Genomic DNA, 144179 nt, shown 5'->3' on the forward strand with positions numbered 1-144179 from the left:
GTTGTCGCCCGCTTTGCACCGTGACGGTATGTGTGAAAAACATAGCCCCGAGTGAAATACATTGAGGCTGTAGTTATTTTTGCCATCAGACCTAGTAGTAACTCATGGAACCATGTTGGAAATTCATCCGGATCATTTGGGTCCACCTAATAAGAAAAAAATTCCGCTTTTATTTCTTGATTTCGATATATAGCAAATTAAAGTAGTCTTTTAATTAAAATTTAATACGTACTTGCCTTTTTAACCACTGGGCATAGTGTTGATCTTTACGATCATTGATTTCAGTTTCAGAAACCCCAGATATGCATTCTTTAACCTCATCAACAAATGTGCTGAGAAAAACAACAAATAGTTATTAATACTGACAACTCATATAAAGATATTATTAATTAAAAAAGTACTTTTCATACGATGACAACTCTTCACAATTTAACAGGATATACGTATGTGCATTGTGATAATCTTTTTCATTGGACCACCAAACATCTTTTAGTTTTCCAGTAAGACGTCCGATCGGCGAGAATATGTCAGGTACACATTCAACGGCATATGTATGGCCAACTCCTCCATCATCATATCGACGAGTAGCTCTTTTGCGTGTTCGTACTTTCGGTGCAAAATAGTATGAAGTGAAGTGTGAAGTCTCTTGCGTCAAGCTTCCCGCCACAATTGAGCCTTCCACTTTAGCTAGGTTTTTGGCTTTACCTTTAAGATGCTTCATGAAACGCTCGAACGGATACATCCACCTGTACTGAACGAGTCCACCGAGATCTGCTTCTTGTGGGAGATGAACAGGAAGATGTTCCATAACATCAAAAAATGATGGTGGGAAGATCTTTTCTAAATTGCACAACAAGATTGGAATATTCAATGCCAGTTGTGATATTACATCAACTGATAATGTTCGTGTACTAAGATCCCGAAAAAAGCACCAATGCCTCCAATAGCTTCATGGACGTTTTTGGGCAAGAGTTCAGCAAATGCAAATGGAAATAATCGTTGCATAAACACATGACAGTCATGGCTTTTTATCCCAGTAAACTTTACCCCCTTCTCAACAGATTTGGAAAGATTAGAGACATACCCATCAAGAAATTTAACGTCAGAAGAAACCCATCTGAACAATGCTGACTTTTGATCTGCACTCAACCGAAATACAGGAACTGGTGCTTTCCCGTTTCTCAGTAGATGCAACTCACTTCTGTTGCATAAATCAGGCAAGTCCAATCTTGACTTACCATTGTCTTTTGTTCTTCCCGCTACGTTCATAACTGTATGCATGATGTTATCAAAAAAGTTTTTTTCAATGTGCATGACATCAAGATTGTGTCTGAGCAGATGATCTTTCCAATAAGGTAGTTGCCAAAAGATACTTTTCTTGTGCCAATTATGATGAACTCTATAACCTTCATGCATATTTGCAGGAGTGTGCCAGTTTCCCCCATGAGTTACTGTTTCTTCTGCCCTCCAATGATCGATTTGCGTCTGTATATCAGCTCTTGTTAAATTAACGGGTGGAGGGACATGTACACTTTTGTTCTTCATAAATAACCTCTTGTTCCTCTGATATGGATGGTTATCCGGCAAAAACCTCCGGTGACAATCAAACCAACAAGTTTTTCTACCATGTTTTAGCTGAAACGCATCAGTTCGATGAAGACAATAAGGACAAGATAGCCTCCCATGTGTAGTCCATCCTGATAGCATACCATAAGCGGGGAAACCGCTTATTGTCCACATAAGCACAGCCCGCATAGTAAAATTTTTCCTCGTAGAACAGTCATATGTACGAACGCCAGTATACCATAACTGATTCAATCATGTATGAGTGGCTGAAGAAATACATCGAGAGCTCGCTTCGGATGATTTGGACCTGGAACCAAAATACTTAGGAAAAGAAGTTCCCTTTGCATGCACAAATCTGGAGGAACGTTATAAGGAGTTAGGATTACTGGCCATAATGAATATTGTCTACCAGACATACCAAATGGACTAAAACCATCAGTGCACAGACCAAGATAGACATTCCGTTTGAACTTAGCAAAATCTGGGTATACCATATTGAAGTGTTTCCATGCCTTTGCATCTGATGGATGAACAACTTCTCCATCCACTTGTGTATGTTCTGCATGCCATCTCATTGATGCAGCTGTCCTTTCAGATTGATAAAGCAATTTTAACATATCAGTTATAGGGAGATACCACATACGTTGGTACGGTATCCTTTTACGCCCACAGTTTGCGGCCTGTATCTTGGTTTTTGGCAAAATCGACATTGCTCCAGCTGATCATCATCTTTCCAAAAAATCATACAATTGTCAACACATACATCTATCATCTCAGAACGTAGACCAAGACTAAAAATCAACTTCTGAATTTCATAGTATGTTCCCGCTGCCAAGTTATCCTCCGGTAGATACTCCTTCAGAAGATCAGCCCAATCATCCATGCAAACCTCAGCCAGGTTATGATCTGTTTTAATTGACATCATCCTAGCTGCCAACGATAATTTAGACAAGCCTTCTCTACATCCTTCGTAGATTGGCTGATTAGCATTGTCTAACAAATCATGAAATCGTTTGGCATCTACATTAGGTTCCTCAACAGCATTACCCGTGTGCGTTTCATGAAATGCATCAGTCACCATTTCGTGCATCCTATCATGATCTACACTTTGGTCATATTGATACTGATTAGGCTGATGACCATAATTCGATTCATCAATATCAACATGACTTTGATAATTACTACTACTACCAGCATTCCCATGAGTATTACTGCCATATCTTTCTCCATGTAGATACCAAACAAAATATTGCGGCATAAACCCTCTATTTAATAAATGCGTCCACACGGTTTTGGTTAGTGTATACCTCGTATTCTTGCATTTCAAACAAGGACAAAACATCTTCCCACTATCTTTCGTTCTCTCCACATTTGTAGCCTGATACATAAATATTTCTAACCCGTTCTTGAACTCTTCTGTCAACGCCCCATCTGAATCTTTACGCATATACATTCAACTTCTTAGCTCGTATATAGACATCTTGAAAATAAACTCACAATACTATCTCTTTTTATTGATTAGACAATAAAGGAGGTAGTCTCTTGTGTCACGTCTAGCCACGTGAATGGAGTAAATTAACCTTATAATATTATTACTTCTTTTTTTCAAAGTAATATAACTCTTAATTCGGGTTTCCAGCAATGGACAACCCAATATATAAGGATTTACAACACTATACTAAAATTTAAGAGACCTAGAATGGGTCTCCAAGATGAAGATGCTCTTATGTTTGAATGATGATGTGTTGTGATTGAATGAATGAATGAAGATCTATTTATAGGAAAATTTCGGGCTTTACAATGCTTTTACGACGACTTTTTACGACGGTTTTACATTCAACAATAATATTACGACGAGTTTACGACGATTTTGCGATAAAATTTTTCATCTACAATTGTTAGGTAAACATGTTTTAAATGTTTTTCACCTAACTTCTTTTTCGACGTAAAATCGTCGTAATATGTACATCGAAATGAAGTCGTCGTATATTCGTCGTAATTTTGCATCGAATTTACGACGATTTTACATTTACTAGCAAATCTCTTGTTATCGATGTACAATCGTCGTAATTCGTCGTAAATTGTACGTCGAGTTTACGACGATTTTGTTATACGACGGTTTTACGACGGTTTTGAAATTCGACGTAAGATCGTCGTAAACGCGTTGTAATGTTGCGACGATTTAAAAACCGTCGTAATGGGCCGTTGGAAAACGATTGTTTTCTTGTAGTGAAATTTTATATATAGAATTAGAAAGCAAAACAAAAAACACAAATATGATATTTCGATGACCAATCTCATAGAAAGTAAAACAGGAGCTAAAAAATAAGATAGCTGTGATGCATAGTAATATAGAACACGATAGAGAAAAGTATAGATATTTGACCGGTTAGCATAAAAGAATCTCGATCAGAATAAAATGATTAAAAATTAACATGGAAGAACAACCAACAAACAATATAATTTAAACCAGATCGGGATATACAAAAGATGTATTTGTGAAAAAGAGATGGACAAGTTTTGTAAAAGTTGCTAGATCTTAGAAGATGGTTGTTGTATGTATAAAATATGTAGGCGATAACATGTATATATAGTAGGATATATGCTTTAGGGTTTAGGATTTAGGGTTTCAATGTCAGTGTCTCACTACCAAAATCGATGGCTATGATCAAGAACAAAATCGCTGGCCCATGAACAAACTCGCTGAACTATTATCGAAGAAAAATTCATGTCACAGGTTTGTACACGTATAATTAATGATAGATTTCTCAAAACAAATTAAAATGACACATAATATATTTTTTAATGTTACATAGAACAATTGCTGAAGTGATAATAAATATGATTTTTAACCTCATAAATAATAATATAGATAACTCGATAACTCAAGTCTCAAATCAGTAACAATATTATTATTATTTTTCTTAAACGGAATTATTTCTAGAGTTTTGAGTTAATCAAGATACAATTTTGTTCTTTTCTCCAAAAGAATATAGTGGAAATAGGATCGTCTCAAATTTTAAAATGGTCAATTACAAAACTAAAGCTCAAAATGTGGCACATTTACCCATCATCACAACATGTTTATTTGCCTTTTCCTCTTTTCCAAACTTTGGCTTTAATAGGTCCCTTCTTTCGACATTTTGTCTTCTAGAAACCGGAGCTCTCTAAGATTCTACACCTTCTCCATCATCCACCGTTGATTCACTATTACATGACTATTACAACTCATTAACGGTATAAATTGAAGGAGTATGAGAGATCCCATGAATCAGCAGTTCATAAAAGATATCAGTTTGGACTAACTTTTTTTTTTGTCGGCCACTTTGGAATAAGCTAATCTATATTTCAGATGAAATCTCTTATTCCAAATTTTGAGCGTGCTGATAATTTTAATGATTGAAAACACCAACAAAAAAAAAATTAACATCGTTGTTTCCGTTTGAGTCTTAGCAGTTGGATCGTCTTACTTTCTCATTAAAGACTCCAATTTTTTTTTTTTTTTGAAATGTGATATCATTAGCTACATCCAACGGTGAAAACCAGAATTGTAGGAAATTGAACCATAGCTGTAGAAATGTTTGACCAAAGTACTTACAAATGGGGTCAACACTCACTACCAGCTTAAAAAAAAAATGAAACTTGGTCTCACTCTCTACTGAAAACTCCAAAGCCATTGCCTTTTCCTCTCTCCCTCACTCTCTCTCACTCTCTCTCACTTGGTAGTGATATATGGCCGCCTTGAAACTTCTCCACATTTTCTTCTTCTTCTCTGTGATTCTTGGTACCAGTTCATCATCTTCCTCTGATGTGAAGCTTTTACTAGAAAAGGTCAAGCCTTCACTACAAGGTAACAGCGAGAATTTACTGCTGTCTTCGTGGAACTCCTCTGTTCCAGTTTGTCAATGGAGAGGAGTAAAATGGGTATTTTCAAATGGGTCTCCTCTCCATTGCACCGACTTCTCTTCACCACAATGGACCAACATCTCTCTCTTCAAAGACTCCACTCTTCACCTTCTCTCTCTTCAGCTCCCTTCTGCAAATCTCACTGGTTCACTTCCCAGAGAGATTGGTGAGTTCTCTCTGCTCCAAAATCTGTTCCTCAACATCAATTCCTTAACCGGTTCAATCCCTTTAGAGCTTGGTTACGCTTCTTCACTCTCCGAAATTGATTTGAGCGGTAATAGATTAGCTGGGGTTTTGCCTCCATCGATTTGGAACCTCTGTGATAAGCTTTCCTCCTTTAGAAGTCATGAAAATTCGTTTACTGGTCACTTCCCTGAGCCTGCTTTGCCAGATTCCACCTGTAGTAATCTGCAAGTTCTTGATCTTGGTGGAAATAAGTTTTCTGGTGGTTTCCCTGAGTTTATAACCAAGTTTAAAGGTCTAAAAGAGCTTGATTTGTCAAGTAACATGTTTGATGGTTCTGTTCCTGATGGCTTGACTCTATTAAAACTCGAAAAACTCAACCTTTCTCAGAATAACTTCACTGGGGTATTGCCCGTTTTTGGTGGATCAAAGTTTGGTTCAGAAGCCTTTGAAGGAAACAGTCCAAGCCTTTGTGGGTTACCTTTAAAGCCATGTCTAGGTTCCTCTAAGTTGAGAGCAAGTGCTGTTGCTGGTCTTGTGATAGGTTTAATGACTGGGGTTGTGGTCACGGCCTCGCTATTAATCGGGTATATGCAGAACAAGAAGAGAAAGAATAGTATAGAGAGCGAATATGATATGGAAGAAGGTGAGGATGAAGAAGAAATTGGTGATGGTAAGTTGGTTGTGTTTCAAGGCGGAGAGAATCTGACTCTAGAAGATGTTTTGAATGCGACCGGTCAAGTAATGGAGAAAACGAGTTATGGTACTGTTTATAAGGCGAAGCTTAGTGATGGAGGAACCATTGCGTTGAGGCTATTGAGAGAAGGAAGCTGCAAGGATAGAAGTTCTGGTTTGCCTGTAATAAAGCAACTGGGACGTATTCGTCATGAGAATTTGGTTCCGTTGAGGGCTTTCTATCAAGGGAAAAGAGGAGAAAAACTTCTCATTTACGACTATCTTCCCAACAGAAACCTTCATGATTTGTTGCATGGTATTACATTTTTTTTTTTCCTCCAACTTCTTTTGACTGATCTAGAATGCGAGTATTGTAATAATGTACTTGATTGGTTTTTTTTCGTTTGCAGAAAGTAAACCAGGAAAACCGGTTCTGAATTGGGCTAGGAGACACAAGATTGCGCTGGGAATAGCTCGGGGATTGGCTTATCTTCACACTGGACAAGAAGTTCCTATAGTCCATGGAAATGTTAGATCAGGGAACGTTCTCGTTGATGACTTTTTCGTGGCAAGACTCACTGAGTTTGGTCTTGACAAGTTAATGGTACAAGCCGTAGCTGATGATGTCATGTCACAGGCCAAATCTGATGGCTACAAAGCAGCAGAACTCCACAAGATGAAGAAGTGCAATCCAAGAACCGATGTCTTTGCGTTTGGGATCCTTCTACTGGAGATTTTGATGGGAAAGAAACCAGGAAAAAGCGGAAGGAACAACGAGTTTGTGGATTTACCTTCATTGGTTAAAATCGCCGTTTTGGAGGAAACAACAATGGAGGTATTCGACTTGGAAGTTCTGAAAGGGATAAGGAGTCCTATGGAAGACGGTTTGGTTCAGGCATTGAAGCTGGCCATGGGATGTTGTGCTCCTGTGCCTTCGGTTAGACCAACAATGGAGGAGGTTGTGAGGCAGTTGGAAGAGAACAGGCCTAGAAATAGATCGGCTTTGTATAGCCCTAATGAAACAAGAAGTGAAGCCGAAACCCCATTTTAAAAATACAATCTTTGTAACAGAGCTTTGTTAGTTTTTATGTTTGTTGTAATCCTCACTTGGTAGAGACTATCTGTTTCATAATAAAACCATTCTATCTGATTTGATTTATTCCTTAGAGTCCAATTAGCATGAAAGCATATAAAAGTAGTGATTTTCGATTTTAAGCGCTCTAATTGTACATACACAGAAGAGAGCAATACTATACTATAACTTGGAGTCAACATGGGAACTAAGAAAAATGAGTTTTTTTTCTTTCTTCCCAATGTCAAATATTTTCTCTATGTGTTCGTCTTTGGTTTTGAGGTTATACAAATGATTAACAAAGCGTACCAATCCTGCATTTGAGGGCACCGGAGCTATAGGTAAGCATACCTACAAGGGAAGATGATTTAGCAGCCAAACTAGAGGCTCTAGCATAACTTGCAGAAGCTTCAGCTCCAGATGCAGTGAAGTAGGCACCATTGAGCATTAAGTCTCCTTGTGATCTCCAGTTCCATTGGTTCCATTCTCCTTCCCCTGCACCTACCCTCTTTGTCACCTCCTTAGCAAAACGGTTTCCCGAGGCAAGGAACCGGTTTCCTTGACTGTTGATGGTAGGGTTAGCACTTCCACCAATTGCATACATTTCCCAGTGAGTGTAATCGTTGTTTACCACATGGAAGTATCCATGCCTGCACCTGAAATAACACCAAACATTCTCTTGATGAAACAAATCGAATACTAACGAATCAATATACTAATTTGACCATAGGAGGAAACCAAAGATGAAGCACCTTGGCATTCTCTGTACAAGACCCTCCCCAAAATGGTTGTATGCAATAGTCACTTGCATCATTTTGTCCCTTGTGTAGGAATCGGTATGCCCCAACAAAATAGCCTGCATTATGACCAAGAAAAGGTTAAAAAAAAAAAAACTTTCTTGATCTGTATTCATGTGAGTTTTAAGCTAATCAGATTGCATTTTGGAAAACTTGATCTGGAAAAAAAAAAGAAAAAGCCAAAACCTTAGATGAAGGAACCTGCTACCATTTTTAGCACAACTCATTTGCCCAAACCGAGTTAATTGACTGCTAAAATTGATTACCATTCATAAGTTCTCTATGAATACTAATAATCCTTTTACTATATGACTTAAGTTGTATAAAATTTATCTCCGAATTTGGCATATGAAAGGCTGTCTATTCCGGGACGAGTTTCCTCACCCGTCCCAGATTTTTCCATTCTATAAGCGTTCCCGTTCAAATAATTACCTGTTGGGACAATCAAATTTTCTGTAATAAATAAGATAACAGATCGGATATGAAATGAGGAACCAAATTACCCATTTGGATATTAAAATTCAAAAAACAATCGAAAAATATTTAAAACATTATTCAAAATTTCTCAAAAAAAAATCAAAATTACAATAAATACTTGTTAAAATTTCCAAAATTCCAAAAACTATTGAAAGTTTTCTAAAAAATATTCAAAAATTTCTCAATTTTTTTCCAAACTACCTGAATGACTTGTTACGAAGTTGACTCTTATTCAAAAATTGAGAGTTCGGGTACTGATTTTATCAATCAGCATTTCCTGAACCCGAATTTCATGTCCCATTTTGTATTAGGTCTATTTTGGATAATACAATTCATTATCCGGGAATTATCCGTTCTTGTTCCTTACCTACTATATCCCGTCCTAAACTAAAGTGGACTTTCCTACCGGAATCCATCTAAAATTTTTCATCTTATTTAACAATTTCGTGAACATAAAAGCAATAAAACCAATGAAGAATGAAATATTAACCTCATTATGGTGAGTGAGATAGTTATTTGAAATGGTAATAGCCGTAGACCCCATAATCGCATCAATCAACCCATCAGCACAACTCGATAGAGAATTATGATCGATCCAAATATGACTCGACCCAAAAATCGAGATCCCATCACCATCCGCCATCGTTCTCCAACCATAATGCGACTCCGAGCTCCGAACCATTGCGTTACCGGTTCGCTTACAATCATGAATATTAATCCCATGAATGATTATGTTGGTCACGTACTGAATCGTGATACAAGCTCCACCAGCGATGTGAACATTGACGCCACGACCATCGATCGTTTTGAAGCTGTTCATGACCAGCTCTTGGCTTAGAGTGATGACCATATCGCGCTTGAATACGATCCAGAGCGGTCTATCTTGAATCACGGCGTAACGGAGCGTACCGGGTTTAGGTTTAACCGGGTCGTGATCCGATGGATCGGTTACGATGTAGTAACGTCCGTCGCGTCCTCCGACAGCGTTTCGACCGAATCCGATTGCGCAAGTCGCTAGACGCTTTCTCCGGCGATGCCATTTTCGATCGCATCGCCAACAATCGTCGATTGGGTTTCCGGTTGCGCAGGAGAAGTAGCCCAATCTCCTCCGCTCTGTACTGTTCCGTATGCTCCTGCATTTTTCTCACCAACAAGATTTAGCTAAACGACAAAAAGAGAACAAAATTTTACAGATTTTATCAGATTGACTTGAACTTAAAGAATTCAAAGAACTTGGAGAACAAAAGTTTACAAATGTTTCTATTTTTTTATCTATTAATGATTTTTTTTCGCAAATATTACTTGAACTATTCGAATATATTTCCTCTATTCTATAATATATGATGTTTTAGAATTTCCATTTTGTTTCAAAATATAAAGTATCTTCACATTTCAATGCAAATTGTAAAACTGATGTTTTATGACCATTTTAATTAAGCAGTCTATTTTATGAATGGTTAAGTTGTTTTAAGTTAAATAATAGTAAATCATAGTTTTTTAAAGACCAATATATTTCCTAATTTATGTGCTTTTACACAAACAATCTTATACTATTAAACAGATGGAATATATGATTATAAAATCTGAAATACTCGTTGCTAAACCATTGTACTCGTTTTGATATCAGATATACTACTCTCTATACTTTTTACTAAATATTATTTTGACATATTTCACACAAATAAAAAATATTATTATATTTTAATAATGCAATTTTTTAAGTTTATTCGGTTTTATCGGTTTATTACCGAACTATATTTAAATCCTACGGTTTTCATAAAATGATATCTTAGTTTTATATGATGCAAACAAAACCAAACCATATCAATATATTTTGGTTTGGTTTGGATTGGTTTTGTCGAATTGACCACTCTTAGTACTGAATTAAACTAAATATTTGGAAAGTGAGTCTTTGGATTTTTTTACAATTTGAATATTTGATTTGATGTTAGCAGAAAATATTTTGTCAAATTTGATTTAAAAATTTAAAGCGACATTCTTTATGTATCAAATATTTTATGAAACGGATTGAATATTAGACCATCTACAAAGTCAAGCTAGAGTAGAAGAATGCAAGAAGCATTAAAGTATTTAATTTGATGAGGTGAACTGGGTCCACGTGGGTAATTTATTGTCGTCTTGTATAAGGAATTCTATATTTCATGGGATACAATCTCATATGGGAACATTGGGGTCATCGGTCATTTCTCTATAATTCCGTAATTAAATGCCGAACCTATGGTACCAGATTCAGATTTCTGTCTAAGAAGTATGAAAGAAAATAACTTTATCAGAAGTTTTTAGAAAAACAAACATTCATATGACATCAAACAAATTTGAATGATATGAATTTTCAATTCATAACTAAGGGACGTATTTAACCAAAAAAATAAATAACTGAGGGACGTATGATCTGTTATTTTGTCCATAATATGTTATTTTTTCATGTATATGTTAGTCGTTAGACATCTGATGTTACGCAAAAAAAGCATAGTGTTATATTTTCTTTTATTTACAGTAAAAACTTTATAAATTAATATTCAATAAATTAATAAATATTAGAAATTCATAATTTTTTATAGATCCGAGTTAGGCTAGTTCAAAATATGACAAAATTCGATAAGATAAGAAAATAATAACTTTAACAAAACTTTTATGTAAATATATGGTCTCATCAATATCATAAATTAATAATTACTATAAATAAAATCTGATTTAAACATATACATGATATAATATACTAAAACACGAATATAGTGATGTTTTTTATTCATTTTAAATTAAAATGTTTTTGAAACTCATCTTAAATTTTAGAAAGAATTTTAAAAAATTATATTATTTTTTTAAAAATTAATAAAAATAAAAAATAGTTCTTTTTCTTTAAAATATATAAATTAATAAAATATCAAAATTTCAATATTATTAATTTATATAGTTTTTAATGTATTTATTTTGTGTAATCGGGGTATTCTAGGTCGAAATATTTGAACTCTGCCAACTGCCAAAAAATGACATTTAACCCTCAACCACTATCTTAGTTAGTTTTTGATTTTCTATTGTATGTCAAAAGTTATTACCATTTTCTTTATCAAGTCTATAAAATAATACATCCTCTACATGATATTACATATACATGCAGAATATATGTAAACATTAATACAATTGCGTCGGTGGATCTTAAGAGTGGAAATAGTGAAGTATAAATGGGAATCACGGTGTGTGGCTTCATTCAATAAAATTTCTGTTCTTTGTCAGATGGATTTCACATGTTTATTTATTTATTTATTTTCCTCACAACACAAGAATGATGAAAATAGAAGCATATTTACCTCAATAAATTTATTGTGGTCATAAAAAAATGTTCTTAAAGAAAACAAAATCAGTAGAAACTAGAACGTAAGCTAACTTTTTACATAAACAAAGAATTGTGAATGTGTAAATAAAAATGTTTCTTGGCCTACACATAGGTTTATTTAAGTTAAAGCATCACTTGGTTTGAGTTTGACTATCTGAAAACGTTACTAATACGAAATATATCTAATAAAGTGTATTTTGTCCTATTTAATATATAATATAGTGAGAGAGACTCACATATCGACCAAGGCTGCTATTTCTTCTGGGTCTTTAACGGCATGTTCATACCATTCACTGAAAACAAATTAGAGCATGCAAAACGGCATCGTTAGTTATCAAAGATCCAATCTGAGCAGCTGAGATCAAAAAGAAGAAGTGTGAGAACTTACGAATCCGCCATTGATGTATTTCTTGAGCTATCATTTTTCAAATCCTCTGTTTCTTGAACTCTGCATTGTAATACACGGAGACCAACGTAAGGTCTTTGTCCGAACGATAGACAAAAAAAGTGAGATTTGAGAATCTTTTGAACTTACGCATTTACATGGACAAAGAGTGTTAGAATTATGATCAGAGTTGCTGAGATTGTGAACAATCTTCTAGCGATGACCATTGTTGCCTATTGCTGAAGCTTTTTCTCTCCCCTGTGATATAAATGGAGAGAGAGAGAGAGAGATCATAGAGGTGAAGAGAAGGTTTATATATATATATATGGAGAGAGAACTAGTTTGCAAAGGAGCTGTGTAAACTCCGTTAACTACATTTCGACGCGTCGTTAAGAGGTGTTTTGACGGTGTCTCAGTTCTTGTTAACGGCGTCTTCTATCTGCCGTAACTACGTTGAGATACGAATGTTAAATTCTTGCACTATATTGAGTATTAACTATTACAAATCACACGGTTCTTGGTTTTGGTTCGTTCAGCTAATTTGACTAAAGATATAGAAAACTAGGGAATTCGAGGAATCAAACCCTCATATACCCAGTTGATCAAGCAATTTATTCTTATATACAACGTTATAAAATTTAATTTATTTTTGAATTATTTTTAAATCGGAAAAACGAGAAAATACTTAGTCACTCTTAAAACATCATAATATTTACTGATCCAACCAGTCATGGATCAAATATCCACACCCAGTTAGCTATACCGGATCCGATTTCGGGTCTAAATTTGAATAACCATAAATTCGATTGTAAATCATTTCTGGGAAATTCGTTCCATTAGGTACAACTACGAGGATACTACAAATAGTCTTCGATTTCTTTCTAAACTGGTCACAATTCCATTTATTCTCTTCAAATTCGCATCAGGTTCGTTCTTCGTTCTTCTTCGTTTTTACCATTTTACTGTAGGCTTATCTTAGGCAGAAGGCTTACGATTGAATCTGTAGTGTCTGATACCTGGGTTTAGGAACGAAGAAGTGAAATTAGTATTACCTGCAAAATTTGATTGATGTGTGGATCCCGGTGATAACTAGATGTGTCTTAACTTCATAGAAATACTGTAATGACATCATTTGGAGGAGATAGTGAGTCACTTCAATTAACGCTGTGGGAGCCATTACGCTTTCGTAGTGAGGTTGAGGAGCAAACGCGTAATGAGCAAACGCGTAATGATGAGGAAAACCAGCCACCAATGCAACCGCTGAGTATGTATTTTAGTCCAAATCAGTACAACAAAGCAATAAAGTTAGGTACTTGGTGTTGGATCCACAAAGCAGTGGAGAATCTGGAGTCGCCGTCACTGAGACTGAGACCCGAGGAGCTAAGATGGTTTAGTGAGCATCCTCAATTCAAGCACTTCTGGCATATGCACAAGGTCATGTATTTGGATACAACCCATAAGACTCAGGGGTTGTGGATGCTACTTCTACGCACAGCAAAGACAAACAAGAGGAGAGAGTGTTGGTTTGTTGTGAATGGAGTTCCAATTCGGTTTTCGCTTAAGGAACATGCACTCATATCTGGATTAGACTGCCATGATTATCCAAAGAATTATGAGAAGATGGGCAGTAGTGATTTTAAGGAGAAGTATTTTAAGAAAAGAACTGTCCCTGCACTTGCTGTTGTTAAAGAGAAGCTTGAAAAGATGTGTGGTGGTCCTGATCGCTTAAGAATGTGTGTTTTGTACTTTCTAGCAAGCGTGTTAGGTGGTAAGGCTAAGACTGGGAAGGGAGCTCCCTCGGTAGACCCTTTATTCTTGAGGATGGTAGAAGATCTTGATGCGTGTAGAACATTTCCTTGGGGGAGGTATTCATTTGATGCGAATCTAAAGGAAATTGAACATACATTGAGGCACTTCAATGGGGTCGTCGAAACCGATTCTTGGAAATTTCCTGGCTTTGTTACTCCCTTGGAGTTGCTACCTTTTGAAGCAATACCTTGTCTGAAGGACACATACAGAGAAGAAGCTAAAGGAGCAGACATAGAGTGTCCTCGGATGTGTAAGACAAAGTTCAGACCATTCACTCTCAAAGGATTTCCTTTGTCGGACCTCTACGAAACACTCGGTAATACCAAAGATATCCAGAGTATCTTGGAACTATCTGCTGATGATGAAGATATGTTAGCTGGTATCATGGAAAGGTATGAAGACCCAGATAACAGTGATACAATTCCTGATACTTGGACGAGTCGTATAATTGATGATGGGAAGCCGATATTCTGGAAGGATATGAGCTTGGACGATGAAAAAAACCGAGTTGAACCAGCGAAGAATGCCTCCTCTAAATCTCCAGCGTCGAGTGGGATTGTGGACCAGATTCAAGGGTTGAAGAAGAGTATGGATGAGCAGTTCCAACTAATGAGAGACCAAATCAATGGCATGGATATTAGATTGAAGTCCGTTGAATCTTATGTGAAAGAGGCAATTCGAAGTGAATGTCTTAGAGAAGAGAAGGAAGGAGAAGAACAAGGTGATGAAGGAGAAGAACAAAGTGATGAAGGAGAAGAACAAGGTGATGAAGGAGAAGAGGGAGAAGAAGGAAAAAAAGGAGAAGAAGAGAATGAAGAAAAAGTTGAAGAGAATGAAGAAGTTGGAGGAGAGGTTGCAAAGAAGGAAAAGAAGAAGACGAAGACGAAGGCAGCAGTTTTCAGAAAGTATTTGACCAGACAACGGTCTGGAATTCAGGTATTATTTGGTACTTATAGGTATTATTTGGTAGTAATAGGTATTAGTTGATACTAATAGGTAGAACTATAGTATAAACCACATATCTTTGTTACCATGTAGGAACAATCTGGTGTTTCAGTCGAGGAAGGGGAGGTGCAGCATGAGAAGAAGAAGAAGAAGAGTAGGAATTAACAGTCCCAGATGTTCACTCTTTCATGCTGTCGATTTGAACTTATGGTTTTTTTAAGAACTAAATTGTGGGATCGTGTTGTTTGCAAAATTTAAATTTATTTTGAGGATATTGGTTTGTTATTGTTATAAGAATCGGTTTATATTTAATTAGAGGATTTCAGTTGGGTATTAGTTGATTTTAAATATTGTTCCTCTTTGGTTGTCGGGTAACTATCTTGTCGATATTAAATTATGTTATCTAAAAGGAAACGACGCGTGTGGGAATAGAGAAAGACAACATTTGTATAGTGAGAGAAATTCCATAGTGAGTCGACGCCATTAATGCATGCCACCACTTAACTTCTTCTTCAATAAATACCACACCCTCGCCTTCTCATAACACCATCGCAGAGAAAGAAACATTCCCTAAACGTTAAAAAAATAAATCTTATCTTTCCCTTTGCTAACTCAAAACCCTAATTTCCCCAAATGACCCACTTTTGCTCACAACATTCGTCCGGCGTCATCAACACGTCCTGAGTACTAGATGCGCCGATACCTGCTTGACCTCCAGCGAAACCCGTCGCCCATATACTCCGCCTGGGTGGAGGCGGAGGACGTGTATGTGTGGACGACGACCATCACCGGTCCACCGGGAACTCCCTACGAAGGGGGTGTCTTCTTTCTCCGCATCATCTTCCCTACGGATTTCCCCTGGAAGCCACCGAAGGTACACTTCCGGACTCCCATCTTCCACCCCAATGTGAGCCATCGTGGCAACATCTTCCATCCGATGCTCATGCCTGATACGTGGTGTATCGCGACATCTGTGGCCCAGATGCTGATGAGTCTGGCCCAGATGCTATTGCATCCGCTGGTGGCAGAAGGCGACGTCGTGAGGGAGGAGGTTGCGGTAATGTACCGGAAAGACAGGGCAAGCTACGAGGAACTCGCACGTAGCTTCACCAAGATCCACGCCATGGATGGTTAACATAACATCCATGGCAGAAAAGACTCTAAATAATTGTGTTTTTTTATGTTTTTTTTAGTTTTCGTTGAACTTATTATTATGTTTTCTGTATGTTTATATTATGTTTTTATTTGGTTATTAATATTATTATGTGTTTTTTTGTGATTAATGGAAATATTTCACAAACTTTTGGGTCTCGTAACGTTGACGTTTTAATAACCTATATGCAACCTTAATATCTGATAAGACTTGGTAGTTGGACCAGTTTTACATCGAGAATCCGCACTCAATTATAGCCCCATTTATACTGGTTACGCGTGAAGACGTCATCAAGCAGACGTCTCTTTTTTTATTCATAATGGATAAGCATAAATCACAGGAATTTATTATCTTATTTAAAGTAATTATTCTTTAAAAATTAATTTTAAAATAAATGAGGTTAAACCAAAAATTACAAATGAAGATATCCAAAATTCTAAAATCAAAAACTGAAAACCAAAAACCAAATGTGAAAAACTGAATGCAAAAACCTACATCGTCTTTGCATCCTACAAAGCCTAATTTTGTTCAGGCAAAAAAAAACAAGATTACAAGTATAAGCATGAGCAATCAACGCTTGTAATCATGTTTTTCTTGCCTGAACAAAGATTAAACCTTGTATTTTCCAGTCTGCAACATCAGGTGACCAAACTCGCTGACCAAACTCTGACTCGCTGATCTGACTCTTCATCAAGTGAAATACCCTTCCTTCTTGCTTTTATGGTGTAAGTACGATGGGTATTTCATCTGATGAAGAGTCTGAGATCAGTGAGTAAGAGATTGATGATTATTTTCAGGTTTATGTGTTTTTGAAGGACGACATTTCTCCAGGGTAAGATCTGACTCGCTGATCTGACTCTTCATCAGATGAAATACCCATCCTTCTTGCTTTTAAGGTGTACGATGGGTTTTTTATCTGATGAAGAGTCTGAGATCAGCGAGTAAGATATTGATGATTATTTTAGGGTTTATGTGTTTTTGAATGACGACGTTTAGGGTTTATGTGATTTCCAGGGTAAGATCAGGAATATATATATATATATATATATATATATATATATATATAGTCAAGGAGAGGATGAGTTAGATTCAATGAATAAATTGTTTTTCGAGTAGTCGTGTTTCAATGAATTTTATAATCCCATTTTAAATAGATTAATGATAATAACCAACGCCTCAATTTTCCTTTAATACCCCACTATTCATTTCATTTCTTTCATTTCATTATATTCATTGTAACATCTATTTATTCTCGACTTGTCAGAAACCCTAATTTTAAATAAATGTCTGTTCATCAAATGAACTCTCTCAAAATGGCACGCCCGCATCTTCTTGAGATATGTTTTTGTTTTCTTATTTTGTACTTTTGTTTTTTTTTTATTTTGATATTTTCACTTAATTTGTATTTGCAATGATATCTCTGTTATTCACTTTTTCAACATTAATGATTAATTGGAATAATTTTTTTAATTTTATTTTCATTAATGATAATAAATGATATCATTTACCAGGCTTGGTAGTTGTACCAGTCTTACATTATAATTGTAGCGCGTACAGGCGTCACCAACCACCGCCCACTTATCCTTAAATACCCTAGTCTCCTTCTCATTCATCACCCCAACCTTTCATTTCCTTTTAGAAAAAACCGCTTACTTATCCTTCTCGATATGAAACCCTAAGATCGTACAGAAAGTGGTTGATGAGAAGATGAGCAACTTAGGAGACTGAGCGAAAATTTGGAGGAAAAATCCAAACACCAGCCTTCTAAGTTGTTTATTTTTTTCATCCACCACATCCTGCACCATCTTAGTAAGTATCCACTCAGATTGCCTTGTAATTCAGGTAAGTATTACAAAACTATTTCTTTAATATGTGAAATAACCGTACAATATGAAGAAACCCTAAATAATATAATTCGTTATAATTGTTTACATGGGGTTAATTCGTCCATGGCAAATGTATTTAAGAAATTATAAGTTCTGGTACAATTTGGTATAATAAGGCCCAACTACGTTCAACTTGAGGAATTTTAAATCTCTGGTGAAAATTGGTATAATTCGGCCCAACTACGTGTAACTATGGTAACCCATAAAATCTGGTACTATTTGGTATAATTCGGGCCAACTACGTGTAACTTTGGTAAACTATAAAATCTGGTACTATTTGGTATAATTCGGGCCAACTACGTGTAACTTTGGGAATCCATAAAATCTGGTAATTTTTGGTATAATTTGGCCCAACTACGTGTAACTTTGAAAACCCTTAAAATCTGGTACTAATTGGTATAATTCGGCCCAATTACGTGTAACTTTGAGAACCCATAAAATCTGGTACTAATTGGTATAATTCGGCCCAACTACGTGCAAATTCTTGAAATTATAATAAGTAGTACAAATTGGTATAATATAGCCCAACTAAGAGTACTTGTCAAACCATAACTCGGTAAAATTAAATTATCAGAAATTAAGGATAAGATAACTTCTTAGTCTGCGAATGAAACAATCTGGGAATTAAACAAGGATTCATTAAACAACGGGATTGTTGAAGAACTGTATCAGTGGTTTGACATTTTCGCAATCCTCGAGCGCAGGTCCTTAATCTCACATTTTAGCCTAGAAATCTCATTATCGACAGCGTGATCCCATTTTACCCTAAAGTGGTAGCCGTCGTTCTACACAACAATTCATAAACTTAAACCTTATACACTCAACCCAGGACTTTTAAATCAATCTAAAACCAGAAAATTAAAGTAATTCAAACCTTATACACTTTGCAGGTGTAGTATCTCTTTCCTGGATCTTCAGAAATCTCCTGGATGATTCCTCCACCACATGGACGAACTGTTGGAATCCAAAACTCTGCATCGGCTATGTGGTAAATACGGTCGATAAGCTTCTTGTTTCTCTTCTCGTCGCTGTAGGTCGGGTCCATAGTCGCTGTAGCAAAGGAAGTTCACAAATTTGAAAGAGAGAGAGGAATGTTCCAAGAGAGAGAGACAGAATAGAAATATGTGAAATGAAATTCAAAATGGGGGGAAGTGGGGGGAAGTTTGAATTTTGCTGAATTTGGGTATTGGGGGGAAATTCAAATTTGAATTATATTACAACTGAGAAAAAGGGAAATATAATATTATGTAAGTATTACACGCAGAAAATGGGGTCATCCCTCACGTGTGGAATTCGCTCACGTGCCGCCGCCAATAGCTAATATCCAATAACACGTGGACACATGTCATTTCTTCATATGAGGTTTGATACGTTTTTGTACGTAGTATGACAGTTATACACACTCTCAAGTAGTTGTACATTTCTGATTTTAACCAAAAAACTAGTTTTACTTATATTAAATATGTAATTATGTAGTTGAACTTTTCACAAGTACTACTTAATTTGTTGCCCCATCATGTTCATGTAATCAGATTTCGTTTTCGTTTTTTTACGTTCTGTTCGATGCCTTATGTGGTTACTCATCGTGAACTCTTCATAGAACTATGATGTGTATTATGAAAAAACTTGTTTCAAAGTTCAAAGATTTATAAATTGCTTATTTTGGCTAGTTTAAATGTTAATCATAACATAACTATGCATACAATCTACGAGAATGTAATCGATTTCATATAATTTGGTGTATATGAAATCGATTTCATGGTTATTGTAATTTGAGATTGGTTTACCGAACCAATAAATACCGCAACCTAGAACCAAAACAGAATGTATTCATATATTTTAATAATATATTAATTGAGAATGTCTGAAAAAGGTCATGTCTGATAAATGTATAGTCATGTACTCCACTTACGGTGTCTGGCCCACAACCCTTATCTGATAAAGTAAAAAGTAACTGATTGTAACTGATATGTGTCTATTTTTCACAGAAGCTCATTTTCCGATGAAATGAAACAGAACATTCTCACTCGTTTTCCATAATTGTTAGAAAAGCCTTGAACACATAGAGTTTTCTTTATTTTTAGGATGAGAGAACAAGCAAACCCAAAACCAAGAGCTGAAAATAGTTGAACATAGTTGTACCAAGTTATTCATACCATTGCAAATTAAAATGGTTAACTATTGTGAGAACATAGTTGTAATGTTTTTCTCCGGAAATTCTTTTTTTCCCTTTTGAAAATGCTTCTGATTTTTGATATTTTTAATTTTTTATCCATTACAAATTTGTAATAGGTTCCGTTATTTCACCACATTTCAAATTTCAAATACATATTCAAATCCATATTTGAAGAGATCTCTCTCTCTCTCTCTCTCTTTATCTATACAAATTTCCAAACCCTCTCTTTTAAGATTTTGTCAGAATGACAAACAACGTGCTTTTCCAGCTACGAGATGTGTTGATTGATATATTCTTAAGGGTAGGGAGAGAGTCTGCTGCTGATGCTGTTTCATTTGGTTGTACAGCGAAGGTTCTAAGCCAGATGTTGAAAGATCCAGAAGTAATCAAGGTGTTGAACCTGTCTGAATTCGTTAAGCACCCCCGTTTAATTGCTCGCTCCCCGGACTTCTTTGAGTCGGTGGTCAGTCATGGTAATCCATACGCCTTGTACCTTCGTGGCATGAGCCGGATGATTCTCGATGTTGAGATCGACAATTCAGTGCCTTTTTTTTTAACCGGGCCTCTGAGGCAGGAATTGGTGCGGCGACAGTCATGATGGCAATCTGCGCAACCGCATATGGTTTCTATCCAAGGGGCCTGGAAATCCTAGACCGTATCGATGGTTGGAAATCACGGATGATGTACATGGAAGAACTGGGGGATCAAGTAATGAACACTATGTTGATAATGGTGAATGATGGTTTTCAATATCTGCCAGCAGTCTTGACCGATTTCCCTGCATGTCGATTCCAGCACTAGAACAAGTGCTGTGAGCTCTGCTTCCTCTAGATGCATTACCAACGTGCGAAGAATTTACTACTTCTGTAACTGACTACTAGCTGGGAATGGCTACATATCCGTTGGAACTAGTTATGTTTGTGTTATTGATTAGTTAAAAACTCCGTATTCTGCTTGTAGTGAATGTCAACTTCTTTTTACTATGAACTAATTTTCTATTGTTGTTTAGTATGAACTGTTTAGTTAACTCCATATTACTATGAACTATTTGAATTACTATGAAATGAAACATAGCATTCTCACGTAGTTGTACCAATTTATTCTCACATAGTTGTACCAATTTATTAATAAGCTTACAAATTAAAATTGTCATCTGTCATGAGTACTAGATCCACCCTGAGTATTACCCTCAGGATTACTGGCATTGAAATATTGCCACCAGCCTCCACCATGAGTATTACCATGCGCATTCCCTTCAGGATTACTGGCATTGAAATTTGGATCCCTGCCTTCATTCCCCTGAGTATTACCATTAGCATTCCCGACTCCATCCTCAGTATTACCCTGATTTTTCTTACGCTTATTACTTGGCCTTGGCCCATGCTCTCCAACCGATGCAAATCTTCTCTATTCCCTTCTTCCAGCTTTTTTCGGGACCTCAGGTGGTTTTGGGGCAGTCTTCTTTTCGGTATCATCTGGAATTACCCATTGTGAACGATGAGGAACAGGGTATACCGTCCTGGCATATGCAAGTGCCCACAATTCCGTAGTATAATACTTGGAGCACAAATCATACGAGTGAATGTCCCCACTTCTATCTTCTCTGGCCATAAAAATTCTCACTGCAGCAAGTGCATGGACGCAAGGATACTTGTCTATATTAAACCATCTGCATGAACAAGATTTGGTTTTCAAGTTCACCAGATAAGTCTTCCCATCTCGACCGACCACAGCGTATTCAAGCAGAAACGAGTTCAGCTTAGTCACATTTAGGGACTGAGCAATTTCAACTCTCCCGTGTAAGACATTTTCGACATAGGGAACCAGTTTATGTGCTCCAGGTGCTGTAGCAGCGTCCTTCCTTTGTTTTTTACACCACTCAGATACCTTGGACAAGATGACATCCATCATAGGTAATAAAGCATACTTCCTCGCATCATCAAACACGCTGTTCATAGACTCTACACAGTTACTAGTGTCGATGTTGTACCTTTCTCCCGGAAAATAGCACCTTGCCCATTTTTCCTCAAGCAAACTATTACATAAATACGTAATTGCATCCGGATACTTTTCTCCCAGTTGACCATAAGCCACAAGAAACTCAGTCTCTGTATACTTCCTCGCAACTTCCAAGAACTTGCCTACAACTAATTCTTTCTCTCTCCGAACATTCTTTTTCACATTCTGGGCCAAATGATAAATGCAATAACCATACTTAGCTTGCGGGTACACATCCCTTATTGCATTGATCAGGCTTACATTCCTGTCAGAAACAAACACCAATTCAGAACTGTCAGGTATACGGGTTTTAAGTTTAGTGAAGAACCAGTTCTAACTATCATTATTTTCCCCATCAACTACCCCAAAATAAAGGGGATAATGGTGATGATTCGGATCCTGAGCTGTTGCAAATACAAGGCATCCACCAAATCCATTATTCAAAAAAGTTGCATCAACAATTATCACTTTCCTCATTGCCGCAAACCCTTCTATGGTAGGACCCAGAGCGACGAATATGTACTTGAATCTTCCTGACTCATCCACTTCAACACTTGATGTCGTACCAGGATTAAATTGCTCTATCATATACAAATACGAATGCAGATGCTCGAAACTCTCTTCTGGAGTACCACGAACATAACTTATAGCTTTCTGTCTGCCTCTCCATGCCGTAGAGTATGATACCTCCACACGACCTCTAGTTTGAACCAAAGCCATGATATCTCTAGGAGGTGGTGGTTTTAATCGACCTGGGTAAGTTTTACTAGCAACGCTTGAACTAACCCAGGTGTGCCTTTCCTTCGTTTGCTGCTAGTACACGCAGAAGCCCGAGAGCAGGAATGCATTTTCCTATATACTCTAACCGTGAAAATATGTGACTGAGCTGTCTTAGCGACATTTATGTACAAGTTACATCCAGTTTCAGCTTGACCGCATTTCACATAGTATCGTTTCTTATCAAACTTGTGTACAGTGATGCCAAAACAATGTTTATGAGAACCTCTGTAAACTAAATCTATTAGCTCCTGCTTACAGCTAAACTCTGCACCAACTCTCAGTTTCAAACCGTTTGCCCATTCACGTTGAATACGTTGTTCTTCTACACAGTCTGGAGGATCAACAATATCAAGCATTCGATATGTTTGACTTATGTCATCTTGATCTCCACCGTTTTCCTCATTCTCACGAGATAGATTAACACCTTCGTCATTCCCCATTACTGGCACATGTTGTTGTTCTGTTGAACCGTTTCCTGTGTACATAACAATAGCACCATCATTAAACTCAGCATTGCCGACAAAAACGCCATCACTCGCTATATCATTAGCTGCGCTCACCTCCTTGACATTCACAACAACAGGACTTACCCTCTCTACACGTGAAACTTGCTCGGCCACCTCAGACACTCCATCTACATTGATGACCTCTACATACAAGACACTTCTGCGTCCCTCATTATCAAACGACGTCAGATAGATACCGAGATCATTGTCATCCAAAATATACCACTGTTTCTTCATTTGCACTACTACCGGAATATAACTCAGTTTCAACTTTGTGGATGATTCTCCTATCCCAACCTTCTTGCATATCCTACCCACTAATTCGGAATAGCTTATTTCCTCTAAGCCTGATGTCTTAAACATTATACCGTACATGGAACCTTCTCTTGAAATCTATTTATCATCGGTACATGAATAATGTCCTCCATAATCAAACAATATGTTTGTTATCATTGTGTTCTGAAAAAAAAAATATATATACGTAACTCATTAATACCAATTGTTCCGAGTTATACGAAAACTCCTACTATAACCAAATTGTCCCCCAGTTATCCTGAAGCGGCGAATTTGGTGTACAAACTAAATCTCATTACAATTAAACCTCACCAGTCAATTAAAAGAGCATATGCGACCCAATGTGAATAAAAATTCAACTCTCCCCATTCTGAATCGCCCTATTTTGTAAATCGAAATTATATCCAAAACCCAATTGTTCTTGGACTTCCATTCATTTAGCGACTTCACAAGAAAATACAGACGCCGAGGATGAAGAAAAACTTACCTCGTCCTTCGGCGTTGGAATGGAAGAGTAAAAGCCCCGTCGAATTTCCCGAAGAGATGAGATGTTGCATGCAAACGAAACGATGCAACCCCAATTTTCAGCAAACCCAGGAAAGTAGAATAAGACCAAGATCGACCTGATTTCTGATTGGCTTAAAATTTGGTCCGAAATGTTTTAATTGGCTGAAACTTCCCTATTTCCTATTGGTCGACATTTCCTTCCAGCACTTTTGATTGGTTGAAATTAACACTTTTGGTTGGTTGAAATTATCATGAATCCCAATTATTCATTTTAGGTATTGCCCGACCAATATGGGGACTGGGCTTCTTGTTGGGCTTTTCCATTAATGGAATTGTCGAGAAAAAAGGGCAATATGGGGATAACAAGTTTCATTGAAATGTTTTTATTGGCTGAAATCTCGTTCTTTCTTATTGGTCGACAATTCCCACCAAGACATATGATTGGCTGAACATTCTTAATTCTCATTGGTCGATTATTCATTTTCCTAATTCACAGTTAAGGGTAATATGGAGATAACACATTTCATTAAAAGGAAGGGGACCACCGCTGGTATGAGAGAATAACTTGGGCTGGGTAAAATAAATCAACACTACTTACTGGCAGACGAGAATTTCTTCCGAATTCGAGTTCTACAGAATATTCGAAGTTGAACTAAGTAGATTTCTAAACTTTATTACTATTTAACTCATTATTTTTTTAGCGATTTTTTTCTACTTATTTTTTTGTGGCTTTTTTTATTGGATGTGATAATTGAGTAGGTCTCTAGTTATTCTACCTAGTTCTCTATGCCTCTAATGGATGGTAATACAGTTGGTATTTCATGGGGAAGACATCTTTAAACTTGTCCAAAATAGCATAGACTTCGGTTGGCATTTCTAACTCCTTAAAACTTGAATTTTGACATTTTTTAGTAGCCTTTGACACTCATGGTTTTACAATCTATAACAGAATGTATGTAGAGGTTAAACATACTTACCTCTGCCTCCTTAGTCATTTATGCTAATAGTTCATGCACTTCTGATGGACTATATAAAAGGGGCTAGAGTTTGCTAGCGGTCTTTGTAAATGAATAAATAGTAGTTGGTCTGACCACTGTGGGTTGTTTCTCAGTTAAACTGTTGTGGATTACCAAGTAATGCGTCACACAGTACTTGGTTTTGGTGTTTGTCCACACTAAATGGAACACATACATGCTTCATGTTTTTTAGTTCGTTTGATCACTGAGATATCACAACTTATATGGTCTAAGATGTTTAATATTTTCAAGATGACCTAACTTGTCCATCATATGCTTGCTAGCTACATTAGTATAAGCACTACCATCTATAATCATATCACATATAGTACCTTGTTTTTGTTGGTGCATCTAGTACTGTAAAATATGTTCTCTCTTTCAACTCTCTCTATAGGAATAATGAGTACACATATCATTCTCCTTGTTACTAGTACTTCAACAAAATCAAGATACTCTACGTCTTCTCTTGATTAGTGGGAACATTATTTTGATCATCATGAGACTAATAGTCTCCACTTGGAGCGAGGATCAACACTCCCTGGTATGGACATTTCCTTGACATGTGACCTCTTCCCTGGCATTTAAAACATATTATATCACGAGTTATTTGGGAATTAGGAAACTTACCTTGTTCAGGCTGTATGTTCTCAGAAGCTTCAGTGGGTTTTCTATTGAATCAAGAGTAATCCACTGTCTTTCCTTTGTTCATTGGTTTGGTGCTACTTGGTGCCCATGTTTGTGGTGTTATGGTTCAGTTTGATAGAGCAGACTTGCGTTTAACTCATTTCTCTTTACTTAGCTAGGTGCATTAGCTCCTATCACTATACCAAGTCCTCTCCACCTTTTTGGCTATGAGTTCTTACAAACCATCTATAAACTGAGCAATGAAAGCCTCAGACTCAGCTCTAGTGAATTCATGAGCTTCTCAAATTCTTCAAAATACTCATCCACCATCCAATTTTCATGTGACAACTTTCAATAACGTTTTTGTAAGTCATGATGATAGTGTTCATGCATATATTTGCTAGTACATTTTCAATAAATTGTGCGAATGCTAAGGTTATCTTCTTGCTCTCACCATATATGTAACACGAAACGATGTATTCAAGATGTAATCTATATACATTTCTGGATTATCTTTTCCTGCAAAAATAGGAGGGATTAGTATAATGTATTAATTACCTTCCTTGGTTCTTCTTCTCGTATTTATCTATAGAGGATCACACCTTCTTTGTTGTTGTTGCAACAGAAGGTTTAGTGGATCATCTTCAAGCCCTGACATGTCATCTTCCTCTTCTTGAGATGATTGTAGTAATTGCACATTTCGCATCAAACTCTTGCGTCATAGGATCTACGTATTGACCAATGTGCTCCATCTCATCTCTCATTGCGTTCAGCCTTTGCATGACAGCATATTGTAGAACAGCTTCTTCTTCTCATATGCTGTCTTAGTGGTTTGTTACCCCTTACACTTAGAAAAAAAAAACAAATCAAAGATACCACAAAGGATATAACACATGAGATCGTGACATGAGATCGTGATATGTGTCATCTTTAAGTTAGATCATTAGATCATGTTATGTGTTGATTTAATAATATACAATTTCAATTTTTAATTATTTATTTTGAAATAAACAATAATAGAAAAGCGACGAAGAAGTTACTTTTTTTTAACAAATATAGAAACTAATAAAATCAGAAAAGTAAATTAGAAGAAAAATATAGAAACTACAGAAGAATATGTTTATTTTTTATTACTTATCTATTAGATTACATGTGACTATTCAGATGATCTTTTGTGGAACATCTTGTACTAGCTCGGTATGATCTATATGGAAAAACCCGTGCTCGAGCCTTTTTTGCTAAAGAATCGGCACAGTTTTTTAAGATACGAGAAATAAAGGATAAACTAAAATCTCGGAAGGTCTTTCTAAGATGATGGAAGGAGTCTAGTTCCATATATTTTCTTACAAAATATCTATTAATCCATTTTTTTTATTAAGAGTGTAACATCAAGAGAAGCCCATTAAACCAAATCCCATGTATTAACCTATATAAATGAGTCTGCAGAAAAGAGAGGCTATGTTGCAAACTGAAAACCCTAGCAGTGATCAGCAGCCAGCCACCGAGCCACCAGTGCCGCCTCTGACCACCGTGATATATCATGGTTTTCATGGTTTTGACCATGGTATAAGTCTTATTTATAGAGTCTTTCTAGTGTTTCTCGAGTATTTTGGAGTCTTTACAGGTCATAGGTACGTTTGGAGCTTAATTGGTGATTTTGGAGCACTTTGGAGGTAAACAAGGATCAAATTCGTGAAGGATGAATTATGTGCTTTAGTGTCGCTCGACACCATGGAGAGTGACGCTCGACACCGATCGAAGAAATAAGGAAAACGCGATTTTGTCTCCTATTTGAAGAAGGAGTTGGGCCCAGAAGTTTCCAAATATTCCCTAAGAAGCCCAACACGTGTTTTTAAGTTATAAATAGGGTTTTTAGCCACCTTATATTGATACCTTAGATTTTCTGAGAGAGGAATTTTGTTTTTGAAAGCTTTTGGGGAGACAAGTCTGAAACTCTGTTCAGGAGAGAGAAGATTTCGAACCCCTGTTTATTAATATATTTACTGCTTACTGCAATCTATTCAATCATGTTTATTGCTTCAATCTTCATGTCTGAGTAGTTTGCTTGTTAGGTTTAGGGTTCTCATAAAGGATTTCATTGGATGAAGGATTGATTGATTAGTTAGGGTTCATAATCTATTTAGTTCTTCACCATAGGTTGTTCTTAAAGCTAATTCTGGACTGGCCACCTAGAACTTAGATCTTAGGTTAATTGATTGACACGGAAGTGTAATTGAATAACTGGAAAGAACCTAGGGTGAGCAAAGTAGCTATTCGCAAAGGAATTTGATTTAGATACTTTGTGAACATATCGAACTTGAGCATTAAAGCTGGTTTAAGTCTTTAGGGTTTGCAAAGGAATTTGGAATTCTAGGATTTAGACTTAGATAATTCTCGCAACGGAAGTTGGTTAGTTATAATTTCGTGATTTGAGTTCAAGAACCGTGTTTAACCCTGAACCCTGATTTATCGATTAATTTGCATTCTTTGATTTCCTGAGAAATACCCTTGGCCTAATTCTTTTCCATCGAGTTTACAACCGTTTTGCTTTCATTGTTACTTTTAATTTCATTGTGTTTGCTTAGCGTAATTCAAGCCTATAGAGTTTATTAAGCGAATCTCTCGTCTCTGTGGTTCGACCCCTACATACTACAACTGCACATATGTGCTCTTGCATAGTAGCTCTAGGGATTAAACTTTGAGCAGATCAAGTTTTGGCGCCGTTGCCGGGGACTTGATTTTCGCCATTAAACTTTAGTTCTTGAGTTTCGACTAAGTTTTTCTTAGTGTCGAGCGACACCAGCATTGGTGTCGCGCGACACCCGTCGTTTTTCTTAATTTTATTTTTACTTTGTTACTTACATTGCTCTTTCTCTTTGTCTCAGAAATTAGCAAAGATGGAGAACGGATTGGCATTGGTTCGTGATGATGCTGGAGTCTGGAGAGACCAAGATGGTCATGTGTGTAATGAGAGAGGCCAGCGACTTGATGGAGAGGGTAACATCATCAGAACGCTTGGAGATTACAACAGGCCTGAGCAGTTCTATGCAAATCGATCCGCGATTCGCGCTCCTGCGTTTCAAAGGAACGATTTTGAGTTGAAGCCTGTGTACTACACTCTTGTGGGACAGCATCCTTTTCATGGTCACTCTCATGAGCACCCTATGGATCACATCGAGAGGTTTGAGGACTTGGTCACCAGCATCAAATACAATGGAGTGTCCAATGATTACCTTTTCTGCAAGCTGTTTCCTTACTCTCTTGCTGGAGAAGCAGCTAACTGGTTGAAGCAGTTGGAGCCAGGATCGCTGAATACTTGGGATGAAACCAGGAACGCCTTCCTGCATAACTTCTATGACGATGCCATGTCTGAGGAACTGAAACTCAAAATCTCAACGTTTTCTCAAGGACCAACTGAAGCATTCAAGGCTGCTTGGGTGAGATTCAAGTCGTACCAGCGAGATTGTCCACATCATGGTTTCAGCGATGTTCAGCTGTTGGGTATTTTCTTCAGAGGTATTGATTGGAGGTATCAGATGGCCCTTGATGCTGCGAGCAATGGGAACTTCAACACCAGATACCCTGAAGACGCTGTTGTGCTTATTGAGAACTTGGCTTCTAGCAATAGTACCAAGAATGCAGACTATGAGCGAAGAAAGCAGGCTGGAAACATGGATGGATCACAGATTGCTGAGGTGAAAGCTAAGCTAGACTCTGTGCATAGCCTTCTAGTGGGTAAGAAGTCCGTCCGATACGCTGCAGAGGTTAAGAAATTCGAACCAGATGAAGCACTTGAGGAAGAGGATGTTAACTTCATCAATGGAGATGGATTTCAGGGCCAGAGATTTGGTACTCAGCCAGGGAACACGAATTACAATGGAAATAATCAGAGGAGTACCTTCACAGGTAATCAGAACTATTCTGGTTACAGCTCCAAACCTCAGTACCAGACATCCTACTCCAACAACAGTTTTTCAAGGAACTATGGTTCTCCTCCTACTCAAACTCCAGATAATGAGGTGAAGTCTATGCTGGAACAGATCTTGGAAGGTCAGCAGAAGATGACTGTGGATTTCAATGGGAAGATTGATGCTCTATATCTGGATCTGAATGGAAAAATTGAAGTTCTGAACACTCATATCAGGAAGCTTGATACTCAGGTTGCTCAGACTGCAGAGTCTGTAAAAAGGCAAGAAGGATTCCTTCCTGTGAAGACTGATACCAATCCTAGGCATTACTGCAGTGCCATCTCGTTAAGGAGTGGTAAAAAGTTGACTCATGTGCTTAAAAAGGGTGTTTTTGAAGATGAAATCGTGGAGTTGGACGAATCTGAAGAAAATTTCAAAATTGCAGAGCCGGTGACGAGCGACACCACAACCAGTGTCGCGCATCACCAACCACAGAGCGAAGCTGTTATTGCTCCAAATACGAAATCTGCTGAGGAGAAGGTCTACAAAGCTAAAGTTCCTTACCCAAGGAGCCCTAGAAAGTCCAAGCAAGAGCTTGATGATGCACGATGCAAAGCTTTGATGGAAAAGCTTGTGATTGAGATACCTTTGGTTGATGCTGTAAAAATCACTCCTGTTATCAGACGTTATGTGAAGCGAATGGTGACCAATAATCTCAGCCATGAACAAGGAGTGATGATGATTTCTGAGCAAGTCAGTGCAGTGATTCAGAACCAAATTCCAGAGAAGATGTCTGATCCAGGAAGCTTTGTCTTGGATTGCTCTATGTTCACAGAGAGATTCAAAAGATCGCTGTGTGATCTGGGTTCAAGTGTTAACCTCATGCCTTATTCAGTAGCTGTCAATCTCGGCATGACTGACTTCAAGCCAACAAGGATATCTCTTATCCTAGCTGATCGTTTGACAAGGATACCTGAAGGAGTGTTAGAAGATGTTCCAATAAAGATTGGTGACTGCATGATACCGACTGACTTTGTGGTTTTGGAATATGGAGAGGATCCTAAGGATCCTCTTATCCTTGGGAGACCTTTTCTAGCTACAGCAGGTGCTATCATCGATGTCAGGAAAGGCAGGATCGCTCTAAATATTGGAGATCTGGTGATGAACTTTGACATGGACAAGCTGATGAAGAAGCCCACCATCGATGGTCAGACCTTCTATGTCGACACTCTCACAGAGTTTGCTGAGGAGATTTTCTATGAGATGCTGCCTACAGACCCACTGGAGAGAGCTTTGACCACGTCTGCAACCGAAGCTGAACACTTGGACGAAATTTCAGCATCTTACTTGAAGATGTTGGATTCCAGCGATCATGTGATGCAGCTGGCAGCGCAGACAGAACAGCTCGAGACTCCTGTGAAGGTGAAGCAATTATCCGACTGGAGTGAAGAGAAAGCGCCCAAGATTGAGTTCAAACAACTCCCTGCAGGACTAAGGTACGCATTTCTAGGCTCTAATTCTACTTATCCAATCATCATCAACTCTTCTTTGAACAATGCTGAGGTTATCTTACTACTGAGCAAGATGCGCAAGCATCGAAAATCTTTTGGCTATTCTCTTGATGATATTTCAGGTATCTCACCAGATCTGTGCATGCATCGAATTCACCTGGAGGATGAGTCGAAGTCATCGATCGAACACCAGCGCAGGTTGAACCCTAATCTGAAAGACGTCGTCAAAAAGGAGATCATGAAGCTGTTGGAAGCTGGAATCATCTATACAATTTCAGATAGTGCTTGGGTCAGTCCTGTGCACGTGGTTCCTAAGAAAGGAGGGGTTACAGTTGTGAAGAATGACAAGGATGAGCTGATTCCAACGCGCACAGTGACTGGACACAGGATGTGTATCGATTACAGGAAGCTAAATGCAGGGACCAGGAAAGATCACTTTCCATTGCCCTTTATTGATCAGATGCTGGAGAGACTTGCAAACCATCCCTACTACTGCTTCCTTGATGGGTACTCAGGATTTTTCCAGATTCCTATCCACCCAGATGATCAGGAGAAGACCACCTTTACATGTCTATATGGCACTTTCGCATATCGCAGAATGCCCTTTGGACTCTGTAATGCTCCTGCAACGTTTCAGAGATGTATGATGTCTATCTTCACTGACATGATTGAGGATTTCATGGAGGTCTTTATGGATGATTTCTCAGTTTACGGATCATCTTTTAAAAACTGTCTGGATAATCTCTGCAAGGTTCTGGCTCGCTGTGAAGAGAAGCACTTGGTCCTTAACTGGGAAAAGTGTCATTTTATGGTCAGAGATGGGATTGTGCTTGGACACAAATTTTCTGCAGCTGGTATCGAAGTGGGTCGTGTGAAGATCGACGTCATGACGAGTTTGCCACCTCCTGATTCTGCAAAATCGGTTAGAAGCTTTCTGGGCCATGCAGGGTTTTATCGTCGCTCTATCAAAGACTTCAGCAAGATTGCACGTCCTCTTACTGCTCTGCTATGCAAGGATGCCAAGTTCAAGTTTACAGACGAATACCTTGCCGCGTTCGAACAGATCAAACACGCTTTGATAAGCGCCCCTATTGTGCAGCCTCCTGACTGGAATTTGCCTTTTGAGGTGATGTGTGATGCCAGTGATTTTGCTGTTGGTGCTGTTCTAGGACAGAAGAAGGACAAGAAGCTTCATGCATTCTACTATGCCAGTCGAACCTTGGATGATGCTCAAAGGAACTATGCTACTAATGAGAAGGAGTTGTTGGCTGTGGTCTTTGCTTTTGAGAAATTTCGACCCTACCTTGTGGGATCGAAGGTTATTGTGCACACAGATCATTCTGCACTCAAATACTTGATACAGAAGAAGGATGCAAAGCCAAGGTTACTGCGATGGGTGTTACTTCTTCAGGAGTTCGATATTGAGGTCAAGGACAAGAAGGGTGTTGAGAATAGTGTTGCAGATCATCTCTCACGCATCAGGGTTGAAGAGGACGTACCCATAGACGATTTTCTGCCAGAAGAGAATGTATACTATATGGAAACTGGGTTTCAGAGCAGATTTGAGGAAGAATTGCAGGCTTTTCGAATTGAAGAAACGTTAGTGTCGAGCGACACCACCACTAGTGTCGGGCGACACCTTGCGCAGCAGAACACAGGGACTTTTCAAATTCAAAGCAGACTTCCTGAGATCAGTTCAGCTGCTGTATCTGCCACCCAACGTCTTTGATATGCTGATATTGCCAATTATCTTGCTGCAGAGGCTGAGCCTGAGAACTTTAAGGGGTACGCGAAGAAGAAGTTCCTGAGAGAGCTGAAGAGATATCACTGGGATGAGCCATATTTGTACAAGCATTGTTCTGATGGAATTAACAGAAGATGCATTGCAGAGTCAGAAGTTCCAGAGGTGCTGTTTCATTGTCATGGATCTGAATATGTTGGATACTTTGCGACCTTCAAAACAGTGTCTAAGGTACTTCAAGCAGGCTTTTAGTGGCCTACAATGTTTCGCGATGCGCATACTTTTATCTCGCAATGTGATGCTTGTCAGAGGAGAGGGAAGATCAGCAAGCGACATGAGATGCCACAGAATTTCATCCTTGAGGTTGAAGTATTCAATTGCTGGGGTATCGATTTCATGGGTCCTTTTCCCTCTTCTTATGGGAATAAGTACATCCTGGTTGCTGTTGATTATGTTTCTAAGTGGGTCGAAGCCATTGCCAGCCCCACCAACGATTCTTCAGTGGTTCTTAAGATGTTCAAGACCATCATCTTCCCTCGATTTGGAGTGCCTCGAATTGTTATAAGTGATGGTGGTTCTCACTTTATTAACAAGGTTTTCGAAAAACTTCTAAGGAAGCATGGAGTTCATCATCGAGTTGCAACTCCTTATCACCCTCATACGAGTGGACAGGTCGAAGTGTCAAATCGACAGATCAAGGAGATCCTGGAGAAGACAGTGGGTAAAACTCGAAAGGACTGGGCTGCGAAGTTGGACGATGCACTCTGGGCGTACAGGACAGCGTTCAAAACACCTCTAGGCACCACGCCTTTTCACCTGCTCTATGGAAAGCCCTGTCACCTTCCAGTGGAGATCGAACACAAGGCAGCTTGGGCAATAAAGATGATGAATTTCGACATCAAGTCTGCTGCAGAAAGGAGAATGATACAGCTGAATGAGTTGGACGAAATCCTCTGTACAAGGAGAGGACCAAGGCGTATCACGATTCGAAAATCCTGTCCAGGCAATTCGAACCGAATGATCAGGTACTTCTGTATAACTCTCGCCTACAATTGTTTTCTGGTAAACTTCGTTCTCGATGGTCAGGTCCTTTCATAGTCAAAGAGGTTCGCCCCTATAGTGCCATCGTCCTCCTCACACCAGATGGCAGCAGGGAATTCACAGTGAATGGAAAAAGGGTGAAACACTACTGGGCCAAAGCTGAGATTCCAGATGGACACATCGTTCCTCTGGACGGTGCACCTCCTGCCTGAATCACCATCAAGTCAAGCTAATGACTTTAAACAAGCGCTTGGTGGAAGGCAATCCACTGGTGAGTCTGTACATAAATCTTTTGTTTCAGTTGATTTTCGTTTTTCTTTTCGTGTTTTAGGTGAAACAGGGGTGGTGTCGAGCGTCGCCTGTCACCTGTTACCCTCTATTCAAAAAAAAAAAAATTAGGACCTAGCTTAACCGGAATTCCAGAACCGGAGTGGAATCGGGAGCGGATCGGGCATGAGGAGATTTGGTTCCCACTTTGCAAGTGTCGCGCGACACCATCATCGGTATCGCTCGTCACCACCCTTGCACCTTCGACCTAAGCTTAAATTCACTGAATCCGAGCTGTGTGTTGGTCGACCTAACTGAGTAGTAAGGCACTCTAACCCATCGCACTCGTCCTTCTGACTTTCTCTTTTATCACCAACTTCGGATTTGATTACACTGGGGACAGTGTTGATCAAGTCTGGGGGGGTAGTTGCTGACATTGTGTTTGTTTTTCTTAAGAGTCAGTTGTGTCAAAATGTTTTTGAGTCAAAACCTGTTGGAGATCATGATGCTTTTCTTGGAATTATTGCGCTGACCTTTCATCTAAGTGACCACTGCTGCAGATTCAGTCTAGATCCGACTAATGAAAAATCCAAAGGCTGACCAGTTGACTAGAGGCGTCCATGTTTCCAACAGAATCCACTAACCTGAGCTAATTTCTGAACTCTTTCTTTTACCTCATTGATGTGACTGATGTTCATAGAGCTTGATTCCTCGTTCATACTTGACAAATGAAAGCCTATGTGAAATCTAATGTTGGTGTTTCTCTCCCTGTGATAAGCTAAAAGATGAAGAAAGAAAAGAAAAAGGCAAAAAGATTGAGATGATTTTTGTTTAGGAGTGAAAGGCTAGGAATGTTTCCAATGATCCCATTATTTCACTTCTAAGTTGGAATGATCACACAAAGGAAGGACGTGAGGGGTAGGAAAGTTTCCCATGACCCCATTATTCGCTGGAAACCTTTGATACAAGGTAAGGGGACAACTCGGGGACTCGATGGCAAACACCATCAGTACTCGCAGCTTTACCCTTATCGAGTATATGCCGTAAAAAAGGAGAAAAGAAAAAGATGATGAGTGTGCGAAAAGAATAAGTCTGGGGGAGAGAAAAAGTACCAAATTTTGTAAGGCTGATTTGCTTGAGTATAGTACGGGAAAGAGTCTAGAAGGTTCTTGGCATCTGAATCATCAGTGAGACCCAGCGATGAGGGTTTATGGATAATGTTGTGGAATTTTGGACTTAATCTGGAAAGCTGTGAATGTCTACGGAGAAGTACATGGTGGTTCGATTTAGAATGATGAAGCAGTAGTTGAGTTGCAGGGTGATCGGTCAAAAACGATGTTCCAATGAAAGGTTGAGTCTCTGTGTTTTCAAACCTCTTTCTCTTATTTGGTGTTCTGTTTGCTTAAGGGCAAGCAAATGCTAAGTCTGGGGGAGTTGATATATCATGGTTTTTATGGTTTTTGACCATGGTATAAGTCTTATTTATAGAGTCTTTCTAGTGTTTCTCGAGTCTTTTGGAGTCTTTACAGGTCATAGGTACGTTTGGAGCTTAATTGGTGATTTTGGAGCACTTTGGAACTAAACAAGGATCACATTTGTGAAGGATGAATTATGTGCTTTAGTGTCGCTCGACACCATGGAGAGTGACGCTCGACACCGATCGAAGAAATAAGGAAAACGCGATTTTGTCTCCTATTTGAAGAAGGAGTTGCCCAGAAGTTTCCAAATATTCCCTAAGAAGCCCAAAACGTGTTTTTAAGTTATAAATAGGGTTTTTAGCCACCTTATATCGATACCTTAGATTTTCTGAGAGAGGAATTTTGTTTTTGAGAGCTTTTGGGGAGACAAGTCTGAAACTCTGTTCGGGAGAGAGAAGATTTCGAACCCCTGTTTATTAATCTATTTACTGCTTACTGCAATCTATTCAATCATGTTTATTGCTTCAATCTTCATGTCTGAGTAGTCTGCATTACAACCTCTTTCTCTCATTTGTTCTCTTCGCTTGAGGACAAGCAAAGGACAAGTGTGGGGGAGTTGATATGTCTATATTTTACATCATTTAGAGTGCATTTTAGAGTCCTCATCATGTGTTTTCCCATGTAAATTGAGTCTTTAGGCATGAAAATAGGATTTAGGGCTTGCATTAGGTCCCAAAGAGTTTTTCATGTTTTGAGGTCTTTATCAGGTGCTTTGGGAGTCATTTGGAGCTTAAGAAGAGGAGCAGAGAAGAAGACGGTGAAGAAAACGGTCAAAAATGGTGAGAACCGCTTGGAGGAATTTCTCGGCCAAATCGCGTACCGGACGGACAGAAACCTCGGTCAAATCCTTACCAATCGCTCATTACCGGCCAAAATCCTTACCGATCGTCCAACCTCGACCAAAAAGCTTACCGATCGTTCAGCACCGACCAAAGTCCGTACCGATCGACCAAAGTCAGCCTGGGTCGAAGATCAGGCGTTAATACCGCGGGTTGAGTTTTGGCCGAGGCGAAAGAATTTTTACGACCAAAAAGCTCACCGCGGTACACAGCCCTCGGTCATTTTTCTTACCGCGGGAAGCTTTTCTCGACCAAAATCTGTCCTTGTCTGCGCAATTCAAAGATATGAAATCCGGGGAACCTTCCGGTCCGAATCAGTTGGCGGGGTCTTCAGCAAAGTTGGAGATAATCAAACAAAGACCCCAGAACAGTTGGAATCATCCAATTCGGACCAGTAGGGAGAAAGATACAGCTTCCGGAAGATGCACCAACATTACGCGCATCCGAGAACTGAACGGCGAAGTACAAAGGTCACGGCGGACGGAGCCTTTCCGGACCAAATCAGCTTGCCCGGTCTTCATCAAAGTTTGAGATCTGTGAAAGACCTTTTCAGAACAGTAGGGATCGCTCAATTCGGACGAGTGGTTTGAAAGATAAAGTCTCCGGAGTTCACATCGGTCCAAACAGCTTATTTTCCGGTGATTTCGATGCGGTTCAAAGATGTGAAATCCAGGAAGACTTCCACTACCCAAGCTCCGACGGTTTCTTCACCAAAGTTCGAGTTTATTGAGTCACCTTGACTATGGAACTGGTCTCAGAGCATTTGGAGTCGTGGGTCGAAAGTTACTGCTTCCGGAAGGCGACATGGTCGATACGGGCCCAAATATGTTGCGATACGCGCTAAGTGTTTCTTCAGGGCTCGGCATCATTACCTCGACATCGGCCAAGTCAAGGCTCATATTTTGGAAGTATCCTGAGCTAGGCCTCGTACTGATACCTCGGCACGTTGGGATCAAGGCATGCACACGTAGAATGGAGCTGGAAACGACTAAGTGTTGAACATGCACCTCGGTGTAGCGACCTCGGCGTGCATGCCGGACCCTGTTCTCCCGAACCCCTCGACGTCCAAGCGCCTCAGCATTTTATGCCGAGGTCCATTGTCACAAGCCCAGAATCAAGAACAAAGCTGCTCAAGAACACACACGTGAAGATGGATCAAAGACTAGGGTTCATGCATGTTCTTGACGTGTTCTTCACGAGATCTTCATTTGGATCTGGACTCACGTGCGCCCCTCGACATGAAAACCTCGGCTTCACTCTCCGACACACCGTGGCACTCACCCATCAGCCCAAGAACGCGGTTCAGTACCCGGTTTGTTCCGGGCTGACCCGTGACACTTTACCTTTGCTATATATACATTTCGAGACTAAAAACCTAGGCATCTGATCTCTTATCTGTTTTTGGCTTTAAGAACTTACCTCTTTTGTGAAACTTGATCAATCTAATCCGATATCTCGTTTTTGCATCAGAATTCTTGTTCTTTCTTTATTTTCTTTTGTCATCTATCATTAAACTCCTCATCATGACTAGCTACACGTCTTGCAAAAGACTTAATGAGCTCGTTATGATTAGTGAGTAGTCGTTTAAGCAGCTTTAGATGAGTAGATTAGGGTGCTTTCAAGGTAGATTAGTGGGTTTAGGTGTCTAGTCTTGCATGTTTCATTCCTTAACCGACGAGATCTCTAGGCTGGATCCAAGCACATCACTTGAGGTTCAGATCTGAGACATATCTCGCATCAAAAGTGTTTGTAGAAATGTCTGAACCACTCGGTTAAGGGTTTAAGAGTCTTTCATCGCGGGGGTGATAGTTTGTTCTCTTAAATGACATTTTTTGAACTGATTCTTATTGCTGATTGATTCGATGCTTCTCAAAAGACATTTTTGGTATGAAGGAGAATCAGTTTAGATGCTTAATACTTTCATGAGAAGATTAACATGCCTTGAGTTCAAAGTTAAATGAAACCGCTTGATGTTTTGATTCATTAACCAACTAGTTGAACTTGGAAGCACCCGAGTCAAGTATCTCGTCTAAAGTCCCTTGCTTTATTACATATTATCATCATCTGAATCGTTTAGTTATTATTTGCATCCTGTCTCTGTTTAGATCTAATCATTTGCTTTACCTTTCATGCTTAGTCGTTTGTTACTTAGCTTAGTTCAAAACCTTCACCTTTTGTCTTGACTTAAATTAACAAACATCATAGTCTAGTGTCTCGTTGACTTGTCTGGATTGATACCTCTTTGTACTACTTCGACAAAGGGGATTGATAGCCCTGAGACCTAAAAAAAGTCTTATCTATCAATCTATTTAGTTCTTCACCATAGGTTGATCTTAAAGCTAATTCTGGACTGGCCACCTAGAACTTAGATCTTAGGTTAATTGATTGACACGGAAGTGTAATTGAATAACTGGAAAGAACCTAGGGTGAGCAAAGTAGCTATTCGCAAAGGAATTTGGTTTAAATACTTTGTGAACATATCGAACTCGAGCATTAAAGCTGGTTTAAGTCTTTAGGGTTTGCAAAGGAATTTGGAATTCTAGGATTTAGACTTAGATAATTCTCGCAACGGAAGTTGGTTAATTATAATTTCGAGATTTGAGTTCAAGAACCGTGTTTAACCCTGAACCCTGGTTTATCGATTAATTTGCATTCTTTGATTTCCTGAGAAATACCCTGGGCCTAATTCTTTTCCATCGAGTTTACAACCGTTTTGCTTTCATTGTTGCTTTTAATTTCATTGTGTTTGCTTAGCGTAATTCAAGCCTATAGAGTTTATTGAGCGAATCTCTCGTCTCTGTGGTTCGACCCCTACATACTACAACTGCACATCTGTGCTCTTGCAGAGTAGCTCTAGGGATTAAACTTTGAGCAGATCACACCGCGGGGAGAAGGAGCCACCGCGAGGTTACACCAAGCCGCTGTCTTCTTGATTCTATTCCTTGTAGTCGTTGTTAGCGCAGATCTCTTAGGTAAAGATTAGATCTATGATTTTTTTTATATTCTCTTATCTTCTTCTAGTGTGTTGATTCTAAGTAAACTCAGGTATAATCCTACGAAGTACAAACACGTTTGTGTGATGCATATTGTTAGATCTTAATCTCAATATTTTATGACAGAATACATATCTTAATCTCAACATTTTTTAGATAAAAAACCAGCATACTTGTTCGATAACTCTGTTGAATAATTAGTGTGTGTAAAGTAGTTAGATAAGGTGATCGACACAGCGCAGGGACACATGTGGTACGATTATTGTTTGATGGGGACTAGATCTGGAGAGCAGGATAGTTCTCAATGTCGGAAGGTTATGGCAAACCTCAAGAATGTCTTTGTGATGAATGTGTCAGATGAGTATGAGTATGAGATTGAGCCGTGTGCTTGGTGATATGAGAAGAGGTGTTTCCCATGTTTGTGTAGTTGATTAAGCGCTTGTAGAGTGTGATGTGTAGTTGATTGTGCGGTTGTAGATCGTGATGTGTGATTGTTTGTTATACTTATTTTTAGCATGTTGGTTGATTATGAGCGGGTGTGGGAATGAGTTCTAGGTTTAGTTCTCACTGAGTAATCCCAATTACTCACCCCTCTATTTTTCTTGCAGGTGAGTTTGATGAAGATATTGAGGTACGAGAAGAGTAATCCTAGTGTGGTGCGGGATTTGGAAATTGGGTGTTTTCTTTTGGATTTATGTTGAAATCGTTTATTTCATTTAAGACAACTATTCGATATTTACTTCAGATTTCATTTAAGAGTTATGATTTGGATTTGTAAGACTTAGAGTTCATATTTTGGAATAGAAATGGGAAGTTATTCAGAAATGTGGTTCATATGAATGCGTTACACAAGCTAACACGTCTGCCTTTATGGGATAAAGAGACGGGGTTAGAGGTGAAGTATTTGATTCGTCTGGTTCTTTGGAAAAGGCGGGGTCGGGATGTTACATGGAGAGTGTTTTTTTTTCCTCTGGGACGTATGTTGCTTCTTCGCCAAAGCTGAAGATTTTATTTAATCTTTAGTTTTTCTTATTGATATTCTCATATTTTGTCATTTTTAGGATTGCATTTTTGTCCAAATATTGAGTCTCATGCATACATTTAGGTAGTTTTACATATATTTGTCTTTGCTTTTGTCTTTAGTTAGGAATTGCATAAGGTCCTAGAGAGTTTTGCACTTTTGGAGTGTTTACAGGTCATTTGGAGCTAATTGGGAGCAATTGGGACAAAATCCATGGAGAGACCATCACCTTATGTGCATCAGACTCGGACAAGTGTTATGGAGCCGACGATCCCTCAACTTGATGACCTGAGAAGGAAGACTTTCACCAGGATTCAGCCTCCGGAGTCTGCATAAAGAATCAAGAACGTCGAGTCTAGTTTCCAGAACACTTTAGATCGTCCTATTTTCAGTTTTGAGCTGAAAGTTACGGCGATAAGAATCAGTACATGTCTCGGAGCGGATAAAGGATCAAAGCAACGCACATCAAAGAACCAGTGGAACGGAGCCCTTGCCGACGTCACCTGAACCCAAACCCTTCACCAAAGTTGGATATGATCAAGTCACGGTCCCATAACAGGTCGAATCATTGGATTTGGAGTTGTGAGATGAGAATTAAGCTCACCGGAAGATACACCTGTCTCGCGACAGTTTCAGGACCGACCCGATGAGCTCCGAAGATTGCGAAGGACGATGCGCTTCCAGACTGATTCAGTCTACAAGTACCTCATGAAGATTTGAGATATTTGAGTCCTCTTTCCAGAACGTTTGAGATAATTCAATTTGGAGCCATGATCAAGATGATAACGTTTCCGGAATGGACACATGTCTAGAAGCCTCTTTCTGACCGTGTCAATGTACTGCAAAGATGAGCCCTCCGGGGAACCTTCCACTTCCCAAGTGCTGAGGGTTCCTTCACCAAAGTTCGAGATATATTGAGTTCGATTTCCAATGAAGTATAAATCATGCCATTTGGATCAAGGAGACTCTGAGCAAGGTAGAGACTTCCAGAATCAAATTTGAGTAAGTCCACAATGCTGTGCGAGATAGGCCTGCGAGTTGGACATGAAGTGGAACCATGTAGCATATGTGTCGCAAATTACACCGACTTGGGCATGCAACTTGGGCAAGGAAGTGACCGTCTCACACATATACATTCTGGAGTGTGCGACCTGGTCTTGCGAGTGGAGAAGGAGCTGAACTGAGCCGCACAAAAATATGCAAGATGAAGTGCTAGATGGATGTGCGGCTGAGAAAGGAGTTAACCATCTAGGAGTCTTGAGCGCCTTTTTGTGCGAGATGGGTGTGTGGGTCAGCCATGGACGTGACCATCTCGCACACCAGCCACCAGACCCATCTGAGCCGGGTCAGTACCCAGTTTGTCCTGGGCTGACCCGACCCAAAACCCTTGTTATATATAGTTTTTTGGGAAAAACCCTAAAGGACATCTCATTTTCTCTCTTAGTTTCCCTTGCCTCTTTTGTGTAAAACCCAGATTTTGGGAAGAGATATCACGTCTTGAATCATTAAAGGCTGTTTCTTTTCCATTTATTTTCATCTTTCAAAGCTTCTAATCATGATTAACATCGCATCTTGCAAATGATTAAGTGTGTTAATCATGATTAGTGAGTAATTCTTTCATAAGGTCTTAGATATGTAGATTAGGCCGGGTGCAAAGATGTTAGATTAGGGAGTTTAGGAGTTAGATCATGCATCTTCCATTCTCTAATTAGCTATTCTTAAGGCTAGATCCTTGAACATCATTTGGGTCTAGATCATAGGCATTTCATGCACCAAAAGTGTTTGATGAAATGCTTGAACCAAGCTAATTAGAGGTTCATGCATCAAGACCATGAAAATGATTGTTTTGTGTGTGAATGACATATTAGAACTGATGTTTAATGCTCATTGATTCATATTTCTCAATTGGGAATTTGGTATGAAAGTGGATTAGTGTAGAAGTTAATACCTTCATGAGAGGATTAATCTAATGCTGAGTTCTAAGTTGAATGGCTTTGTGTGATTATTGGTTCATTAGCTCCCTGGTTTAGCATTGATGCACCCTAATCCAATATCCTGTCTAAGGCCTTAGTTTCATCATATTGCATACATCATCATTTTTTGTTATTTGCTTGTCTTTGTTTGCTTTGTTTATCATTGTTATCTTCTCTTAATATTGTTTAGTTTCTTGTTCTAATCATTAGTTCAAACCAAACCTCATTTGTTTGCTTGAATTAAGAATCAGTTCATATAGTCTAGTGTCTAGCTTCCACATCCTTGGATTGACACCCCTTATACTACTTTGACAAAGGGGATTGATAGTCCTGAGAGCATAAAAACTCTTGTCTATCTCTTATTTTCTGTATGTAGGCTGACTAGGCAAAGTGGTTTCAGAGGAGGAAACCCTTTTGATCAGTGGGATCCTAGCTCTGGTGAGTTGGATGCTTAGAACAGCTAGATCTACAACAAACCTGGAGACCATATGATGTAAGATCAAAGATATCATCTTAAAAAGGTTGAACGGATGAGACTAAGCAACTGATCGCACGACTCTCTTTGCTAAGCCAAGAGATGGTCGAATGATTTGGGACAGATTGAGTAAAGTTATTTTGTCGAGAGGCTCTCTCTCTAACAAGACTGATGGATGGAACAGATGAATTATCTAAGAAGTAACTAGATCGATTGAAATACGCCACATGGTTGTTGAATGAAAAAATGAAAGATGGAATACATAACTAGATAGTGCGTGGAAAATAATAAGACAAAAACACAATAGACAAGGGAAAGCTCACAAGATATTGAACTCAAATGTCTCTTAAGAAAAGTTCTTCTTCTTTATTGATTAGGCCAAACTAGGAAGCCAAAAGAACCTTATTAATATGCTCGGCGGCTGTGACCTTCAAGGATCAATACAAATAAATAAAAACAAAATACTAAGACATAGAGACTAAAAGATACAAGACTCAAAACACTAGAATATAGACGCAAAACTAGAAGAAATTCATACATTCAAGAAAAGAAAACGTCACATTAGTCTAAATAATTTAAACTATGATTGAACCGCGCTATAGCGTTTGGTAAATTTTCGTAAACAATTATTTTGACAATTTTTTAAATTTATGATACATATTCTATATATTAAATAAGAATATAGTTTAATAAAAAAATCCTACGTATTTTAATTTCATTGCCTTAAAAAATTGCCCTTGCCAATGTTAATGATGACGTTTATTCCACGTTAAATGTGACATGGCAAGGGCGCTAGCTCTGCACAAATTTCATTGGTTCAGAAATATTGATGTGTAATTTCTCTGTAAGTTTCCCTATTTTAAAATAATTAAAAACCGAGAAAATGATAAACGGATAAATACGCGGATCTTTATACCCGACCCGGCTCTATTAAGTGTAGTTTAAAAATATCTATGGCCCAAGACTTCATACAACCCCAAATATCTACTTTTTTGAAATTATTATTTTTAAGAACTTTTTCGCTTAAAAAAATAATTAAATTTCCCAAAATAAAAGATTACATTAACTATTTGCAAGATTTACCGGAGTTCATGTAACAGAATATACAGAAACGTTAATATTTCAATAATAATCAATAATTTAGCTTTCAATTTAATACATAGACGTCAATTTTGGCAATTTAATCAATTTAAAAATATTGATTCTCAAATATTTCCGCAACAATATCTACTTCTATGCATATTCTAAATATTCATATTCTTCATTTCATTCTCTTTTTTGAATTAACTACAGTCACGCCTAACAGCAATTTTAAAATTTTGTCATTGACTTCCTCTCCATATATGCACCACCGATCCAAAACCCTAAAACTCTACCATTCTCATTCAAATGGGTTTAGTACGCAGACGTACAGCTGCTATAGTTCATTTTGCAAAATTAGATCAATCCAGTAAAATTCAAAAAATTAGGGCTAATATATTTTCCCTATGGAAAGTCAAGAACAAACAGTTGGGCTTTATAATAGAAATGGCTCTGGTCGACGAAGAGGTGTGTATGCTCTTATGTATTTTGTTTTTCGTGATTTTATCAATCTATAGATTATATAGTAATATTATTTATGTGTGATTCACAGGGTACTATGATTCACACCACTGTTGATGAAGAATTAATTGCAAAACATAAGGGCATTTTTATAGAAGGAAAATTATTTTCTATTAATTGATTCATCATTAAAAAATACTATGATGATTTTAGGACTACTCCATTACCATACAAGATCGCTAATTTGTGCAGAACCACCCGTGCTAAGAAGATTACTGATTTCCCATCATACTTGCCAGAAAAATACTTATCTGATTTCAAGTCAATCAAGGAAGACAAGCTAGACAGAAACGTCCTCATCGGTATGTTATCATCGAGATTTTGATAAATGTATTATATTGTACCTATTATCATTGTATACAAAGATTTTGTCTTCAAGATGTCATTGGACAAATTGTCACGGTGGGGACTGGGGAGTATGGAAGTTATCAAAACTAAAGGCAAAAGTGGGATCAGCGAGAAACTAATGATAACACTCCGGGATACCAAGTAAGTAGTTAGGATATCATACCAAAATATAAGAAAATATTTTAACTATGCAACGCTAATATGTTTATTGCTCAAGTGATGTCCAACTGAAATGTACACTATATGGACAATATGCAAAAGTAACTGTTGAGTACACTGACAAACATATGACTGATATTGTTGTTTGTGTAATGCGATTTGTCTGTATAAAAGAGTACAAAGGTGAGATCACAATATCATATATTCATATGTACACAGTTTGTTGAGATTGGTATTGCATTAATTTGTTAATTATTCTTATTTTTTGTGTTTCGAGTATATATGACATATCAATATCAAATGCTTTCAACTCCACCAAAATTTTGTTTGATCCCGACGTCAAGATCGTGAAAGACTTCAAAGAAAAATATGTTATGTCACAGTTTTAATAACATTTTGACATTATTATATTTCTATAATTATTTTACGGTTTTGTAGGTTGCCAATAAACAATCAAATGATTGTACATGCTGAAAAGAGTTATTCAACTTCTTGGGGTGGTGCTATTGACTACCGTGAAGAATTTTTAGGTATGAAAAATAGGAGACAGATGATAGCTGGAATTCGTGATATAAAAGTGGTATGAGCTATATTTTATTCATTGTAAAAATATATTTACTTTTCAATATATATATATATATATATATTAATGGTTTTGTTATAGCCTGGTAAGATTGTAACTTGCGTAACGGTCAAAGACGTTGACACTTCAAAGCTGTGGTATAATTAGGCATACAAACCTTGCAACATCAAAGTTTTAGAGCATGACATTATGTTTGATGAGGAAGATTACGATAATGGATTCCTCTTTACAGTTGCAAAAATTGTGGAGATATTTACTCATATGATATTATCGTTGCAAGGTAATACATTCATTCGTCCCATAAAGTTAAGAAAACATTCCTTATTTCATTTACACTTTATTTGGTAAGATATATAGCAGATATAGCAGAGTTATTTCATGTAGACTTTCTCTGATTGACTCACTAAATGTTCGCCTTATTTTATAACATTGATTTGTCACATAATGTACATTGATTCCAATACTACATTAGATGTTGATTCATTAAACAATTAAATAACTCACTTTTCTATTTCCTTACAAAACTATGTAGGTACTATATTGTATTATTTGTAACTGATGATTTAGACGTCGATATCCGATTCCTGATGTTTGATGACACTGCTCAAAGACTGTTAGGTCATTCAGCTGAGTCTATAATGGAACAAAATGATGAGGTTATTGGTTAAATCCTTATATACATTATGCATCATTTACATGTACTGAAATTACATTAATCCATTTAACATAATGATGCACAGGATTTACCAAGAGGGTTCCCTGATGGCTTGAAAAAGCTCATAACCATGAGGATGCTTTTCAAAATAACAGTTTCAGAAGAGCATACAAAAAGAAGCCAGTCTCCGTATGTAGTTGAGCTATGGTCTGAAGATGTCGACATTATGACTGAGTGGGATTCTTGGTCAGAGGTAATATTTAGAAAATTTAGCAGACTTCTCAAGCTCGCTTATCGGATGGTTAAGTTAAATTAAGTCGTCAACAATGTTTTATATTTTAGCAACCGTTGATGCTTACGAGTTCTGACGAACTTGAGAATCCATCGTCTGGATCTTCACTCACTCCTTCATCTAAAAAGCTAATTAAGAATCCTGAATATTTTGATGAAGGTGAAAGATATGTTAACAAAAAGCAACCTAAGCAAGAAATCCGATGAAGTTAATTATGAAGAAGCAAGAAATCCTAATGAAGTTAGTGCATAAATACATTTCAGTTGATTAATTATTGTTTTTGATCTTTATAACAAAATTTTCCAATGTGTGGATAACGTTTCAACTCTATTCGTTATTTTATTGCGGTATTTCTTGAACTTTTTTTGCATATTTTTAATTTATTGTCAAAATTGAATGTTGCCCTGATTTGATTGTTTCATTCAATTTCTTTTAGACTTTATTTTCTCATTTTTTTGTACAACCAACTATCATAAATTCTGACAAAAATTTCAATTAAGATGCCTTTAAAAGCATAACCGTTTTACTCCATCACATAAAGAAATATTCATTTTCTTCTTCTCTTTCATCTTCAATCTTAACAAAAAAAAAACAAAGAATGTCTCCTTGTGAAAGAATTTCAGAACTTCAGAAGACGAACGGCGGATATCGTATTTGCGTCCAATTACTAAGAGATTATTATGATTATACTTCTTCGATCGCCATAATCGGATGTTAGTTATTGCGGATGAATTTATAAGTTTTGGAGGTTTAAAAATATTATCCGTATATATGTTTTTGGAATGTATTTGTTAATTGATTTTTTTTTTTATAAAACGTGTAGGGCAATCGCATCCTGTCTACTATTTAATATGAAAAAATGCCAAAATTTGAAGGACTATTGGTTGAAGGAGAGTGGTATTTTATTGGTAAATTTGAAATTACTGACAAAGTGATTAGTCCAAGTATATCATCAAACAACTATCATATACATTTTCCCGAGGAGACCATTATTGAGAAAACCGATCCGAAGTCTTCTAGAGGAATATACTCTTTTTGTGTATTCATAAATATTTTATATAGACTTATTCATACAGACATATATATTGGTATGTTTCTTACAAGTTTTTTTATTTTATATGGACTTATTCATCTAAGGAACTCCTAAATAAATTTTAAAGTCATTCCTTTATTTTTACAGTTGATCTTCTCGGAGTTGTCACATTTGTACAGAAACTTCAATTAGGAGTTCCTATGTCCGATACATCGGACACACCCACAGAACATCCACTTATTCGTTTTATAATAGAAGATTTCAGGTCAGTACAACTTATCCTTAAAACATCTGTTATCGGACTATTGTTTCCTGATATTAAAGTATATTAATAATGTTCTATAATGGTATAAATATACAGTGGAAAATCTTTTAAATGTATTGCTTGGGATAACTTGGCAAGAAAATTTGAAGAACTTTGGAGGAATCGTGATAGGTCTTCTAGGCATATTATTGTATTGCGATTTTTCTCTTTCACTAGATGGAGAGGTACCTAAATAGTAACTATGTCATTATTTAATATTGGCAATTAATTACAAGTTTTACATATATATTTTTTCCATAAACTGAGTATGTATATGTAATTAGATGAGTAGATTGTTGAATCGGAAAGATTCATATCTGATATTCTCGAGGATCCTCCTACTCCAGAAATGGAAATAGCAAAGTTGAGGTATGCCATCTTTGATATTGTATCCTATATATTAATATTATTGACTTAAATTGTCATATTATTTCAGGCTTGCAACTTCAATTGATTTTACTCCGGTCTACGATGAATATGAAGAGCAGTCTCCGTAAAAGAGATTATTGTTTCATATTTTTTATTTCTAAAGCTAATCTATTTTATTCTGATTGAGATAACTTATTCAATGACTATATCTTATATATAAAAAAAATATTTGTGTTAGCATTTTTCGTGAATGTTACTCTATTTTTTTTTTAAATAATAAATCTGAAAATAAAAATTTGAATGGTCCGAGATATGTGTCTGTATTAAAATGTATCATTAATAATTTTTGGTATTAAAATTTCATTAATTATTTGTATTATTTTAAAAAGAAGTAATTGACATAATGAAAGAGAAGTAGGCATTACCAGATTTGACATTTTTCTACCATCTTCACATATTGTTCTATGTATAGTACAAGTTTAAAGTTAAATATACATATCAATTGAATGTAACCAGTTTGGTTTGTTTGTAAGTCACTCGGTGCAATAGATGTCAAAGGTTGCAATTTATTCTAATTTTACTAAACGACACAACTTTTCAAACCCTATACTTGCTTTGCTATACATATAAATCATTCATAAGCGTTTGAAAAAACGTATGGCCATCTTAACTAAAAAAAACTAAAGTTTCCAGAAAACAACCATTTTCTTCAAAAATGTCTCGCTATTGTACCCTAGAGTATATTTCTCCCACAAAATCTGATTCCAGAATTCTTATAAGTCCTACGTGTTTGGGAACACTTCAACTACCGTAACCAATGCCAGGAATTGCGTCTTATCCTTGGTGACGAAAATGTAAGTTCATTTTTATAAACTATTTTTCTCGGTTGCATGTTATGAACATTTAAAAACATGAATCTCTTAAATGATTAATTGGTTCACGAATTTTGGGCTACAAAATAGAGGCATCAATAGATCAGTATCTTATTTATGTTCTCGATCCAAATTTTAAAGAAGGAGAATGAAATTATGTCAAATTATTCAACATTATCAATGTGTTCGGATCTTTCAGAAATACCATCAACTACCACTTCATCATCATGAACGACCGTTCAAATCAATTCTAAGCATATTATGGATTTTATGTCATTTGATGCCATTATCAGAGGGAATTTCACTACTGAGTACTCTATCGGTTTGGCTTCTCACCCTTATTCAATTTAAAACTATTATAAATATTGTGTAATGAATTTTTTTCTTGGTAGACTTGATCGGCGTAATCATTTATGTTGATGATGAACTAAGTACTGACATTGATGACCCATATGAGATGATTTTTGGACCGTATCACAAATTGGGCATTCAGATAAGAGACATGAAGTAAGATGTTTTATATTATCATCTATATATGCAAAAGCCAATCATTAATTTTATGTTGTACATATGTATTTTTGTTAAGGTTGTTGTAACATAATTTTTTTGCTTAGTTATGTTGATATGGACATCGAACTCATTGGAAAGACTGCACTGGATTTCTAGAAGAAGTGGAAAGACATAGGTACTTATGAAACAGTCCTGACTTTGCGGATGTTTTGTCTGATTATGATTCTGAAGGTTAGGGCATCTCCATCCCTCATATCCAAGAAGAAGATCTTAGCTTTATTTAATTAATATCTTTTTAATTTTTGAATAGTGATGAACTCTATGATATTATGCCCCTCCAACCCTGAACCTAATTAAGGGTTCTTAAAAATAACAGATTTTCAACAGATTTTTTAGAAATAAATAGTGTTGTACACAAGAATGACAATGCAAGAGCTTAATCTACAAGAAGCATCATATAATGGCTTGCTCTGGTTACCTGTTCGTGATCTAACTTGCATTGTCCACTTGTCAATGATCTGTTGAAAAACAAGAAATGAAAAAAGCAAAGAGGTGATGGAAAGAGTTCTTAAACAGAGAACTATCACTTACAAAAATGTTAACCATCAAACGTTGCAGAAGCTTTAGCAGATCTTGACCCTTTATTGCAGAAGAGACTATCTACAAGAAAAGCTTAAACTTCATCACTATCATTTCTCATAATCCTCTCTTGAACTTTCTCTTCTTCCAGTCCCTGAATCTTCCTATTCATCAATCCTCCACACCCACATTTCTCGGTGTTCACAATGCTGAAAATCTTTTGCAGGATTCATTGAAGTTAAATGTGAACAAACAAAGTAATTAACAGCCTCAATATCATCTACTTTCAGGTTAATCCTTCTGTACTTATCATGATTCACACTCCTAGGATACAACTTTCTTTCTCTTCTCAAGCATCAAGAAAGAAAGGAGATTTGACCTCTAGCATTTCCAGAAGTTTATCAAACGCCTCATGGTACTCTTTTTCTGTGAACAAAATCAAAACTTATTAGAACAATGAACTATTTATACTGATTTTGCATTTCACAATTTATCAATGTAATATCAACAAAACCTGTGTAATTAAAGCCATATTCTGGTTGTGGCTTGTCACTGAATCCGAATCCTATCCAATCAGGCACAAAGCAATGAAACCCAGCTTCTGACATCTATTAATTGTTGAGGAAACACAAAGAAGATACATACATGATTCAAATGTATACTCAAGACTATATTATTTGTCAATCTAAATAGTCTTCACTAGAGGCAAAATTCAGTTTCCCATTTAGTAACAAGGTCATGAGCTCATAAAATCGCCATTTTTTCTGAGTAATCAAGATTAAGTGTAGCACCTGAGACATGACAGTCCAGAAACTAAAAGACTGAGTAGGGGCTCCGTGAAGAAAGACAACTGTTCCTCGACGACTCTCCTTCGATCTAGCCTGAAAAAGACAAAAAATGATAACCAGTGATAAACTCTTCTTTAAAAAATCATCCTATAAACGAGAGGGATCGGCAAAAGCTATCTCCATCGACGGCTCCGGTGTGGGCGATTCGGGTCGACGATTTGTCTCGAAGAAGTGAAGAGAAGAAAATGGTCGACAAATTTTACCAGAAACGAGAAAAGGCCTAAGAACAAAAGTTTCCCCGAAATTACACTGTGACGAATGAGAAGCTGCCACGTTGCCGATGATCCTCTTATCATACGGGTTCTACAATATGACTGGGATGATACCGTATGATCGAGTATGGGCCATTTAAAAAAAAAATTAATCCAAAAAAATTCACAGGGCCCACTTATGAACCTTGACTCATCCTCCGATGGAGATGCTCTTAGTAATTAAATTTTTAATCCAGTGGAAACATTCATTTACAATTTGTTAATATGATAAATTGGCTTATAACATGGACACATATATTTTAAAATCATACAGGGAGATATCACAAAAGGAATGCTGGGGACTAATCTGAAATACTTTCAATCATCACATCAAAGAGGTTTCTGAATTTCTTGACTGATAATTTTTCTAATTGGTATTAATATATTTAACATGTTTGATGGTAAAATTTTTTTTTTTTACAATTGTTAACTTGTATTTTTTGTCAGGCTTTATTTTACCGATATCCATGGAGATCCGAGCTGGCCCTAAGATGAATCCTTCTTATGTACTAATATTATCCCGTAACTGTTAAACATTTGCAGTGATATGTAATTCATATAACTGGGATAGATTTGAATTTAATTTCTTAAGTTTAATTGTAATGTAATATTTAGGATTTCTATTATGGTAATTTTTAATTTCCAATTTACTTCTATCTTTTACTATCCTTTGTCTTTATTGTTTATATATTTTACATGTATATATGTATAGTTTTGGATATAACATATACGACATATATATAGAATGCATTTGATTTTAAAAAGGTTACTTCTTTTTATAGACATTTTTTTTACATCAAATATTGCACATTTCCATTATATTAAGATATTTCCAAAATATACTACTACACTATAATAACGACCATTTCCATATTATGCAAAATTTAGTATCATAACAATATATGTAACTAGAATTGGACATTTACATTTATTGCGAACCTATATAAATTTCCCTATTTATATTATCCCAAACGATGCAACTATAATTCTCCATATAGGCAGCATCAATATTAAACTATGTAACTACTAACAATGATACCTAATGCTCGCTATTGAACTATTAAAAACTTTACGTGTAAGAGTAAATAGAAATTAATTCCGTCTAATGTTTTGATTTCAGTTTTTGACAACTGACGTTTAGCTGTTTTCATAACATCCAAAGATGACTGGGAAATGTTATAAAATGTTATCGCTGTTTTATAGTTAGTGGATTATAATCAATTTAGCAGATGAACTTTTAATTTTTTCCACATAGGATTTTATAAATAACAAGCAATACACACATTGCATTATTTTTTTTAAAAAGTCAATTTTATTAGAATCATGATAAAACACCTTATTGTAGCAAACATTATTAGATAATATTCTTTTAAACAGAGATAATTTTAGCTAGACTCCAAAGTTTCTCCTTCCACGTTTCTTCTTATGTGCCTATAAGATCCAAACATATAATATTGTTAACTTCAAACATGTTAGTCAAAGAAATCAATGTTTTAATGGAATATTAACAGCTTACCCACTCCGATGTATCTAGGTAGCGGATCCCTGTCTTAACGAAGCCGCATTCTATACATTTCAAACCTATCTCGAGATCTAGTTAGAGATCCTGTTTTCCTTTCTTGCAATGTTCCTTTGGATCATCAGTCGATATTTCTCAATCAAGCTGCACAGATTACATTTTGAAATAAACATCCACAAATATAAAGGACATAATAAAACCGATTAATTTAACGATTAAATTACCTCAGAAGGAACCTCGATGGCCTTAGTAGTTGATTTGCTCAGAAAGTCATGCATCTCTTTGAAACACCCCATCCCGAACTCTAAGTCCATGGAGGTTGTTCCCGATCGGACTACTATATGGCTTCGACCCCATCAGTCCATTTTTTAGGGTCAAGTCCTTTATTTAATCCATATTCGTTGATGTGTATTCTGAGATTCACTAAGTTAGAGTCAATATGCTTTATTAGAAAACAGAAACGGATATTTTATTGATAACTAAAAGGATTCATTACAACTTATGAGTCTGCATATAAGCTATTATAAGAGTACATGATCCTATCTATCCATTCTAATACACCACTCATCTTCTCCGGCTAAACGGTCTGCACGCCTAAGCCAAATCCTTCCCGAAATCACCATATTTACCTGTAAACCAACATTATAAGTATATGCTATTTCGGCTAAGTATTATCCATGCACATGTATGCATTTATATTTATGATTCCCGACCCCGTTTATAAAACCTACATCAACTATTTCTAATCCGGTTCATAGGTCGGCCTTGGGCTGGCCGAGCCTTGGTGAGATCTGTTCTGTCTCCCAAGCCTCTCGGCTGCCGCGCCAACCGGATCCGATCAGTAACCATTACGATCTATCGCGCATCGTCGCCGGCCCAATCTCAATTCCATGGCCGGCGATCCTTATTATGATTTCAGCAAAGTCATACGGACGGATCGGCGTAGCCCATACTTGGGCCGATTGTCGTGTACATCCGGTGAAATTTTTTATCACTTTGGCCAAGTTTTCCGTCCGATCGGCCTAACCCATACTTCGGCCGATCGTAAAGTTTGCTCGATCGTTTGCCCTTGCTGCACCGCGCTCTCTCTTTCTTCCTTCCTACTGCGACCCGCACCAGTCACTCCGCACGGTTTCCTTTCCGCCGGACTCTCGGTCTCTCCCTTTGTTCTCTCGGTCATTTGAAATTTAGGCAGAGTTTCTCTCCTTGTTTGTGCATGCGTAAAAATGGGGAAAAGGGGGTCTATTTATAGATTTTCCCTTGTTGTATCTCGGGCAAACTGGTGTGTATGGGTTGGCCGAACAGGTGTGTTGTTTGGTGGAATAGCCTTCGCGACCGCTCGGCCATAACCGCCTATTATCGTCAAAGTCCAGCTAGCTCACTTACCACTCAGCTGGACCAACTGTATCACACTCATCCCAGCTTAACTGAGCTTCCCGACAGCTGATCCAGCTAGCTTGGCTCACCCTTCCAGCTCATCTTAGCTCAATCTTCCTTATTGAGCTATCTTTCTCTCTTCTTCCTGGCTAAGTCCCACATTAATGAACTTAACCCATAATTCTGGACCATGGCTGATGTTCTTCCTTAGACTCTCGGCCATATTCCCCGCTTCACGGCCATGGTCCGTCCCGGTGACCTTGTTGCGGGTCGGGGATGTTACACTCTTCCCACATATTAGTTTCCTCAATCTCTGATTCTGAAATTGGAGGAGGTGAAATTGGTTCTTCCACCCCAAATCGTATGTTCAATGGTGATGGATTAATGATCAGTTATCCATTTTCATCATAAGTTTTTTCTTGGTGATTCTCCATTTTTTTTAATATCTTATCAGGCGTGAAATAATGCAAAGAAATTTTTAAAAGTATGTTTATAATCGAAGCAACACTTATTTTTATATAGGATAGTGTAGTATGTTTATGTCACCAAATTTCCATGTTTTCTTGGGAAAACTATTTCAACCAACTAGTTTGACTTTTTTACTTTCGTTTTTGATATATGGACAGAATATTTACACAAGGCAATGCAATTAATTGACACAACTGGACTGATACAAAAATGTTCAAAAGTTTGCATTTTTCTCTTTACAGTTTTATTTAATCCACAATATATGGTAACATAATATTATGCTCCGATAATTTCGAACTAATATATTAGGCTTCGATAATTTCGAACTAATATATATTCTTATGAAGCTATTTTCTACAAATTGAATTATCTAACCAATATATTCAGGATTTTTATAAAGTTAATATATAAGATATTTATATATTGTTATTACTTTCTAAAACCAGATGCATATTGCAATCTTTAAAGTTTTCGTATATTCATGAAAACCCTATTTAATCCAAATATATATTTACATCATATTTGTGACCTGGAACTTCATTTATTACACTGATTAAAAAATCTCCATATTCCCCATTTCTAGAGCTATGAACAGGATATGTAAGCCTTCTGCATTCCACTTTTATTGATTAAGAAACATTTTGATAGATTTATAGAGAATTACGATTAATAACTTATTATAGTACATTATTTGTTTCCTTTTACAAGTTTTAACAAGTTCTTTATCATTGTTTTCAGAAATTATTTAATTTCATCTACCAAGCATAAATTTTTCCAAGCGAAACAAGGCCAACAAACTTATGAAAAATACAAAATTTATTGCTTGGATGGAGTGTAACAAGATATACGCAACTGCCAGATTCTTGCTCTATACTGAACTATCTCATCAATTTGTCTAGACTGCCACACTGCATGAGTGGAGGCCATGGGTAAAAAGTTCAGGAAATCCAACTATTCTTCAACATTATTCAATTTATGATGGAGAGATGTTTTATTTGGGTTGTCTGTTGAATATCATTAGAGGTCCTTGTAGTTATGAAGATATCTGAATATTTACTAGTGTTGTATACGACAACTTCAGAGAAGCTTGCTATGCAAGGGGCTTATTCCCAGTCTATTAGATTTAAATGTCAATCTTTATTTTATTTTGAAAAACTGCATGACATATTTTTATTTCAATAAGGTACTTTTTTTTAATCGTCCTCATTGTTTACAGTACATTATATGTTGAATTTATGAAATACTAAGTTAAATCAGTTACTATTTCAAATTACTACATTTGCAGAAGTTACATATTACATAATTAATACATAACAAAATATGTTAAATCATTATAAAATTTACTGTAACTTATAATTTATATCATCTTTGAATAGTGAATAAACCGTTATAATCGTAAGTTTAAAGTATTGTTGATGCAGATTAATCGTAACTTAATTTTTCATAGGATAAATTATATCACAACTTCTCGAAATCACTCTAAAAATAATTCAACTTATAAAATTTCAATTATAACTGACATACATAGTTTAGATAAATCCGAGTTATTTGTTATTTCAAATAATTACAAATGAGAAATAATAAATCTAACAATGCTATAAATTAGAAAAACCATTCTAGATTAACATTTCCACTCCCAATTAAAAGGTTTGTATTTGTTACACAATGTTGGTTCTCATTCGAAGTAAATAACTATTATTTTACAGAATTAGAGTTCTTTCAAAAAATTCCAATGAATAATAAAAAATCTACAATAGCAAAAACTTAGGGAAAACGTTATAAAATTATTTTTACCTACTGATCAATATTACTTATATCTAACTCTACAAGAACTACACAGTCAATACTCTCTTCAGAATTTGGTATAAAGTACTAACGATGTACTTCCTGTCGAAAGTGAGCATTCAAAAGTAACATAATTACAATAAGATTGTGGCAACACAATGAATAAAACTACTTCTGCTGTGATTCTTCACAGATGCACAAGAAATATTATGTAGGAAAACATATATTTTTCTTTCATGTAAACATATTTTTGTACGTCTGTGAGAGGATCACATCAGAAGAATATTTGTAGTATGGGTTGTGTTTGAGTGAGTAAATGTTTGCTTAGTTACTTAATGAAAATTCTTTTCTGTTGTGTATTTATAGAATGCCTAGAGAGTGACTACTCATGTTGCATCCGTGTGTTTCATATTCCCCAAAAATCGTTTATAATTAAAATATATTAACTAACATTTTACTGATTTATCACAAATTCCGAAAAAGATACATTTTGAGATAAATGAATACATCTTCAACTATATTCTATAAAATATTTTCAGAAATGTCAAATTTTTAAAAATAGCTTAAAAACATAAAATTAAGGCCTGTATTCATAATTACATATATTTTTTATATATATTTTCTTCATTATACATACCTAATTATAACCACGTAGAATATATTACTGCAAATATGAGCCAATTTTAAGACACACGCTAAATCTTATACCAATAACCTAACATTCGGCCCAAAATTAGTAACATTGTACCCATACACAATGTAAACTATCAATTGTAAAATCTGACCCAATAAAGTTAACAATATACCCAATAACATTCAAATTTTATAAAAACATTCAAGCCCGCATGCAGACCAATATCCTAGTAACTAATTAAAATAAATAAAATTGTCAAATCGAACTAACCTAATTACTTAACGTTTTGCAGTTGACTAAAATATAAATAAATTTGATCCTTTAACTTTTGTTTTGATATGTATTTAAATAAAATAATACAATTTATAGTAAATAATATTGCAAAATCTCAAATAGATTTTTATTTGAATAGATGTTTTGATTATAATTTTAAAATATGTAAAATTTTAATATTTTTAAAATTAAATACTAATATCCTATTTAATGAAAAACAAATATCTTCTGTATATTTTTGAAAATGGCTCTTAAATAATATATAGTGTGAAAACATGGTGTAGATGGAACAGTTTGGCGTGGATGCTCATATAATGGTAAAACTTTCCATTGTAAAATCGTTGTTGTGATATTCTCATAATTTGTAATAAATTTAATAAATCAGTGTTAATATATATATATATATATATATACCTTGGGTTTTACACACCCGTCCAAATAAGGCAAGTATCCTTGGCGTCTTTGGTATATAGATCGTCCTCAAGCTGCGTTGTTTTGAACTTGTGTAATGATGAACAAAGATGGTCCGCAATGGGTCTTTAAAAGCGGCCACTCGATCATTGGGACAAATGGACTTGCATTTGGGCCAGTATTGAATAACTCTTCATGGTCTTGGTTGTTGTATGAGTTCTTCTCTGGTCCAGCTGATGGTCAGTTGGTCTTTTTTTTCGTCTAAAGATTATATTGAAATCTGAAGTTTTAACACTACAACAAAGCCGCAAAAATAAAAATCAATCTAGAGTTTACAGCCCAAATAAAAGAGACAAAGCTGAAATAAAACGTCCAAACAAGGAAAACAAAGCTACAACACCCAAATAAAAGCAACAAACAAGATATAAACAGAATATAAATAGATATGACAAAACCAACAATGAATTGACAATACCAAACAAACGAAATAGATTGTATGTGAGTAAAGGGGGAAGCAGAGTACGAACACTTTACCTTATTAAACTTGCGGAGAAAACACCGATTGAACCTTGATAAAAGAACATTCCACAAGACAAATGAGATCGAAAAAAGCCACAAACAAATAGAGCCTGACTAAAACCACCTCTCGAAATTGGAAACGATGATGCTTAAACACTTGAAATTGTTGGCAAATCTGCAAACCGAATACTCTACACGACTTTCAACTGATCAACAGAACCATACAACAGTAGTGAAATAGCAAGGCAATGACAAACGCAGAGGAACTAATCCACCAACAAAGGAATACAAACCCCTTTACCAAATACCAATCGGTCCATTTGCGCAGTTATATTTTCAAAACTTTTTTTGTGGAAAAAATTGTATATGGCCTTGTTAAATTCTTCCTTTAGGCAGGTTCCTTACACTAGATCTGGTTATTGGTTAATTTCTCATGGAACTTGGTCTTCTTTAGGACCCGCTAAGCTCATGTCCTCATCATCAAGTGACGGTTTTGCGTCTTTCTTGGTTGTGAGCGGTGATTCGAAGGTCAAATAGCCAAAAAGTTGCTCCTCGTCTCAGGATCCCTTCTCTTTGAGATTGTACTTCTGTTTTGGGCTTATATCTTCGAAGATTTCTATATTTTCCGTTAGCTTTTGTAGGTTTAACAGAACAAATAATAAATAAAAAAACATCGGATGGAAAGAAAAGAAAAGAAAAGAAAAGAAAAAAGAGATTTGGGCCTATAAGGTCCAATGATAACTCGAATCGGATCGAGTGGTTACCCGAAACCTGAGACGACGACGAGACGAGAGAGAGACAGAAAAAGATGAGCAGCTTCGCGATTTCATCTTCTTCCTCATTCTCTCTTTCCAATGCTTATCATCACCCTTCTCGTCTTCGCTTCATTTCCCACAAACCTCGTTCCAACCTTGAGTTTTGCGGCTTACGCTTAAGTGGGGAGGCTCAAAGAACCTCCTTAAGATGCAATTGCTGCAGCAAAGGGAACAGAGGTACAAGCTCAGGTGAAAAATCTCTTTGAATTTGAGTTTTGTTTCTGAGTATTGAAACAAAACTGCGAATGACGCTTCCTTTATCTGGAATTTGATTTTAGGGTTTATGATTTTAATAAAATTCTGAAATCAACAGTGAAGAAACGGAAATTTTAGGGGTTTCGGACAAAGTGAAGACATAAAAACCCAATCTTTAATGTAGATTGCAAATGTTCTTTAATGCAATATTGATTATGATTCTTCGTACCATCAAGAAACCGTTATCAAATTTGGGGTTTTTGTTTTTGCAGGTGAAAACGAAAACAGAAGTGTGTTAGATGCTTTCTTTTTGGGAAAGGCACTAGCTGAAGTTATCAACGAGCGGATTGAGTCTACTGTTGGAGAAGTTTTGGGTACAATTGGAAGGTTCCAAGCTGAGCAACAGAAACAAGTTCAAGAGATTCAGGTACTTGAACTCTTTTATCTTTATACGATCAAAAAGAGAAGTCTATAACTCTCTCACTAATCGGAAACAAAATCCGGACTTCTCTCAACGCGTAAAACTAGTTAGAGTAGTTATGAGCTAAGAAGACCTTATCGTATGACTGCTGCTATTAGTTTTGAGAGCTATTTAAACTATACTCTAGATGTTAGTTATTAACAAGCTGAGAAGGTTTGTGATCTTTGTAGAATCATACTTTGAAAAGCTCAATAATTTGCAATATTGCGATGTTGATAGATAGTTTGATATGCAGGAAGAGGTATTTGAAAGAGCCAAGAAAGCTAAGGAAAGAGCAGCTCGTGAAACCATGGAGGAACAAGGACTCGTTGCTCCCAAACCAGAAACCTTAAACCGAAAACCGGCTGCTGGTGTTGTTACCTTTGTAACTCCTACCTCGACCGTTGAAAGCAAGGATAAAAGTAATGAAAATCTGTCAGGTTTCTCTGGATCTTCAATGGGTCGTGTAGTGGAAAGCTCAAGTTCTAGCGATGAAGACAGTGTTGTTAACGATGGTACCTAGGTCAATTTCGAGATTTGGTAATAGTAGCAGGGACTTGTCTAAAACGGTTGTGAACACCTTCGTTGATACAATGTACTTGAAACAATGAAAGTTGAGAATAAATAAGTTTGATAGAAACTTTGTGTAGGAAATAAAAGGGGGATCAAGGAAAGTGAAAACGAGGAAAATGGAAATTAAATCATGGTGTGAGAGAGATTTGAACTCCCGACCTCAAGACTACCCTTTTTTTTTTTGAACATCTTTTTTTTTTTTTTGAACATCCGACCTCAAGACTACCCAGTAGCTCGAATTGCGCATGAAGTATAAGCTGAACATCTTAGTAGCTCGACTGGCTTATGGCTGGACAACTTTCTATGGTACGGTTGGACCGCGTGGTCATGAAACTTGCGGAAGATGCTTAAGGGTAGTCGGGATAGTCAATCTATTGCAAAAATCGCAGTTTGAAAACGCAATCACCAAAATCTAAAACTATTTTCCACATGGCATCTTTCCTAAAAAATTGGATACGTAGTTAACAAATGTAAGCAAACTCGAAAAAAACAAAACGCATGTGACAAATATTGCGACCGGACAACCAAAAAAAATAAAAATAAGACTATCTAAATATGAAGCTCTCTCAGGTGAACCGCTGGTTCCCCAATGGTCGATCTTCAAGCTCGAATCCTGGCAGCCCCAACTCCCATTCCCCTCCGCCTCCCCCTCTTCTCCCCCCTGACCCCCCTGACCGCATAGACTTATCCTCTTTCCCTCCCCGTTCTTCCCCTCCTCCTCCTCCCTTTGCTTCTCCAAAAATACTGTGATGCAAATTGCTTCCTCGTCAAAGCTGCAGCAATGACCTCCTCACCTCTTCTTTCTCACCCCACTGCTGTAGAAATTGACTCTCTGCTAAAGAAATTTATTAATATCCACCCATTATCTGGAGTTGGAAACTCTAGGTCAAAACTCACTGTTCACAAGGGGGTTTTAAATCTTCCAATTTCTCCAGAAATTAAAGATTCTTCTAGTGGTATTGATTCGGTAAAGCAGAATCTTATCAACCTTCCGGACTCGGGAATTCTTCCCACACCATCCGCTTCTCCCTTGCTCCAAGTTTCAGGGAAAAGTCAGTGCTCTGCAGATAAGGTCCCCCAGTTTGACCCAGCTGGCTCCCACTTGCTTCAATCTTTTGCCCATTCTCCCCTTATCCCTGTCTCCCCAATTGCTTCTGCCGGTCCAGTTCCTGAAACATAGGCACAAAGAATGAAAAAAGCTGCGGATAAAACTCTAAAAAGGTTAGCTCCTCAGTCGCCCTCTATCAATGGTACCAGGGCTCCTGATTCCTGATGAAGTCTTCCAAAGAGGAGCAGCTCTCCACAAAGAGTTCATTGTTGTGTACTTTAGTGGTAGAACTCCTCCAATCGGTCTTGTCCAGAGCGTCCTCAATCATATGTGGGGAAAGGGTCAAAAGATTGAAGTCCATCTTTTCCCTCTGGAGAAGAAAATGCTTGTAAGGATTCCCAATGATTTTATCCGACAGAAAGTTCTCCAGAAATGCATCTGGCATATTGATACTACATTGTTCCATGTTGTGGCTTGGTCTGAAGACTCTGCAAGAGACACTCCTCCCCTGGTGAACATTCCCATCTGGGCTCATCTCAAAGATGTTTCCTTTGACCTGATGCATAATGAAGGATTAAGTCTTATTGCAGGCGAAATTGGAGAGCCAATTGAAATGGACGAGTGGACAAAGAAACTCACGAGTGTCTGTGTGGCACATGTAAAAGTGGCAGTCGATCTCACAAAGTCCTTGCCATCACATATTGAACTTTTGAGAACTAGTGGAAAATCTTTCGCTGTCAATGTGGAATACCCTTGGTTACCCTCTTCTTGCTCCCACTGCAAACAATTAGGCCATGTCATTAGACATTGTCCATCTCTCACTCCTTCTTGGTTGCCGAGATCTGCTCCAAGCAATGTTAAGGCTTCTCGTGCTTGGGTCCCTGCTTCAAAACATTCCCTAGCCGAGGTGTCTCTCCCACCTTCTTCCAACCCCCTTCCCTTGGCCTCCTCTTCTGACCCAGTTTCTCAATCTGACATCTCGCCTCCCTCTGCCATGTGCATTCTCCCTTCTGGACATGCTAAATCCAACCCTCCTCCATCAGAAAATTCTCCTTCCCTCGCTGGTTCACCCCCTCCATCTCGTCTCTCAGAAAAAGCTAAACACTTGCATTTATCCCCAGAAAAAGCTAAACACTTGCCTTTATCCCCAGAAAAAGTTAAACACCTGCCTCTTTCCTCAGAAAAATCTCTTCTCACTCCTCCCTCTTCTTCAAATTGTTCTCTGCTTGTCTCCTTCGCCCAAGCTGCTTCTAACCCATCTTTTTCTCCTGAACCATTTATTTCAAATTTCTGCCCTTTATCTCCTCCTTTAATTATCTCTTCTTCTGATCCTTTCTTATTACCCGTTGAGGAATCCCTCCAATCCCATGGAGTGTCTTCCCCTCAACCTCTATGAATCCCAAACTCTTCTTTTGGAATGTCCGTGGACTAAATGAAACGGACAAACATGGCCCTTTAATTTTTGGTTACAAGCTCATCAGCCCCTATTTGGAGCTTTTTTGGAAACTCACATTAAGGAAATGAATCTGAACCAAGTTATCAACCGCACCTGCCCATGCTGGAATTTTACTTCGAACCACCAATCTGATGATGACGGTAGAATTGTGATCATCTGGAAGAACTCTGTCACTGTAAGAACTCTCCACCAGTCCAGACAATCTCTCACTGTTGATCTGCAAATCCAAGGAGGTACTCATATCATCTACACTGCAATTTATGCATCTAATCAAGACGCAGAAAGAAAAGAGCTATGGTTAGAATTAAGAGCCCTAAAGCACTCGCTCAACCTGGACCAATGTATTTGGGTGCTTGGCGGTGATTTTAATCAAATTCTACACTATGAAGAACACTCAAGTCGCTCTATCAATCATATCACTAGTAGAATGAGAGAGCTGAGTACTTGTCTCCATGATCTGGACGTGTTTGACATTCGTTACCAGGGTACCCGCCTCACTTGGACAAACAAGCAGCCTTATTCGCCAGTTGCAAAGAAACTCGACCGGCTACTTGTTAATAGGAATTGGCTCCCTAGCTTCCCCCACAGCATTGCCAACTTCCTTCCTCCTGATTTTTCAGACCATACGCCTTGCCTTTTAGACCTTGTCTGCCCTCTTCCCCAAGGTGGAACTAGACCTTTCAAATTCCTCAACTATTTGACCTCCCATCCTCTCTTTCCCTCCACGGTTGAGACTGCTTGGATTCAAGCCGGAAGTGAAGCACTTACATTGGCATCTCTGAGCTTCAAGCTAAAATCCATAAAAGCCTCTCTAAAAACTCTAAACAAAAATAATTTTTCACAAATTCAAAGGAGAGTGAGAGTTACTAACGATCTGTTGAATTGTGTTCAGGTACAAGCCTTGCCTTCCTCTTCGCCATACCTGTTTCAGAAAGAAAGGGAACTATCAGAAAAACTAGTTTTCCTCAGGCTCATCGAAGAATCTTTTTTCAAGCAAAAATCAAGAATCAATTGGTTATATGTGGGTGATCAAAACTCTACCTTCTTCCATCCGCTCATTCCAAACTGAAGCTGGGCTCATCATATCTGATCCTGTTCAAATGTGTCTCCTGGCCGTTGATCATTTCCAGAATATCCTGGCTCCCCCTAATCTTTCGCCCCTAATTATCACACCGGCCTGGTTCCAGTCTATCACTGACTACAGAGTCCCCCTCGCCATCAAATCTTCTATGTCAAAAGTTCCCTCTGCTGAAGAGATTGTGTCTGTAATGAAAAAGTTGAATCCAAATAAAGCTCCTGGCCCCGACGGTCTAACCTCTGGTTTCTTCAAAGCTGCTTGGTCTGTTGTGGGAAATGAGACTATTGCAGGAATCCTCCACTTCTTCTCAACCTACTTTTTACCCTCTGCGGTAAACTCAACAATCCTTACGCTCGTCCCTAAGAAACCAGGCGCCTCTCTCATTACTGATTTCAGGCCTATATCTTGCTGCACAGCCTTGTATAAGACCATCTCAAAGCTTTTGGTGTCCAGGCTGAAGCCGATTCTCCCAGATCTCATTCTTCCAAACCAAACTGCATTCATAAAAGATAGGCTGTTAGTGGAAAATACTATTCTTGTTGCTGAGATAGTTAATGGCTACCACAAAAACAAGGGGCCAAAAAGAGTGACAATCAAAGTTGACATTGCCAAGGCATTTGATAGCATCAGACGGGAATTCTTATTTACTTGCCTGAGTGGATTAGAGATCCCTGGAGACTACCTTCGCTGGCTGGAAGCATGTATTTGCACTCCCGCTTTCACAGTTGGTTTCAATGGAACAGTGAATGAGTTTTTCAAAGGAAAGAGAGGACTCCGACAGGGCGACCCTTTATCTCCCTATCTTTTTGTCATTGCAATGAACTGCTTATCTCTTCTCCTAAACAAAGTGGCTGAGGAAGGAAAATTTTCATATCATGCCAAATGCAAAGACACAAAACTCACTCATCTATGTTTTGCAGATGATTTACTTATCTTCTCTGAAGGTTCGGCTTCATCCGTTCAAAACATTCTTCAAATTTTAAGGGAGTTTGAAGCGGTCTCTGGCCTGGGTCTTAGCATCTCAAAGACTTCGTTCTTTTCTTCTGGTCTCACATCTCCTGAAATCCTGCAGTTAGAAAGAGACACAGGAATCAGTCACGGAATCTTGCCAATCAGATATTTAGGTATGCCTCTTTGCACCAAAAAACTGACCTTCCTAAATTGTGAACCGCTTCTTCATAAGATCAAGAGCAGAATGTCTACTTGGTCTGCTAGATCTCTGTCATTTGCAGGTCGCCTACAACTCCTTAATAGTGTCATCGCAGGGATCACAAACTTCTGGTGCAGCTCCTTTGTCCTCCCTAAAAAGTGCATCTCTTTAATAAACTCCCTATGTAGTGCTTTCTTATGGAAAGGTACTACTGAAGGAAGACACACAGCAAGAGTTTCTTGGGATACAGTTACCTTGTCGAAGGAAGAAGGGGGTCTTGGGTTAAGAGATCTGTTGAGTTGGAATAAAGCATGTATATTCAAGCTGATCTGGCTCCTTTTCTTTAAAGCTGGATCTGTTTGGGTAGCCTGCTACAAAAAAGAAGTTCTTTCTGACAACCTAAGTAATTTTGGTTAGAGAATCCAAAACAGAAATTTTCATGGCAGGCAAACAAACTCTTAAGGATCAGAGATTGGATTTACCCGCTGATCAAGCTCAAAGTGGAAAATGGCAAAAGTTGCCTCTTCTGGTCAGACAACTGGTCTCCATTTGGAAATCTCAAGCTCTATTTGGGTCACTTGGGTCCACAACGACTAGGTATCTGCTCTAGCTCTTCCCTGCACTCTTTATGGAGAGACAACGCCTGGAGAATTCCACATGCACGATCAGATCACCAGCTCCATTTTCAAATCTTTTTAACTTCTATCAACCTCTCTGCAAATCCCGATTTCTATGAATGGTGGCCAGATGATAAGAAATCTCCACCATATGAAACAGGTAAGGTCTACAAGCTTTTAAAAATTAGGGGAGAACTGGTACCTTGGTCGCAGCATGTATGGTTCTCGGGTGGAATCCCTAAGCATATGTTCTTGACATGGCTATTCACCCTTAATCGATGTCCAACCAGAGATCGGATTCTAAGTTGGGGCCTCCAAACTAGCCCTTCGTGTCTTCTGTGTGCTGCAGGAAATGAATCACGGTCACATCTATTTTTGAATGCAACTATACATGGAATATATGGGAGACAATAGCAAGGAAAGTGAATTTACCTCTCCTCCGTCGTTGGGATGATATTCTGGAATCGCTGCAATCACTTCAAGGTAATAAGACAACTAAATCACTGCAACTTCTGGGCTGGCAAGCAACAATCTATTGTATCTGGACTGAGCGTAATCACCGGCTCCACCGAAACACTTTCAAATCAGGCGACACTCTACTCTCTCTCATCGACAGCCTCATCAGAAACAGAGCATCGAGCCTTCGAATTTCTAGACCGGCCTTTGCTTCTGGGCTACTCCAAAAATGGTTCCAAGGTTCGCAGGCTCCCTGATACTCCTTGTCGTTCTTCTATTTTGCCTCGTCAGATCGATCTTAATCACTGCGGCTAGGGTTTGAGATGCTTGGAATCATCGTTGATCATCAATTCTGGTAGTTGAGTCGTCTTCAACAACACCTCCCCAATCCGATCCAAACTACGTTTCACAACTCATTGGGCCCCTCTAGTTACAGCCCAACGATTTATAACTGGTTCAATTCATTTCCAACTTGTGTGCATTATGAGCTTGTTAGCTACTTAGCTTTTGGGCTAAAAAACAACTGGGCAAGGCCCTGTAACCTTTTTTTTTCTCATGCAATTTAAATAGAAGAATATGTTCAAAAAAAAAAAATATTGCGACCAGATCACAAGGTACAGTGAGAATCGTGGGATCAATCAATGTGTCAAGAAATCTTAGAGGTTGTAAAAATTTTCTTATCTATATATATAAAGAGAAATCTAGTGCTGCCATATCAGCTGCTACATGTACACCATTTAAAAAAAATATGAATATTGAAATATGCAGACCCAAATATATTTATACTAACTTTGCATATAATCTCACAAAAAATCACTTCAAAATATCAACCTTATATCAAGATATATATATATATATATATATATATAACCTTTCAAAATATCAACCTTACATCTTCATATATTAGTAAAATTATACTTTACACATATTAATCATAGTAAAAACTCTATTCAAAAAGTATATGGAAAAGGTGGTCCCCACATAACTCTCTCCATACGAGGCTGAAAAGCCATAAGACGTGAAAAAGTTGGCTAAGAAGCCATGTGCCTAAAAACTAATTTCTTTTTGAATTAATTTTATTAACAAAAACGTGGGAAATTATACCCTTATCCTTATATGTCTCTATAATCACGAAAATATAAGGTAAAACCCACCCGTTTTATGCCCGACCCGAATACCCGAAAAAATGGAATTTCTTTTTTTTTAAAAAAAACTTATTCAATTTTGAAATCAGAAAATAGAAAATTGAAATTGTTAAACCGAAAATTGGGTAAACAAAACCGAACCGAGTGGATTTAATTTTGAAAACCAAACAAATTTGATAAACTTAAAACCGAGCTCAAATCAAAATTTCTCCTCCTCCTTTCTCTCTTCATCTTTCCCAAACGGCTATCTCCACTTCCTTCTCTCTTCCGAAAATTCTGCAACTTCCCCCTTGAAACGACACTTGATTTTGTAACTACTCCTTCTTCAACTTCCCCTTCTTCAATTGCCCGTACTATTTATTACATAATTTAGCCTTCGAACTTCATCAAGACAAACCCTAAATCCACCCTAACTCCATGGCTAAAATTCGACTAAAGGGCGTGGTATATGATTCGAACGAATCTGTACCCAAGCGCAGCGAAGAAGCAGATATGGAAGATAAAGACCCCGAAATAACACCAAACCCTCCGGCGAATGATGAAGAAACAACCCATGAAGAAACTCGGGGTGAAGAAGAATCATTGATGGAAGCAGACCCAGCCGCTACGGAAACCACCAAAGAAGCCCCTGAAACCGCATCAACACCCATGGACGAGGGTGCGACGGATCAACCAGAGGAGCGGTTGAAATCTCGTGAAGAACCTGAGAAAGAGGGTTTAGCGGATACAGTAGCCGAGGAAGAGGGTGTGGTAGAATCCCAGAAAGAAGGCAAAGGAGATGTATCTGAGGATGAAGCTTCAGGAAAAGAAGGAGAGGAAGAGAAATCAGAGAAAGAAGCCGAGGAAGAGGAATCCAAGAAGGAAACAGGAGAAGAGGAAGTCGAGGATGATCAATCCAAGAAAGATAGTGGAGAAGAGGAATCCGAGAAAGAAGCAGACGAAGAGGGAGGGGGACACACGAGAAAGACGATGAGGAAGAAGGAGAAGAAGGAAATGAAGAGGAAGAAAATGCAGCAGAAGAAGAGGATGGCCAAGAGGCAGATGAAGATTTAGAGGTAAGTATACTATAAACGAAATTAAGTTTGGTCTTTGGACAACTAGGACAACTAGGATAACTATTTGAACGAAATTATGTTTAGCATTTGGACAACTGGGACAACTAGGATAAATGTGTCTGATGAAATTACGTTTGGCATTTGGACAACTGGGACAACTGGGATAACTGTGTCTGATGAAATTATGTTTGGTCGTTGGACAACTAGGACAACTAGGATAACTATTTTCACGAAATTATGTTTGGCATTTGGACAACTGGGACAACTGGGACAACTGGGTTAACTGTGTTTGATGAAATTATGTTTGGTCGTTGGACAACTAGGACAACTAGGACAACTAGGACAACTAGGACAACTAGGATAACTATTTGCACGAATTATGTTTGGCATTTGGACAACTGGGATAATTGGGACAACTAAATGTCATATGATTGTGTTTCTTGTTTTTTATCTCAGGATGCCGATGATGGTAGTCAACCGATGATGCTTGAGAAGCTTTGCTTCAGTCCAACCGAGTACAGCCAGGGTTGTAGGATATTGACAAGGTGCTCAGTTAGAGCTGTTGTGGACAAGATTGATAAGCTTGATGAGGAGAAAGCATGGTTCAGAGCGCATCCTCAATTTAAGCACATTTTTCTCATGTTCAAGGAGCCCAACCACATGAATCAAGGGTTGTGGATGCTTCTCCTTCACACTGCTCATACTGATAGGCTTAGTGAGTGCTGGTTTGTCCGGCTGACTACAATAATTTGGGGAACACAAAGTTTGTTAAGAAGCACTTTGGTAGGGCGGATAAAATCAAGATTGGGGAGGTGGAAAAAAAATTAAATGAAATGAAGGAGCCCTCTGTGGACAGGAAGAAAATGGCCCTCCTCTGGTTTTTATGCAAGGTAGTGAAGGCGAAATACAAGACTGATGGTAACATTGATCCGTTCTTGCTCAGAGTTGTCAGTGATTTGAATGTGTGTAAATCATTCCCTTGGGGGCGTTGCACATTCGATGACATGATGAAGGAGATTCGGCGTGTGATGGCAAAGTTTAATGGCAGCATGAAAGACAAAAAAGTAGAATGTCCCTTGTCTGGTTTCATTCTTCCTCTACAGGTAATTCTCATTCAATAGTTTATAGAAGTTAATTTATTTACATAATTTAGGGTTTAATTTTTTGACTTTTTGTGTAGATACTTGCTTTTGAGTGTATTCATAGCCTTGGCCGCAAATTTTGAGAAGCCGTACCTGCAGAGAAAGACTGTCTGAGGATGTGCAAGCACAAGTTCACCGATGTATGCATGAAAGACATTCCATTGAATGATATAAACTCAGCAATTGGAACAAGTGCAAAGGTTAGTATTTGATGGGTTTGGTTATTGGACAATAGGGTACAACTATGTTTGACTTGTTGGTAGTGGTATTAGGACAACTGGTACAACTATGCAATATTAAAGATTATTGGTCGTGGGACAATTAAGACAACTAGTACAACTATGCAATCTTAAAGATTATTGGTCGTGGGACAATTAGGACAACTGGTACAACTATGCAATATTAAAGATTATTGGTTGTGGGACAATTATGACAACTGGTACAACTATGTTTCTTTTATTTTGGTTTGTCACTAATTTGTTTTTTTTTGGTGCCAGGACATTCATAGCATCTTGAAGCCTGCAGACTCGAGTGAAGAAAAACTATTGAGTCGGATATTAGATCCTGGCTATGATGATGGGATAGGACTCATTGATGTAGGTGTTGAGGAATGGATGCATCATCTCACGGTGAAGAAGAAGAAGATCTTCTGGAGATCTTTGTATGAGTTAGACATTCAACATCGGGGTGGAATCAGAGCCGACATTCCTCAAGTACCAGCACCTGAGTCGACATCATTGTTGGAGCTGAGGGCTACCATTGGTCTGTTGGAAAAAAGAGTGGCGACGCTTGAGCAGTTAGTCCTTCACCAATCCTCTGCACCACCCGCATCTTCACCAGTTGGCACCCGTCAACCACCACCCGCGTCCTCACCAGTCTCCTCTCATTCACCCGCAGGTGGCTCCCATCAACCAGGTGCATCACGTCCTACCCTAAACTCGTCGTACTCTTTATTGGATCGTGTGGAGGTGTTGCAGCGTGATGTCCGGCATCAAGGGATAGTGAGGGCAATTGTGGCGAACAACCGTTACAAGGTTAAGCTGGTTGACACATCGGAGGAAGTTGAGTTCATGTATTGGGATGTTCGGCCATCAACTGCACCACCACCTGCATCCGCCTCAACACGTGCAGCACCACCAGAAGCATCCTCCTCAAAAGCCGGTAGAGGTAGAGGTGGAACTAAGAGGCCCAGGAAAAAGTCACAGTACAAAAAGTCGCCTTATACTTCTGCGGGAAAAAACAAGAAAGCCAAGAAGTAGAATGTCTTGTTTATGTTTAAGATTATGTGTTTTTCTTTGTGGTACAACCTTATGTTTTCTGTTTTATTAGGACAACTGGTACAACTTAATGCGATATATTAGGACAACTGGTACAATTTCCTTGTTTTATTAAAGACAACTGGTACAACTTCAGTTGCTTTTTCAGGACAACTGGTACAACTGCGTAGTTTTATTTAGGAGAAATAGTTCAAAATAAAACAAAGGAGAGTAGCAACATAACATGGGGAAAAAAGGTAAATAAGAAACTGAAAAGCTCATCTTCTTCATCCTTAACTCTTTTTTATAGCTTCCTCAAGGGATGCCACCTTTGACTCCAACTGGTTTAACTTGGAGAAAACGGTGTCAAACAAAGTCCGCATGGCTTCTTCAGTATCATTGAGCATTTCAATCTCTTCAAGTATTGCGACATCCCACCATTTCTTGAAGCCACAATTGGGAACCTGAAAACCCAAAAAATTCAGATGATACTCAATTTATAAATCGAAATTAACACCCAATTGACTTACTTCTGGGAAATTTTTTGGCCCACAACAGCCGTAGAAGCAACCGTAATATTTCCGGCCCCTGTCCAGCGCGGAGTTGTCAGTTAAACACCCAATTGGAGCTAAGCCTCAATAACAAACCTTTGGAATTCCCTTTTGTACAGGGCATGGCAGAATGGTCCTGACTCCATTGACTTCGGGTCCCCATCTAGTGGTCATCCCGTAATCCTTCTTAGGCAAGAGAGAAGAAGAGCCATCATTCTTCTTTTCAGCCAATTTCGCGAGGGCTTTCTGATATTTATCCATGATGCAGCGGAAACCCTAAAAAACCTATTTGGGGGAAAAAAATGGGAAAGAGAATAATAGGAGAAGAACCCTTTGACCCTTTTATATGAAAGAAAAAACGGTAAACGACAACCAAAAAGAAAAAAATAACATATAATATTATCCTTAGCCGCCATTGTCACACGTGCATTTTCTGGTGACATCATAGTTGTACCTAGTTGTCCGGTTGTCCCAAAATTCTCATAGTTGTCCTTTTGTCAATTTTTAAGTTTTTTTCAGTTGTCCTTTATCAAGAACTACATTTTTTTAGTTGTCCCTTCAACCCTTGAACATTGTATACCTGCCCCAAGGGTTTCACGACCATCCTTTTATATTTCCCATATTTTTACGTTTAGCCTCTTATAAGATGGAAACCATTGTCAAAGAATGCCTTATACCATAAGGGTTATTTCATTAAAAACACAAATGGTTTATCTTATTTTCAGAAAATAATAAGTTTATTTGATTTTCCAAGCGTAGTCGTTGAGTATACAGTAGTTAAGGTATAGGGCTGTATTTGTTTAGTGTTTAGTAATTTAAAGAAATTAGTTTGTCCTGGTTATCATAGTTGTCCTAGTTGTCCTAGTTATCCTATTTGTCATAGTTGTCCTAGTTGTCCTAGTTGCCCTATTTGTCATAGTTGTCCTAGTTGTCATAGTTGTCCTAGTTGTCCACTTTGTACCTACTTGTCTTAGTTGCCCTAGGTGTCCTAGTTGTACGTAGTTTGCCTGGGTTTAGGACGTAGTTGCACCTAATTGAACCTAGTTGCCCTGTTGACATTCTCCAAATCCAAAAAATTCAAAATACAAATTACTCCAAAATACATAGTATTGCAAGAAATCCAAGATAATTAAAATACAAATGAACTCCAAAATATTCCTTAGACCTAGCTCTGACCGCTCTGACCCTCTTCACCCTCTTCACCCTCTTCTTCCCTTGAGTTTAGTGGTTGAAACCAACGGCCAATGTTTATGTTTGGGTTGGCCTTCTGACTCCTGCGAGCTTCTCCGGTGGAAGGAAACCGCTTTTCCTTCTTTCTTCCTGCTTTTTTGGTGTAGTCTGGTGGGTAAACAACTAAATTAGCAACCTCCTCAGGAATAATCCAAGTAGAATGATGCGGCACCATATAGATGGTTCTGTGGTAAGCCATAGCCCAAGTATCAATCAAGTAGTATCTCGAGCATAAATCGAAAATGTGTAAGTCTCTTCTTCTTGAGGACTTCCGCATCATTGCAATGGTTGCGGGTATTGCATGAACACATGGAATCTTATCAATATCAAACATGCGACACCCACAGCTTTTTGTATCCAAATTAACCAGATAGTTCTTCCCATCAACTCCAACTACACTGTATTCAAGCCCAGGTAGATTTAGCTCAGTCACATCTAATTTGGTTGCAATTGCACATTGTTTATGCAATTCGTTTTCCACAAACGGCACCATTTTCTTCGAATATGATGCACCAGCTATGTTATTCCTATACCTGTTGAACCATTCAGACACTTTCTCAACATACGCATCAATCAAAGGCAATAGTGCATACTTTCTCGCCTTCTTGAAGACGCTGTTCATTGATTCACAGGCATTGCTTGTGTCGAAGTTGTACTTGTCTCCTTTAAAATTCCACCGTGCCCATTTTTCAAGAGGAAGACCATTCTCTAAGTACTCCGCAGCTTTGGGAAACATTCTACCAAATTCGGTGTATGCAATTAGGAACTCACTTTCTGTGTACTTATGAGCGCACACAATGAATTTTTTAGAACACAAATCCTTCCAACCATTGGCTGCTTTAACCCTCACATTACGAGACAAGTGCCACACACAAAATCCATGCTGAGACTGAGGGTACACCTCCTGCACTGCCACACACAAAATCTATGCTTGTGTGTCTGTCACTCAGGATTATCTGGTATAACAGTTTTGAGCATTTCTAAAAACCACCTCCAACTAGAGTCTTTCTCATTATCGATTACACCCATTGCAATGGGGTAATGGTGATGATTAGGATCCTGAGCCGTGGCAAATACTAGCATACCACCATAAACATTCTTCAGAAAAGTCGCATCCACGACTATGACTTTCCTCATTGAACTAAAGCCTTCTATGCTGGCACCCAAAGCAACAAAAAGATACTTGAACTTATTATTACCATCCACTTTCACGTTCATCACTGTACCAGGATTCACCAGCTTCAACGCATATAGATAAGAATGTAATCTTTGAAAGCTTTCTTCCGGACTACCCCTCACTTGACTAATCGCGAGTTTTTTTCCTCTTAAGGCAGTAGAGTAGGACACATTCGCATGAGCTTCATTTTGAACAACCTTCACAATACTTCTAGGAGCCGGTGTGTCCACTACACCTGGATACGAAGCACGCAAAACATCTGCTACAACTTGTGGAGTGCCTTTTCTTTTATTCTCAATTGTGCTGGTAAGGACCCGAGAGCAACTATGCATTTTCCTGTAAACTCTAAGGCTGAAGTAAGTTGAATCCTTTATTCTTACAGCATGTACATACCATGAACAACCATGTTCCGCTTGACGGCATTTAAGAATGAGTCGCCCAGGATCAGACTTCACTGTTTTGACTTCAAAACATCCCTTATGCGAAGCTCTGTCAACCAATACTCGCAACGCCTCTTTTGATCGAAATTCTTGATTCTTCTAAAAACCAGCACCATCTTCCCATTCAAGAACAAACCGAGTCGGTTCTAAAGCCCCAGGAGGCTCTACGTGATCATGCTCATTTATACCATATTCTGCAGGCTCTACATGTTCATGATCATCCGGTTGCGAAACAACATCATCAATCACTATCTGTTTCTCAGTCTCAGGTACAGCCACAATAGCAAGTTCGTCCTGTTCTTTCCCTGCTTCCTCGATTTCAAGCATAATATCGCCTGTTTCTAGCTCCTGAATCTTATCTCTTTCCAAATCTTCCATTATCTCCACATGCAACACAGATCTAAGTCCCTCTTTATCCACACTTGTTAGATAGACATACACATCACCATCATCAACAATACATGACTCATTCAGTGGCTTAGCTACCAACGGAATGTAGCTTAACTTGAGCTTCTTCTTACTATCGTTTACCCCAATCTTCTTGCATATACCATCTACAACCATCGAATATGTAACCTCATCCAAAGAGGTTTTAAATGATATAGCATAGATGGAGCTTCTTGATATCCATTTAAACTCCTCTCCTTCTTTATAGTAACATCCTCCATACTCAAAAAGTATGTTTGTGTGGCCGCTCATCCTCTTCTGTTCACAAAACCAAAAAAACTAAGTCATTAACGAATAACAATATTTCGTATTTTCTCACAGTTGTACCAATCGTACCAGTTGTCCCACATATCTCAATCAGTTATCCCAATTGTACCAGTTGTCCCAATACATTCTGGGTCCCAGTTGTCCCATTCCTTTCAGTTAACCTAATTCAACTCAGTTATCCCAATTGTACCAGTTGTCCCATTCCATTCAGTTAACCCAATTTTACCAGTTGTCCCATTCCATTCAGTTACCCGAATTGTACCGGTTTTTCCATTACATTCAGTTACCCCAATTGTACCAGTTGTCCCTTCTTCCCTAAATGTTGACCGCAAAACAAGAGAATTCAGAGAGTGCTTGTTGGCTTCTGAATTAGCTGATTTAGTCTACAGAGAAAATACTTTTACTTGGTGGAACAAGTGTGGTGAAGCCCCTGTTGCCAAAAAGTTGGACCGTGTTTTGGTAAATGATGCATGGATTGCTTCTTTCCCATCGTCATATGCTCTTTTCGGCGAGCCTGATTTTTCTGATCATGCGTCCTGTGGAGTAGTCTTGGAGCTTGCGTCGATCAAACAGAAAAGGCCATTCAAGTTTTATAACTTCCTCTTGCAAAATGAGGAATTCTTGCCTTTGATCTGCCTTCACTGGTTCTCCTGCAATGTAGTGGGATCAGTGATGTTTAGAGTGTCAAGGAAACTTAAGCTTCTTAAAAAAATTATTCTAGCATTCAGCAAGGAGAATTTCTCGAACCTGGAGAAAAGAGTCTCTGAGGCTCACATAGTGTTGCTTCAAACCCAAAATCTTACTCTGGCGAATCCATCTCAGGCAAATGCGGTCCTAGAAATTGAAGCACACCGGAAGTGGCAGATTCTGGTTAGAGCCGAAGAGGCTTTCTTCTTGCAGAGATCGATATTGTTATGGTTGTCTGAGGGGGATGGTAACACGGCTTACTTTCACCAAATGGCTTCAACAAGAATGGCAATCAACCACATTCACTTCCTCGTCGACGGTGTGGGTAACCGTTTTGAATCAAATGATGCTATTATTGAACATTGTGTGGATTATTTCTCTGATGTCTTAGGCGGAAAATTGGCCCGGGTTTGCTAATCCAAGAGGATATGGATCTTTTGTTGCCCTTCAGATGTTCCAATGATCAGAAGCAAAGTCTTATCAAGCAGTTCTCTAGAGAGGAGATCAAAGCTGCTTTTTTTGGGCTTCCGAGAAACAAAACGAGTGGCCCTGACGGTTACTCAGCAGAATTCTTCATCAGTTGCTGGTCAGTTGTTGGTCCTGAGGTCTGTGAAGCTGTTGAGGAGTTCTTTGCTTCGGGTAAATTACTAAGACAGTGGAATGCCACCACGCTGGTGTTAATCCCGAAGATCCCAAACGTTTCTTCCACCTCAGATTTCTGACCAATATCCTGCTTAAAAACGGTATACAAGGTGATTTCGAAATTGTTGGCTTCTTGTTTTCAATCAATTATTGCTCAAGTCATCTCTCCATACCAGTCAGCATTTATCCCGTGAAGATTGTTGGCGGAGAATGTTCTCCTTGCAACTGAGATTGTTCACGGATACAACAAGCATAACATCAACCCTAGTGCAATGCTGAAGGTCGACTTGAGAAAAGCATTCGACTCTGTCAGATGGGACTTCGTGATTTCTGCACTTCGGGCCATCGCTATTCCAGAAAAGTTTGTTAATTGGATCTCCCAGTGTATATCAACGACTACTTTCACTGTGTCTGTTAACGGAGTGACAGGAGGGTATTTTCAGAACACCAAAGGGTTGAGACAGGGAGATCCATTGTCCCTGTTCTTATTTGTTCTGTCAATGGAATTTTTTTCCAGGTTCCTCAAAGCGAGATTTGATGCGGGTTATATTCATTATCATCCAAAAACTGCAGAGCTCGAGGTATCGTACCTAAAGTTTGCGGAAGATGTCATGATATTCTTCGATGGTGGAAGCTCTTCGCTTCATGGCATCACGGAGGCCTTACATGACTTCGCCTCCTGGTCAGGTCTTCAGCTAAATCAGGCTAAGTCTCAACTGTTTCATGCAAGGGTGAACCAAACTGAATCGACTGCTTTGGCGAGATTTGGATTCACAATTGGGTCACTTCCTATCCGTTATCTGGGCTTACCTCTCATGTACCGGAAGTTGAGAATATCGGAATATGATGATCTGCTGCAAAAGATTACCAAGCGGTTTAGGTCTTGGGCTGTTAAGACTCTTTCGTATGCAGGAAGATCTCAGTTAATCGCGTCAGTTATTTCTGGCACTGTTAAGTTTTGGATATCTGCATTCATCCTTCCAAAAGGACGTATCAGGAAAATTGAGTCGCTCTGTGCAAGGTTCCTTTTGCCGGGAAGTATTGATAATGGTAGAGGAGCAAAAGTTTCATGGGCAACGGTCTGTTTGCCTAAACAAGAAGGCGGTCCGGGCCTGAGAAGGTATTCGGTCTGGAATAAAAACCTCTGCTTGAGGTTCATTTGGCTGCTCTTTTCAGGAACTTCAACTCTTTGGGCTCAATGACATAAGTTACATCATCTGCGGAATAAGAGGTTCTGGCAAGTGGAACCTTCTCAAGTGGATTCATGGTCTTGGAGATCTCTTCTAAGTCTGAGACCTCTCGCTGAGAGGTTCATTACTAGCCATGTGGGCAATGGTCAGCTTACTAGCTTCTGGTATGACTCTTGGTCCCCTTTTGGTATTGATGGCCCAAGGAATCTAATTCGCTTTTTAGGTATTGATGGCCCAAGGAATCTAAGGCTCTCGCGAGAGGCTCGTATTTCTGATGCATGTTCGAGTTCCGGTTGGAATCTCCCTGACCCAAGATCTGAAGAGCAGCTGTCCCTCCATACCCACCTAACTACGATTGCACTGCCAGCCTTATCAAGCAAGGAGGATAGTTTCTGGTGGATGACTAATGGTTCTACCTCTTCTGTCTTCTCCTCCTCAATAACATGGGAAGAGATCAGACCGCGGGAGGATAGAAAACCTTGGGCGAAGACTGTATGGTTTAAAGGTTGTGTCCCAAAATATGCCTTTAATATGTGGATTGCCCAGCTTAATAGATTGCCAACTCGAGTCAGATTAGCAACATGGGGTATGAATATCTCTACTCTCTGTTGTCTCTGTCCGGATAGGGAAGAAACGCGAGAGCATCTTCTTCTCGCTTGTGGTTACAGTCATCAGATATGGAGTATGGTTTTTGCTCGCCTTAGTCCCTCTCAACATATGTTAAGAACCTGGGCGGAGCTTTTATCTTGGACCAGATCACATTCAGTTGCTGCTCCCTCCATTCTCAAGAAGGTTGTGGTGCAGGCGACCATTTATCACATCTGGAGACAGCGTAACAACATCCTTCATAATCAACAGCAGATCCCACCACCCACCATCTTCAGGGGTATTGATCGCGACATCAAGAATATCATCTCAGGAAGGCGGAGGCGTCGCCGGTTTAGTAGCTTAATGCTGCTCTGGATTAGATGATAGGTTTGTAAATTCTTCATCGTTTAAAGCTTTCCTTTTTTTTATTCTTTTTTTTGTCAAGGAAGCTTAGCTTAGGTCTGCAACTCTTGTAGTTCCTTTTTTCATATTAATGATATTAACATTCATAGCAAAAAAAAAAACTCTATTCAATTTTTTTTTCTATAATTTGTAGGTGGCAATACAAAGAATGAACAATATGCTCCGTGTAATAGAATTGATTTTAATCAGTTTGGAGGTTCTGTTAATAATCAACATATAGAAGATCTAGATCTAACGCAGGATGGCTGTCATATTGCACGAAAAAAGAAAGAATGCAGATTATTCTAGACACAAGAATTTTTTTATAAAAAATATCGGTTTGATCTTTTTTTATTTTTTATTATTATGAAGTTTTAATATATATGATATACTTTGAAAAATAATCTTTTTTTTAGATTTCTTGGCTACTTCTATCAATACCAATGAATTTGCTTGCTTTATTGCAACTGATTCTGATTAAAAAAAAGAGAATGATGAAGAATCTTTTTCTAATTGTGAACATGTGGAAACTCCTAAACTCCTACTTCCGCTAAAAAAAGGTTGATAAAAAAACGCGTTAAAGTGTCTGATAGATCTAGAGTCTCAGTTAGCCCCGTTCTGAATAATGGATGTTATTGTTTTCTATTAAATTGTTATTATTTATTAATACTATTTGATATAGTTTAAAATTAATTGATGCTAATCAATTGATATTTATTTAACCAATATATTACAATGATAGAGATCCTATATTTTTGTGTGGGCAATGAAAAGCTTATATGTGATACAAAGAGAGGCTGGGTAAAAGATTCCAATGCAGAAAGCCTATATTCTCGATGTGTTGTGGGCAGAGTAAAGTTGTGCTTTTGCTTCTTAAGTCTCCACCAAAATTGTTATTAGCATTGATGTACAATGATAGATAGTGATTTGCATACACATTTTCGAGAGTTTTTCCGAACATATATTATGATGTTTTCTTTCACATCAGAAAAGTAATCAAAGCAATCAACGATGGTAAATGACCTTACCTTTTTCAGTTGTGCAGGGAGAATTATCACTCTATAGGAGATATTCTACCAGCTCCTGCCATTTTACAACTCTATATAGCTGTTACCGGAAACAAGACATCCAACCGAATAGATGTCTGTGGATATAATTATTATTTTCTTTATCGTATTTTTATTTGGCTTATTAAATTACATTTAAAAAATCTGTGGTTGTTGCAACCTGTTATATAAACCGAATTTTTGTTTGATATAGGATAGCAGATCCCACTTATCAATTTTGTGACTTAGTAGTTTGGGTGATAAAAAAAGATGCTGGATAAGCATAACCAACAAGTCAAGACATCCGAACTGAGTGAGAGAGGTTTGGTCCTATAGGTGATACCAATAGTTTAAAATTATTTGTATCGTATGATCGAAAAACTGATGGAAAGACTAACATTCTACCACCGCTGATGAAGTTCCTATGTTGATATCTAATGATTTCAATAACAGAGACACATGATATTTTTAATTGGGAGGAAGAGTAGCAACATCCAGCGTATTTTATTTTATAAGTTTAAAACCAAATTTCATATAGATATATATATATATATATATATATATATATATATATATATATATATATATATATATATATATATATAGGAATTTGAAAATTTTCAACATAGGTTTTAAGAAAAAATTAGAAAACTAAAGTATTTTTAATAAGTTTGTCATGTAAAATTAAATTTTTTTTTTTCTGGAAAAACTGTTTGGATAATTTCTAGTGTGGTTTAGTTTCACATAATCTATTTACCGTGTAACAATATTATTGTGAGTAGATGGAACCATTCTTTTCCATCGCTAAACCAAAAACTATAGATAAAGGTGAAAGTGAAAGTGAAAGTAAAAAATCATCAACTGCCCCAATGGAACTATTCCTATACTGAGGAACACAGAAGAATACGTCACAGCTGCTCAGTATCGGGCAGAAAAACACTTAAATCTGTTCACAATCGATAGTTATGGGAGACATGTAAGCAAGTCTATTTGAGTTATGAATTTGTATATGTTGAAAATACGTATGATCTAAATTTGGACATTTGAAAATTGCTGGAGTTGAAAATATGTAAGATCTAAATTTGGACATTTAGACAAGGTCAAGGTCCTTACCATGGTTTGGCAGCTTGGATGAGCGTGCATGATTTGCATATTAGTAAAGAGTAAAGACCAAGCTTCATATGCTAACGTATATGTAGACAGTGGAGTAAACAACAAAGTTAACTTCATATTAAGGCCGGTTGGATGATAATATATGGATATTGTTTAGGAGATTTTTAGTCTTCTACTGGGGGATAAGTCTCCTACAAAACAAAAAAATATCAGAGTTCGGAAAATACGATAGGAGTATATTTTCCAAAGACACTCCGACGCTCAAGTCAGAAAAAGCTCAACAAAGACCACAATATAGCTGTTCGGAAAGCGGAAAGAAGTCGGAAAACTTTGTAAAAGAAAATGGGCCGAGAGTCCTTGAGAAAGATAAGATCTACTCGGGCGGAAAGATGGTCGCAATTAACTAGAACGCCTGAGCTCAAGAACCACAACTATCTAGGGAGATATCATGAGACTTGAGATGGCTAAGAGTGTGAACCTCCTCTCCGTTGGGAAGGATAATGTATTTATAGGAAATTACCTGACCCGGTTTAGAATACCGGGTTGGCCCATGGATTATGGATCGGGTGGATTGGCCCATGACTCGACTCGACTGAACTCGAAACTTGTGATGGCGTCATACCTCTGATGGTCTCACCAATTTTCCTTGGCATGTTCTGCTTGCAGCGAGACCGCCTCTTGGCACGTCCCTTTCGTTCTCAATGTACAGGTTGCGTCGGCGGTTCAGACGCGGTATGGTTCTTTGCTGAACCTCTGCTTTTCCCCCCGACTCCTCCGAGATGTCCTTATCACCTGACACGCGTAAGGAAATCACATTAAATGCCATCCTCGTGGGCTTGTGAGAGTATGGACAATCGAATCAGATTAAGGGTATTCCTATTGTCGAATGGAGGAAATTTGAATAGTTTTCTTGCTTGAATGGATTGTTCATACCTGGCCTGGATCCCTCGATATTGGGACCGGGCTGCTGCGGCTGGAAGGCCTTGCTCTCCGGGTACCTGTACGGACCACTCTTCCTTATGTCCCGACCCTTCCGGATCACTGAGATTAGGTATAGGATATAGAGAATGTAACCTCTCCTCCTCCTGACTACTCAGTCTCCAACCTCCTTGTTTCTGACAGCGTAGCCTGCACTGTAAGACACGAGAAATCCGAAAACAGGTGGCTTACCATGCTGGATCTCCCGAATCTAACTGGATTCGAGGTCCGGTGCTATAAGCTTAGGCTGTATTGGGCCGGAGGCAGCATGACCTGGGGCCGTGAGCCCAAATGAAGGACGCATTGTCTGAGTCAAACACCATGGGTGAAATGACCTCGGACCGTGGGTCTTGAAGGACGCGATGCCTGAGTCACCTACCGTGGGCGAAGTGACATGTGATAACACCGTATTTGTACCCATTTCCACCATTGATTTCAAATGCTTTTTCAAAGGTTTTAATCAGTTTTATGAACTTTTATTATGATTTCTCTATATTTGTAGTTTCAAGGATATTTTCAGGAAAAATTAGAGAAAAAGATGGCAAAATGGAAGAAAGCCACATTTTTAGCTTAGAGTCAGACCGTCAGAAGTTCAACCTCAAATGAAGACTTCCTCACCGTCTGATCCAGATCAAATTTGGAGACATTCAAGAGGAGACAACCAGCTTTCCATAGCAATTTACATCAGGAAGATCCAACAGTGCAATAAAAAGATACATGGAGAACACGTTGACCAAATTCACCATTCCCGGAAGACTCTCACCTACGGCAAACAAGTGTTTTACCTGCCCCGGAAGACTTTCACCCCCGGTGGACCCATGGCGAGCCACAAAGCCCAACATCAAAGCCCATTTCGCCATCCTCTTCAGAGAAGCCCTAAATGAGACCTGGAAGACCTTAGGACCTATAAATACATTTCTTAGCAGTTCTAAATGGGTGTGTGCTCCTGTAATGAGATTTTGAGCCACCAAACTCTATTTTTCTAGGGTTAGGCGATGGAGAAGAGGATTCTTCCCTAGATCCATTGTTCTTTCTCTTTTCTATCTAATTAAGTTTTCTGTTTCATATTTGCATTCTTTCATGTATTTTATCATTCCTTGCATCATGTAGATCTGTCCAGAGAATCAGGTTTCTAAAGAGTCATCGATAGGCATATATGTTCGATTAAGATTTCTAAGTTTCTAAACAATATTCTGGATCTAGTCTTCTAAGTTTTTCATATTGCATGAGAGTAGATTCATGACCTATTCTCTGAGCCTAGGATCGATGAGAGCCACGAGAGTGCTGTATCAGATCATCCATACCTAGCTTCAGAAGAACATAGTCGCTACAGGTGTCGAGAGCTACCTGTAGAGAAGATGTGAGCAGACGAATTCAATAGTTAATGCATGATCTTAATCTTGGCATGAGAGCGAGAGTTAATTGACAGATTTGAGGGATTAGTTGATTAAGATGGCGAGAGTTGGTTAATCATACACATGTCTATTCTAGCTCCATGCAGATCCCATAAGATAGATGAAGATAAATCGCCCGTAAACTAATTGGAAATGCTTTGACATTGATTAGGTTTTATTGCTGATTAGACATCTTCCCTGTGGATTGACACCCTAAGTCCTACAATGTACATCTGTGCACTTGCAGACACTAGGGATTTGTAAATTTAAAACTTCAGGACCAATGGGCTTGCAAAAAGACAAGCAACCCTATGCCCACCATAAAATTTTTGGCGCCATTTCCGGAGAAGATTTTAGTCGTTGGAGGTCTAAACCCAGGAGGTTGAAGCTGTAGATGACTATATATTTGTCGAGTTTTCTGCCAAAACACCATAGGAAGTGAACCAAACTCATAAACACCCTAAATTTTTCTTTTTTCTGCTTATTCTTTCTTCTGCTTACCGTAGTTTCAGAATCCTTGAAGCATGGATCATCCAAGAAGAAACTCTAATACCGAGCGAAGGTTTTGCAACCTGTGTGAAGCTCCCTGTGCATGTAAATCACCATTCAGGCGTGATTCCAATCACCTGGATCGGAATCCTCATCCAAACCACCACCAAGGAGACTCGTGAACTCCACACCACCAAGATGAGCCTTATTCGCCACACCTGGTGAACCGTCAACCATTTCATCCCATACCTCATCAGATTTTTCACCAGAAGTATGAGAACAATCGACTTAACATCTTTCTTAATCGATTAGAAGCCAAGCTAAATCAGTTCCTTGCTTCCCAAGCCCACGTCGAAGCTGCACTGCAAACAAGGATAAATGCCATCACCATTGACCTTAACAAGAGGTTTGATGACCTCTCTGAGCACGTGAAGACACTGGAGGATCAGAGAACTGAAGACAAAGAAGTGTTGAATCAGAGAATGGAGTCTGTCGAAGAAGAGCAAGGGAAGAACAAGTTCAACATTCGAAAAAGTGAAAGGGAGCTGCAAACCCTAACTTTCAAGATCGATGACTTGGATAAGGAGTTGAATGAAAGCAAAAACTAAACTTACGACTACACATTGGAGCTGTGGCAAGGCGTAGATAAGGTTGAAAAAAGGACTGAAGAGCTTGATGCTACTTTAGATAAAGTTGTCTATGCTTTAGATGAAGTAGAAGATAAAGTTGAAAATCTTTCTAAAGATCATAAGGAGTATGATCTGAACACTGGAACCAATGATTTGGATACCCAAGACGTGTCTGACAACCACTGGAAACAAGAGAACAACAATAGAGAAGAAGAGAATGAAGAAGCAAGCATGGTGAGCCGGAAGGAGCTGACTGCGGCTGCGATGCTTTTACCCGCGGCCAGGACCACTTCCACCGCGACCCAGAGCTTTTCAACCGCGGGCGAGCCTGATTTTTCAGACTGGAAGTCCTTTCAACCTCTTTCTGAAACCTGTTCAATTGAAGACCGACCCCTTGTGACTAGATCTAGATTGTTTGATCAAGCTGTCTTCTCACTGCACAAGCATCAAAAGAAAAGGAGGAATCCAACACTTATGCACCTTGCAACATGGTTTACACTTGTGACAATGAGCTTCAAGAGCAATTCTCAGAAGATGAAGAATATGGTTTTTTTGTTGAAGATGCAAACCCTGGGGAAAATCCTTCTGATGACAACTCAGAACCAGAGAGAGACTGATCGAATTTAACAAATTTGTGAAGTCTATTCCTCTCTACCATGGAATCGTTGACATTTGGAAGCAAGACTGCCTTCAAATTTTCTTTAGACACAGCAAGGAGACTAAGGAGAACATCTCTACTTATTTCAGAAGAGCCATGTACCTATCTTTTCCTAGATCATCACCTGATGCAGCTGTTTACATGATCCATCTCAAAGATCCCCAAGAAGCCAGTGACTACACAAACAAGATCAGCAAAGAAGCACTTGAAGAGTTCAATCAAGTAGTTCAGAGTCTGCCCAAAGGAATTTCGTTTGCCAAAGCATGTAGAGACTACATCATTGGCCACTTCTTCTGTGATAGCAGAGAGTCTATACAAGAGATGAAAGACTTGTTCACACACACCCAAGATGGTAGACCAGTTCGAACTCTGCACAAAGTTCAAGACAAATGCCAATTTTTTATCTCTTGTAACATTAGAGGTGAAAGATTCCTCAATATTCTTTGTGATTCTGGAGTTTGCATTAACATGATGTTCAAAGCTACTGCTTTGAGACTTGGCATCAAGCACATTTCAAGTACCAGGACGAAAATTAGCTTAGCAAATGATTCAAGTGCAACTCCAAGAGGAATAGCCCGAGACATTCCTCTAAGGATTGGAGATTGCATAGCACTTGTCGATCTATACATAGTGAAGGCCAAAGATGACTCATATCCAGTTATCCTTGGATGATCTTTCTTAGCAATTGCTGGAGCCATCATGGATTGTCCCAACCGGAGAGTTTCTTTTGCAAATATCGACAAAGACATCTTCTCTAAAGCTACACCACTTAAGAGCAAATGAGGAAATCATAAAGCTCAGGCATTTGAACCAGAAGAATTCTGGAGTGATGAAGAACCTGCTAGAGAGAACAGAAGGATTTTGAAAAGGACTTGTTTTAGGACAAGATCTTATTTGAACTAAGTCTTTTTCTTTGCAAAGTCTAGCTAAGGACTATAAACCAAAACGCTTGATGGGGGCAACCCATTTAGGTACTTATTTATTTTTGTTTAACTTTACTTTTCTATTAAGTTTTGTTTTTACTCTATTACAGGCCTTAGTATGCATAAAAAAAAAAAGAAGAAAAAGAGCTAACCACGGCCAAAGGAGGTTCAGCCGCGGCTAAGAAGAGTTTTGTCGCGGCCGCAACACCTTGGCCTGTGGCCAGGCTCAGTCCGGCCACCCTTGACCACTTACACCTCTACCTTGATTCAAATTAACCCCCATTTGATAAGCACCACTCTACATCAACCACCATCTATCATTCACCATCTTACCACCTCCACAACCACCTCACAATCCATCACCAACACCAGGTAAGTTTTCTTTTACTTCATCTTTTAAATTTTTAACATACTCTATTTCTCATCTTTGATTTATTTCACATTGGGGGCAGTGTGATTTAAGTCTGGGGGAGGATTTCATCCTTTTTTAACCACATTTTCTTGCATGAGCCCTTGCATTCTGCATTTTTCTTTAAAAATTTTTATTTTTCGGTTTTCTTAAAACTTTTCAAAAGTCTTTTGAGTTTCAAAAAGTGTTTTCAAAGGTCAAATACAATTTTGAGAAAATACTGACAAAATCGATGATGATAACCAACCTGTCTGCTTCTACACCATCAATTCATAAAAAGCTCTTTTAAGGTTTAGTCTTAGACTAGGCGGTAGCTAGAGTACCTACACTACGAATTCCCACCAGAGGACTTCTATTCATGAAGATCTTTTCTGACAGGATATACTAGCTTATCTTACTTGGACTTAATCTTGACATCTAAATTTCTCATCAATGGTTTTAAGAAGGCATCATGATATACATCTAGGACATCTTTACCTTATTGTTACCACTCTTTGTTGACCTAGATGGCCAGTTCATTTTTAGCTGGTACCTTACCCTTAACCTTAAACTTCATTTTAAAACCTTATGCACTCTCTCTTAAGTTTATGTTAACAGTTATGTGCAAAAACGCCGGAGAGGGAGGAACAACATAGTTTACAGTCACTCAAGAGAAGGACTGAATGAACCCAGTAAGGAAGTGTACCATGCAATCTAAGCAAGCCTCATGATGCTTCAGAAAGCTCATTCTTAAAGGTAATTTTTGTGCTCCCTAAGACTCTAGGTCTAAAGACGGTTTCCCTTTCCCAAAAAAAAAGAAAGGAAAGGAAACCAAAACCCTAAAGAGTTTTAGAAGCCGAAATCATTTGAGCAAAGGCAATAGGTATTCACTTAAGGAGTTATGGATTCACAACCTGGACGAAAATCTAAGTATGGGGGAGTTATAAGGGGAACCTAAAGGAAGGAGAATCAAAAATCTTGAAGCAAGGAGAATGTGACTGGAAACTGTGGGTATCAACAGATCCATCCTCTCTTGCTGTTTTGCATAATATCATATATCTCCAGAAAAATGTAACCCTAAACACATCAAGCCTCACCACTAAAAGCCTTTTGTTACCTATCCTTGAATGCCTTGTTTAATATCCTTTGATGAGAATCACCGAAACCTTTAATGAATGTTAAGAGCTAGTTGACTGGAAGTTAGTTCTAAGTGTGTGGATTTTCGCATGATGGATTAACGAATTAGTGATGTTTAGATTTTGGTGAGAATTTTCTAGACTTGATCTGATTGATGCATTGTCCATAATTAAGGTCTAGAAGTATGATTACTGATATTTTTCAGTTCCCTGCAATTCCAGTTGATGATATATTTCCAAATTGGATCTTGTTTTGTTTGAGGACAAACAAAGTCTAAGTCTGGAGGAGTTGATAACACCGTATTTGTACCCATTTTCACCATTGATTTCAAATGTTTTTTCAAAGGTTTTAATCAGTTTTAGGAACTTTTATTATGATTTCTCTATATTTGTAGTTTCAAGGCTCTTTTCAGAAAACTTAGGGAAAAAGATGGTAAAATGGAAGAAATCCACATTTTTAGCTCAGAGTCAAACCGTCAGAAGTTCAACCTCAAAAGAAGTCTTTCTCACCTTCTGATTCAGCTCAAATTTGGAGACATTCAGGAGGAGACAACCAGCTTTCCATAGCACTTTACACTACGGTGCAATCAAAAGATAAATGGAGAACAAGTTGACCAAATTTACCAGTCCCGGAAGACTCTCACCCGTGGCAAACAAGTGTTTTACCTGCCCCAGAAGACAATCAAAAGTGTAAATCGCCCACTATGAGTCTGAAGTCTATAGTTTGAGTCAAACACACTTGAGATATTCTTTTAGCAACTCATTTGCATTGCATTGTATTTCCCTTAAATATTAGATTATGTTTAGTTTAGGATCCTTAACCAAAAATCCCAAACCCCCATGAGTTTATGACTTTGCTTACTCTCCGAGTTTGGTGTTACTGCAGATTAGACATCTTCCCTGTGGATCGACACTCTAAGTCCTACAACGTACATCAGTGCACTTGCATACACTAGGGTTTTATAAATTTAGAACTTCAGGACCAAGGGACTTGCAAAAAGACGAGCGACCCTAGGCCCACCATCAACCTTGTGCCGTGGGCTCGTAACATTAAGACACAGGCCTGGCCATCAGTCAGTTCCCAGAGAGGGTGCCGTCTGGCCAATCCAGTATATCCCGCGACCGATCCCTTAGAGATATCCGGTTCTCTAAGGGAGAGCCATCCACCGTGAAAGTATACTGAACAGACAGGCCGATCCGCAAGGTGAGCCAGACCTAGGCTGCGAGATGCAATCCCGACGAGGTTTCCAGTGGACAGTCATACTGTCGCACACCGGCATGCTCTCCAGTGGTCCGATTAAGGGATGCCATTCCGGGGACACGACATCAACGGGCAGGCTAACTCTCCATTTTGCTGGCCTCGTTGGGATAAACATCCCGAATAACGTAACCAAGTTTCTTTCAGGAGAGTCGGAGAGGCACGTTTTGTGGCGAGGTGATCGTGTGGGATAATTTTTATTTTTTTTTACTCTGACTAATTCTTCTCCGTTATTTCTCTTCTTTTTTTTTTTTTTTACATCTCTCCTCTGGATCCGTCGTCTTTAGTGGACCTCCTTTTCTGGGCTGGCTCCTGGTTGGGCTCCTCTCTCTCTTGGGTTTTGAAAGGCTTTATCGCTGTTGCTTGGACTCATCTGTCCCCAGAGTCAGTGTTGGACCTTGGGTAGGGCTTTTCGCCGTTGGGCTTTGGGCCTTTCCTGATTTTGTTTCCTATGATTCGCCTTCTCTATCCCCCGAAATTAAGGCACCCATCTCTCTCCTTTGCCATGTTACACTCCTAGTTGCTCGTCTTTCGCGTGCTTCAGTACGCCTCCTGAGAGTCTCTTGTCAGTCAGTGATGCGTATTTTCGATGCGTCTTCACTGTTGATTTACTCAATAATTTGACACATGTCTTTTCTTTTGACTGCCCCATCTTTATTTCCGCTGACCGCCTTGGTTCCCATTTCGCCAGTACTCCTCTCAGGAAGCGAGCACCTCTTGTTACATCCTACCCTTTCTCTATGAGTCCCTATATAAACTGGTTTGAGGGTGACGATATCTTCATTCCCCTTTTCTGGTTCTCCTCTTTCACCTCCTCTTTTCATTATTTTTCTTCCTTCTTCGTTTTCTCCCCTTGTGTCATGGCCGGACCCAGCGATTCTTCCATCTATGACCCCATCTTCATTCATTATTATTCTGTCGGCGAGGTGGAGGCAGACGCCGTCACTTCCCCTCATCGTTTCAGGAAACACCATCATCCTCTTAATGATTTTAAGGCCGTCAGTCGAATTGCCGTTGCGAAAAGATTTCACGGCCATATCCCCACTCTCTTAGGGTACTTTTGTACCCTGTTTTTGGTTTCTCTAAACCAACTAAATGCCCCTGCTTGGGACCTCTTGAAATTCTTGCAGGTTTTGTCCAACCTGTCCGGGTTCCGGATCACCATGGTGATGATCACCCGCTACTTCCAGTTACTACGGGTCCCCGGTTACCCACTGATGTATGGACTCACATAAAGGCTTCTCATTTGATCCCCGGTAGGCTCCCTAACTTGGCTTTGAGGGGCGGACTCCTACGATGACTCCTTCATGCTCGCCATCTCTCTTAATCTTCCCGGATTTCCTATTCAGTGGCGCATTCCGGGTAGATTTCCTTTACTCTCCATTGTCTGGATCTAGTATTAACTCTGCCATTCTCCATTGCAAGTTGTCCTGGGTGCAGGCCACAGCCCTTTTCCTGCCTCTCTTTTACAGCTATCTCATTACTTGCAGGACCCGTTCCTCCTACTCCATCATTTGGTGGTGGGGATGTCGTCCCTGGTTGCTCTTTTCAGCAACCTTCTTCTCTTTCCAGGATCGATTCAGAGGCTCAAAGAGGCGCACAGGGCCTTCGATGAGCATTCTGACGGGAGAGGTTGCCTTTCAGCTCCTGCAGACCTTTTCCTGTCTTCTTTCTCTTCATCTGATGACCCAGGGTAGAGCAGCTCTCCGAAGTTTTGTATATTTTTTATTTTAAACTTCTTTGCCGCCTCTTTAGGTGGTTGTTTTGTAATTTTTGTCCTTTTGCTAGAGTAATAGCGCTTGTTTATTGTATCGCTTTTCGGGGGATCTCCTTGAGCTAGTTTTAAGTGAATATACACTTCGTTTTTTGCCTCACCTTTCATATCTTTGTTTTTACTCTTTCTTCTTCCGGAAAGGTTCCCGGTTCCTTGGTTGACCCCCTTTGTCCCAGGACGGGCGACACTATGTTTTTTCCTCAGAAACTTGCCACCTTTTTTTCATCTCGCTTCGGCTTCCGTCCATGGGCTGTTGCTTATTCGACGTTGTGGTTTGGCCGATCACTTTTCTCAGTTTATTGTCGATTACTTTGTGCGTCCCTATCAGTTTTCTCCCAGACTTTCGCCATTTCTAGTCTGGTTAGAAGCTCGATTGTACGTTTGTATCCATATACCATGGCTCCTACCTTATCTATCCAGGGATGACCTAATAGTACTGGGTAGCAGGACGGAGTGCTGTCAAGTGTAAAAGTTATTACCCGTGCGATATCTTCTACGACCACTGGAAGTGTCACTTCTCCTATCGGCTGGGTTACTCTCTCGTGGTATTCCACGAATGTGATCTTTCCTGGTTTAAGAAGTCTCCGAGGCTTTCGAAGGCAACTTGTGACATGAGGTTGACTGGACACGTACAATCTACTAGGATCGGTTCCATTCGTCTACCTCACAATTCTACGGTTATTCTCACCGCGGGATACTATATGATGACTTCGTGCATCTCGCCCTTTGAGTCAAACAAATTCCGATGGTCGGGCCAATCGCCTCCAAATTCCGATTGCCTCGTCGATGCTTCCTCTTCCATCTCCATCTTAACATCTCTCCATCCACATCCTCTCGCCACGTCCTTCTTTCACTCATTCTTGCCGGTTCAGCATCCTGTGCGCCCGATCTGAGAGCAGGGGTTGGGACGTCTGGCATCGCATCAACTCTGAGATCTTCTTCGTACGGTTAGGGAGATTTAAAGCCGACCTTTGTATAGGTTGAAGTTTTCTCAAACCGGATGTGCTATCTTTTTGTTTTCCGGGGGCAGGTTTATCCTCCTCCTCTCATTCTTCTGTGTCATGGTGATGGGCTACCCACACCTCTACTTCTAACTGTTTCTGGTCGCACCAACCAGAGATACAGCTCGGACCCGTCTGGAGAAGGTCTTCCTCTCGCTGCTCTTTTGGACATTTAGTTTCCTTTCTTTCGGGTTCACCGTCTTCCTCTGTCCTCATATCCGGGTGCTTTGCCCCCAGATCTAGGCCTTAAGGTGGTTTTCTGACTCAGAAAAAGGGATTCATTTTGCTTTGAGAGTGTTGCCCCCCTCCTTCTAGTGCCAAAATGTTTAGGGGATTTTCAGTCCTCCACTGGGGGGGGGAAGTCTCCTGCAAAACAAAAAGGACGTCAGGGCCCGGTGAACATAATGGGGGTGTGTTTTCCGAAGGCATTCCGACGCTCAAGTCAGAAAACAGCTCAACAAAGACAACAGTTGTTCGTAGAGCGGAAATAAGTCAGAAAAATTTGAGAGAGAAAATGGGCCGTGAGTCCTTGAGAAAGGTAGGATCTACTCCAGCCTGGGAGTGAGAATGGGCTTTTAGCGATGAAAAGAGAGAAAATGAAGAGTTTATGAGTAAAGGATCTCCACGGTTTAGGAACCCTCATGGAGAAGAATTGAGATGAAGGTGACCGGAAAGATGGTCAGAATTAATTAGAACGTCTGAGCTCAAGAACCTCAAGTATCTAGGGAGATATCATGAGACTTGAGATAGCTAAGAGTGTGAACCCCCTCCCCTTTGGGAAGGTATTTATAGGAAATTACCTGACTCAGGTTAGAATATCGGGTTGGCCCATGGACTGTGGATAAGGTGGATCGGCCCATGACCCGACTCGACTGAACTCGAATCTTGTGATGGCATCATACCTCTGATGGTCTCACCAACTTTCCTTGGCATGTTCTGCTTGCAACAAGACCGTCCCTTGGCACGTCCCTTTCGTTCTCAGCGTACGGGTTGGATCGACGGCTCAGACGCGGTATGGTTCTTTGCTAAACCTCTGCTTTTCCCCATAACTCCTGCGAGATGTCCCTATTACTTGACACGCATAAGAAAATCACATTAAATGCCATCCTCGTGGGTTTATTAGAGTATGGGCAATCGAATCAGATTAAGGCACATTCCTATTGTCGAATAGAAGAAAATTTGAATAGTTTTCCCGCTTGAATGGATTATTCATACCTGGCACAGATCCCTCGACACTGGGACCAGGCTGTTGCGGCTAGAAGGCCTTGCTCTCCGGGTACCTATGCGGAGCACTCTTCCTTATGTCCGACCCTTCCGGATCACCGAGATTAGGTCTAGGATATAGAAAATGTGACCTCTCCTCCTCCTTACCACTCAGTCTCCAACCTCCTTGTTTCTGACAGCATGGACTACCATGCTGGATCTCCCGAATCCAACTGAATTCGAGATCCGGTGCTATAAGTTTAGGCCGCCCAATACAAGTTCTAATTTGGCACAGGGAGTCATACCTGTAAAAAAGCCATGGATGCCATGTATTAGCACGTGATTCGTGTACGTAAGAAGGATTGAATTTATCCCCAAGAGATATACACATCTATTGATACATAGACAAACTGATACTCTTGATGAGATTCTTAAGAAAATCTTAATTACAAATCTATTGTATTAAAAGAAATACATTTAGACTCTGCAGAGAATATTTAATCAATGCATCCAAATACTCCTTAATTTATTTAAAATTTATTTTTAAAAACTAATTTAATATTAACTCAGTTATATTTTTATTTTCTATTTTTAAATTTGGTAATGATTGATGCGAGCTAGGGTTGATGTCACAAAAGTAGTTTTAAATTTGTAAACCCTAGTGTCTGCAAGTGCACAATCGTGCGTTATAGTACTTAGGGTGTCGATCCACAGGGAGAGTTGTCTTTTCTGCAAAAAATGCAAACTGGATTAGTCAGCGAAGTCAAAGACCAATGGTGTTTTTTGTTAGGTTTTGGTGTCATGATTTCTACTAAGCTAAACAAGAAATAAAAATAGATCAAAACAAAGATGAAAAACGTGCTGGGTATTCGGGTTTATCTCTAGGGTTCATGATATATGACACAAGGAATCTAGGTAAGGATTTTTTATGATTCTGAAACTAGGATATACACTTGTAAGATTAGCAAACTCTCATCACCTTAATCATCTAATCACTTATTCATGGCAATTAACTCTCGCTCTCATGCCAAAACAAGATCATCCATTTCAGATCGGAATCCATCTCGGCTTACGTATCCTCCGTAGGTAGCTTTCATCTCCTACGACGGCGATGTCCATAAGATTCAGTTCAGGCAACCTAGATACAACACTCTCGTGGCTCGAATTTAACCTATGATCGGACATTGGTTAGCTACTCCAGCATTACCACATTGAGATTTGAATGAATGGGAGAATCATTTAAAATCAAAATCCTTTAACCTAAAAAACCTAGATGTCATCGATCATGGAGTCCCCTTTGATGACCCTCTTACCCAACAAGGTATCTACTCAGACATGGCTGAGCTTGACAACATCATCATTGGTTTTGAAATAGAAAAGCAGTAAAGTAAAAGAGATTGCATAAGCTAAATAGATTGATGAAAAGAAACAGCAAAGGTTCAAGAGAATAATCTCTATCTCTTTCATGTAAACCTAAAAGTTGGGTGTCTCCCTATCAAGGGGAAAGGAGCACACACGAAATTAGGTCTTATAAAATACATATTTATAGGTCTCCAAGTTTTTCTGGTCGTCCTTAGGGCTTTCTTTGAAGAGAGAATGAGTTGGGCTTGAAAACAGGCCATTTGGGCCAAAAATGGGCTAGTCGCAGAAACAAGTCTCTCCAGGCCTGTGAATGATGGTTCACCGCAGGTGGAGGCTCTGAGGCGTGTACAGGATGGTGTTCACCGCAGTCACGAGCTCCTGGACCGCGGTGGTTGGTCTATGATGCCAAAACTTCATTCTTCCTCTTGCTTCTTGCGCGAGACTGCATAACATGTCTTATGTAAATTTGAAATAACTTATGATCCAACTTTTGGATTGCCCCCAATTCAATTGCAATAGAAAGCTCTCTTATCTTGTATCCAAATTTGAGCTTGATCAGATGGTGAGAAGGTTTTCATCGGATGTGACACTTCTGACAGTCCAAATTTGGCCTAAAGTGGTTTTATCCTCCAATTTCCATTGTTTTGCCTAAGAAACCTGAAAAGACTTCTAAAACTCCAAAACATGGAAAACACTTATAAAATCTTTAAAATTGATTGAAAACATTTGCATAAGATACTGAAAGTGATCCCTAAATATGGTCAAAATCAAGTGTTATCAACTCCCCCAGACTTAAACTTTTATTTGTGCTCAAACAAAACAAAAGATCTGATTCTATAAAAGAGGTTTGAAAGTCGCAGGAACTAATAAAATCTCAGAGACCATGCTTCTAAACCAAAGTCAATCATTATGCTTAGATCAGGTATAGTCTAGAAAATTCTCACTAAAATACAAGCATAACTAGTCTGTTGATCCGTCATGCAAAAATCTAGACACTTAAACCTATTTCCAGTCAACTAGCTCTTAACATTCATTCATAATCCATTGGTTCTCATCAAAAGAATAATAAACAAGGCATTCAAGGCTAGGTATTCAAAAGGCTGTTTATTGGTGAGGTTTTACGTGTTTAGGGTTACCTTTTTCTGGAGAGACATGGTCTTATGCAAAACAACAAGAGAGGATGGAGCTGTTGATATCCACAGTTTCCAGTCACATTCTTCTTGCTTTAAGATTTCTGATCTCCTTCGTTCAGGTTCTTCCCATAACTCCCCCAGACTTAGATTTTTGTCCAAGTTTTAAAAACCAATGATCTACCAATGAATACTTGTAGCCTTATCCAAATAATTTTGGGTATCCTAGACTCTTTAGCTTTTTGGTTTCCTTTCCTTTCATTCTTTTTCTCTTTTTTCCATTTTTTTTTCGAAAGGGGAAACAGCCTTTTGACATAGAGTCTTAGGGAGCACGATATATACCTTTATGATTGAGATTTTTGATGCACCATTGACTTTGATATATTTTGATGCTCCACTTTCCCAAATTCCTTCATTCTTTCTCTTGAGTGACTGAAAACTATGTTGTTCCTCCCTCTCTGGCGTTTTTGCACATATCTGTCGATACATACTAAAGAGAGAATGTATGAGGTTTCCACATAAATGTTTGGGTAAAGGGTGTGGTACCAGCTAAAGATGAACTGGCCATCTAAGACAACTAAGAGTGGTAACAATAGGGGTGATGATGTCCTAGATGTATATCATGATGCCTGCTAAAACCAATGATGAGAAAATTAGATGTCAAGATTAAGTTCAAGTAAAATGAGCTAGTATATCCTGGCAGAAAAGATCTCCATGAATAGAAATCCTCTGGTGAGAGTTCGTAGTGCAAGTACTCTAGCTACCGCCTAGTTAAGTACTAACCACAAAAAGAAACCATCATGTAAAGTTTGGAAACACATGGGTCTTATTCATCTTAGATTTCTTTTTGGTGTTCCTGTTTTTGAAATCGGTGTTCCTGTTTTTGAAAACTTTGTATGAAAGACCTTTTCTGAAACACAAACTCAAAACAAACCAACTTTCGTTAGTAAAAGATGAACATCCTCCCCCAGACTTAAATCACACTGTCCCCAGTGTGAAAAAGTTGGCGAGAAGATGGTAAATAAAAAAAAAGAGTAAAGAAAAAAAAAGAAAATGATGTAGAACCGTGGGTATGATGAGGTGATGGATGGGCACCTATGTATTATGGCTGTCGTCTGTCTCTGTGGCAGAGGAATCATCACCATACATGTGGTTCTTTGCATGAGCACTATGCTTAATGCGAATGAGACATGCTCGGGAAAGTTCCATGACCTGCAAAACAAAATTCTTGAGACCAAGAATGAATGAGGCCGTATTTTGAATCAATTTTATGAGCAAAGATGTTCATATTGCTATCTCAAACACATTCAATGACAAACAAACTGTTAATGCATCAAACATTACAAAATCCAAGAGCTCTTGGTCAAATTCAATGTAGTGATGTTCAACATATGAGATTTTTAAACAAGATGATGTTAATGCTCATTCATATGTAATCTAATCATGTTATCCATCAACAGTAACCAAACAATCTAGATTTGCTAAGCTGAATCAAACAGTTCTTAAAATTTCGATTTTCTCAAGTGTTCAGATCTCAGATTTTCAAACATTTGAAATCTACATGGTCTAGGTGTTTAAGCATGCAATTAAACTACCCAGAAGTCTAGTCTTGAGTTCAAAGACAAAATCATCTTAAGGTGAATTTCTACTTATCCTAAGAAAACCTTAAATTTGAGTTCATAAGAAAAAGTGAGAAATTTGGATTCATACCTTGATGAACGTGTGATGTGATGATAGATTTGGAATCTCCTTTGAAAAATAGTGAGACAGGTTCAAAAATTTGAAAGGAATTTGTCAAGTTTGAAATCTGATCTTTTCTCAAAATCTCCAAGCTTGTTGGAGAAGATGATAAAAAGACATTTTAATCTTTTAAAATCCAATTTTTTCTTTTAAAAACGTGTTTTTTCTTAAGAAAAATTTATTTTAAAAGTTTTTAAGGACTTACCTGGATGTTGACAAGAAGAGATCCCATCGTTGGTCTTTGTGAATCTCCTTGAAGAGATACCAGTACAGATCACTTGTACAAAAACTTGCATAACTCCTTACTCAGTGGTCCGGCACCTGATTTTCTAATTCCATGAGACTGGTGACTCAAGAAACTTCAACTTTGATGAAGGGTCTGACTACATCCGAGGAAAGCAAGGCTTCCGTCTCACCGGTTCTTTAAGGCACATCTGACAGGTCCAACAAGTTCATCTTCAAACGGACATAAATGTCAGCTCACGGCTCCACATCTTATGATTCCAAGTGTTCTGGAAAGATTACTTTATCCTCTACAAACTTTGTGAAGACACCAAGTCTGTATCGAAGTGTAAGGCCTCCAGAAATCTTTCAAACGTGTCGCCAGGTGAAGATGGGTAGGCCGCGGGTGAGGAGATGGGTCGGCTGCGGGTGAGGAGATGGGTCGGCTGCGGGTGAGGAGATGGGTCGGCCGCGGGTGAGAAGATGGGTCGGCCGCGGGTCAAAGGGTCTTGGCCGCGGTAGAGGTGAGGCTGACCGCGGGTCAGGTCATCCGGGCCGCGGTAAAACACTTTTTTTTTTTTGAAAACTTGAAACTAAGAAAAGGAAAACATTATTGGAAAAAAAAGAAAAACTAAAAGAAAACATACCTACAAAGGAATGGTCTCCTCCAGGATCAAAGACTAGTCTTGGAACTTCTCTGGGATAAGAATCTTCAATGATTTCTCCTTGTGACAAGTCTTTAGGAGAGAGTCTTGAGGGCCATCTATGCTTCACTTTGGTTCCATTTGAGTCTTGATCACGTCCCATATGAGCAAAGATCAAATGTGCACCGAAAGAAATCTTGTTGCACATTGAACTTCTCTGGTTGATGTTTTGATGAAGTTTGAAGAGTGGACCTTCTTCTAGGACGTTTTCAGGGACCTCTGTAGCTCCTCCAGGATGAAAAACTGGTATTTTTCCACTGCTTATAGTCAGGGAATGAGAGTTCTTTGCATCCTTTCTCATCTCCATTACATGGAAATCATTAGGAACGAGACAATCTCCTGCTTGAAGAGGCAAACTGGGTGTGAAACCTAATAAAACTGCAGAGGAAAGATCTCCAACGTGAATACCTACCATAGATGAATGAAATTTTGAAATACATGTTCCTTCAGCGAGCTTTGGTATTTGAATCACATCAGATTTGGTATGTTCCTACCATAAGTGTATCATCCTTCATGAGATTTTTCTCACACTCAAAGTTGTGAGGAGTTGAGGCAGAGGAAGGCTTTGGCTCGTCAAGAAAAGGAGGATTGTGATCCTCTTTATCTACTTCGAGGCACTCAAATGGTTTGGTAGTGATGAGGTCATTGCTGGGAACAGAAACAGGTTCTTCTCTTCCTTGGTGACTGGATTCGATGATGCTAGAATTAGGATCCAAGTGACTTTCAGTGGACATAGTCTCCTTAACAAATTTGAAGGAGGTTTCTCCATCTAATTCATTAGCTACCCAATACCCATCATCTCTAGACTTGGATTCATTCAGATCTTGAAGAATGCTGTCTATCTCTTCAGCAGCTTGCTAATTCATCTCAGCAACAAGTCGACTAAGCTTGGGACTTAACCGATTTTGTTGTGGACTAAATCGATGGGGGTGAGATGGTTGATGATTCACCATGGGCGAAGGCACTTCATCTTGGTAGCGATGGTTCGGATAAGAGTTCCAATCCATATCGTCTGATTCACTATAGGCGTATGAATGAGAGTATTGAGCAACACACGAGTAAGAACACCCTCGCCCAATGATCTCATCCTGCTCCCAAGGTGAATACATGTTCCAGAAACCTGAAACAAAGAAAAAAAAAACAAAAATTTAAAAGAAAAAGGTGTCTAAGAGTCGGGTTTACTAAGCTATGAAGTTTGGCAGAAGCACGAACGATGCTCTCCCTGGCAACGGCGCCAAAAACTTGATGCGAGCTAGGGTTGATGTCGCAAAAAAAGTTTTAAATTTGTAAACCCTAGTGTCTGCAAGTGCACAGCCGTGCGTTGTAGTACTTAGGATGTCGATCCACAGGGAGAGTTGTATTTTCTACAAAAACTTCAAATTGGATTAGTAATCGAAGTCAAAGACCAATGGGGTTTTTTGTGGGGTTTTGGTGTCACGATTTCTACTAAGCTAAACAAGAAATAAAAAAAGATCAAAACAAAGATGAAACGTGATGGGTACTAGGGTTCATGATCTATGACACAAAGAATCTAGGTAAGGATTTTCTATGATTCTGAAATAAGGATATATACTTGTAAGATTAGCCAAATCTAGGTAAGGATTTTCTATGATTCTGAAACAAGGATATATACTTGTAAAATCTAATCACTTATTCATGAAATTTAACTCTCGCTCTCATGCCAGAACAAGATCATGCATTTCAGATCAGAATCCATCTCGGCTTACGTATCCTCCGTAGGTAGCTTTCGTCTCCTACGACGGTGACATCCATAAGATCTAGTTCAGGCAATCCAGATACAACACTCTCGTGGCTCGGATTTAACCTAGGATCGGACACTGGTTAGCTACTCCAGCGTTACCGTATTGAGATTTGGATGAATGGGAGAATCATTTAAAATCAAAACCCTTTAACCTAAAATACCTAGATGTCATCGATCATGGGGTCCCTTTTGATGACCCTCTTACCCAACAAGGTATCTACTCAGATATGGCTGAGCTTGACAACATCTGAGTATATTTATAGGTCTCTAAGTCTCCCTATCAAGTTGGGTGCCTCCCTATCAAGGGGAAAGGAGCACGCACGAAATTAGGTCTTCTAAAATATATATTTATAGGTCTCTAAGTCTTTCTGGTCGTCCTTAAGACTTTCTTTGAAGAGAGAATGAGTTGAGTTTGAAAACAGGCTATTTGGGCCGAAAATGGGCTTGTCGCAGAAACAAGTCTCTCCAGGCCTGTGAATGATGGTTCACCGCAGGTGGAGGCTCTGAGGCGTGGCCAGGATGGTTTTCACCGCGGTCACGAGCTCCTGGACCGCGGTGGTTGGTCTATGATGCCAAACTTCATTCTTCCTCTTGCTTATTTCGCGAGACTGCATAATATGTCTTTAATAAATTGGAAATAACTTATGATCCAACCGTTGGATTTCCCCCAATCCAATTGCTTTAGAAATCTAGTTGTCTCCCCTATCTTGTGTCCAAATGTGAGTTTGATCAGACGGTGAGAAGGTCTTCATCAGATGTCTAAAAGTGAATTTTTCTTCCAATTTGCATTGTTTTGCCTAAGAAACCTGAAAAAACTTTTGAACTTCAAAAGATGGAAAACACATATAAAACCTTTAAAAATGATTGAAAACACCTGCATAAAATACTGAAAGTGATCCATAAATATGGTCAAAATCAGGTGTTATCAACGATCTGGATTTTTCTTTATTTTTTTTATAAGTTTCTATTATAAAAATGAAAATAGTTTCAGTATTTATAATTATTACTATAAAAATGTTTTACATAATCGAAATTCAAAATACATAGTTCTCAAATATAAGTTAGACTAGGAATTAATCCGCATAATGTATGGGATAATGTTTTTCTGTTGTCTTTAAATTTAATATTAATTTTTTTTGTTTAAGTTAAAATTGATTTTAAAAGCCTTTTAACAAAACAATTAAATAATTAAAATTGATGGCAGTTAGATAACTATACATATATAAATATTACACAACTGATGTTTACGTGAATATATATCCATCAGTTTACTTTTTAGTAGTTTTTAAATATAAAAATGATATAATATTAATATATACATACTTATATACATACCAACATAGATTAGAATCTAAATATGTATATCCATGAATAAAAATTTAATTGTTAATATTTTATTGAAGATCAAACTATCATTTTTAGTTTATAAATTCTATAATGTCTTATTAATAATTTTATATAGAATTGTCAAAGTGGACTAATCCGTCTATTTAATCTATTTCTAAATGAATTAAAATATTTTTTCGACCAACCGTAAAAAAATAAAATTTAAATTTTGAAAACATATTTCAATGTTTTTTAATAAATAAAATTGAATTTATTTTCAAAAATAATACAAATTAATAATAAAAATACAAATAAAAAATATTACAAAATTTCAATATAGATTTTTTAGTTTTTCCGTTTCACAAAGAATGTCATTTAGATACCTTTCACACATATTAAGAAAAATAATATAAGTTTTATATTACCCTTTGTTAATACAGTATATTATTTTATTTTACTAATTAATACATGTAATTTGGAATTTTGTTTGAATTTTTATATTGAAAATATAAAGTGATATTTTTTTGTAAAACGGAGTGAGTAATATATATGGGTTGATTATTATTTAAAATAATAGAATATTTTTAATATTTTAATAAATAAAGAAACTAAATACACTTTTGATTTATATCTATATATATTAAAAAAATCTGTGAGCTCTATATTTAATTTTTTTTTGCGGAAAAAATATTTTTCACTAACTTTCTCTATATTTAACTGAGCTTTCTATAATTGTAAGCTTGATTTATGTAATATTTTACAAATAAAATTTTATTTCTGTAAATAATTATATAATATCATACAAATAAAAGTTTATTTATGTAAATGACTCTTTAAAAAATAGTACAGACACAGACAGAAACACTACAAAATTTGTAGCAATGATATTGAAAATTTTATGTTTGCAATAATATCTTGGCATATTGCAACAATTTTTATATATTGCAATATAGTTATTTTCTTGTAGTGTAAAAATTCTCTCCTAATTTGGGATTCAATTACCTTTATTTTTTGTTTCTTTTAATTTAGAACGAGTAATATGTATGTTTAATACTGAGAACTCCATAAATGTTTACATTTTTAAGTAATTTTTGAGGCTAGCATTTTATATGTGTGGAAATGAATGTAAAATATTTTCTGGAAAAAAACTATTTTAGGCTAACACTGTTTATATGTTTCTAAACAATTCAAAAATATTGACTCGCAACTGTTGCACCTCTCTATGAACTAGGCCAGCAAAAACTCGTAGCTGTGATAACCATTAAAAGAATTAATAAAGGAGTATTAAGGTTTTTAAAATAAAGAATCTGAATACTCATTTGCTTTGAATATTTTTCAAAAAATGCAGTCACCGTCTTTATATAAGCGAGTGTCTAAAAACTGATAGATAGTCGGAGGTCTTGTGGTCAAATGGTAAGGATATGAATTTGGGATGCAATCACGTTTCAAGTTTAATTCACCTGTTATGTGAAACTCCAACACATTGTTTTTGGACATCTAAATGGATATGGATCATTGTTTTCGGCATATTTAAATATCCTGAGTCATCAAAAAAAAAAAACTTTCAGATAAATGAGTTTAATTTACAATAAAATGTATTATTTAAGAGATATTGTTTTTTAAAAAAACCTTAAAAATATGAGAAATAGCCTAAATAACTTTCCAAAATTAACACATTTTTTGGAATATATTTTTCCTATATTACCCTTCAAATATATTACTTATTACATATGTACCAAAAATAATTATTAAAACAAATTAATATATCTAATGAAATAAAAACAGAAAATAAAATAAATCTTACAAACCATGGTCAAAAAGGAACAAGATCATCTCTTGAGTTTTCAGAATTCAAAGTTCATGAAGATTCAGGTAATTAAAACCATTTTCTTATAGACACTACAAGACGGAGGCCAATTTCAACAAAATTTTACGTCGAAAATATTTCGACGTAAATGTACGTGACATTTACGTCAAATTTATAACGAGAACAAATTTCATTGTAAATGGTAAGCATCTCAATTTCGTCATAACGTTACAACATAATTACGATGAATTGACGAGGTAATGTATTTTTGTTGTAATTGAGACGTAAATATTACATCAAATTTACTTTATTTCGATGTAATCTCGATGTAAAAATAATTTTGATGTAAATCTGATGTAAAGTTTCAATGCACATTTGTTGGTACCCAAACAAAAATTCTATAAATACCCCCTCACTTCTATCTTAATTCTAGCATCAAAAACAAAAAACTAACAAAGACACAATTTTTTTGAGTTTTTGAGTATAATTTTTTTGACTTTTACTTTGTTTTAGTAAAGAAAAATAAAATACAAAAATAATATTTTTTAAAAAAAATATCTATATACGATCTACGAAAGTGGATGTATATGCATAAAGATTCAGAGGGAGGATTGACTAAAAAAATTCAAAAATAGGCTAGAAATATTCATGTATCAAGCCGGCAATATGCAAACAACTATAGAAAGCGGGATAATGTATTGTCCTTTTCCTAAATGCAAGAATATGAAACATACTCTAATCGAAACAGTGTGGTAAGTATTTACTAAATAAAGGGTTAATGTCGCAATACTTTATTTGGTATCAACATGGAGAGAGTTATGGTGAAAGTATTAGTCAGAATGCTGGTGGGAATGGTGGGAGTAGTAGCAACCATGGTGATGATTTTGATGCATCAAATTATTATCAAAGTAGTGAGCATCAATTTGAGGGTAAAGATCATGATAGGATGCATGATATAGTTACTGATACATTTCATGAAACGCATGCTGATGTAGTTGAGGAACCCAATGTATATGCTAAACGTTTTTATGATATGTTAAACGCTGCAAAACAGCCACTATACGATGGATGTAGAGAAGAACTGTCTAGGTTATCATTAGCTGCTAGGATGATGATAATTAAGACTGATCATAATCTAGTTGAAGTTTGCATTGATGATTGAGCTGATCTTATTAAAGAGTATTTGCCGGAGGATAATTTGGTCGCAGAAACATACTATGAGATACAGAAGTTAGTTTTTAGTCTTGGATTGCCTTCGGAGATGATAGATGTATGTGTTGATAACTGTATGCTTTTTCTGGAGAGATGTGTCGATTATGCTAAAAACTGAGATATAAGCCGCAAAATTCTGGGCATAGTAAGATACCATACCAACAGAGGTGGTATTTTCCTATAACTGATAGGTTAAAACGACTTTATCAATCTGAGAAAACATCTGCATTGATGAGATGACATGAGATAGGAAAATGACTCACCCGTCGGATGCAAAATCGTGGAAACACTTAAACACCCACTACAAGAAAGAGGCCAATTTCCAACGATTTTTTACGTTGATTACAAATGATCGTAAATTTACGATTCAATTACGTCTAATTTACGACGAGGAGCATTTTCGTCGTAATTTTGACGTAAAATTACGTTGTCGTAAAATCGACGTAAATTTACGACGATTATATGACAAATTAACAAGAGTTCAGTTATCGTCATAACTTTGTCGTAAGTTTTACATCGATTATACGACGATTTGGCCTCCATCTTGTGTTCGATGTAATCTCGATGTAAACTTGATATAACACTGATTTCGATGTAAATTTGATGTAAATATGCAATGAAAATAAGTTTGTAGCCAAACAAAAGTCTATTTATACACCCTCCCTTCTCTCATTGTTCTACAAAACAAAAAAAAGATACAAAGACACAATTTTTTGAGTCTTTGAATGTTTAAGTATAATTTTAGAAGTTCAAAATAAGAATGAAGTGAAAACCAAAAAGTTGATTTTTTTTTTTTTGAAATGTCTATATACGATCTACGAAAGTAGATGTATACGCCCAAAGATGCTGAGGGGCGTTGACTGAAGACTTCAAAAATGGCTTTGAAATATTCATGTACCAGGCCGGCCTTATGCAAACAACAATAGAAAGCGGCGAAATTTATTGTCCTTGTCTGAAATGCAAAAATAAGAAACATATTCTTATTGACATTGTGTGGAAGCATTTATTGAATAGATGGTTTATGCTGCAATACTTTATTTTGTATCAACATGGAGAGGGCTATGGTCAAAGTAGTGGTCGGATTGCTGCTGCAGAGAGTAGTAGTAATCATCAAGAACATGGAGATTTTGAAGCATCAAATGATTATCAGAGTAGTCAAGTTCAGGATCAAGGTCAGGATAGGAAACATGACATGGTTACTGATACATTTCATGAAACACATGCTGATATTGTTGAGGAGCCCAATGCAGATGCGAAACGCTTTTATGATATGTTAAACACTGCAAAACAGTCTCTCTACGATGGATGTAGAGAAGGTCTATATAAATTATTATTAGCAGCTCGGATGATGACAATTAAAACTAATCACAATCTATCTGAAGTTTGCATGGACGGTTGGGCAGATCTTATGAAAGAGTATTTGCCGGAGGATAATTTGGTAGAAACGTATTATGAAATTCAGCATTTGGTTTTTAGTCTTGGATTGCCTTCTGAGATGATTGATGTATGTGTTGATAACTGTATGCTTTTCTGGAGAGATGATGAGAAACTTCAGGAATGTCGTTTCTACCAAAAACCAAGATATAGACTGCAAACTGCTGGGCGTAAGAAAATTCCTTACAAAAAAATGTGGTATCTTCCTATAACTGATATGTTAAAAAGACTATATCAATCTAAGCGGACAGCTGCATCGATGAGGTGATATGCAGATCATTCACAAACAGATGACAAAATGACTCACCCTTCTGACGGAAAATCTTGGAAACATTTTAACACCGTACATCCAGACTTTGCTAGATCTAAGCGGAATGTTTATCTTGGTCTTTGCACTGACGGGTTTAGTCCATTTGGTATGTCTGGTAGGCAATATTCTTTAAGGCCAGTTTACGCCATATAACCTTCCCCCAGATATGTGCATGCAAAGGGAGTTTTTTGTTTCTAAGTATCTTAGTCCCTGGTCCTAATCACCCGAAGCGGGCCCTTGATGTGTTTTTGAAGCCACTCATACATGAGTTAAACCAGTTGTGGCATGTCGGAGTACAAACATATGACAGTTCGAGTGGTAAAAACTGTACGAGTTGAGCGGTGCCTATGTGGACAATAAGCGACTTCCCGGCATACAGACTGCTATCAGGTTGGACGATGCACGGGAGGTTATCATATCCTTATGGAAACCTGTTGGTTTGATTGTCACCGTCGTTTTCTACCACCCAACCATCACTATAGAAGAAACAAGCGTTTGTTTAAAAAGAACAAAGTGGTTTATCTCCCTCCACTAGTGTACCTAACAGGGGCATATCTTGAAGCGCAAATATATCATTGGGGTTGACTTGAAACGGTCCCTCAAAGAGGAAATTGACACACTCCAGCGAATATGCCTGAAGGATATAGGGTTCATCATAATTGGCACAAAAAGTATATTTTGCGATCTACCATACTGGAAAGATCAGTTGCTCAGACACAATCTTGATGTAATGCACATTGAGAAGAATTTTTTAACATCATGCATAAAGTGTTGAACGTGCAAGGAAAAACCAAAGACAGGGTCAAATCACGGCTGGACTTGCCTGATATATGCAATAGAATTGAGTTGCATATTGTGAGTAATGGGAAAGCACCAGTTCCTGTATTTCGCTTGGGTGGAGAACAAAAGCCTGCATTGTTTAATTGGGTATCATCTGCTGTGAAATTTCCTGATGGGTATGTATCTAATCTGGCTAAATCATATCTGTGGAAAAAAGACAAAAGTTTTCAGGGATGAAGAGTCATGATTGTCATGTGTTTATGCAATGATTACTTCCTTTTGTATTTGCTGAACTACTACTAGGACATGTCCATGAGGCACTAGGAGGCATTGGAGCATTCTTCCGTGATCTAAGTACAAAGACGTTATCAGCAGATGTAGTTGCACAACTTTTGACAAATAATCCAATACTGCTGTGAAATTTAGAGAAAAAAATTCCCACTTGCATTCTTTGATGTTATGAAACATTTACCCATATACCTCCCTCACGAAGCAGTGTTAAGAAGACATGTTCAATTTAGGTGGATGTATTCGTTTGAACGCTTTATGAAGCATTTAAAGGGGAAGGCAAAAAACTTATCAAAAGTTGAAGGCTCTATCGTGGCGGGAAGTTTGACCGAAGAAACTTTACATTTCACGTTTTACTATTTTGCTCCAAAAGTACGTACACGCAAACAGGCTCCAAGACGTTATGACGATGGGGGTGTGGGACAAAGTTATGCAGTGGAAGGTGTACCAAATATATTCTCACTGATTGGACGTCTTAATGGGAAATTAAAAGAAACTTTTTGGTCAAACGAAAAGGACTACCACAGCGCACATACATCCATCCTTCTAAACTGCGACAAATTGGCTCCTTACGAGAGGTACTAATGGAATATATGTTTATTAATTACCATGCATTGATGTATATATTAATTAACTATGCATGGTACATGTTTTGCAGCACTTTTGTGAGTTAGGTACGAGAATGCATTGCCAGTGTTTCAGAAGATGAAATCAACAATCGGAAAGACCAACATTACGCCTTGTGGTTAAAAGCTCAGGTCGATCATGATGACATGACATATCTAGTATGGTTTCATGAGTTACTCCATGGCTTTATATCTAAGATAACTACTGCAGCTATGTATTTCATCTGTGGCTATGTTTTCCATACAGTCATGGCATTCAATGGGGAACTACTAACTATAGAGTTTGTGTACGAGGTGAAGTGGATTTTTATGGGATTTTAAAAGAGATAACTGAAGTGGAATAACCCAGATTGGTAACGATGAAAATCGTTCTATTCAAATGTGATTGGTTTGATCTAACACTGGGTTGTGGAGTGCGTATTAACAAGTTCGGGGTGGTAGATGTTAACGCCTCATGACGATACAATAAGTTTGAGCCTTTTATCCTCGTATCACAAGTAGAACAAGTCACATTTGTTCCATATCTGCGAGTTTGAAATACTGGGATTTCATGGTTAGCGGTTATTAAAGTTGCTCCAAGGGGTATAATTGATGGTGTAGATCTCCCTCCTATGCAGCAAGATGATTGCGTTGACATAACTGAAACAGAGGTTGAAAACCACGTTCTTTTAAATGATCCACATAATCGAGAAGTTGAAGAGCTGCATGCAGATGACACTGAAGAAGATTCAGATGAATTTGAAGAAAGCAGTGATGATGATGATGAGAATGAGGACGGCGATGAACGCAATAACATATCCCTGAAAGACGAATCTGAATGATAACCATGATCAATTTGTATCATTAGAATGTCATTTCAAATGGGTATGGCTGTGAAAGGTTGTGAAAGGTTATAGAAGTGATTTTTTTTTTACTTATAAAGTACTTGTATTGTGCTCATATGCATGGAGATACTTTGTCATATACATTTTTTTCATTTTATCAAATTTCAAAAATATATCATAAATTCGTCGTAATACTACGACGAATTTACGACGATCCATAAAAACTAACCGTTATGTAAATAATTATATTTTAAAATTCATCGTAATTTTACGACGCATTTATGACGAAATGTCTAAGTTGTCGTAATTTCGACGTTTAATGCACCGAGAGCCACATGTGTTTGTCTTATTTGATCTTTGAATCGGTGGCATTACGCGTCGGATTCCCGACGGATTCGTCATAGATTTACAATGGATTTACGACGAATATAAAATCTATATATAGGAAGCCACCTTTCCCTGGTTTCGTCTCTCATCTCTCCTTCCCCTCTCTCTCTCTCTAGAAGTTCTCTACCTTCTCTCTTCCTCTCCTCCTTCCTTAACCAATGTAAGTTTTTTTTTCTTATTTTTATCAATATTAGTTATAAATAATATATGTTCGGAATTAGTTTAGGTTCAGAATTAGTTTAGGTTCGGAATAAAAATCAAAATTATTTTAGGTTCGGAATTAGATACTAGGTTCAGAAATTAATTTTAATTTGAAATTTTTTTTCAGATACCACCGCGGAAACTCATTACATCAACTTTTTGGGAGATGGACATTTCAGGTCCTTCCGAGATCCCGTCATCATCCAGAGCCACCTAAGTTCCAAACATGGGAGACCAGTCTACACTGCCACCGCCTCCACCACCACCTCCACCGCCGGCACCCGAACCCCTTCTTCCGCATCTGTATGCCCGCTACACGGTGGAGGATCTACTAGTCCAACTGGGCCGGGGCGGGGGGAGGGTTACGACGCTTGGTGCCGAGAAAACCGGAGCCAAACACTTATTGATAAGTGTAAATTCAGTCATTTAATTATTTTTTCAAATATTTCATATAAATAATTTTTTTTATATACTAACACTTTTTTTTCCTAAGTTTGGCTTGGACAATTGTGTCGGGCGTAGCGTTGCCGCACAATTAAGAGCTACTTCGTCGAGCCTCACTACAACTGGAGTAAGCTCTCGGCAGACGTGTTTGAGACCTGGTACAAATGCTTTGCGGTAAATATCTTTTTCACATTTTTTAATTAGTTACTTATTTTAAATTTATTTCCTATTAATTATTTTAACAAATATATTGTTTTTTTGTAGGAAAATTGGAACTGGGACGCTTCGTCAAGATCGTTTCAGACTGGAAGCAGAAGTGGGAAGTAGATGGCGACGACGCGAAGCCGAGTTCGAAGTCCACATCTTTATGGAACGAGTTGAAGGCGTACTGGCTCGACCCGCATGCACAGGACACCGCGTCTAAGTGTTCTGCCGTTCGAAACATGATCGGCCCTAACGGTCAGAAGTTAGTGACCTCGCACACTTCTGGCCAAGTACTATTTGCGGGAAGGCATCTGATGATGGTAATTTTTAGTTATATACTTTGATATTTTCTATATATCTAAATATTACATTTCTATATTTACTAATGTTTAAACTTTTTCGTAGGCAGAGGGGAAAGATGTTGCTGTCGTGTGAGGGTTATCAAGTTTTACTCTAAATAAAATCAACAGCCGCAAGTGCACACCTGATCGATTGTAGTACTTAGGGATCGAATCCACAGGAAAGAAGGTAATTTTCTGTAAAAGCCTTCGAAAGAAATGTGAAGTAAGGAAGTATAGAACCAGGCGATTTTTGTAGGGATTTTGGTGGTGTCTTTAAAACGTAAAAACTAATCTTAACGGGAAAATACGAGAATTAAAATGACCTAATAGCAAAACTTAAAGAAATCAACTAAAAAGAGAAAACGACTAGACCTAATTGCTTGTATGAAAATTGGCTGAATGAGTAAAATACTAGACTAAAAACTTGAATGAAAATCGGTGTAAAACAGTAGAAACGAGGTGTTGGGTTTTCAGAGAAATTCTCTCCAGGGATGAACGATTCAAAAAATTGCTAAAAAGCAAATTAAAAGATCCTAGCACTAAAAAGTAATCAACAAATATCGAGTTACAATGAATCAATATCAAAGATCTAAATAATCTGCTGTCGTCCGTCGCTCGCTATTCGTCGTTAATTGGCAAAGAACGAAGCTACGAAGAGGTCTGGTCGCTCGATTCTGTGTCGCTGAGGAGCTTTTAGGGTTTTTAGCGGTAAGTGTTTGTATGACGCTGTGGAGCTTTTAGGACTTTTCTATTTATAGGTTTATGTCAGTCCTAATCCTTATTGGATTGGGCTTTGTATGGTTGTCTCCATAATTCTCTTTGAATTAGGAGCTTATGTCGGTCGGTCGCTCCAACTCTTTCCAGATTCTCAGTTTACTCAAGAATGTAAACAAACGACTTATATTTAACAAACGGTCAATGCTTAACCGATTGACAAAGGCAATGGTCGATGTTGAGACTCTCTCACTAGTGATTGTTCGTCACTCCCTTTCTTTCAACATGTACATGGTCACAGTGACCGTTCGTCACTTCCTTTCTTTCAACAGCGACATGATCACAATAACCGTTCGTCACTCTTTCTTTCTTAGCTGCGACATGATCACAGTGACCGTTCGTTACTCCTTTTCACTTAGCAGTGACATGATCACAGTGACCGGATAGTGAATTAATTTCACCCAACAACTTGCCCCCTACTCTTCAATTTCTTATTTAGAATTAGGAGAGTAACTTAGTCTTTCTGATCGCCGGTCAATGTACGACAATATTTCTTGTCTTATCGAACCTTGTTTGGTTCTATCATATATCGATTTGTGGTGATTCCTTATTTAGGATGGATAAGCAGATTCAATTAATAATGAATGGAGCTTCCATATCGCATGAGGCATGTTCCATATGTACGGAGTGACAAGCGTTGATGTACATTCTCTTTCATTAACTGATGGTACATTCTGACCTTGTAGGTCTAAAATGTCGATGCTCAAATATAAACATCTCGTTAGTTCCTTCATTTCATATGGCTTACCATCATCTTCCCAATTAACATACAGCTTCTTTGCTGAAGGTGCGGAAAGTCATTGGTAGCTCATCCTTGGAAGGTTCATTGTTGGAAGATCATCATCATTAGTTACTCGGTGGTAAGTTATCATCGTTGGTCGTTGCTTGATGTTGAGAGCTCATCGTCGATCGTTGGGAGCTCATCATTGATTGTTGAGAGCTTGTTGTCGATCGTTAGGAGCCCACCGTCGATCGTTGGGAGGTTGTCGTTGATCGTTACGAGCTCGTCGTCAATCGTTGGGAGAGTCCTCGATCGTTGGGACCTCGTCTTTGATCGTTGGGACCTCTTTTTCGATTATTGAGAGCTCATCATTCGTACGTTAAATCGATATAGAAAATCTTTGTGGGAGGTCATCGTTTGTAATTTCATTGTTATAAGGTTTACATGGGAGGTCGTCATGTGAGATCTCATTTTTGATAGCTTGTCGGTGTGAGCTCATCGGTAAGAACTCGTCATTGGGAGGTCGTCAGGAGTGACGACATGCGTTTTGGTAGCGCCTTGCGCTTTCGCAGTGACCTACCGTCTTTAAAAGTCTCTTCTGGTCTATCTTTATCTATTTCTTTTACTTATGTCACTTCTTTCTTTTTGACTTTGCTCGTCGCTTCCCTCTCTTCTTCTTTTTATTGGGAGCTGTCGCTCCTTTTTTTTTTGTCGTTCCTTCTTCTCCTCTTTTGGACATACCTCATGTCATTCCTCATGTCATGTCGCTGTTAAATCAGCCAAAAGCGATGGGAAGACTATGCTGGTATTTCCTGATTCGTTCACAGGTTTTGGCGATGGTGCTTTTGCCCCCGACACTGATCCGTGGTCGTATTGGGCCGTATCATTTAAGGAATCCCCTTAATTTCTTATTTAAGGCCTTTCCTTGAACTTTATCTTCTGGAGCTTTAATGGTCGTTGCGTTTTTTTATGTTTATCTGGTAGGATGTGTCGATCCTTTTCTAAACACTTGCCGTTCGTCAGTACATGCAACGTTTGTTGACATCTTTGTTTTATTTTTTGGACAACGACATTATCTAGGCGGTTTGTAACCGTTCTTTCCACTACCACGGCAGGTGTATAGCCATATGTTGCACATATTGCATTTTGCAGTTTGCTTCATCGTGGGATCACGTCTCTCGTTCGGTGATGTATATCGCTCTTTAAATTAGTAACAGTAGCAAGTACGTTACTTTTTAGTGCTATTCCCTTAGGTTAGCTGTGACATTTACTGCAGTCATACCAGCGATTTCAGCTGTGGTTGCTGCTTGTCACAAGGTTTTTCCCTCTTAGTTGTTCATTTGATTTTTGAGGAGGTTTTGGAACTCCTTTAATCTTTAGTGACAGTAGTCACTTCTAGTTTAATGAGGTCATGCCTCTGAATTGTAATAGGGCGACAGCGTCACTCCCGTCTCTTTGTGTTTGTGAGGAACCGCCTCTTTCTAAGGTGACAACATCACTCTTTTATGTTTTTTGTGAGGGATCGCCTCTTTCGAAGGTGACAATGTCACTCTCTTTTTGTGAGAAATAGCCTCTTTCGAAGGTGACAACGTCACTCTTCTTTGTTTTTTGTGAGGAATTGCCTCTTTCAAAGGTGACAATGTAACTCTATTTTTGTGAGGAAACGCCTCTTGCATCCTCTATGGGTTGTTATCAATATTTTTTGAAGGACTTACCTTTTTTTTTATGACCATGGTCAGTTTGTATGTGTGCAGTGACGCTCTTAAATAGTTAAGTAGGTAACAATCGTCACTCTCTTTAAGGCAGTGCCCTTTAATTTATTTGAGTGCTGTCTGTCACTCGTCATAATTTGTATCGAAGATCTCTCTCTTTTATGTGTCATTGTGAATGACGAACATAGATTTGAGGACTTCTAAAACTCGTTTGTTTAAAATTTCTTTTTTGAAGTGTATATCCATAGATATGAAATAGAATATCCAAAGCCAAAGGTATTGACGTCTCGGCGATCGTCAAAAGCAAAAAGCAACGAACGATGAAAATTCAAACGTATAAAAAATATAACTGAAGCAAAACAAAACAACCTTGAAGTAGTAAGTTGAGATGTAGGGCACACAGCTGTTGAATAGATTTTTTGCATTCTTTATCCTGCAGTTTGTACGTGCCTGATCCACGGACCTTCCCAAGAACCTATGTCGTACATTCGTTTGCAGCTTAGAACCCTTTATTAGGATCACCTTCTATTAGTTGAACCTTGTCGAATCGCTCAATATCTGGTTCTTCCATTGTGCTGATTGGTCGATGTGTACTTCTATTGTCGCTTCTCCTGCTTTCATTGTCACTGTGAGGTCTTTGATATGGCTTATCGTCTCTCGTCGTTCTCTCGTTCCTTGTTACATGAGTCGGAATGTTGGGAGTGTTGCTGAGGGTAGGCAGGATCTTCCTCCCACCTGATCTGTGCCCACGCTCTAGATAGTACACCTTCTATTGTTTTGCGTTGATATTCTTTCAGTTCCTTATATAGATCACCGTTCTGGAGCAAGCCTCTTTTAAATGTGGAGATCGCAGTGGATGTGACACACTCTGGTATAGACACTTTTTCTTTGTTGAATCAACCAACATAACTACGCAAAGACTCCCCTCTCTTCTGTATGACCTCGTAAAGATCATCAGCGGTTCTTTCCAAGTTTCCACTGCTTGCAAATTGCTAAAAAAAAACGGTATGTCAGTGATGCAAACGAGTCAATTGAAGCGTTAGGTAGGTTCGTGAACCATTGGAGAGCTGGTCCTATAAGACTGGAACCAAATCCTTGCACATGGTAGCTTCACGAAGTTCTTTCTCAACTACTGTGGTAAACATTCGTTGCTTGTATTGTGCTATGTGATTATCCGGATCTGTTGTTCTGTCATACATCTTCATCGAAGGAAGCATGAATTTCCTTGGAATCTCTGTCAATGCAATCGCATCCGTAAACGAGGTATCTGCATAGGAGTTAGGAGCACTTTTCCTGATTGGAGGAGCCACACTGGAAAGTCGAGCGATTAAAACCTCCATAGCTTCCAAACGCTTTGAGAAGTCATCTGAAGCAGTCGTTCCTGGATTTCTATTATGTTGTGTCGGTCTGTTATCAGTAGCTGTGAGAGGATCGTCCAATGGCAACATAGGGGGAACGAGAGCTCGTAATCTGGCACGAGCGTCGGCTGCAGTGCTTCCTAATCAACCAAAGAAGCATTCACCTCCTTCAAGGAAGCGTTTTCCGCTTCGAGTTGTGCAAGTCGTTCTTCAGTCTGCTTCATCTGGGCGGTGAGTGCCTCCATTTAAGTAGCACGAATGTTAGTGGTGGTGTTTCCGTCGTTTTCTCCGTCTGTCATATCTCACGTAGTTAAAACTTCTCCTCTTTCTAGCGCCAAACTGTTTGGGAAAATTTTAATCGGTTCGTACGTGAATAGTTCTACGGAATGACGAGAAGGAGTAAGCTTTTATTAATCAACGAATATCAAGTTACAATGAATTAATATCAAAGATCTAAATAATCTAGTGTCGTCTGTCGCTCGCTATTTGTCGTTACTTGGCGAAGAACGAAGTTACAAAGAGGTCTGGTCGCTCGATTCTATGTGGCTGAGGAGCTTTTAGGGTTTGTAGCGGTAAGTGTTTGTATGTCGCTGCGCTGTGGAGCTTTTAGGACTTCTCTATTTATAGGTTTATGTCAACCCTAATCCTTATTGGATTGGGCTTTTTATGTCGGTCTCCATAATTCTCTTTGAATTAGGAGTTTATGTCGGTCGGTCGCTCCAACTCTTTCCAGATTCTCAGTTTACTCAAGAATGTAAACAAACGACTTATATTTAACTAACAGTCGATGCTAAACCGATTGACAAAGACGAATGGTCGACGTTGAGACTCTCTCACTAGTGATCGTTCTTCACTCCCTTTCTTTCAACATGTACATGGTCATAGTGACTGTTCGTCATTTCCTTTCTTTTAACAGCGACATGATCACAATGACGGTTCGTCACTCTTTCTTTCTTAGCAGCGACATTATCACAATGACCGTTCGTCACTTCTTTTCACTTAGCAGTGACATGATAACAATGCCCGGATAGTGAATTAATTTCACCCAACAGTAGGTTTCCACGCTGGCCCTGGAAGAGAAAAGATGCAGTTTTGCTTAAGACTCGTCAACATTCACATCTCTCCCATAGGTAGGTTTCCACTCCTATGGTCGATCTGCTCTTCTCAAACTAGATCTGGCCCCGAATGAAAACTTTCGCAACACCAAGGACTTAGATCAGATTGTAGTTCATGACGCTACTCCCATGCATTATAAATAAGTATCGAAGAAAAAGTTCTAGGATTCGGCTTCAATAGCTAATGGAATCCTATCGAACATATATAGCCCCCATCGAAAATCTCTTAAACCCAACAATTAAACTACTCAGACATGATGAAAGAAAGCAAAAACATTGTATTGAAAAGCTGAGTAGAAATCGATAAAGTAAAACAACAAAAAAGGTTTAAGAGATAGATCTCTATCTCCCTAAATCTAAAAACTAAGCAAATGAAAGACAAAACTTTAAAAGCTTCTAAAAGAGAAATTGTATGTGTGTGTCTCGTCTAGGGGTCCTAAAAACATGTAATTACAGAGTTCAAGTCGTCACTTAGGGTTTCTTCAAATGAGAGAATCATTTTTGGCTTGAAAATGGGCTTTGGGGTCGGACAGACCATTCTCCGCAGTCGTGACCATGGTGAAATGGCTGTTGGCCGCGGGTAGGAATGCTTGCGGGCTGGTTTACGAGACATCTTTCTCTTCGCATAATTTTTGATTGAACCATTGGAATGCCAATCTGTAAAGTTTTCTGGAAAGCTGGTAGTTCCATCTTTAAGGTCTCCAAATTTGAGCTAGATCAGACGGTGAGAAGGTCTTCATTTGAGGGTGAACTTCTGACGGTTTGACTCTGAGCTGAAATCTGGTCTTCTATCCATTTTGTTAAGTTTTTCCCTAAGTTTTCTGAAAAGTCTTAAAAATACAAATACTAGAAAAACATAATGAAAACACTTGAAAGCAATAAAAAACATAGAAAAGGTATTTCAAAATGATCCATAAAACTGATCAAAATACGGTGTTATCAACTCCCCCAGACTTAAACTTTTGTTTGTCCCCAAACAAAGCAAAAGTATAATCTGGTTAAGTGAAAACAAAAATAGGAAATGCACAAATCTCAGAGAAATGAACTCCTAAACTAGGACCATAGATCGTACATCAATCCACAACTTAGTGTAGCAAATTCTCACCAAGACACAAAAGAATCTAGTCCACTTAAACAATCTAAATCTCGATTTCAGTCGACTAGCTCTCTACATTCATTAAGTGCAACAGTAAATTCTCATCAAAGACATCATCCAAGGTAGACGGCGTTTGGCATTTAAGGGCTGTTTAAGTGGTGGAGTTAAAGTGTTTTGGGTTACCTGATGAATCTGGAGGATGCAGGATATTATGAAAAACCGCATGAGAGATAGAGTGGACCTGTTGATGACCGAAATTTTCAGTCATTTCTTCTTGTCCAATGTTGTTACATAATCCTTCCTCCTTTGTAGTGAACAGTTGTTCCCCCAGACTTAGATATTTTCCGAGAATCAGAAAAATGATCTTCAACACTCCACAAAATCAAACTCTAGCTGCTCCAAGGATGAAATCAATCCTCTTAGACTCTCTCTAAGATTTTATTTCCTTTCCTTTCTCATCTTTTCTTTTCTTTTTTGGCTTTTTTTAGAGAAAGGGGAAATAACCTTTTTAGAGAGAGAGAGAGTCTAAGGAACAAAAATTTACCAATGGTTGGCGTTTTTCTGAGGTAAGCTGAGTTTTCTCCTTTGTTGAGTCCTTCCGGTAAAGTTTCCGGCAAAATCGCAGTTTTTCGTCTTAGTGACTGAAAACTATGTCGTTCCTCTTTCTCTCCGACGTTTTTGCACATATCTGCATATAAGACAATGGAAAACAAGAATGTGTGTGGTTCGAAAGAGGCTTTGTTAAGGTAGGAACTAGCTAAAGATGAACTTGCCATTCAGGATCAACAGAGAGTGGTAAAAGGGTTAAGGAGTCCTGAATGTATGATTCATTTCCCTGGTCTAATGCTCTAATAAGAAAATTAAGTCCATGTTAAGTCCAAATAAAACAGAGCTAGTGTATTCCTTCATCTAAATCGAAATCATTCAAATTCTTCTGGGGTACTTCGTTTCAAATGTGCTTGGCTACCGCCTAGTCTAGTCCTAAATCATGAATGAGCATTTCACTAGGAACAGTCTAAAAGTACACATACAACTATCATTGATTCATGTTGACCATTCCCTTTAAAACGTATTTTGTTTTGAAAAACTTTTAAATAAAATGCAAAAAGTATAGATAATGCAAGACTCATGAAAGAAAAATGGTTAGAAAGGGATACAATCCTCCCCCAGACTTAAATCACATTGTCCTCAATGTGAAAGAAGTCAAGATTGGATGAGAAAAATGCATAGATAATTGAATTTGGTAAGCCAAAGGGAACTTACCTGGATCCGGGATGCTGATGGAGATGGACCGGATCCATTCGGGAAGATGCGGGAAGATGATAAATGGTGATGGGAGGTGGTGGAAAGTGATGAATGAAGTGGAATGAGACTTGGTGAGGTGGAACAGATGAAAGTGGGTGGTTTGGGGTTAGGTGAACGACGATTGGCCGTGGTCAGAGCTCACGCGACCGCGGTGAACCTATGCCTGGTCGCGGTCACAAAAACGCGGCCGTGGTCGAAGTGGGCTTGGCTGCAGTCCGAAATCCTGCAACCGCGGGAACTTAAATCCGGTATGTTTCTTCCTTCTCCTTGGTTCCTGCTGGGCCGAGCAGTCAAGGACCATCCTTCTTTTTGGTTTTTTCGGTTTTTTTATTTTTTTTTGGTTTTTTTTTATTTATAAGAAACACCTGAAACTAAGAAAAAGAAAAAAAAATCAATAGAAAAAGAAAGAAAAATCCTAAAGAAAACAATACCGAAATGGGTTGCCTCCCATTAAGCGCTTCTGTTTTAAGTTGTTTAGCTCGACTTTGGTGTAGGACGTGACTTAGTCCAATGAAGAAGACCTTGTCCTAAGACAAGTCTTTTTCGAAATCTCCTTGTTTTGCTTAGCAGGTTCTTCATCACTCCAAAGCTCTTCTTCAAACTCTTCTGTTGCAGGACATTTTCCTGCTTTGCTGTTGTATGGTACAACTTCTATGAAGACATTTTAGTCGATATTAGCAAATGAGAACCTCTGGTTCGGCCAGTCTATGATGGCTCTGGAAGTTGCTAGAAAGGACCATCCGAGAATCACTGGATGTGTTGCGTCTCTTGTTTCGACAATATAGAAGTCGACAGGCACAATGCAATCTCCTATCCTCAAAAGAATGTCATGGGCTACTCCTTTAGGTGTTGCATTGGAATTAGCAACTAGACTAATCTTCGCCCTAGTCCTGCGCAGGTGCTTAATACCAAGTCTCAAAGCAATTGCCTTGGATATCATATTCAGACAAGCTCCAGAATCACAAAGCACATTGTCAAACATTTCACCTCTAATCGAACAAGAGATGAGAAACTGACCTTGACCTTTGATTTTGTGAAGTTTTCGAACAGGTCTACCTCTTCTAGCATGATTGAACAAGTCTTCTATTTCAGGAATGGATTCCTTGCTCTCACAGAATCAATGGCCTATCATGAAGTCTTTGCAAGGACTGGCAAAGGTGATTCCTTCAGTTAAGTTTCAAACTACATCATTGAACTCATCAAGCTTTTCTTTGCTGATCTTGTTGTTGTAGTAGCTGTATTCTTCAGGTCTTTGAAGGTGAATTGAGTAAACTGCAGCATCAGGTGATGTCTGGGAAATACAAGCGTCTGGCTCTCCCAATTTAAGTTTGGATATCCTCCTTTGCCTCCTTGTTGTACTTAAACAACACTTGCAAGCAACCAAGATCCCACACATCATCAAAACCTTTATAGAGAGGGATTGTCTTCACAAACTTTTTGAATTCAATGAGTCTTTCTCTAGAGATTGGTGCTCCTAGTTCCACCGATCTGTCTGGATTGCCTCCTTCTACGAACAGACGATAGTCTTTGTCTTCAAGGTATTATCCTTCATATTCATCTTCATAAGCTAAAACTATGCTGCAAGGAAGTACCTCATCTTCTTCTTGAGATGTTCTAGAGCTGATGGTATACACTGTTTGCTCGAGGAAAGGGGTCCTGACCATCCCAGCAGATGCATCTAACGAACACTGAGTAGAGGAAAGCTGAGGCGAATCTGACCGATGGTTGGCCGCGGGTGGAGGACACATGACCGGGGTGGAAGGGCTATTTGCCGCGGGTAGAGGACACACGACCGCAGCCGGAGGGCTGCTGGCCGTGGTCGCGTGAGGTGCAACCACTGGTGAAGGACTCCGAGGTTGTTTAGTCGTTTCATCTTCTCTTTTTCCTTCTAAGTGGTTTTTTGGATCTTCCAGCTCTATTTCTCCTTCTCTTGGGTAAAGATCATTGTTGGGAACTGTTGAACCATACGCTTCATTCCCTTGCATAAGCTTTTCAACTTTTTCTTCGACTTCAGCAAGAGCATAGACTACTTTGTCTACGGTCGAGTCAATCTCTTCTTCTTTGTCTCGAACCTTGTGTACTGCATCCCAAATCTCTAGGAGTAAGTCTGGTTGTTATGATCATTGATAGTTTCTTCTGCTTCATCGAGTTTGATCTCTAAGGTGCGGATGTTTCCACTGGCCTTGCGAATGCGGACTTCGTTCTCTCCAACTCGTCCTTGCATGATCTCCTCAACCTTTTCTTCAACTTCATCAAGAGCATAAACAACCTTATCTATGGTTGAGTCGAGCTCTTCGGTTTTTTCAGTGACTTGGTATACCTTCTTCGAAACTTCGACCGTGAAGTCATAAGATTCGTTCTTAGCTTCGTTGAGGGCCTTGTCCACATCATCGAGTTTGAAATCCAGGTCCATGATCTTGTTATTAGTGTTGCGAAGCTCATAAGCGTGTTTTGCTTGTTCATCCTCCATGTTATCGAGTCTATTAGCGATTACGGCTGCATCTTTGATGCTTGGTCCTCTATTGATTCGACCTGGGAAGCAAGGTCACTGATCTTCTTGTTGGAAAGTTTAGATATTCCATCGATCCTTTCGTTAAGAGCGGCTGTAGTAACGGCTTGAGCTTCGATGAACTGCTTTATTATGACTTCAAGCTGCTCCAATCGATTACTGATCTGCACATTCTCATCCTGCTGGAGGATTTGGTGAGGTAGGCGATGCATAGGTGGTATAGGGTTTACCATTGGAGGCGTGTAGGGGTCGTCAAAGTATGCTCGGTAGTTCGATCTGAGTTTCGAACTGAGTTGAAGAGGTCTCATATGTATTCCTCTTCTCTGCATCTTGTGGCTTGAGGAGTGTTGTAAAAACCTCCCTCGTAGTAGGAATTTCGATTTACAGGGTTCAATGCTTCGGGAACTGAAACAAAAAGAACCAACAAAAAGAACTGAGAAAGGGTTCTAGAGTCGATTTACCAAAGAAAATGTGTGTCTTCCCCGGCAACGGCGACAAAAACATGATGTTGTTGTCGTGTGAGGGTTGTCAAGTTTTACCCTAAATGAAATCAGTAGCTGCAAATGCACAGCTGATCGATTGTAGTACTTAGGGATCGAATCCAAATGAAAGGAGGTACTTTTCTGCAAAAGCCATCGAAAGAAATGTGAAGTAAGGAAGTCTAGAACCAGACGATTTTTGTAAGAGTTTTGGTGGTGTCTTTAAAACGTAAAAACTAATCTTAACACGAAAATACGAGAATTAAAATGACCTAATAGCTAAACTTAAAGAAATCGACTAAAAACGAGAAAACGACTAGACCTAAATGCTTGTATGAAAACCGGCTGAATGTGTAAAATATTAGACTAAAAAGTTGAATGAAAATTGGTGTAGAACAATAGAAAAGAGGCGCTGGGTTTTCATAGAAATTCTCTCCGGGGGATGAACGAATCAAAACATTGCTAAAAAGTAAATTAAAAGACCCTAGCTAAAAAATTTTAGAACTCGAGTCACGAACGTATGAATACGCCACTGTCGTGATCATAACCAACTATCAATCTCAACCCTGACCAGTAGGTTTCCACTCTGATATGGAAGAGAAAAGATGTAGTTTTGCTTAAGACTTGTCAACATTCACATCTCTGCCATAGGTAGGTTTCCACTCCTATGGTCGATCTGCTCTTCTCAAATTAGATCTGGCCCCGAATGAAAACTTTCGCAACACCAAGGACCAAGATTAGATTGTAGTTCATGACGCTACTCTCATGCATGATAAATAAGTTTAGAAGAAAAGATTATAGAATTCAGCTTCAATAGATAATGGAATCCTCATCGAACATATGTGCTCAGCAGGCTTGATCCAGGAAATCCATGGTGAGGGCAGTCACGTTTATACTCTTTAAAATGCTCACAGGCTTCATAGAAAGGTTCATCCGGTCCTTGCTGAAAACTTGAGATCTTGGTTCTCAACAGTTTCGACCTTGACTTAGTATAGAAGTGGTTCAGAAAAGCGGTTTTACATTCTTCCCAATTAGAGATCGATCTTGCAAGCAACGATTTCAAATAACGATGAGCTTTATCTGCTAATGAAAAAGGAAAATCTTACACTTTAAATAGTCTGCTGGAACTTGGTTTGTCCTCATCATGCTGCAGATTTCTTCAAAGAGTTCAATGTGATCCATTGGATGTTCGGAAGGAACTCCATGTAACTGGCTTTGTTTCACCAAATAGATGATTTGAGGTTGACTTCGAACTCATTCTGGTTGAAAATGATTTAAGGTTGACTTTGAACTCCATGGAAATGGTACTTGAATTGCAGATCGATTTTGAAAATTCTGAGTAAGTGCATCGAAACCAGCTATGCAATGGTTCATAGTTTGTCTTTGGTGTTGATTTGTTTGCTGAACACGGCGGTTATTGCGCCCATTCGGCTGCATATCCTGGTTGTTACCATCGGCTACATTGATAGGTGCATCAAGGTCTTCGCATTCTTCTCTCTCTTGGTTTTTAGGATTTCTTGGAGGGATCTTATTCTCTTCTCCATCTTGCCGAGCATGATCACCATCTCTGTGATCATTCTCTTCATTTTCACCATGTTTGGACCCATCTTGGTCCATGTTTAAGTTTCGGTTAACAGGATCTCCAGGCTGGTCGTCGTCTGTCATTGCTTGTGTTCGTTTAAGCCTTCGAAGTTCTCTTTCGTGTCTGTCTATCTCGTCTAGCATTGGAATGGTTTCTACAGGTCTGCGCCAGGTTTTCATGCAATTCAGAGAGAAAAAAAATGAAAGATAATTGAGCAACTTCAAAAGGAACTAGAGATCAGATGTCTAGAACAGAAATTAGAACAAGAAAAATAACAAAGACATAAAAACAAGAAAGCCGCAAGTGCACAGCTAATCAGTTGTAGTACTTAGGAATCGAATCCACATTCTAGATCGCCTGTTTCATTCTAGATCGGATACTTAATTAAAATTTTCGCAACACTAACTATCTAGATCAGATACGAGGTGATCAATCAAGCATACATGCATTAAAGATGAAAATAAACAGAGAACATAGTTAAAATCCCATATCTAAAAACCTAGATGTCTCAATCGATTATGAGAGCCCTTTCGGAAATCCTAAGCCCAACTCGGGATCTACTCAGCCATGGCTGAGGTCGACATCACCATTGGTTTTAATGAAAGCAATCAAAAACAGTAAAGAAAAGAGATGAAATAAAGCTTCTCTATTGATGAACTCAGAGTTGAAAAATCTTCTCTAAAAATCGCATGAAACGGCTGGAAAAAGGGTTTCTGTAAAAGTATGAAAGGTGATATCTATAAGCGACCTAAATGACAAGTATTTATAGTCTTCAATACTCCAAGGTCTCTAGGGTTCCAGAATTGAGGCTTGGGAAATGACGTCTTCAGAAATGGGCTTTTTAGGTCGGAGATGTCTGGCCTCGATCGCGTGGGCTGTGACCGTAGGGAATGAAGGCTTGGCTGCGGTTGCGTGGCTCTGGCCGCGGTGGATGGGCTGCTGACCGTGGTCGTGTGGCTTGCTGGCCATCTTCAAGTATCTCCGGGGAAAATGGAATATCTTGAGATCGAACCGTTGGAATGTCTCCAAACCAAGTGCATTTGAAGCTGGTTGAGTTTTCTAGTAGTTTTCCAATTTTGAGGGTGATCAGACGGTAAGAAGGTCTTCGTCTCTACATGAGAGTTCTGAAAGTCTGCATTTATCCAAAGAGTTTTTTTGTTCCAACTTGCACCTCTTTATCCCAAATTACCTGAAAAGTCTTTTAAAATCCGAAAAAAAAGAAATACTTTAAAAACCTTTAAAAATGGAGTAAAAACACCTGCAAAAGATATTAAAGTGATCCATAAAAATGGTCAAAATTCGGTGTTATCATTCTTCGAGCCTACTCAGTAGATCTTTGAATCTCTAGATGCAGAAAAAGATCAAATGGCAAGTGTCAACACAAACTACTTTCAGGACTTGTTCTCCTCAACCAAAGAAGATAGAGCGAAAATTGTGAACCAAGTCCGGAAACCTGCATCTCTAACTCGATGAATGATGCCCTTAATTCAGATCCCTCTCCTGAGGAAGTCAAAGATGCCACCTTTGCCATCAACCCGGATAAGGCCCCTGGGCCTGATGGTTTCTCTGCCAATTTCTTTCAGTCGAATTGGGACATTGTGGGACCGGCTATTGTCAAAGAGGTCCAAACTTTCTTCTCTTCGGGAATACTGCCAAGAAATATCAACCATAATTTTGTTAGACTCATCCCGAATATCAAAAGTCCAAAATTGGTTCCTGACTATAGACCTATAGCTCTATGCAACATCTTCTACAAAAAAATATCCAAGATGCTTACCAAGCGGCAACAGCCTACTCTGAGTGACATCATCTCTGAAAATCAGCTGCGTTCGTCCCAGGGAGAGCAATTTCAGACAATGTGATGATTACACATGAAATGCTTCATTTTATAAAAACATCAGAGGCAAAAAATATTGCTCAATGGCTGTAAAAACTAACATGAGCAAAGCGTATGACAGAATAAAATGGGATTTCCTGTGTCAAGTTTAACGAAGATTAATTTGACCCCAAATGGGTAAACTGGATCTATTAATGTGTATCTACTGTCTCCTACTTCTACCTAATCAATGACTTGGCCCAAGGGATGGTTATCCCACAAAGAGAAATAAGACAAGGGAATCTGTTCTCACCCTTCATATTTATCCTCTGTGGACAAGTACTGTCTGGTCTATGTTTAAAAGCTCCGAAGGATGACACTTTACCTAGCATCAGAGTTGCACAAGGAAGTCCCATGATTAATCACCTCCTTTTCGCGGACGATACAATGTTTTCCTGCAAGTCAAACCAAAAAAATGTTTAGTCCTCAACTGAGGATGCAGATTTTCACAATCCGCAAAATCATGTTCCTTAGGAGTAATGAGCTGGAACTGTTGCGGGTTGGGGAATCCTGCAACAGTTAGTTGAATAAAGGAGTGTAGACAATCTTTAGCTCCTAACATCATATTCCTCATGGAAACAAAGAACAGTGAGGAGATGATTATGAAAACACTTACCTGTCTGGACGACTATAATCACTACTTTGTTTCCCCTCACAGTCCTGAAGGAGGCAGACTTGCTCTATAGTGGGATTCATCTTCTGAGCTGATGATGCAAGCTAGCGTTGCTGACGCAAAATATTTTAAAATTTATAAACCCTAGTGTCTGCAAGTGCACAGTCGTGCCTTGTAGTACTTCAAACTGGATTTTCTGCAGAAACTTCAAACTGGATTAGTAATCGAAGTCAAAGACCAATGGTGTTTTTTTGTGGGGTTTTTGTGTCACGATTTCTACTAATCTAAACAGGAAATAAAAAATATATCAAAACAAGGATGAAAAACGTGTTGGGCATTAGGGTTCATCTCTAGGGTTCATGATCTATGACACAAGGAATCTAGGTAAGGATTTTCTATGATTCTGAAACTAGGATAGACACTTGTATGATTAGCCAACTCTCGTCACCCTAATCATTTAATCACTTATCCTTGGCAATTAACTCTCGCTCTCATGCTAGAATAAGATCATGCATTTTAGCTCAAAATCCATCTTGGCTTACGTATCCTCCGTAGGTAGCTTTCGTCTCCTACGACGGTGACGTCCATGAGATCCAGTTCAGGCAACCTAGATACAACACTCTCGTGGCTTAGATTTAACCTAGGATCTGACACTGGTTAGCTACTCCAGCGTTATCGCATTGAGATTTGGATGAATATGAGAATCATTTAAAATCAAAATCCTTTAGCCTAAAAAACCTAGATGTCATCTGTCATGGGATCCCTTTTCGATGGCCCTCTTCACCCAGCAAGGTGACTACTCAGACATGGCTGAGCTTGACAACATCATCATTGGTTTTGAAATAGAAAAGCAGTAACGTAAAAGATATTGCATAAACTGAATAGATAGATGAAAAGAAAGAAAAAATGTTCAAGAGAAAAATCTTTATCTCCCTAATCTAAACCTAAGAAACAAAAGTTTGGTGCCTCCCTATCAAGGGAAAAGTAGCACACCCAAAATTAGGTCTTTTAAAATACATATTATAGGTCTCCAAGTGTTTCTGGTCGTCCTTAGGGCTTCTTGTGAAGAGAGAATGAGTTGGGCTTGAAAACAGGCCATTGGGCCGTTTATGGGCTTGTCGCAGAAACAAGTCTCTCGAGGCCTGGTAAATGCTGGTCCACCGTGTATGAAGACTCTGAGGCGTGGCCAGGATTTTTTTCACCGCGGTCACGAGTTCCTGGAACACGGTGGTTGGTCTATGATGCCCAAACTTCATTCCTTCTCTTGCTTCTTTCGCGAGACTGCAGAACATGTCTTCAATAAACTGGAAATAACTTATGATCCAACCGTTAGATTGCTCTGATTCAACTTGTATTGGAAACCTGGTTGTATCCTCTATCTTGTGGTCAAATATGAGCTTGATCGCACGGTGAAAAAGTCTTCATCAGATGTGAAATTCTGACGGTTCGAAATTGGCCAAAAGTGGATTTTTCTCCAATTTGCATTGTTTTTGTCTAAGTAACCTGAAAAGTCTTTTTAAACTCCAAAACATTGAAAACACTTATAAAACCTTCAGAATTGATTGAAAAAACCAGCATAAGATACTGAAAGTGATCCATAAAAATGGTCAAAATCAGGTGTTATTAGCTGACAGTACTTCGAGCCTGCAAGGACTTCATTGATACATCTATTAAACACAAAAAACAGTTTCTTCTCAAATTTTGTCTACGGAGAACCTGAGAAGGCAAAAACAAAGGCAGTTTGGGATTCACTCACAATGCTTACGGAGACAACAGATGGCCTGTGGTTTCTAACCAGTGAGATCAATGAGATATTGGATAATTCAGAGAAGTCAGGTGGACCAATTCGTGTTGAAGGGTCATTTGGAGACTTCATGGAATTCATGGCCCATTGCGATCTATATGACCTCAGTCACACAGGTAATCCGCTTTCATGGTGGGGGGTCAGGAATACTCACAACATCCACTGCCGCCTTGACAGAGCAATATCAAACAGTGAATGGGCTGAAAATTTTCCACAAGGAAGATGTAAGTATCTCCGGTTTGAAGGCTCAGACCACCTACTTATGATCTCTTTCTTTGACGTGCTACGAGGTGAGGGAACAAATTTTACCCTTGATAAAAACAATTGAAAGCTGCAAGTGCACAACTAATCAATTGTAGTACTTAGGGATCGAATCCACAGGGATTTGTGTGCCTGGTATTTTTCTATGGTTTCTAAGTTTATGTCTAGACTAAATCGGTTTTAGGGGTTGGTTGTTTGTCACAGATTAAACTAAAACTAAATAAAGCAAATGAATCTATCCTAAAAAGAAAGTAAAAAATCGAATGAAAGCAAATGAAACAAGCAGAAAATCGAACTAAGGAAAATAAAATGCAGATCTAGAGAAGGAAGTAAATATCGATTGGTTTGTAAACTATGACCAAAAATGCTGAGCTTTTGGGAACACTACAGGGATCATAATCGGTTTCAACACTAGGGATTTTATATTGAGATTGACGGATATTGAAATATTAGGGTTCTAGAGCTAGAGTTCGGCGGTATGACTACATCACCGTCGTGATCATAACTAACTGTTTCTCGCAAACCTGATCAGTAGGTTTCCACTCTGGCCCTGGAGGGGAAAAAACGCAAGAGCTTCACAAGACTCATCAATACTCCCAATTTCGCCGCAGGTAGGTTTCCACTCCTATGGAAAAACTTCCTGTTTCATTCTAGGTCGGATACTTAATGAAAACTTTCACAACACTAACTATATAGATCAGATACGAGGTGATCAATCAAGCATACATGCATTAAAGATGAGAATAAACAGAGAACATAGTTAAAATCCCAAATCTAAAAACCTAGATGTCTCAATCAATTAGTAGAGCCCCTTTCGGGAACCCTAATCCCAACTCGGAATCTACTCAGACATGGCTGAGATCGACATCATCATTGGTTTTAATGAAAGCAATCAAAAACAGTAAAGAAAAAATATGAAAGAAAGCTTTTCTATTGATGAACTCAGAGTTGAACAATGTTCTCTAAAAATCACATAAAACGGCTGGAAATAGGGTTTCTGTAAAAGTATGAAAGGTGATGTCTAAAAACAACCTAAATGACAAGTATTTATAGTCTTCAATACTCCAATGTCTCTAGGGTTCCGGAATTGAGGCTTGGGAAATGACTTGGGCTTCAGAAATGGGCTTCTTAGGTCGGAGATGAAGGCTTGGCCGCGGTTGCGTGGGCTGTGACCGAGGGGAATGAAGGCTTGGCCGCGGTCGCGTGGCTCTTGCCGCGGTGGATGGGCTGCTGGCCGCAGTCCCGTGGCTTGCTGTCCCTCTTCGAGTGTCTCCAGGGCAAATGGAATATCTTGAGATCCAACCGTTGGAATGTCTCCAAACCAAGTGCATTTGAAAGCTGGTTGGGTCTTCTATTAATTTTCCAATTTTGAGGGTGGTCAGACGGTGGGAAGGTCTTCGTCTCTCCATGAGAGTTCTGACGGTCTGCATTTATCCAAAAGAGTCTTTTTGTTCCAATTTGCACATCTTTATCCCAAATTACCTAAAAAGTCATTTAAAATCCAAAAACATAAAAATCCTTTGAAAACCTTTGAAAATGGAGTAAATACACCTGCAAAAGATATTAAAGTGATCCATAAAAATGTTCAAAATCCGGTGTTATCAACTCCCTCAGACTTAGACTTTTGTTTATTCTCAAACAAAACAAAGGCTAAATCTTGGTGAGAGGTTTGAAAACGCAGGAACTAACAAAATCTCAGAGACAAAACTTCTAGACTAATATCAATCATTATGCATCAATCGAGAATAGCTTAGAAAATTATCACTAAAAATACGGGCATAACTAGTCCGTTCATCCATCATGCAGAATTCTATTGCACTTAGATTTAACTTCCAGTCAACTAGCTCTTAACATTCGTTTAAAATTTTGGTTGTTCTCATCAAAGAAAGTATAAGCAAGGCGATCTAGGCTAGGTATCAAAAGGGGTCATTTAAAGGGTAAGGCTTAAAGTGTTTATGGGTTACCTGAAGATCTGGAAGATGCAAGATTTTATGCAAAACCGCAAGAGAGAGTGAAACTGTTGATAACCACAGTTTCTAGTCACTTTCTTCTTGCCATAAATCTCTGGTCTTCTTTCTCAGGTTTTCTCCTAACTCCCCCAGACTTAGATTTTTGTTTATCTTTCAAAACCATAGCTCCTTAGATGAATAGTGGTTGCCTTTGCTCCAAATAATTTCGACAATCTAGGACTCATTAGGCTTTTTGTTTCCTTTCCTTTCATTCATTTGTTTTTTTTGAAGGGGAAACACCTTTAGATATAGAGCCATAGAGAGCACGAAATTACAAATAAGAATGAGTTCTCTGAAGCAATATAAAGCTTGATAAGGTTTCTGATACTTTTTCTTACCAATTCTATTCAGTCTTTCTCTTGAGTGACTAAAAACTGTGTCGTTCCTCTTCTCTACGACATTTTTGCACATATCTGCTGATATAAACTAAAAAGAGAATGCATGAGGTTTGAAAACAAAGTATGGTACCAGATAAAGATGAATTGGCCATCTAGGACGACAAAAAGTGGTAAAAATGAAGAAAAAGATGTCCTAGATGTATATCTAAATGCCTCCCTATAATCAATGATGAGAAAATTAGATATCAATATTAAGGTCAAATAAAATAAGCTAGTGTATCCTGTCAGAAAGAATCTCCATGAATAGAAATCCTCTGGTGGGAGTTCTTTAGCTACCGCCTAGTCTAGTGCTAACCACAAATGAGTTATCATGCGTAGTGTAGAAACGTGCAGGTCTAAATCATCATAGTTTTGTGTCAAACATTTCTGAAAAAATACTAAAGGTCGTATAGGTTACATATTAAATTAAAAAAAAAGTACTTGAAATTTAAAAACAAAGCGAGAAAATGATTAGTGGGGATAGACATCCTCTCCTAGACTTAAATCAAACTGTCCCCAGTGTGAAAAAGTTGGTGAGAAGATGGTGAATAAAAGCGAGATAGTGTAAAAAGATAAAATAAAATAAAAGAAAAGAAAATGATGATAGAACTGTGATGGTGGTGAAATGTCGATGAAGTGCTGGTCAATCACTTTTCCTCTGATGTGTCTGCTTCGAATTGGTGCTGCTCCTGCAAGAAGGTGACGACGCGCTGAAAACGTTGTCCCTGTCTCTCAACTCTGCGCTCCAGGTCAGACTGTGTGCGTGATGATGTAGATGATGAGGAAGGGTCGGTGGAAACTGATGGATGACAGTGAGCACGTGCTGCAGCTGCATCGTGCTTCGTTTTAGCCACTATGTATTGCCCGATAGTGAGTGGCAGACAAGGTACAGAAGGTAGAAAATCATCAGGTCCCGGAGTCCATCTTGGGCGTGCTCCATTACACAGTCTTGGGACTGATGTTGAAGGTAAGCAAACTCGGTGCTCCTCGGTGACAGTGCAATACTTGTAACCAAACCTGTCTGGATCGAAAATGGCACGAGAGATAGTGTGATCGCGAGAGAGATAGAGTAGGTCATAACAGACGTCGGGAAGTGGATCATCAGATGAGAAATCGAATCCTACAGCCTGTAGTATGACTGTTATAGCGCTCCCATAAGCAGTAGTAGCGTCCTCAGTCCTCACATCCATGTAAATCATGTTTCACCTTTACCATGTTATGTGCTATGATCCAGGCAAAGCAGGCAAGTCGAGGGTTGTCCATAAATGGTGTTTGAAGTGTAATGAGCTCAGTCTTCAGAATACACCACATGTTGGCTCTAGAGAAAATTGTGTGTGCTAAGAGTTTGTGCACAACTTTCACTGCGGGATGAGTAAGAAGGGATGACTTGGATCTCCCGCTATCATAGACGCCATGACCCATCTCTTTCCATAAGTCAAAATCAGGTTCTTCTTTAAGGTGAATGCCATCAGTGTATGGAAGCTTAAGAGCTTCACAAAGTGCAGAAACAGTGAGGGAGTAGGACTGTCCGCGGATAGAGAATGATAAAACACCGTCAGATTCTCTGGGGCTCCTCTTCTTTGTGTGGTGGAGGGTGATGGTTGCTAAGAACTTGCAAACTAGATCGGCATAAGTTGGAGGGTTCAGCTCCATGTAGGGTCTCAGCCTAAGTGCATCGATGTACCAGATGACATCTTCCCTAATCCCAAGCATCTCGATTGTATGATAATCAATGCATGGCGTTGGTTTGATCTTTGATGTTCAGCTTCTTGAAGTGCCTTGCATAATCGACTCTTGGGTTAATCTCCTTCCCAATATATCTGATCTTTGGGTGGCTTGGGAATCGCATGGGCTTCTCTCGAGTGTTGGAGCAGCCTCATCACTCGACCTCTTGTTCTCGGTCTGGCTCGGCTCAGCATGTACTCTCCAAGAGTACTATCATCGGGTACTGCCTCAGAGCTGTCACCAGTGGGACAGCTTCTCCGGGACTTGGTTCGTTCTATTTTCGTACAAGACAAGGCAATTCTCGGAAATGAATGAATATGGATGCTGAGTTTAACATATTAACGATCAGGGATACTAATCAGAGTATCAAGAGATTAGTTAAAAAAACAAGCAAGCATAATTGATATCAAATAAAAAAAATCGAGTAGTTCATGACCATATTCATATTTTTGATGTTCTTGACACAAAAAATTTCTAAAAATTGGTTTGATTGAGCAATTTCCATGTCAAATCTGTAGGTTACCTAATACTAGTCACTAATCACACAAGATTCGATCAAATTCATCAATTTTGTTGTCTCAAATTCGATTTTTACAAAGCATGTAGAATCCAAATTTCAAAATTCTTAATTGCTCTTAAGCTAGGTGTTAAAATCGATTTCCAGACAACCTAGAAGGCTTATCTATTGTTCTTAAGCTATCTCTACCATTAATAAACCTAAATTTGAGCTTTTTAAGAAAACTCTAAATTCCAAAATTAATTAAAAATGGTGAGTTTGAGCTTCATACCTTGCTGGAAAGAGAGATTTGATGATGGATTTAAAATCAGATTTGAAAAAGAGTGAGGTTTGGTCCAAGAATTTCGTAAAAAGCTTAAGAATTGAAAAAGATGTTATATCTTTTAAATCTCCAAGTCTTTTGGAAGAGAAAAAAAAAAGGAGTTTTGATCCAAAAAGTGTGTTTCCTTTCTTTAAAAAGCGTTTTTGTGGCAAAAACGGAAAATTTTTGGGAATTCAAAAGCTTACGGAAGATAACTTCATGAATCTCCAAAGATAACCTTAACTGTCGATGTCCTTCAGGTTTTTTTTCCCCAACTTCTTAGCAAACGTCTTTAACATGATGTTGACATTGGCTCTGGAATCGCATAAACAATCTGTGAACTTGAATCTTGAAATGAAACATTGGAAAAAAACGTCTCGGGTCATCGGCTTTTGTAAGCCTTTGAAGCGGGGAACGTTGTGATACCTTCAATGGTGGTTGCTTTGCATCGACATTCTTGTAGAGAGGTATAAAGAATGGAGTTTCTTTGTCCTCTCCATCGGTTTTGGCTCCTTCTTCGGGCAATGTAGTAATGGCATTGCAGAATCTCTTGGGGTTGTCTTCAACTCTCGCAGGAAGAGCTCCATTTTGTCTCTTCATAGAGTCGGTTGTTTGAGCAACTTGGACGTCTAGCTTTATGATGTGAGAAGATAAAGCTTCAAACTTCCCGTTCAGGTCATTGTACATGCAGTCAACTTTTATGTTCATGTCTTTAGCTGCTTTCTCGTTTGTCATAACAAGCTGTTGGATAGACTGTTCAAATCTTCCGATTTGCAAAGCTAGCTGGTTTGATGTAACTCCTTGCTGTTTTCCAAACTGATTGTTGAATCCCGTACCTTACTAGTTGTATGGTTGTCGCGGCTGAAAGACTCCAGTCCCTCCAAAATTTCCACCTTGGAACTTGTTTTGGAAGGGTTTCTGCTGCGGTGGGTAATGCTGGTCTTGAGGATTCTCCACATTTGGATCGCGGTAAGAGAGATTGTTGTAGTTTTCATTCAGATATGGTGCTTGAGCTCCTACATAATTCACTTCTTCTTCTTGAAAGGTTGGATTAGTGTGGTCGGTATCACAAGGTCCTTCGTCTTCTACGCCATTGTTGGTCTCACAAGCATGGATTTGGCGAATGTGGCTTTTTAAAAGCTCGCCCATCATGTTCTTCAACTCGGTTATCTCCTTGTTATCCGCTCTAGTCGGCTTCATCGTTCGATCATATTTCGGACAGTCATTGCTATTTGCTTGAGCCAAATTTTGCGATGTGGGCTCTTCCTTGTGCTATCGTCTTCTGTCCAAAAGATAAGGCCCTTGGGCCTGATGGTTTCTCAGCCAGTTTCTTCAGTCGAATTGGGACATTGTGGGACCGGCTATTGTCAAAGAGGTCCAAACTTTCTTCTCTTCGGGAATACTGCCAAGAAATATCAACCATAATTTTGTTAGACATCATCCCGAAGATCAAAAGTCCAAAATTGGTTCCTGACTATATACCTATAGCTCTATGCAACATCGTCTACAAGATAATATCCAAGATGCTTACCAAGCGGCAACAGCCTACTCTAAGTGACATCATCTCTGAAAATCAGTATGCGTTCGTCCTAGGGAGAGCAATTTCAGACAATGTGATGATTACACATGAAATGCTTCATTTTCTAAAAACGTCAGAGGCAAAAAAAATATTGCTCAATGGCTGTAAAAACTGACATGAGCAAAGCGTGTGATAGAATAGAGTGGGATTTCTTGTGTCAAGTTTAACGAAGATTAATTTAACCCCAAATGGGTACTGGATCTATTAATGTGTATCTACGGTCTCCTACTTCTACCTAATCAACGACTCGGCCCAAGGGATGGTTATCCCACAAAGAGAAATAAGACAAGGGAATCTGCTCTCACCCTTGATATTTATCCTCTGTGGACAAGTACTGTCTGGTCTATGTTTAAAAGCTCAGGAGGATGGCACTTTACCTAGCATCAGAGTTGCACAAGGAAGTCCCATGATTAATCACCTCCTTTTCGCGGACGATACAATGTTTTCCTGCAAGTCAAACCAAAAAAAATGTTTAGTCCTCAACTGAGGATGCAGATTTTAACAATCCGCAAAATCCTGTTCCTTAGGAGTAATGAGCTGGAACTGTTACGGGTTGGGGAATCCTGCAACAGTTAGTTGAATAAAGGAGTGTAGACAATCTTTAGCTCCTAACATCATATTCCTCATGGAAACAAAGAACAGTGAAGAGATGATTATGAGCCACGAGAGTGTTGTATCTGGGTTGCCTGAACTGGATCTTATGGACGTCTCCGTCGTAGGAGACGAAAGCTACCTACGGAGGATACGTAAGCAGAGATGGATTCCGATCTACAAAGCATGATCTTGTTCTGGCATGAGAGCGAGAGTTAATTGCCATGAACAAGTGATTAGATGATTAGGGTGACGAGAGTTGGCTAATCTTACATGTGTTTATCCTATTTTCAGAGTCATAGAAAATCCTTGCCTAAATTCCTTGTGTTTTAAAACATGAACCCTAAAGATAAACCTTGAACCCAGCGCTTTTTCCTTACTGTTTTTCAACCGATTTTTACACAAAACTCTTTTTTAATTCTCTGCATAATTAGATTTAGTGACAAACCAAAACCCTTTTTTTATTAGATTAGGTTTACGATTATTTTTAGCATCAGTTAGAAGTCCTAAACACACAGATCTCGATCCCTAAGTACTACTGCGTTTGCTGAGCACTTGCAGCTTGACTAGGGTAAAACTTGTGTTGCCCACTGCACTCACATCAAGTTTTTGGCGCCGTTTCCGGGGATCTGATGCTGTTGACTTGACTGCTTAATCTAATTTCAATCCTAAACCTCAAGATTTTCGAGTTCTGCTGGAGATTTAATAACTCCTCTTTTTATATTTGCTTTCTTTTCTCACAGGTGCATGAAAACTAAGAGAGATCCTAACGAAATCGTATTGCTCTTAGACGAGATTGACAAACACGAACAAGCACTTAGGAAACTCAGACGAAGAACGCTCAAGATGGCCAATCCTAATGCCCATCGGGAAAATCTTTTAAACCGTGATCAGGAGGATCACATTGGAGATGATGACCGTGATTCAGTTCATGGTGACGACCTAGATGCTGCTCATGAAGAAGATGGACAGCCAAAACTCGATGAAGAGGGAAACCGAGTTCCTCTAAATCCTGCTCAAATCGCTGAAAATCAAAGGAGACAAGACCAGGCCGATGCTGAAGGAAGAAGAAACGATGAAAACATTGTTCCACCGGTTGTTAGAGAAGCAAATCGCCCAATACAACTTGCAAATCCTGCGAGAATACAGCCTCAGAATAGACTCATTGCCGATTTTGATGCACCTCACCAACACTTTCAAAATCGATCAGCTATTCAAATTCCTGTTCCATCAGAAAATCATGAGATAAAACCTCAGATTGTCTCTTTGGTGAAGCAGAACCAATTTCATGGAATCTCTACTGAGCATCCAATGGACCACATTGATCTTTTTGAAGAAATCTCTGGAATGGTGAGAACAACTCCAGAAATTGTGGACTATGTGAATTGTAAGCTTTTTCCTTTCTCTCTAAGTGATAAAGCTTTTAGATGGTTGAAATCTATGCCATCTGGTTCTATTACTTCATGGGAAGAATGCAAGTCAGCTTTCCTGAACCACTTCTACACCAAGTCGAGATCGAACCAGCTGAGAAACAAGATACAAAGTTTCCAACAAAGCCCAATAGAATCATTCTATGAAGCCTGGGAGCGATTCAAGGAGTATGAGAGAGACTGCCCTCATCATGGTTTCTCTGGAGCAAATCTGCCAAGCACCTTCTACAGAGGACTTCAGCAGAAGTATCAACTTTCTCTTGATACTGCCAGCAATGGAGATTTCAGTTCAAAAACCATACCACAAGGGAGAGCACTCATCGAAAATCTGGCTGTAGCTAAGTGCAACAACAACCCTGAGTATGACGTTCAAAGAAGACTATTACTAGTCATGAATCAAGGGAGATTGCTGAGCTAAAAAGCATGGCAAGTCAACTTCTTAAGTCTCAAAACAAGAATATACATGCTTGTGATATTGTTGTAGGAAATGAGAAAGATGGAAGATATGAAGAAGATGCCATGTACCAAGAGGAAGAAATCAATTTTATGGGAGCCCAGGCATATCATAATCGATTTAGTCCAGCTTTCAACAACAACTTTAAGAACTCTGGTGCCAACTTCAACAATCTATCATACAGAAATCAAGGAGCCGAAAATCAGCCCTATCCACAGCAGCAAAGGAGTTTTCAAAACAAGTTTCAAGGTGGAAACTATGGAGGAGGAAACTTCAAACAAAGACCAGCATTCAATCCTCAACAAGCACAGATCAGCTCATTAGAAGCAACCATTTCCCAGCTAAGTAATCAGGTAAAATCGCTTGAACAAACTATGATGCAGACTACTCAAGGCAATGAGAAGTCATTCAGGGAAATGGGGGTGAAGATCGATTGTATCTACACTGATTTGAATGGGAAGTTCGTATCTCTTGCGACCCATGTCAAGAAGTTGGAACATCAGATAGGTCAAACTGCTGATTCAATGAAGAGACAACCAAGAGTTTTACCAGGAAGAGTATAAGATAACCCAAAGAAGTTCTGCAATGCTATGACAGCAGTTTTGGAGGAAGAACCTGTTGCAGGTTCTAAGGGGAGATTGACACCTGAACCTCTCATAAAGGACTCTGAAACCGAGCATGAGAGAAGCCGAGTCATTCCAGTTAAGTTACCCAAACGCTTGCCTGAACAAAGACTCAAAAAGTCTAAGGATCCAGAGCATTTCTTATTCACCTGTTCAATCTTTGGAATTGAATTTTCAGATTGTTTATGTGATTCTGGTGCTCCGGTACAAACCAAGATCGGCAAACCATAAGCCCGGTTTACGAAGGGACGTACCGAAGAAAGATGGGCCGAGAACAGCCCATTAGGCCGAGGTCGTTGAGAAACCTCTCGAAGGAATAGAGAGTTTCCATGAGCTCGGTCGAAACAGGAATATTTCCTAATGGAAAAAGGAAACTTTGGAGAGAAAAGGAAAGGAGCCGAGAGAAAAGGAAACTCCTCTCGGTCCCATATCGTCTAAGGCGTGCTTGAGGACCGACTTAAGGGATATATATAAAGGGAGACAAATCGACACCAGAGAAGGGAGGATATTCCCAAGAAGACTTAAAGGCTGAGAACTCAACACGCTAGCTTCTTAGTCGTCTTAAGTCTTAGTTCGTTATTATTTACCGAACTCAGTTGTATTTTGCTTGATTCAATCCAATAAAAACCGAGTTTCCGATCTAAAAGTACCGTTTGGTCCCTTGTCGATATTGACTTATCAACAATTGGCGCGCCAGGAAGGGGGCTTAAACAGATTTCTCAAGCTTTAGATCGGACTTCGGAAAGATTGAATCAGCGATGGCAGACCAAGCCAACATTCACGAAGAAGGAAACCCTCTCGGTGGAGGGAACGCTAACGCCCCAACAGAACAAGGAGGAGGAACTCCTGGAGGAAACGCTGGAACCATAGCCGACCAAACCCCCGCAGCCGTAGGAGGTTATGGAACCGAACTACTGCTCCAAGTGTTCAATGCCCAGTTTGAGGCCATCAACAAAAGAAGCGAGGAGCGCTTCAGTCAGATGGCGGCACAAATCGCCGAGCTCAGTCAAGCGCGAACTCCTCTTTGAGTTCGGAACATCATTGACGATCTTAATACCGACGGAGATCCAGCCGGGACTATGAGGTCTACTGCAGTCGGGTCAGCGAATGCACCAGCATCGGATTTAAGCCGAGACGCCGAGTTCGAAGCAATGAAGGCGCAGCTTCGCGATATCACTTCGAAGATACATCAAGCAACAAGCGCGGCTCCGGAAATCGAGTGCGTTATTCAGGAAACGCAGAAAACACCCTTCACACCGCGCATAGCAGGGACGCCGGTCAAGCACATGGATAAACTGAAGATAAAAGTCTACGAGGGCAATTCCGACCCTCGACACTTCTTGACATCGTTCGGCATCTGCATGAACCGATACCAGTTCAAATCAGCCGAAGAGAGAGACGCAGTTCAGTGCCAACTATTTGTGGAAAGCTTGGGAGAATAGCTCTCGACTGGTTCTCGCGACTCGAAGCCAATTCAATCGATAACTACAAGGAGTTAACGACGGCTTTTGTCAAACACTTTTCCATGTTCATTGGACAAAATACCAAGAACTCCGAGCTCTGGCAAATAGCCCAAAGACCAAGCAAGAGCCTTCGTGATTTCATCCAGCGCTTCAAGACGATCATCGCCAATTGTACGATTAGCGACGAAGCCGCTCTCTTATGTCTTTAGAAAGGAGCTCGGATAAAGACTAGCTTTCGGAGCGCGATCACGCATAACCCTCCACAGACATTAGAAGACGCGTTGCATCGAGCTAATACTTACATCGCTGAAGACGAAGAAGAAGCCGCGTACGAGCAGAGCTATTCAACGAAGCAACCCGAACGCCCGAAAACCACGACTAATGAGCCACAGTCGGGATACGGTCGAGGATACGAGAATCGCAAGAAGTTCTACGCTAACGCAATCCAACAACCGAACAAGCAGTGGAACAACAAATGGGTTCGCGGTGAAGAAGATCAAGACGAGTCACTATTCTGCGAATTCCATAACCGTAGGGGCCACAGCACCGAAGAATGCAGGCATCTGCGAGAATATCTACTCGGTCTATATCGCAAGGAGCCGATCTCGGTCGACGAACTCTGACGCTCGAACGCGTCTAAGAGCGGTGGACAACTTTCGATCGACGATCTCCGTCGTTCACATATGCCTCGACCAAACAATGAACAGCTTGAGAAAGTACTCGCCAAAGATCCACCAACTCCACCGGCTTTACCGACGTTACCACCGCCACCACCGAATCCGCCTGTTTTGTCCGAGCAACAGAAACGGAATTGTGATGACCGAGCACCAGAGAATCACGCTCCTAAGGCACGGAAGCGTGTCAACATGATAATGGGGGCAATCGAAGCTTGCAGTTATTCGGTCCGAGCCATCAAAGAGTACAGCAGACAGGCCGCCAGCGCGCCCAAAGCCCCGCATGATCCGCCGAAGGGAACGCCCTTGGTATTTACCGAGGCCGATACAATCGGGCTGCATAAACCACATAACGACGCCCTTGTTGTCGAGCTGCTCCTCGACGACGTCGAAGTTAGCCGCATTCTGGTCGATACGGGCAGCTCGGTTAACGTTATCTTCAAGGAAGCACTTGACCAACTCGAGTTGGCATCAGATAGGATTGAACCGTTTAACGTTATGGAGAACGTTGTATGACGGTCGGCATGGTCAACATTCCGATCTACGTCGGCGGAGTCGCAAAGATTATCCAGTTCCTTATCCTCGATAAACCGGCGATCTATAACGCTATTCTTGGAACACCTTGGCTACATGCAATGAAAGCAGTCGCCTCGACGTACCATCAATGTCTGAAGTTCCCGACTCCCGACGGTGTTTATACTCTCCGAGGAAACCAAGCCGTTGCTCGATTGTCCTACATAAACGAGTGCAGACTTCATTCGGCCAACCAAGCTTGTGTTATTAGCTCGTTAGGACCGACTGACAAACTCATCGTCCAGAATACAAAACCTAAACAGGAATCGATCGTTCAAGTTTGCATCGACGAACTCAGGCCAGAACGTCAAGTCGGAATCGGCGCCGAGCTCGACCCAGTCATCCGCGAGCCACTCATTCACTTTCTGAAACAGCATTCATCGACCTTCGCTTGGTCGGCAGAAGATATGCCCGGGATTGATCCACAGATCGCGTGTCACGAGCTCAACATTGACCCAACATATAAGCCAATCAAGCAGAAACGCCGAAAGCTCGGACCAGAGAAAGCACAAGCTGTGAACGATGAGGTCGAGCGTTTACTCAAAGCCGGATCCATCACCGAAGTCAAATACCCAGATTGGTTCGCAAACCCCGTGGTCGTAAAGAAGAAGAATGGTAAATGGAGGATCTGCGTCGACTTTACCGACCTCAATAAGGCGTGTCCGAAAGATAGCTTTCCGTTGCCTCATATCGACCGCCTCGTGGAAGCAACTGCCGGGAACGAACTACTCTCGTTTATGGACGCGTTCTCCCGGTATAATCAGATTCTTATGCATCCGCAAGACCGGGAGAAGACATCGTTCATCACGGATCGTGGCATCTACTGCTACAAGGTCATGCCCTTTGGCCTGAAGAATGCTGGAGCAACGTACCAACGACTGGTAAACCAGATGTTCGCAAGCCAGCACGGGCGAACCATGGAAGTTTACATCGATGATATGCTCGTGAGTCACTCATCGCTTCCGATCACGTCGGCCATCTTCGCACATGTTTTGATATCTTGGATCAGTATGGTATGTAGCTAAATCCAACTAAGTGTACGTTCGGCGTGACATCTGGAGAGTTCCTCGGATACATTGTTACACGGCGAGGCATTGAAGCTAATCCAAAGCAGATCGCTGCTATTCTCGAGCTCCCGTCGCCGACAACCAAACGTGAAGTTCAGCGACTTACCGGACGTATCGCAGCACTTAATCGATTCATATCCAGATCGACGGATAAGTGCTTGCCTTTCTACCAACTTCTTCGCGGTAACAAGAATCTCGAATGGAATGAGAAGTGTGAGGAAGCCTTCGCCGAGCTAAAGAAATACTTGTCCACTCCTCCAGTTTTATCCAAACCAGAAACCGGCGAGACACTTTATCTTTACATCGCGATTTCGGAGTTCGCAGTCAGCAGTGTTCTCGTTCGAGAAGATCGCGGCGAACAGAAGCCAATTTTCTACACAAGCAAATCCCTCGATGGATCGGAGTATCGTTATCCGACTTTGGAGAAATTCGCCTTTGCCGTGGTCATTTCTGCACGGAAGCTACGCCCGTACTTCCAGTCTCACGCGATCGTGGTCCTAACCGATTACTCTCTTCATACTTTCCTCCATAGCCCAAGTGAATCCGAAGGCGAGGACGAACCCGAAGATTGGACCTTAGAAATCGTGGGATACATCGGAGACAGAACAGTTCCTACGGATAAATGGGCAGCTCGGCGCCTTAAGGCTCGCGCAGCTCGATATGTGGTCATTAAAGGTACTCTTCTCAGATGGGATGCTTCCGGTGTACTCTTGACTTGTGTTCACGGCAACGACATCATGGAAGTAATGCAGAAGGTTCACGAAGGAGAAGGAGGAAATCACTCCGGAGCTCGGTCTTTGGCATTCAAGATCAAAAAGGCTGGCTATTACTGGCCCACTATGCTCTTTGATTGCGAAAAGTATACGGCACGCTGCGAGAAGTGCCAACGTCATGGTCCGATGATCAATCTTCCCACCGAGCTCCTGATGACCTCGACCGCACCATATCCATTCATGCGCTGGGCAATGGACATCATCGGTCCCTTTCGCCGATCTACAACTCAGAAGCAGTATGTTCTCGTCGTCACGGATTACTTCACCAAATGGGTCGAAGCCGAAGCATACCCTGAGATTCATGGAATTGATGTTAAGAAGTTCGTCTGGAAGTTCATCATCTGCCGACACGGAGTCCCGTACGAGATCGTTACGGACAACGGAACCCAATTCACTTCGATCATTTTCCAAGATTTTTGCGCCAAGTGGAAAATCCGACTAAGTTTCTCCACCCCGCGGTACCCGCAAGGAAACGGACAAGCCGAAGCCACAAACAAGACCATCATTGACGGACTAAAGAAACGACTCGATACCGCTAAGGGAACCTGGGCGGACGAACTTGACGGCGTCTTGTGGTCTCACCGAACTACACCACGACGTTCGACCGGTCAATCCCCATTCTTCCTTGCATATGGCACAGAAGCTATGTGTCCAGCCGAACTCAACGTCCCAAGTAATTGCCGAACTATGCTTACCCAGCAACCCGACGCGAATAACAATATGAGGATCGACGCACTCGACTTAGTCGAAGAACATCGCGAACGAGCATTGCTCCGGATACAGAACTACCAACAACTTGCAGCTCGCTACTACAACAAAAAAGTTAAGGGCCGTCACTTTGAAGATGGCGACCTCGTACTTCGCAAAGTCTATCAAAACACAGAAGAGAAGAACGCAGGAAAACTTGGCGCGAACTGGGAAGGACCGTATCAGATTATGAAAGTCGTTAAACCCAGTGTTTATCAACTTATGAAGTTAGATGGAACTCCGGTCCCGCGATCTTGGAACTCAATGCATCTTAAACGATACTACTACTAGTTCGTTGCGAGCTCAAAAAAAAAAAAAAAAAAAAAAAAAAGAAGCCTCCGAACTACTTAGTCGGAGCAAAAAACACTTTTGTACTTAGAACTACGAATGGCTTGATCCCTTCAAAGGGTACGTAGGCAGCTCGTTACCGAGTCCAGGTATAACATCAATAAAATTTTATTAAGTGAAATCTTTCGCTAAGTTCCAGTTCGGAAATCATAAGGGACCGAACTCCTTGTTTTTACATCGACTTCCTGGCCAGTTGTTCGATAGCATTCCACATGAATGCAAACTTAAAAGCCGAGATCCGTCTCGCAAGCACCCACATGGTGTCGTGGTTAAGCCACATATCAAAAGCCGGGCCCAGTCCCGCAGTTGAATTTCTAAGTCACCAAGAACAATAAGCCGAGCACATCTCGCATACTTAGGTTCGACTTAGAAAAACCTTGAACTCGTTTTGTGCGTTTACAGGAGTTCGAATTAGTTCAATCTTCCAGTACGAAACGATTCACTTGGGTTCCCCAGGCCGAGCTTAAACGCTCGCACAATAAGCCGAACTCCTCAGATTCGCACCATAAGCCGAGTTCACAACACTCGCAAAACGTAAGCCGAATTATCGCAATTCGCTATCGAAAAATAAAAGTTATGATTCGAATAACATCTACGATATACCGATCTACTACTTTATGAAGACAAGAAAAAATACGAATGAGCATATAATTAAAAGCCCCCCGAGAGGCAAATAAGTTCAAAAGGAGCCCACCGAGGGTTCAGATAAACGTAAATATTACAAAATAACCCATGAAAGGACAAATAAGTTCGAGAATAGCAGGAAAAGATTAGACGGTCTTCGAAGTAGCAGCATTAAGCATGTCTTCGTTTGAGCCGAACTGCTCACCCCTCGCAGGATCCTGCGCGCTCTGGGTCACGTTCGCGGCCGGAATATCATCTTCCTCCACGAACGGAGACATCCTCTTGTCCTCCTCGGTGAGAACGCAAGCATCGACTGCATGGAAGTCCTCCAGCGCCTTGGCATGTTTTGCTTCGATATCAGCAACCATTTCTGGTGGGACCTCGTACAAGCCCTTCTTCCGCAACTGCTTGATAAAACCGAGAACTCCCGTGAGTTGGTTGACCACCAAGTACGGCTTGCGAGCACGGTCCGCGTCGTCCAGACTACGGATAACTTTTTCTAGGCGTTCGCAAGCCGTGTCATGGACTTTTCTCGCCCGGCCCTTCCAGTGTGCGACCAATTTTCGTAGCTGCTCTCGGTCTTTCTCGAACTCCCTCGCCAGCATACTTTGAGCCTCAGTCAATTCGGCTTTCGCCGCCTTTAACTCAGCACTCTCTTGCTTCAGCAAATCAACCGAAGAGTGGAGAGCCTCGTTGATTTGTAGCTCGGTGGCGAGGCGCTCCTCAGCTCTGGCGACTCTTTCCTCGAGCTCGGAGACCCTTACTTGCTCATCAAAAAGAGCTACCTCGTACGCGGCAACCAGATTGTTGATCTGGCTGGCGAGCTACATAAAAGAAAATCAAATCAGAACTCGCACTTGGAAAATTGTTGGATAGAGAAATGAAATCAAGAAATTACCACAGCAGTTGTACGGGCAATTCCCTTATACATGTTCGGGAACCGGAGCTCGGGGACTGAAGGAAGACTTGGGACCTCTGATGAGATCTTGTGATAGAGCTCGGCGCAAGCATCTATGTTCTCCTCGAAAGGAGTCTCCTCGTCATAATCAAAACAGACTCGGGCCCTCTTAGCCGGCTCGGGCTCTGGAGAACCCTCAACATGGTCCCTAGTTTGCCTCTTACGGGAATGAGAAGCTTCACCTCGGTCTTCAGAAAGAGCGAGGTCCGACCCCATAGCCGCCGGTGGATCG

At 39.0% G+C, this 144179-nt stretch overlaps 9 protein-coding genes, 2 long non-coding RNA genes, 2 other non-coding genes and 1 pseudogene across 22 annotated transcripts in view; 6 read left to right on the forward strand and 8 right to left on the reverse strand.

Moving 5' to 3' along the window:
* Positions 1 to 5261: 5261 nt before the first annotated feature.
* Positions 5262 to 7464, forward strand: LOC18030321 (putative kinase-like protein TMKL1). Its single transcript, XM_006414887.2, has 2 exons — positions 5262 to 6646; positions 6741 to 7464. The coding sequence occupies exons 1-2, from the start codon at positions 5299 to 5301 to the stop codon at positions 7379 to 7381; spliced, it is 1989 nt and encodes a 662-aa protein (XP_006414950.1). The 5' UTR covers positions 5262 to 5298; the 3' UTR covers positions 7382 to 7464.
* A 178-nt stretch (positions 7465 to 7642) lies between these two features.
* On the reverse strand, positions 7643 to 12683 carry LOC112082212 (putative pectate lyase 14). The gene is made up of 6 exons (XM_024149619.1): positions 12567 to 12683; positions 12420 to 12479; positions 12268 to 12324; positions 9167 to 9809; positions 8155 to 8258; positions 7643 to 8058 (listed from the first exon to the last, which is right to left on the reverse strand). Exons 1-6 carry the CDS (start codon positions 12641 to 12643, stop codon positions 7698 to 7700), a joined length of 1302 nt encoding a protein of 433 aa, XP_024005387.1. The 5' UTR covers positions 12644 to 12683; the 3' UTR covers positions 7643 to 7697.
* Positions 12684 to 13538: 855 nt separating this feature from the next.
* LOC112082117 (uncharacterized protein At3g43530-like) lies at positions 13539 to 15335 on the forward strand. The gene is made up of 2 exons (XM_024149218.1): positions 13539 to 14988; positions 15283 to 15335. Exons 1-2 carry the CDS (start codon positions 13539 to 13541, stop codon positions 15333 to 15335), a joined length of 1503 nt encoding a protein of 500 aa, XP_024004986.1.
* Positions 15336 to 15861: 526 nt separating this feature from the next.
* LOC18030322 (ubiquitin-conjugating enzyme E2 28) lies at positions 15862 to 16305 on the forward strand. The gene has a single exon (XM_006414888.1). It carries the CDS (start codon positions 15862 to 15864, stop codon positions 16303 to 16305), a length of 444 nt encoding a protein of 147 aa, XP_006414951.1.
* Positions 16306 to 29490: 13185 nt separating this feature from the next.
* LOC112082577 lies at positions 29491 to 29591 on the reverse strand (annotated as a pseudogene).
* A 29875-nt stretch (positions 29592 to 59466) lies between these two features.
* LOC18030323 (uncharacterized protein At4g13200, chloroplastic) lies at positions 59467 to 60858 on the forward strand. 2 transcript variants are annotated; one of them, XM_006414889.2, is made up of 3 exons: positions 59467 to 59740; positions 60031 to 60185; positions 60475 to 60858. In XM_006414889.2, exons 1-3 carry the CDS (start codon positions 59557 to 59559, stop codon positions 60739 to 60741), a joined length of 606 nt encoding a protein of 201 aa, XP_006414952.1. In that variant the 5' UTR covers positions 59467 to 59556; the 3' UTR covers positions 60742 to 60858. The 2 variants fall into 2 exon arrangements, with proteins under 2 accessions (XP_006414952.1, XP_006414953.1); XM_006414890.2 differs by having other exon boundaries at positions 59488 to 59752.
* Positions 60859 to 61202: 344 nt separating this feature from the next.
* Positions 61203 to 64864, reverse strand: LOC18029965. 7 transcript variants are annotated; one of them, XR_002896885.1, is made up of 7 exons: positions 64337 to 64864; positions 64167 to 64217; positions 63627 to 64085; positions 62479 to 63512; positions 62046 to 62395; positions 61689 to 61960; positions 61203 to 61623 (listed from the first exon to the last, which is right to left on the reverse strand). XR_002896885.1 is itself a non-coding variant. In XM_024149749.1 (6 exons), the coding sequence occupies exons 4-6, from the start codon at positions 62638 to 62640 to the stop codon at positions 61834 to 61836; spliced, it is 639 nt and encodes a 212-aa protein (XP_024005517.1). In that variant the 5' UTR covers positions 62641 to 63512; positions 63740 to 64085; positions 64167 to 64217; positions 64337 to 64864; the 3' UTR covers positions 61203 to 61833. The 7 variants fall into 7 exon arrangements, 2 of the variants coding, with proteins under 2 accessions (XP_024005517.1, XP_006414955.2); XR_002896887.1 differs by having other exon boundaries at positions 61203 to 62395; positions 62479 to 63267; positions 63389 to 63512; positions 63740 to 64085; XR_002896883.1 differs by having other exon boundaries at positions 61203 to 62395; positions 62479 to 63267; positions 63389 to 63512.
* A 163-nt stretch (positions 64865 to 65027) lies between these two features.
* Positions 65028 to 66991, reverse strand: LOC112082232. Of its 3 annotated transcripts, none has more exons than XR_002896890.1 (6): positions 66573 to 66991; positions 66343 to 66483; positions 66006 to 66237; positions 65778 to 65922; positions 65526 to 65674; positions 65028 to 65439 (listed from the first exon to the last, which is right to left on the reverse strand). It is a non-coding gene; the product is annotated as an uncharacterized LOC112082232 (long non-coding RNA). The 3 variants fall into 3 exon arrangements; XR_002896889.1 differs by having other exon boundaries at positions 65778 to 65894; positions 66573 to 66990; XR_002896888.1 differs by having other exon boundaries at positions 65778 to 65891; positions 66573 to 66989.
* Positions 66992 to 72910: 5919 nt separating this feature from the next.
* On the reverse strand, positions 72911 to 73711 carry LOC112082118. Its single transcript, XM_024149219.1, has one exon. It carries the CDS (start codon positions 73709 to 73711, stop codon positions 72911 to 72913), a length of 801 nt encoding a protein of 266 aa, XP_024004987.1.
* Positions 73712 to 77958: 4247 nt separating this feature from the next.
* Positions 77959 to 78797, forward strand: LOC112082120. The gene is made up of 2 exons (XM_024149220.1): positions 77959 to 77989; positions 78049 to 78797. The coding sequence occupies exons 1-2, from the start codon at positions 77959 to 77961 to the stop codon at positions 78795 to 78797; spliced, it is 780 nt and encodes a 259-aa protein (XP_024004988.1).
* Positions 78798 to 121844: 43047 nt separating this feature from the next.
* LOC112082519 lies at positions 121845 to 121952 on the forward strand. Its single transcript, XR_002897192.1, has one exon. It is a non-coding gene; the product is annotated as a small nucleolar RNA R71 (small nucleolar RNA).
* A 2066-nt stretch (positions 121953 to 124018) lies between these two features.
* On the reverse strand, positions 124019 to 125217 carry LOC112082421. Its single transcript, XR_002897092.1, has 4 exons — positions 125053 to 125217; positions 124690 to 124831; positions 124338 to 124383; positions 124019 to 124209 (listed from the first exon to the last, which is right to left on the reverse strand). It is a non-coding gene; the product is annotated as an uncharacterized LOC112082421 (long non-coding RNA).
* Positions 125218 to 135735: 10518 nt separating this feature from the next.
* LOC112082478 lies at positions 135736 to 135841 on the reverse strand. Its single transcript, XR_002897153.1, has one exon. It is a non-coding gene; the product is annotated as a small nucleolar RNA R71 (small nucleolar RNA).
* Positions 135842 to 143007: 7166 nt separating this feature from the next.
* LOC112082121 (meiosis-specific protein ASY2-like) overlaps positions 143008 to 144179 on the reverse strand; it is a 2735-nt gene continuing 1563 nt past the window's right edge. Inside the window, exons 4-5 of the mRNA XM_024149221.1 lie at positions 143888 to 144179; positions 143008 to 143813 (exon numbers count right to left, since the gene is read on the reverse strand). The exon at positions 143888 to 144179 is cut by the window's right edge and continues 343 nt beyond it. Of these exons, the coding sequence (XP_024004989.1) occupies positions 143136 to 143813; positions 143888 to 144179 (970 nt within the window). The 3' untranslated portion in view covers positions 143008 to 143135. The remainder of the gene's footprint in view (positions 143814 to 143887) is intronic.

The sequence above is a fragment of the Eutrema salsugineum genome, unplaced genomic scaffold, assembly GCF_000478725.1.
Source record: "Eutrema salsugineum unplaced genomic scaffold, Eutsalg1_0 scaffold_1, whole genome shotgun sequence".
NCBI classification, from domain to species: Eukaryota; Viridiplantae; Streptophyta; class Magnoliopsida; order Brassicales; family Brassicaceae; genus Eutrema; species Eutrema salsugineum.

Bases quoted from the DNA above. Each gene is read 5' to 3' on its own strand.
- LOC18030323 (XM_006414890.2), top strand. From the start codon at position 59,557: ATGAGCAGCTTCGCGATTTCATCTTCTTCCTCATTCTCTCTTTCCAAT. The intron at 59,753-60,030 runs GTGAAAAATCTC...TTGTTTTTGCAG, and splicing joins GAACAGAGGTACAAGCTCAG to GTGAAAACGAAAACAGAAGT. The intron at 60,186-60,474 runs GTACTTGAACTC...TTTGATATGCAG, and splicing joins AACAAGTTCAAGAGATTCAG to GAAGAGGTATTTGAAAGAGC.
- LOC112082117 (XM_024149218.1), top strand. From the start codon at position 13,539: ATGACATCATTTGGAGGAGATAGTGAGTCACTTCAATTAACGCTGTGG. The intron at 14,989-15,282 runs GTGATGAAGGAG...CTGGTGTTTCAG, and splicing joins TGATGAAGGAGAAGAACAAG to TCGAGGAAGGGGAGGTGCAG.
- LOC112082118 (XM_024149219.1), bottom strand. From the start codon at position 73,711: ATGTTTCCCAAAGCTGCGGAGTACTTAGAGAATGGTCTTCCTCTTGAA.
- LOC18030321 (XM_006414887.2), top strand. From the start codon at position 5,299: ATGGCCGCCTTGAAACTTCTCCACATTTTCTTCTTCTTCTCTGTGATT. The intron at 6,647-6,740 runs GTATTACATTTT...TTTCGTTTGCAG, and splicing joins CCTTCATGATTTGTTGCATG to AAAGTAAACCAGGAAAACCG.
- LOC112082120 (XM_024149220.1), top strand. From the start codon at position 77,959: ATGTGGGCAATGGTCAGCTTACTAGCTTCTG. The intron at 77,990-78,048 runs GTATGACTCTTG...TTCGCTTTTTAG, and splicing joins GGTCAGCTTACTAGCTTCTG to GTATTGATGGCCCAAGGAAT.
- LOC112082212 (XM_024149619.1), bottom strand. From the start codon at position 12,643: ATGGTCATCGCTAGAAGATTGTTCACAATCTCAGCAACTCTGATCATA. The intron at 12,325-12,419 runs GTAAGTTCTCAC...ATTTGTTTTCAG, and splicing joins AATACATCAATGGCGGATTC to TGAATGGTATGAACATGCCG. The intron at 8,059-8,154 runs GTGCTTCATCTT...GTGTTATTTCAG, and splicing joins CTTGTACAGAGAATGCCAAG to GTGCAGGCATGGATACTTCC.
- LOC18029965 (XM_024149749.1), bottom strand. From the start codon at position 62,640: ATGACATGGCCTAATTGTTTGCAGTGGGAGCAAGAAGAGGGTAACCAA. The intron at 62,396-62,478 runs GTGAGTTTCTTT...ATTATGCATCAG, and splicing joins CATGTGCCACACAGACACTC to GTCAAAGGAAACATCTTTGA. The intron at 61,961-62,045 runs GTACCATTGATA...CCTATGTTTCAG, and splicing joins ATCAGGAATCAGGAGCCCTG to GAACTGGACCGGCAGAAGCA.
- LOC18030322 (XM_006414888.1), top strand. From the start codon at position 15,862: ATGCGCCGATACCTGCTTGACCTCCAGCGAAACCCGTCGCCCATATAC.